Source organism: Sorex fumeus, unplaced genomic scaffold, assembly GCF_029834395.1.
Source record: "Sorex fumeus unplaced genomic scaffold, SorFum_2.1 ptg000024l, whole genome shotgun sequence".
Classification (NCBI taxonomy): domain Eukaryota; kingdom Metazoa; phylum Chordata; class Mammalia; order Eulipotyphla; family Soricidae; genus Sorex; species Sorex fumeus.
The window spans coordinates 23,117,912-23,241,141 of record NW_026606081.1 but is presented as its reverse complement, the minus strand read 5'-3'; the positions used below and the strand labels follow the sequence as shown (position 1 = coordinate 23,241,141).

At 50.3% G+C, this 123,230-nt stretch overlaps 3 protein-coding genes across 4 annotated transcripts; 2 read left to right on the top strand and 1 right to left on the bottom strand.

The window, feature by feature from the left end:
* The first annotated feature begins 16,678 nt into the window (after positions 1–16,678).
* Positions 16,679–27,553, top strand: TRIM59 (tripartite motif containing 59). Of its 2 annotated transcripts, none has more exons than XM_056113924.1 (2): positions 16,679–16,739; positions 25,661–27,553. In XM_056113924.1, exon 2 carries the CDS (start codon positions 25,664–25,666, stop codon positions 26,873–26,875), a length of 1,212 nt encoding a protein of 403 aa, XP_055969899.1. In that variant the 5' UTR covers positions 16,679–16,739; positions 25,661–25,663; the 3' UTR covers positions 26,876–27,553. The 2 variants fall into 2 exon arrangements, with proteins under 2 accessions (XP_055969899.1, XP_055969900.1); XM_056113925.1 differs by lacking the exon at positions 16,679–16,739 and adding an exon at positions 17,310–17,382.
* A 481-nt stretch (positions 27,554–28,034) lies between these two features.
* Positions 28,035–54,944, bottom strand: SMC4 (structural maintenance of chromosomes 4). Its single transcript, XM_056114324.1, has 23 exons — positions 54,818–54,944; positions 54,533–54,723; positions 53,585–53,776; positions 51,901–52,077; positions 45,373–45,537; positions 44,613–44,740; positions 43,954–44,094; positions 42,720–42,870; positions 41,011–41,175; positions 39,489–39,722; positions 37,388–37,573; positions 36,002–36,163; positions 35,541–35,766; positions 35,383–35,462; positions 34,666–34,818; positions 33,517–33,643; positions 32,216–32,405; positions 31,723–31,867; positions 31,296–31,469; positions 30,432–30,614; positions 30,052–30,284; positions 29,107–29,290; positions 28,035–28,738 (listed from the first exon to the last, which is right to left on the bottom strand). The coding sequence occupies exons 1-23, from the start codon at positions 54,942–54,944 to the stop codon at positions 28,586–28,588; spliced, it is 3,867 nt and encodes a 1,288-aa protein (XP_055970299.1). The 3' UTR covers positions 28,035–28,585.
* Positions 54,945–62,751: 7,807 nt separating this feature from the next.
* On the top strand, positions 62,752–117,142 carry IFT80 (intraflagellar transport 80). The gene is made up of 18 exons (XM_056114323.1): positions 62,752–62,812; positions 72,069–72,179; positions 75,704–75,772; positions 83,136–83,245; positions 85,156–85,245; positions 85,854–85,991; positions 94,013–94,192; positions 98,357–98,475; positions 100,074–100,148; positions 102,220–102,383; positions 103,168–103,232; positions 106,287–106,422; positions 107,141–107,288; positions 109,854–110,025; positions 110,283–110,372; positions 110,484–110,656; positions 113,415–113,538; positions 117,035–117,142. The coding sequence occupies exons 3-18, from the start codon at positions 75,745–75,747 to the stop codon at positions 117,140–117,142; spliced, it is 1,920 nt and encodes a 639-aa protein (XP_055970298.1). The 5' UTR covers positions 62,752–62,812; positions 72,069–72,179; positions 75,704–75,744.
* The last annotated feature ends 6,088 nt before the right edge of the window (positions 117,143–123,230 follow it).

Sequence of the window (123,230 nt, the reverse complement as noted above, 5' to 3'; positions counted from 1 at the left end):
CGCGGGGGGCTTGTCCTGCCACCCTGGGTTTTGAGCTTGATGAACTTTTATGCCATCTTTTATTTTTTAGAAAGTTTTGTTTTATTTGGGGGCTGCCCCAGATGGGACTTGGGGTGCCCTTTGTGGTGCCTGGGGTGTGAAGCCGGGTGGGCTCGTGCAGGCTACTGGACTGCAGCCACCCCTTTAGTACTCGCAGGGCCCACAGGCAGCTTTCGGGTTTGTCTTGGGGGGTATTTCAAACTAGAGGCTTCAGTGGGCTCAGTTGGGGGCTGGGGGTTTAGCAGAGTCTTTGTGCCGTCCCTCCTGGAGGTGCTCGGAGGACCAGCCGGGTGGGCCTGCTCTCGGCTCCTTGTTAGCCTCAATTCCCTGTCACCTTTGGGGCTTTGCCGCCTTAGGCCTTCCCTCCCTGCTTGCGGGCAGTTTCCAGGGGTAGCAACTGTCTCCACTGCAGTGGCTGCGGGGAAGCTGGCTTTGAGCACTTACTGGTTTCCTCCTTAAAATGCTTTGGTGTTGATGCCACACCCTGGTGCTCAGGGCTTCTTCCTGATCACCCTGAGGAGTCCCCGGTGAGCTCAGGAGACCCTATGGGATGCCGGGGATTAAGCCGGGACTGACCGGTACCACTGTCACTCTGACCCCATACAGGTTTAGGATAGTTGGGGACGGTCAACAAGGAGCTATTGGGGTGCCTAAAGAGCTAGTGAGCGAGGTGCCAAGTGCCCAAGAGTTGCCCACCTCCTGCCCCTTCCCCAGCAGCCTGTGAGTGACATCTAGATCCTTCAGGAAACCCAGGCTACCGCCCTCACCATCCCTGTGGATGCATTTCTCGCGTGTCTTGTACACGTGTTGCTGTGTCATGTGTGGGGAGTATTCGGGGGCCAGCTCGCAGAGCTTGGGTGATTGCTGACTCGGAATTGGGTCGTGGTTAGCTGCGTGCGCGGCAGAAATCCGTCCCACGCCCCACCTGGCGCCCTCCACACAGCAGCCTCTCGACTAGACCTGGGGCTTCCAAGGGGCCAGGCTGGCTGGTGGCGGCCATGCAGGTCCCTTGGGAATTGGTTGTGGCTTCTGAAAGGCTCCTTCAGATTTTGAATTTGCCTCACTGCAGACGTTTTGTGTGTGTTCCCAGGAAGGCATGCTTCCGCCTTTGCCAGGCTGATGGGTGGGCACAGACATGCAGGGAGAGGAGGGAAATACAAACGCTTCAGCACAACACGTGACTTGGAGGCAGTCGCTGCAGGGAACACGCGGCCTCTTATTTGAGAGACTTGGGGCCAGAGTCGTACAGCCAGGATGGCACTTACCTGCCTCCGACCCCAGCTTCATCCCCAGCACCACACCTGGTCTCTGAGTCCCGCCAGAAGTGATCCTAAGCACTGTCAGGTGTGGCCCAAACGGAACAAAAACAAGAGTGGATGATGTTTTGGGGGTACTGGAGCGATACTGTAGGACACAGAGTGTTTGCCTGGCACGCAACTGGCCCAGGGTCGGTCAGTCCTCGGGATCCCAGAGGGGCCCCCAAGTCTCTTCAGGACTGATTTCTGAGTGTAGAGCCAGGAGTCACCCCTGAGCCTCACCAGTGTGGCCCCGAAACAAGCGGAAAGTGTGCTGGGGACCAGGATGACACTGGGCCCTGTCTCCCTGCTTGGGGTGTCCCAAGTGGCAGGGAAGGCAGTGGACAAGGCGAAAGGATCCGAGCTAACAGCCAGCGCTTCCCACGGGGGGAAATGATGACGGGCAGCTGTCTCCATTGCAGCAGCTTCAGGGAAATCAAGACCGGGGCAATGGGGAGACAAGTGGCAGAGCACCTGGTCCCCAAGTCTATCCATATCCCTCTCGGCCCCCAAAAATTAGCTGTGGGGTTGTCTTGTGCCCCCCCAGCACTGTTGGTGTGGTCCCCAGAGAAATTAAATGATAATGGGGCCAGAGAGATCAACAGGTTGGGCACAGCAGGAAGGATCCCTCATGAAGCCAATACTGACAGATGCAACCTCCAAAAAAGGAGTTTTGTTTTTTTTTCTTGGTTTGGGGCCACACCCAACTACTCTGGGCTAATTCCTGGCTCTGCACTCTGGGATCACTCCTGGTGATGCTTGGGGAAACGTGAGATATCTGGGATCGAACCCAGGTTAGCTGCATGCAAAGCAAGCACCTACTTGCTGTTCCCTGGCCCAGATCAATACTTTAAACAACCAATTCTCATGTAAATGTAAAATTTTAGTTACTAAAAATAAGGGGTGCAGAGAGAGCACAGCGGGTAGGGCGTTGGCCTTGCAAGCAGCCGAAGCGGGTTCGATTCCCAGCATCCCATACGGTCCCCTGAGCACCGCCAGGAGTAACTCCTGAGTGCAGAGCCAGGAGTAACCCCTACGCATCGCCCGGGTGTGACCCAAAAAGAAAACAAAATAATGATGTCTCATGTATTGATACAAAATTTTTCCAAAATATTAAAATACTAAAATACTGTAGCATTGTCCCATTGTTCATTGATTTGCTCAAGCAGGCACCAAGGAGCGTCTCCATTCATCCCTGTTCGCCCCCGTCACGTGCTAGTGTAACCCAGCAGCATCTTCTTGCTCCAGGAACACGAAGTGAGACTTGTTACTGTTTTTGGCATATCAGATATGCCACGGGTAGCTTGCCAGGCTCTGCCATGTGAGCAGGAGACTCTCAGTAGCTTGCCAGGCTCTCCAGGAAGGACGTAAGAATTGAACCCGCGTCGGCCGCGTGCAAGGCAAACTATAGACAGTGCAAAAACTGGATATGTGATATTTTGAATACTTTAATGTGTATATGAGTTTTTAGATCACTTACTTGAATAAGCTTAAAATATCTGAAGAAATTTAAGCAAAACACTATGGAAATTGTGGAAAAGAACTGGGTTTCTGAAGGTTGGGTTGGAGATAGACTTTGTCACATGATATTTCAAAAACGTTGTGAATAGCACTGTAGCACTGCCTTGTTCATTGATTTGCTCGAGCGGGCACCAGTAACATCTCCATTGTGAGACTTCTTGTTACTGTTTTTGGCATAACGAATACGTCATGAGTAACTTGCCAGGCTTTGCCATGCGGGCGGGATGATCTCGGTAGCTTGCCGGGCTCTCCGAGAGGGGCGGAGGAATAAATATAGAATTTATTTGTGTAAGAAGTCTTTCTTATACAAATAACCGCCCACAAGGTGGCGGTGTTGATGCTCTTTGGGGAGCACGGTCTTGAAATTGGGCTCCACAGATTTTCCTTGCCCTGTGATTTTCAAGGATCCAGTTGGAGACTGAAAACATATAAAGGATATTTCCCGGCGGGAGAGACAGTACAGCAGATACAGTGCTTGCCTTACAGTCAATCCCTGGCACCCCATATGGTCCCTTGAGCTCCACCAAGAATGATTCCTGAGTGCAGAGCCAGGAGTAACCCCTGAGTATCACCGGGTGTGCCCCACCCAAAAGTGCATTTTCCTGCAAGATAATATATTTTTCAAGCCACGTAAGCATCAATCTTGTATTTTTCTAACTTTATCTTACTATCCAAATATTTGTTTTCAGTTTTCTCTTAGGCACTGTGATTTAAGATGCTAATAATGATGAAGTGTCAACATTTCCCTAATTTTGAAAGTAGTCTGCAGGGCTGGAGCGATCGCACAGCGGGTAGGGCGTTTGCCTTGCACGAAGCCAACCCGGGTTCGATTCCCAGCATCCCATATGGTCCCCAGAGCACCACCAGGACTAAATCCTGAGTCAGAGCCATGAGGAACCCCTGTGCATCACTGGGTGTGACCCAAAAAGAAAAAAAATTTTTTTTAAGTGATCTGCTCCTGTTACAGCCTTGTGCACGAACTTTGTGACATTTCACTTGGTTCCCTCTGCTGAAGTGGGGGGCAGCCCCCCATTCCTTGCCCAATTGGAAGGGTAGGCCGGCCACGTTGGGTGGGTTCCTTTTTATTTCTGGCCACTGGGGGACGCTGCTCTGTCCCCACCGTGCTGAGGCAGGGGAGGCACGTGTGGCCTGTGCCCTCGCACTTGAACCACAGCCCAGCCCCACGCCCCACACATGACCTGGAGTGGCTGATCCTAAGTTCCTCCAGTGCACAGAGAGCCATGCTTCTCGGGGTCATCGCATGACTCGGGGGCCTCGAGTCCCTGCACATGGGACCTCGGGGAGATGGACTTTGTGCCCAGGCCCAGCAGCTGCCACTGTGACTCTTAAGGTGTTCGAAACATGGAAGTACAAAAATTCATGTTGGGCCGGAGCAGTAGCACAGTGGGGAGGGTGTTTGCCTTGCACACGACTGACCCGGGTTTGATCCCAGCATCCCATATGGTCCCCCTGAGCACCGCCAGGAGTGATTCCTGAGCCAGGAGTAACCCCTGAGCATCACCAGGTGTGACCCAAAAAGCCAAAAAAATTCATGTTTCCAGTTTTCTGTTACACTTCCCCACTAAATTCCAAAGGACGATCACCTCAGAGCTGCAATATCTGGGACCTAGTGAAAACTTTATTATGAGCTTTGGTTTGTTTGAGGGGAGCCACACCCACCCGTGCTCATGGGTTGCTCCTGGCTCTGCACTCAGGAATTATTTGCAGCATGCTCAGGGGACCATCTGGGATGCCGGGGATAGAACCTCGTCGGCCGCGTGCAAGGCAAATGCCCCCCCCCCCCCCACTGTACTGTCACTCCGACCCTGTTTATTCTGACTTGGTTTGGGGTCATGCCCGGCAGTGCTCAAGGCTAGCTCTTGGCTCTGGGCTGGCAGTGAAAGGGGGCCAGCAGCGGGCAAGACACACACCTTCACTCCTGTGCTATCTCTCCAGCTCCTGGGGAGGTTTCGTCCTTGTTTCCTGTGACTGATACAGTCCTTCCCCTCAGATAAGGCCCCAGTGGGGGCAGGGAACGAGGTCAAGCACCTACAACCTGGAGAAGGCCAGACCAGGACCAACCCAGAGGGACGTGGGTAAAGGGAGGGAGAGGCCGAATGGAGGGAAGGCAGAGTTGGCCAGCCCCTCTGGAGAGTGGCAGAGACTCCTCGGACAGCTGAACACAGAAGCTCCCTGAGCCCAGTCTTCCCTCCCTCCCTCTCCTCAGAAATTAGCGAGCAGTGCTGGAGATGCGGGACAGCACTCACGGCACTTGCCTTGCTGATCTGGTCCAGCCTGGAACTCCGTAGAGTTCCCAGAGCCCCTCCAGGAGTGAGTCCCAAGCAGTTAGTTGGGTGTGCCACCCCCCCCCCAAAAAAAAACACTGCAGAAAAGTCCTTCAGAGACTGATATGCTGTGTTTTTATTCACATATCAAGAAAACTGAATGAATGGATTAAAACAAAACTAAAATGATCTGAAAGTCCAGGTTGTAGACCTGCAGACCAATTAGTGGTTCCGGAGGTGAAGGGGAAGGGAGGGGCTGAATGCAGCAGAAGGACCCGTGGCCTCAGGAGGCAGAGCTAACGTCAGGGTCAGGGGTGAACCTCCACTGGGATAACACTGAAATTGAATGAGGCACCGATGAAATAGTGTTATAGCAGCGTGTTCAATCTAAATTAAATGAGGGAAAAGCAAACATTTGAAAAGGTCAAAGAAAAAAACGGACCAGAGCAATAGCACAGCAGGTAGGGTGTTTGCCTTGCTCGCGGTTGACCCGGGTTCGATCCCCGGCATCCCATATGGTTCCCTGAGCACTGCTAGAGTGCAAAGCCAGGAGTAACCCCTGAGCATTGCTGGGTGTGACCCAAAAAGGAAAAAAAAAGAAACAAAAGCTATATTAGTATATACCAGCAGGCTAGTGGCGTGTGTGTGTGTGTGTGTGTGTGTGTGTGTGTGTGTGTGTGTGTCTGTGTCAGTGTCTCAATCCCAAGAGCAAGTGTCTTCTGGACGTGCCCGGAGCACAGAGGTCCATCTGCTGGGTGACCGCAGCAGTTCAAAGGTCAGCCTGTGGGGCCAGACTGTAAAATCTCTCCAGCAAGCACTGACCAGTGGCCCCGTCGCTTGGGCGCTGGAGCCAGAAGCAGAGTCAGAGATGAAAGGCGGCTCCTTGCGGGGACACGGCAACTCCCCGAGCGGGGCGTTTATTGGCATCGTCCCCCTCCGAGTCACTGCCCGTGTAAAGGGGATTCTCCTCGCCGTGACTAAAGCTTCATGTTTGGCGAGCCTGGGAGAAGCCTCGGGGAAACCCGAGTCATCCTACAGGGCCACCAAGAAGCCTCCTGTGTCCGCAGTGCCACTCAGCTCCCAGAGGGCTGCGGGAGGGGGCAGAGGAGCAGAGGGACTCTGGAACCTTCCATGGCACACACCAAACACCAGCAGTCTGGGTGGGGCCAGGGAGCGGCAAGGCAGCTGAGCATCTGCCCCAGATCTGGAGTGTGAACTGTGTCTGGGCCTGAAGCAGCACAGCAAGAGAACCTCCGGCCTTGCCAGCTTCAGTCAGTCTCCTCCACCCCAAGGTCCCCAAGTCCTCCAGGAGTGATCCCTGAGCTCAGAGCTAGGAGTGAGCCTTGAGCAGAGCCGGGTGTGACCCCCAAGCGAAATCAAACAAGAAAAGACCATCTCAGGCCTGGGAACTGGCGGGGGGGGTGGCGCGGGGTTTCTCAGGGTGCGGCTGGACAAGCTGTGCCACAAAGTGATGTCTCTCCAGCATGAGCCGCAAAGATCTGGGGCAGCGGCACCAGCCGGGACCCATTGCTCCTCACTGGGGACTGAAGCCACCACAAGGAGTGAGTGGCAAAAGGGCACTGGGTGGAGGTGTGCGCCTCGGAAGGCACTTCCCAGAGAACACAGGGCCAGAGAGGAGGACGCCCAGGACATGCTTCCTGGAAGCTGGAACTGGATGGAGTCTGTCTGTCTGTCTGTCTGTCTGCATGGGGACAGCTTGTCCTCTGGATGGAGCTGGCGACGTGCTGTCTGGAAGATGGGCATGGGGAGTCTTTCTATCTTTCTAGGAGACAGAAGCAAATCTCCCCGGAGGCTGGAGGTGGTTAAGGCCCTGCTGGGCCAGGGCTGGGGAACAGGATGGGAGCGACACCTGTGCCCGTGCAGTCTGCCTGTAGCTAGGGGTGGAGAACAGGGCAAGACACACCCAAGAGGACCTCGGCAGAGCAGACGCCCCCCACACCCTGCCCAAGGCCATCGAGGCGCTGTGTCCTCCTGGAAGAGCCTTGTGGAGAGGGCGCCAGCCGGGATGGTTCCAGTCTTTCTAGAAGATCCAGGTTGCATCTTTCTGGCGGGGGGTGGCTGCAGCCTGCAGGATGAAAAATGTTGCGGCCTTTCATTGTGGGGACTCTCAGTGGTCACCGTTCCTGGCGGCCAATCGGAGTCCACTGCAGGAGTTGTGTCTTGTGGGGACGTACAGGTTCAACCCCACGTAGCATCGTTCAGGTTTTTCAGAAGGATCCCTGAGCACAGAACCGGGAATAAGCTCTTGGGCACTGCTAGGTGTGGCCCAAATAACAACCCTTATTCTTATCTTCTAGTGGTTCAAGCTGTCCTGTGGGAATCTAGGGCTTGACAAGAAACTAAGTAAGAACCCAGAGGAACCAGCCACCTTCCCTAAACTTTTTTTGGGGGGTTTTTGGGGGTCGCCCTGGCAATACTCAGGGGTTACTCCTAGCTCTGCTCTCAGGAGTCACTCCTGGCAGTGCTGGGGGGATCTTCCGGGATGCCGGGGATGGTTCCCGGGTGGGCTGCGTGCAAGGCCAACACTCGGCCTACGGTGCTGTCGCTTTGGCCCCTCTGTGCTGGGAAGCTGCGGGTGGTCCCACAAGTGCCCCATGTCTTGCGGGCCCCTCAGCCCCCTCTCTCCCTAGTTCCCTGCCCCAGCCCCTTCTGCCAGTGACGCAGGCAGTCTCATTGCCTCCCCCCTCTCCCTAGAACAGCTTTCAGCCCCTCGGGAACCTGCACCCCAGATCTGCAGCCTGAAGCCAGGCCCAGCTGGGCCCTAAGAGCTCGCCCCACCCCAATGCCCTGCTCCAGGCCACGTGAGCAAAACTTAGAAGCAAACCACCCCCGCCCCCCAAAACAAAAACAAAAACAAGCCCAGAGCATGAGAGGAGCCTTCTCACAGGAGCCTGGCCTCCTGCCCTTGGGGGGGGGGGGGGGCCTCTGCCCGGCCTGGGCGTGTCCCGCCTGCAGGGTCCGATAGGGCCCAGCCTGTGGGGTGTGGGCGCAGGGCACCTCCAGAGAGTGCCCCCGAGGGAGGGAGAGGCAGGAGACAGCTCCGGGGCCCAGCGGACCGAGCACAGAGCTGGGAAATAAAATAATACAAAATGATGGGCTGAGGGTACAGTTGGGTGGGGGAGCACTTGCACGGCATGTGAAGACCCCAGGTTCAACCCCCGTCACCACCCCTGAGCACTGCTGGTGTGGCCAAAAAAATGAAACGAAAAAGATCAGCAAATATAGGAAACCACACCGGAGTAAGTGGAATGAAAAGTTCCCTTTCCTTTCATCAGAAAATAAATATTTTATTTATTTATTTTGCTTTTTGGGTCACACCCGGCGATGCACAGGGGTTACTCCTGGCTTATGCACTCAGGAATTACTCCTGGCGGTGCTCGGGGGACCCTGTGGGATGCTGGGAATCAAACCCGGGTTGGCCGCGTGCAAGGCAAACGCCCTACCCACGGTGCTATCGCTCCAGCCCCAAAATAAATATCTTAGAAAGCAGATTTTATTTTGCATTTGGACCTTCTCCTCTTTTAGGAAGCTCAAGATGATTTTCTCACTTGGGAAGGGGAGGAGGACTGGAGCCCTGGGGCAGTGGGGAGGGCGTTGGCCTGGCACACGACTGACCAGTGTCGGCCCCTGGCATCCCGAAGGGTCCCCCAAGCAGTGGCAGGAATAATTCCTGAGTGTCAGGGACTGCCAGGGATGACCCCAAACCAACAACAATAACAAAAAAAAGGTGTTGGTGAAGGATAGAACAGCTTGTGCATAAGACGGGAAAAGACGAAGATAATCAGGTGTCCAGGTCAAGCTGCCGGTACTGGTTCTCCGCAGGTGTCAGGCTGTCCATGAAGCCCAGCCAGACCCACCTGGGCTGTGGGAGGGAGTTAACGAGCTGGGCGTGGGCGCCAGGGGCCGCTCCTGGCCACGGGCCAGGTGCTGCCAGCAACAGCCCAGCTCCAGCCCAGGCCAAGTCCCAATCCCTCCAACTCCTCCGGACAGAAATTCTCTGAGTCGTTGCCCCAAGGAGCACAATTGGCCTCTTCAGAGCCTCCTGGCTGCTGCCTTTGGGGCTGGCCGCTGGCCACTCCCTGTGCTGAGCTGTCGCTTCTCGTGGAAAATCAACCTTGGTTGCCCAAAAGGCTCCTGAGAAGCCATACCGGGACAGGCGGGAGAGTTTCTGGAACGTCCTTTCTCTGCTGAGGAAGGGAGGGCCCACACTGGCCTGAGGGGGTCAGGGGCAGGGCACAGAGGCCACTGAGTGCATGCTGCGGCCACTGCGGCCACCTCCCTTGAATTTCTGTCCCCCTGAGAAAATAAAACCCAGACTGACCTTCTGCTTTGGTTTGGTTTAGTCCTCATGACTTGGATGTTTTGTGATTTACCCCTCCAGGAAGAGGCATTCTGATTCTCTCTCTGATGGGTTTTTTTTTTTTTTGCTTTTTTTGGGTCATGTCCGGCGATGCACAGGGGTTCCTCCTGGCTCTGCACTCAGGAGTTACTCCTGGCGGTGCTCAGGGGATCATATGGGACGCTGGGAATCGAACCCGGGTCGGCCGCGTGCAAGGCAAACGCCCTACCCGCTGTGCTATCTCTCCAGCCCCACTGTCTGATGTTTTGCAAGTGCAAATATGCTTCAGTGGGTGCAGTGAGTAGGGCGCTTCCTTTGCACTCCACCAACCCGGGTTCCATCCTCGGCATCCTAGAGCCAGGAAGCATTCCTGAGTGCAGAGCCAGGAGTAAGCCCTGAGCGCCTCCAGGTGTGGCCCCCAACAAAACAACAGCAACGAGCTGCAGAGGGGGCTGGGGTGGTGGCTCAGGCCTTAAACGTGGAGACAGCAGCCCTGTTGGGGGGGGGGGTAGGCACACCAGCTATGACCACCAACACCAAGATAACCACCACAAAAACACATAGATAAAAGCCAGTTCGATTCCACACCCAAGCAACAGATGAGAGGGTTTGGGTCATGCCCCGCGGTGCTCCAGGGTTACACCTGGATCGATGTTCAGGTTTACTTCAAGGGCCCCTGGCAGTGCCGGGGATCTAACAGGGATTGGCCACAGGCAAGCTCTTACCCGCTGATGCTCCCCTACTCCATATATCTTTATGTTGTTGAAGTTGTCTCAGGGCAAATCGGGTGATTGGGTTACAAGATAAGTGATGTGTAGTATTGTCAGACGTTCCCTATTCTGCCACAATCGCTGTATCACTGTCATCCTGTTGTTCATCGATTGCCTCGAGCAGGCCCTAGTAACGTCTCCTTCGTCCTAGCCCTGAGGTTTTAAAAAGTGCCACATTTGAGGCTCTTTCAGGGTCAGGAGAAGGAGACCCATCATTGTTACTGGTTTTTGGCATATTGACTACGCCACGGGGAGTTTGCCAGACTCTGCCGTGTGGGCAGGTTACTTTTGGTAGCCTGCCAGGTTCTCCAGAGTAAGAACTAGATAGTAAGATGTCCGGGAGCAGGGTTTTACAGTCTTTGGGTCTTGGCCTTTGATGGGATTACACGGCCCGGGGCAGTTGGTGGGTGTAACACCTACATACTGGGGGATGGGGGACCTGGGTGGAGGAGGCCCAGTCCCAATCCTAGCAAGCCTGGAGATCTCCCACAATAAGAATAAGATTTTTTTTTTTCTTTTTTGGTTCACACCCAGCGATGCACAGGGGTTACTCCTGGCTCTGCACTCAGGAATTTATCCCGGCAGTGTTCAGGGGACCATATGGGATGCTGGGAATCAAACCCAGGTCTGCCGGGGTGCACGGCAAACGCCCTACCCGCTGTGCTATCTCTCCAACCCCAAGAATAAGAATTTTTATTGCAAGTAGATTCGATTCCCGGAGCCTTAACACAGAATGTGTGTCATAATGTAACATTTTGTAGCTCTGTAGCACTGTCCTCCCTTGTTTATGGATTTGCTCCAGGGAACACCAGTAGCATCTCACAATAAATTGTGAGACTTGTTACTGTTTTTAGCATATTGAATATGTCATGGATAGCTTGCCAGGATTTGCAGTGTGGGCGAGATACTCTCGGTAGCTTGCCGGGCTCTCCAACAGGGGTGGAAGAATCGAACCCGGGTCGGCCATGTCGGCCATGTGCAAGGCAAATAAATGCCTTATCCACTGTGCTATTGCTCCAGCCCAACATTTTGTATCTCACCAATATATAGGTGGAATATGGTATCTAGCCTGAAATTTTGTACTTAAGTACGAGTCTTTGAATTTTTTTTTTTTGCTTTTTGGGTCACACCCAGCGATGCACAGGGGTTACTCCTGGCGCTGCACTCAGGAGTTCCTCCTGGCGGTGCTCAGGGAACCATATGAGACGCTGGGAATCGAACCCGGGTCGGCCACGTGCAAGGCAAACGCTCTACCTGCTGTGCTATCTCTCCAGCCCTTGAATATCTTTTCATGTAGTTAAGAGCCTTTTTTAAATGTCTTTTTGTGAAAGTTTCCATTCAATGTATTTTCCCCAAATTGATAATTTTTGTGGTTCTGCTCTGGTTTGGGCTTTTTGGAACCACACCTGGTGGTGCTCAAGGTGGCTCTGCCCTCAGGGGTCATTCCTGTTGGGGCACAGGGGACTCTATGGGGTGCAGGGGATCGAACCCGGGTCAGCTGCATCAAGGCAAGCGCCTTACCTGCCCACTGTTTATCACTCCAGCCCTTGTACTGTCTCATAGACGGCCTCTCCCGGAGGGTTGCTGGCCAGGGGTGAGGGCAAACATACGGCTTCCTGGGTACCAGAGTCACTCTGAAGGAAGAAGTTCACTCTCAGACTCCAAATTAAACTCCTCGAGCCCTGTGCATAGGAGTGAGGAGCTTTTCAGTTTATTCCTTTTGCACAGTGCAGGGATCGAACCCAGGACCTCGCATATGACAGGCCAGTGCTCTCCGGGGACCCACAGAAACCTTCTATAGGGGCTAGAGTGATAGTACAGCAGGTAGGGTGTTTGCCTTGTACACGGCCGACCCGGGTTCAATTCCCAGCATCCCATATGGTCCCCTGAGCACCGCCAGGAATGATTCCTGAGTGCAGTGCCAGGAGTAACCCCTGTGCATCGCTGGGTGTGACCCAAAAAGCAAAAAAAAAAAAAAAAAAAAAAAAAACCCCAAGAGAAACCTATAAGGGGAGTGAGAAGGGTTTTTTTTTTTTAGTGAAACACCATGAGGTACAGTTGTAGACTTACAAATTTTTGTGCTTTGGTTTCGATTATACAATGATCGAGTACCCATCCCTCCACCAGTGCCCATTTTCCACCACCACGGATCCCAGTATCCCTCCCACCTCCCACCCCCCATACCCCCATTCCACCCTGCCTCTGCGGCAGGGCATTTCCCCTTTGTTAGGAAAAGGGGTTTGTGCGCATCACAGGGCCGGGCCCAGGCAGAGAGGCCGGCTTGGCAGGGCAGCCCGGCGGGCAGCAGGGTGGGTTGGCAATGGGCTGAAGCGTCACAGAGGCCGTCGCTGCCAACATTGTTGTGGCCACAGACCCCTTTTGTTTGGGAGCCATAGATGTGCCATTGTTCCGTCCCAGGTGGTTCAGACTGTGACCTTTGTTCTCAAGGCCTGGCAGCAGGCCACGCCAGCAAGACCCTCTCGACCACACAGCACCTTATTTCAGCACCTTTGCAACAGGCTCAGTGGGATGCCTCCTTCCAGAAGCCCACCTTGGTGGTCAACGCTTCCCTAACACAAAGTCTTGAGGCCTCTGATAGCTGAGAGCCAGAGTCCCTGGATGGAAGTTTCTCGCCTCCTTGGAAGTGCCACCCGCTCCCGGTCGGGCTGCCAAGGAGGGCACAGAGCTGGCCGGCCATGGCCTCCCTCCATCCTCTTCACCCCGGGCCAAGCTGCTCTGTCTCCCGGGCCAGGCTGCTGTGACGTTCTCACCCTCATGTGGTTTTTAAAACGTTGTCAACATCCCGGATGGTGACAGACGGCAAGCCCCAGCAAGTTTGCACATGGCAAGCACGAAAGCAGCGTGGACCGGAGAGCGCATTGGGAGAGGCACTTGCCCGGCGTGTGGCCCACATAGGCTCCCTCCAGAGCACTGTCAGAGGAGCTGCTTGTGGGGGCGCGTACACCCCTCCTCTTCCCCGCCTGGGAACTGTGTGTGCGGAGGCAGCCACCGAGGCTGGCCGTTGCTGCAGAAGTGCCTTTGCTTCACCAGGCCATGGCCTCTTCCTGTCCCCTTGCATCGTCCTCACCAGGTCTGTGTGTCCCAGCAGTTCTGGGGCCCTTTTCTCATCAAGCCCACCACCCTCCCTCCCTGCTGCCTCCTGGGAACAGGCCCAGCCTTTGAAGCCACAGAGCAGACTTTGTCCGGGGCCACTCATGCACTGCTGGTGACGTGGCCAGCCGGGCCTCCAGCCAGGTCACCATGTTGCAATCCCCGGGGCCAGCACCCAGGGCTTCGCAGTTACGGTCACAGCCCCTCCCCAGAGCTGCTTCAGAGACAGCCGAGGGCGTCTGTAGCTCCTCACACACGGGCTGGATCAAAGGGGCGGTGTTTGCAGGGAGGACGGACACCCCGGTCTGTGAGGGGATGATCGCTCATTAAAGGAGGGTCCAGCAGACGCGGGGAAAGGCGTCTCGCGGGGAAAGGCGTCTCGTCTACAATTGCTACCCGCCACCCCTCCCCCGGCAGGCAGAGCCGTTCAGGAGGGCATCCAGGAGGAGGAGCTGGCTCGTTCTTCTCAGGCACCCGGGTGTAGTGTGTGTTTCCGGTCAGGCCTGAAGGCCTTGGACTCCAGACTGCCAGAAACAAAGGTTTTGGATTTGAAGCCTGAGCACTGTGCTCAGAAAGACCGGAGTCCTGCCCTGCTTTTTGCCAACGACGGTCCTATGCGGCAGGAGGGCCGGAAAGGCGGCTGGCAGTGCAGGGTCGCCCCGAGGACGGCCACGCGGTGGGGGGTTTGGTTGATCTGGCTGGTTCCTCCAAAGCCCACGTGTGGCCCTCCCAAAGCTTCGTGCTTTGCCCTGAGGGCCACCCGGAAGCAGCTGAACCCGTTACAACCGCAGGCTCAAGGCCCAGAACATTCACCTGGGAAGCTCACAGCCAGAGTGAAGATCTTCCCCAGCGAGTGATTTTCCTCTGGACGATGAGTTAGTTTCCAAACATTTGACATCAGCCCTCCCAGACTTAGCTCTCACACAGTGCCCCAAGGGAACCCTCCAAGCCACCCAGGCTCCCATCCCCTCACAGCGTCTGGTGCCGCCTCTCCTTTCTTCTTCTTTTTTTTTTTTGCTTTTTGGGTCACACCCGGCAATGCACAGGGGTTACTCCTGGCTCTGCACGCAGGAATTACTCCTGGCGGTGCTGGGGGGACCATATGGGATGCCGGGGATCAAACTCTGGTCTGCCGTGTGCAGGGCAAACGCCCTCCCTGCTGTGCTATTGCTCTGGCTCTCAACATTCAGCGTTGGCCGCTGTGGTCATGAGAAGTCCCCAGGGGTACTGCCTGGTCTGTGCGTCTGGTCTTCACCCCACTCAGAGCTGCCCCAGATCTGAATCTGGCTGTCAGGATTTCAGCTGTGGGATCCTCTCAGGGGCTCCTGCCCTCGGTTCTTGCTCCAGACAGCAGAGGTGTGGGACGGCCCTGCTGGCCCAGATGTCAACCCCTCTCCCCTCCCCCGCCCAAGGACAACCCCATCCTTACTTTTCTGGGGGCTAAGCAGCGTCTTACATGGGGGGCACGGGGCGAGGGGAGAGGAGACAGGTCCTGAGTCCTGAAACCCAGACTGGGTTTCCATTCTGTCTGTCCTCACCTTCCAGGGCGGGCACAGAGCCGGCCTCTCGCTGGCAACATAAGCAGTGGATTTTATCACTCCGGGTCTGGATGAATGAAATGGCGTGAGTGACTCAGGGGCAAGGAAACAAACACCCGAGCTGGAGCGTGTGCTTTGCACACAGCTGTCCCCCAGTGACCCCCGGCACCACCTCTAGACCTTGAGCATCACCCCCGAGGCCTGGGACGCCCCCAAGACCACCAGGATATCCTTGGCGCAGCAGGAGCCTAGAAGACCATCTCCTTGGGCCTCACAATCAACTTCAAAGCCCAGTTGGCCAAGAACTGCCAGGAGGGGGGTGATTTAACACATTGCAACATATTTATGTTTCATGATAATAATATTTAATTGTATGATATTTTATTTAACATATTAATTACTTCCTTGCATGCAGCCTACCCAAGTTTTGATTCTCAGCATCTCATATGGTTCCCCGAGTAGGACAGAAGTGACCCCTGATCACAGAGCCAGGAGTAAGCCATGAGCACCATTGGGTGTGGCACAAAAAGCAAAAAAAAAAAAAAAGGCATCAGGTGCCTCCTCTAAAAATGAAGTTTTTCCAGCTTGCCTCTTCCACCCACCCCGGCTGCCAAGTCCCGAGAGTCTGGGAACCCTGCACCATCCCATCGCTGGTGCTTATCAGACCATTCCCAAGGGACCCAAGGAGTTGCTCCAGGCTCTCTGTCCCCAAGTCCCTGTCCTGGTCAGCAGGGCCGCAGCCTGGCTGAGCAGACTTTGAAGTCCGGGGCCTCCTGCTTGGGAGAACCCTGTATTCTGCTGAGGTGGGTGGATGAGAGATAAGAGGCCGTCTGTCTGTAAACTCTGGAAGTCCCAGGCTCTCCCTGCCCCCTATCCCCTCCCCCCCCCAGCAGTGGGAACGACGATTAAAGCAGATTGGGGTGGGGGAGGCTGGCAGGAGTTTGCCCAGGGAGAAACTGGATCACGTTCTTCAAGAAAGGCCCTGAGATGGGGCAAGAGGTCGTACTTTGTCTTGCATCTCTGACACCCTGTGGCCTCCAGCAACGCAGGGCTCACTCCTGAGTCAGAAACAGCCCCAGATGTCAACCCCCTCCCTTCCCCCGCCCGAGGACAACCCCGTCCTTACTTTTCTGGGGGCTAAGCAGCGTCTTACATGGGGTGCACGGGGCGAGGGGAGAGGAGACAGGTCCTGAGTCCTGGAACGGGGTCTCCTCAAGGCACCCCAGGGCCCTGCCGTGCCCCACCCCACGGACAGGTTCTGGTGCGACCCGGAGCCCTCGGAGCCAGGGCTGAGGCGAGAGGACCCCGGGGAGGGGAGGGGTCAGGGCACCCCCCATCCCTCCTCCAGCACCAAGATCATCCCGGTCGCAAAGATCAAAGATCAAAGGTCGCAAAGGGCCGACAGTCAGCCGGCCCCTAAGAAACACATTGTCCCCAGAGCTGTCTTCCAGGACCCGCAGGACCCGACGCCCGCACGGCCCGGAGCCCCGCGCCGAGCCCCGCCCGCGCCCGAGACCACGCCCAGACCCCGCCCCGGAAGGCCCCGCCCCGGAAGGCCCCGCCTCGCCCCGCCCGGCGCGCCCGGCCGTTGACTTTCGAACGGCGGGTCCCGCGCTCACCGGCCATTGGCCGACGCGGCGCAGTTGAACGGAGCCGGCGTTGCGCCTGCGCGCGGAGGCCCCGAGGCCCCGCCCCCCGCCCGGGACCCGCCGCGCAGGGGGCGGGGGGCGGGTCCGGCGGCGCCGCGGGCGGCGGGCGCGGGCTGCGGAGTCGGAGCCGCGGGCGGGCGAGTGCGGGGCGCGGCTGCTCGGGCCGGCGAGGTGCGGGGCGCGCCCGGGCTCGGACCCGTGCTCGGGGGCGGCTGCGTGTGTGCGTGGGTGTGGGGGGGCGTGATGGGACGCGCGGGCTCGGGTCCGGGTGTCTCGGGTCCCGCCCGGGAAGTTTCTGCGTCCGGTGGAGGGTCGGCGGGGGGCGGGGGTGCCGGGCGGAGGCCCGGGGTGCCCGGAGACCGGGCGGCGACGGGTCGGGAGGTAACTGATGGGGGTCCGGGGGTGACGGGGTCGGGGGCTCCCGGGTCCGGACGGGCGGGGCGGGGCGGGGGTCGAGTCCGGGCGCGGGGCGCGGCGGGGGGCGGGAGGCGATTTCTTTTTGGGGGGGGCACTCCCAACAGTGCTCCCAACCCGACGCCTACCGCGGGTCCTTTGTGACGAGCGTCCCCGGCCCAGCCCCGACGCCCGAGGCAGCCCCCGCCCTGCCGCGCCCCGCGCGTTCGCGGACACGCGGCCCGGGCGCCCGGCAGGTCACGGCCACGGCGACCACGGGTCTCCCGGGACGCGCGCGCGTGGGCGAGGCGCCGGGGCCGGGAATCGACAATTTCACTCTCCTTGCAGAGGGAGAGGAAACGCTGGGACGTTGGCGAGCGCGAGTCCTTTCTGCCCCGACTCCGAAGCGCGGCAAGAGTAGGTGAGACTGGGAATTTCTTTTTTTGGGGGGGGTCCCACCCGGCGATGTCCAGGGGTCCCTCCTGGCTCTGCACTCAGGATTTACTCCCGGCGGTGCTCGGGGGACCCTAGGGGATGCTGGGATCGAACCCGGATCGGCAGCGTGCAAGGCAAATACATGCCCGATATGAAACTCCAATTAGGAAGAAGGCGCATAAAGTGAAAACTCCTTCTGACCTATGATTTTTTGTCCCTTGCGTGTGTTCTGCAAGGGTATGTCTTTGTTTGGGGGCCCCACTCTGGACCACAGGTGCTGGAGATCAAGGCCAGGCTCCTGCATGAGAATGTTTATTAAACACGTGTGTGGTATTTATACATAAAGGTTGCCAGTTTCATTTAACAGGTTTTCTGAAAACCTTTTACTACGCATTTTTGGATTGAGCTGCCCTCTTGAATGATCAAGCCGTCATTTTTCTGAAGTCAAGTAATATGATTGAGCTAGCCTGGCAAGGTAGTATTTTGATCTTAAGTGATGCTGGTTTTAATGGTGTCTTCTAGCAAACTTAGTATTTAGCCTTTTCCACCAAACATAGCTTTGAAAATTGTAATTAAGAGGCTGGGGGTGGAGTGAGTGGTTGCATGTTTTTCACGTAGGATCAGAGCCCTGGGTTTTAGCCCCAGCACCAGACAACAAACTCAAATAAGGTATTTTAGGGGCTAGAGAGATAGGACAGCCAGGTGGGCTTTTGCCTGGCGACTGGGGTTGGATCCTCAGCACCACACATTGTCCCCTCAGCCCTGCCAGAAGTAACCTCTGCACACTGAGCCAGTATTTAGCCTTGAGAGGCTAGAGGGATAGTATAGCAGGAAGGGCACTTGCCTTACATGCTGCTGACCCGGGCATCCCATATGGTCCCAGTGAGCACCGCCAGGAGGAGTGCCTGAGTCTAGAGCCCTGAGCACTGCTGGGTGTGGCCCCCCTAACCCTCCAAAAGAACATCTTAAGCCTAAGCACTGTTGGGAGTGCCCCCCCAAAAAAAAGAAATTTTTTTTTTGCTTTTTGGGTCATACCCGGCCATGCACAAGGGTTTCTCCTGGTTCTGCACTCAGGAGTCACTCCTGGTGGTACTCAGGGGATCATATGGGATGCTGGGAATTGAACCCTGGTCGTGCAAAGGCAAATACTCTACCTGCTGTGCTATCTCTCCAGTCCCAAGAAAAGAAATTTTTAAAAACTTATTTTTCTTTTAAGAAAAGAATTTTTTTTTTTGCTTTTTGGGTCACACCTGGTGATGCTCAGGGGTTACTCCTGGCTCTGCACTCAGGAGTTACTCCTGGCGGTGCTCAGGGGACCATGTGGGATGCTGGGAAATGAACCCAGGTTGGCCGCGTGCAAGGCAAACGCCCTACCCGCTGTGCTATCTCTCCAGCCCCAAGAAATTAAAAAAAAAAAATGTTCTTTCTTTAGTTCTTAGTTAAATTGCAGTTTTTTTTTTTAGTTATGGAGACAGATTGTGAAAAATGGACAGAGTTCAAAGCAGATTTCATCAAAATCTTTTTTGCTTTTGGATTTGAAAGTCACTCTTAACTTTTTTCATTATTTTTTTGTATAGGTTCCGGGCCCTTTTTTAAAAAAATTTTTTAAAACCTCACCCTCTGGAGAGGTGGCACAACTGTCGTTTCTCTAAAATTAGTTGTGAAGTGCATGCAGGGTTCTTTCATCAGTGGAAGCTCACAAGCGTATTGGGCGGTAGCGCCCCCGAGTTTTCCCAGACTCAGAGCCGACTCACACAGCAAGTCCAAGAGCAAGTCATGAAACTCTGTAATGTGGTCAACATAATTTCTCTTCAGACGTTGTAAAAAGTAATACATGTTTTATAGGCATTCATGTTTAGAGATGAAAGGCAATAACGCACTAGTGAATTAAGAGGTAAAGAGTAATTAGTGTAGGAGAATGGGTAGCGATGTTTCGGTTCTACGGTGATTCTCTGTCCCTGGGCTGACTGTGTGTAGTCTATCAGTTAGATGGTTCTCCCAGGAAGAAAGGATCCCCTGAATATTGACAAGTTTAGACATCCAGAAGAGTGTTTTGACACTTAAACCCCAAAATGTTCATGAGATTCATAGGTAGGTGATCCAGAGTGACTTCCCGGCCCCCCCAGTCCCAAAATACAATTTGAGTCAAATTCATTTTACAGAGGAAAGACTAGAGTATTATAGCTTTTTAATTGAATTCGCATAACATTTGGGCGTTTTGCAGGATGGGCATACCCAGTGGTACTCTGGGGGGAAATGGGTGGTATTTCTGGCTCTGTGATCACGAGTGACTTGGGGGTGCTTGAGGAACCATCTGTGGTCCTGGGATCGACCCAGGGTCAGTGGAGTGCAAGACAGTGCTTTACCTGCTAAGTGCTTACAACATTTTCAAGTTGCATTGCTTTAAAGTATGAAATAAAATTGATCCTTTGATTTTTGTTTGGGGGCACACTTAGCTTCTGGCTCTGTGCTTAGGGGTTACTTTTGGTGGTGCTGTGACACTGTACAGTGCCAGGGATTGAACTTGGGTCACAGCATACAGGCAGTCACCTTCAGACCTGTACTATCTCTGGCCCCATTTTAACATTTTCTTCCCTTTTCTCTGTATGGTCAGGAATTGAACCCTGGTCTCTGCTTGTGAGATGCACACTTTACCACTGGGCCATATCCCTGGCCCAGTCGTTTTTAAGTGTACACATAAGTAGCATTAGGCACATATTTCCATTTTTATGTAACCATCACAGAATTCATTATTTTATAATTTTGGTTTTGGGACCACACCGTGTCAGGGCTTACTGCAGGCTCAATGCTCAGGGATCGCTCCTGGCAGTGCTCCGGGGACCACATGAGGTGCCAGGGGTTGAAGCCAGTCAGCTGTGTGGAAGGCAAGTGCCCTACTCACTGTGCTCTCTCTAGCCATGGGAATGGTTTGTTTATTGTACATCTGAAATATAATAGCTTACTTGTGTGAGTTACTCTATAATTGTGGCATTTTTGGTTTATGACTTTTTCCAGTAACAGTACATTTATTTCTTCTTCCTTTCTTTTCTGGATTAGGGTAGCAGATTAATCTTATCACTTCTTAACAAAAGACCCCAAAAATGTAGCAGCTTAAAATAGTAAGTCTCTCTCTTTCCTGGCTGAGGGCTCATCCCAGAACTGCCACAGTCCCTGGTACTTTCTGGTGAGAGCAGCTACATGGACCCCCAGATTTGGGGGTGAGGAATGGATAAGACAGATTTCATCTCTTTTATGCAGGGGTGGGATGGCACCTGGTGGTGCTCAGGGCTTACTCCTAGCTCTGCGCTCAGGGATCAATCCTGGTGGTGTACAAGGGACCGCTTGGGATGGACCGGGCCTAACCCAGTTCTCTTGCGTGCAAGGCAGGCAATCTACCCACTGTACTATAGCTCCGGCCCCATGAACTTGGGCATTGTTTTGGTTTTGATTTTCTTTCTTCAGTACTTTCTTTCTGTATTCTGTAGGGCTGATAGTTCTTGTAATTTCCATGCACGTCCAGGGTTGAAGTAACACAGCCTCTGTCCCTTCCTCCCTGTTCCTGGTTCATGTTCCCCAGAAGTAGTCACTTGCATTTCTGGTTGCTGTTTCTTTTGGCATTTGCCTCTCTGTTTCTATACCATCAGCTTGTAATTTTTGATTTCTTAGTATTTTCACCTTAGATAAGTATGGGTCTCTAAAAGGAAGGTGAAGTTTTGCCTCTTAAACATGGTTACCTTCCTTTCTTACTTCACACAGCTTAGTTTTGCTCTCTCCTTAGTTTGGATTACTGTAACCAAGGACTCAACACCCATTTCCCTCGCACAGGTAGGTAGCCCGAGAGTCCACGGTCGGGACGCCAGACTCACGTGTCTGGTGAGCTTGGCCTGGTTTACCGCCGGCTGCCGTCTGACTGTCTCAGTGTGAAGTGGAGGTGAAGTGGGATCAAGCCCTCGTGTTCCTTCTTGACGCATCCCCTGCCGCCGCTTCTCTGTCGTAGTGGCTGAGGTTCTTGTTGTGATGATGGGTTTTGCACACTTGCCTGGCTGGTGCTCGCCCATTTCCCACCGTGGTGCTTGGTGGGGGTTCCGGTCTTGGGTTCGGTGCTGGTGCAGACCTGCGGTGCTTACTGAACTTTGGTCTCCCGGTTGTCTTGCATTCGTTCTCACTGGGGGGTCGCACTTTCTGGCCCTGCTGCTCACACATCTTTCCGGGAATCTCAGCTGACTAGAGATGTGACTGGAGATGTCTCGTGCTAAGGATGATAGCAGCATTGGCCAGGAGCACGTGGAACAGTGCGTAGATAGGCACATGATAGAAGTCTTGCAAGACCGTGCTGCAGATCACTGTGCCACATCAGCTGTTGTAGAGCACTAATCCCATTTCTTTTCTTTCCCCGCCCCCAGTTTGTTGTTGTTTGTTTGTTTGGGGTTTTTTTTGGGGGGGGGGGCTCACCCAGCAGCGCCTGGGGATTGCTATTAGCTTTGCACTCGAAAATCACTCCTGGAGGTGCTCGGAAACCATATGGGATGCCAGAGATCAAACCCCTGTTTCTTTGTGAAGGCAAACACCCTCCCCATTCTGCTGTCTCTCCAGTCCAGTGCTAATCTCATTTCTGAGGGCTCCTTGTTCATGACCGAGTTCCCTTCCTAGTTCCCATTCTCATGCCATTCAGATCACAGGATTCTGATTTCAGGGTGAGAATTTCAGCATGACCTCTGTGGAGAGACAATTATTCCATTTATCCGGAAGTCTTTTTGGTGAAATCAGTATTTAATCTTGGTAAAATTGTGACTAAAATGACAACTGTGCCATCTAATCTGCTTTTCCATGATGCAGTATCCTATCCCTTTCTCCTAAGTTTAGTTTTCTCGTTACTCTCAATGTATTCCAACGTGCCACAATCTTTTAGTTCCAGGTAGACAGTCCTTGTAGATCTATTATCTTCCTCCAGACTATTTGTTCTCTTGCCTGGCTGTGTAGTTGTCCTGAACTAACTCTCACCATTATCCCAGTAAGAATTCTATTCTCTCACTCCCTGCAGCGGTTCTTTCAGAAAAGGCCAATGAGACATTTTCCCCCCCTTGTACATTGACAGGGATCAAACCCAAGACATCACACACCTAAGTGCTTTCTTTTGCTGAGCTACATCCTCAGCACATCGTTCTTTTCTTCCTTCTTGTTTTTGGTGTGGTTATATACACACAGCTAACTAAATCTAAGGTAGTTGTCCTACAAAACTACATTGGTAGATTTTTTTTTTTTTTTTGGCTCCTTTTCTCAAGGGCCTACACTGGTTACAGAATATTCTCTGTAAAACATTTTCTCAAAGAATTTGCTTCTTTGAGAAGGTGTAACTGCTTGTATCTTGTTTCTCTCAGGCAGCAACCAAGATCCTGTCTTTAGAAAGTTATTTTCAGTGAGGTTTTTCTCTTGGGCACTTCTGACTCCTCGTGGGTGTGTTACTTAGCATCAGTCAGGGGTAGTCTTGAGACTAGAATTTATCACCCATACGTTTCTGATTAAATTTTATTTACAAGATTTCATATTATGGAAGTAACTGCAGAGAGAGTGGTGTTTGCTTTGCTCAGGAGGTGACATTTTGCCACAGTGTTATCCTAGAGTTCTAAAACATATTACGTTTTACAGGGTTCCTAAATGGGTTCTTACATCTGTTTTCTAGGGTTTTTAGTTTTTCCCCCCCTGAGGATTTTGGTTGGATTGCTTTGGACTGATTGATAAAATAGCTGTGTTATTAAACTGTGTGTGTTCCTCAAATCGTGTCAGTTGTTCGTGTCAAGTCCTTCCTGATGAATTCTGATGTCACTGAAATACATTGAGGAGAATGTTTTTCTTGGATGGCTTTGGGTGAGATTCCAGTTCTTGCTGTAGGTGTGAGGTAGTGTTGTTTTCACATGCGTTTACTTGACTTCATCTGTAGTCTTGCCCACTTACTTCAGTTTCCTGGAATGCTTCATGGTTCACACTTACTAAGTGACACATTTTTGGATTCTGAGTAATGTTATATATAGAATCTTGTAGTATTAACAGTTTTTTTTTCTAACCAGAAACTGTCACTGATCACAGAAAAAAAAATCCAATATAGGAAACTGCCATTTACCCAACCAGTTTTGAGGGAATGCTTACCAAGTGTGAAGGCCTGAGCTTAGATAAGTTGTAATATGTAGAAAGTGTTGACAAAATCCTTTTAATTTTCATATTTTTGCTTTTTTTTGGGTCACACTCAGCAGTGCACAGGGTTTACTCCTGGCTCTGCACTCAGGAATTACTCCTGGCGGTGCTCAGGGGACCATATGGGATGCTGGGAATCGCACCCGGGTTGGTCATGTGCAAGGCAAACACCCTACCCGCTGTGCTCACTCCAGCGCAACAAAATTCTTTTAAATCAAGCTGAGTGATCTGTGAAGCTCAAGCTAAGACCAGAATAAGAATTTTGTCTCACAAATGAAGAGAAGCAGATAAAAAGACTAGGTTTTTTTCCTTTTTTTTTAATGTGCAATAAAAATGCAGTTATATGTAGATTTTTTTTCTTTTTGGGTCACACCCGACAATGCACAGGGGTTCCTCCTGGCTCTGCGCTCAGGAATTACCCCTGGCGGTGCTCAGGGGACCCTATGGGATGCTGGGAATCGAACTCGGGTTGGCTGCGTGCAAGGCAAACGCCCTACCCGCTGTGCTATTGCTCCAGCCTCAGATGTTTTCTCTTTTAATCTTAAGAATTTTTTTTTTTGACCGGGAATGTGGGGACTGTGGTGGGGGGCACACCCAGCAATACTCAGGGGTTAGCCCTTGGCTCTGCATTCAGAATCACTCTTGGTTGTCTCCAGGGACCTTATGGGGAGGCCAGGGATCGAACCCAGGTGGTCATGTGCAAGACAAGCACCCTACCTGCTATGTCTCTCTCCCTAATCTTAAAATCTGGAGGAATAATTGGTTAACCTTTAGATCATGAGTGGCTCCATTTTTTTCTGAATCATGTCCCAAGTAGGGGTCAGACCACTGTGCTAAGGGGTCACTAGTGCCACTGACAATACCCCTGGGGACCTTGGAAGGTTCCACCCAGTTATGGGGGCCATGTGGTGCTTTTTGCATTCTTGGTGTTTGGGCCAAACTTGGCTTTGGTCAGGTATCACTCCTAGCAGGCTTGGGGTACCATCCAGTACCTTACCACTGTACTTCTGTCCCAACCCCCTTTATCTTCCTATGATTCTTCAATAGTGATGTAACTTGATTGTTTATTAGGACTGAGCAAGTCTTAAAAATGGTGACTGAGGTGGGAGAGTACAGTAGGCAGAGTTTTTGCCTTGCACACGACTGACCTGGATTTGATCCCCGGCATTCCATATGGTTCCCCAAGCAACAGTTACCAGAGAAACTTTTGGAATCAATTGGAGCATTAATTCTCTTGGATTGAAGTATCATTTTGCTATGTCTGTATTTTTAATCTTGCCTATTAGATGTGCAGTTCTAATGTTAGCATCTTAGGACACAGAAAAGTTATAATCATTAAACTGACTTTAAGAACATTTAAAAATGATCAGTTTGGGGCTGGAGAAAAAGCACAGCAGGTAGGGCGTTTGCCTTGCACGCGGCCGACCCGGGTTCGATTCCCAGCAACCCATATGGTTCCCTGAGCACCGCCAGGGGTAATTTCTGAGTGTAGAGCCAGGAGTAATTACCCCTGTGCATTGCTGGTGTGACCCAGAAAGAAAAAAAAAAGATGAATTAGTAAATTCAGGATTGCATTTCTAAGAAAGCTACATTTAAAAATTAGAATAAATACTTTCTTATTTTGGTGAAGCAAGGTAGGTGTGAGGGGAAAGAGAAGTACATGTTCGAGAGAATCTAGGCTTCTCCAGAATGGAAATAGGTTAAGTAAAAAATCAAGGCAAGTGAGATGGGTGTTCCAGAGAGAACACAGGCTTGAAGAGCAAACCAGAATATTTTCATTTCACTCACTGCCTACCAATAATTAGTTTATTTTTAAATTTCTAATTTATTTTTGGCTTTGGGCCACACGTGTATCAACAATTAGTTTACAGGGCTGGATACAGGGCTGTACAGTGGGTAGAAAGCTTGCTTTGCATGTGGCTGATGCCTGGTATGCCATATGGTGCCTGAGCACTGCCCGGAGTGCACTTCTGAGGGCAGAACCAGGAGTAACCCCTGAGCAAACTCGGAAAACTCGACATAACATGGACATTTTTGTTATACATAAGCAACATGAAGTTTTTCTCTCTTAACAGGAAATGCACAATTTTGAGGATGAGTTAACATGCCCCATTTGTTACAGTATCTTTGAAGACCCTCGTGTCCTGCCATGCTCTCACACCTTCTGTAGATCTTGCTTAGAGAGCGTTCTTCAGGCATCGAGTAACTTTTACATATGGAGACCTCTGCGGATCCCACTCAAGTGCCCTAACTGCAGAAGCATGATTGAAATTGCTCCCAACGGCATAGACTCGCTACCTGTTAACTTTGCGTTAAGGGCGATTATTGAAAAGTACCAGCAAGAAGATCACCCGGATATTGCCACCTGCCCTGAGCATCACATGCAGCCATTAAATGTTTACTGTCTGCTGGATAAGAAGTTAGTCTGTGGGCATTGCCTCACCATAGGTCAGCATCACGGCCACCCTATCGATGACCTTCAGAGTGCCTATCTCAAGGAAAAGGAAACACCTCAGAAGCTGCTGCAGCAGTTAACTGACACTCACTGGACTGACCTTGGTCATCTGATTGAAAAGCTAGAAGGACAAAAGTTGAATTCAGAGAGGATGGTCCAAGCTGATAAGGAGGTGGTTCTCCAGTATTTCAAGGAGCTTAGTGATGTATTAGAACAGAAAAAAAAACTTTTCCTCACTGCCCTCTGTGACGTTGGCAATCGGATTAGTCGAGAATACACACCACACATCGAAAGGATGAAAGAATTGAGAGAGCAGCAGCTTGAGTTAGTGACCCTGACAACATCTTTACAAGAGGAGCCTCCACTTGAGTTTCTGGAGAAAGTGGATGACCTTCGCCAGCGGGTGCAGACGTTGAAGCAAAAACCCCTGCCTGAGGTTCTGCCTGTCTTGATCTGCCCTCGAGCCAGCCAGGTACTGAAGGAAGATTGGAACAGAACAGAAATTGGACAAATAAAGAAACTTGTTGTCCCTGAAATGAGAATTTCTTCTAAAAGGATGCCATGTGCCAGGGCCAAGAAGGATGAAAACGAAGTTGAACTCTATAAGATCCTCAATGTTGTTATTGTCACACTGATTTCAGTGATACTGATGTCAATCCTCTTTCTTAACCAGCACATAATAACTCTTTTATATGAAATCACTTTAGTCTATTTCTCTGAAGTCTCTTCATGTTTTTACCAAAGCTTATCTAACGGCCTGTATGATTTAAAGAATATATTGTGTCACATTTTATATTTACTGAAGGAATTCATGTGGAAGCTAGTTTCTCGTTGAGAATTCAAATCTGACTAGTTGAATAGGCTTGTTCTGTGCAACTGCGATGAACCATTGCTAAGAGGAGAAATGGGTATAGCACAAATAAATTAGCAAACTAAGCCTTATTTTAGTGGCAACACATGTTAAGCTTTTCAGCTCCTGTTAGATAGAAATGTTAAACAGTCTCGTTTCAGCTTAAAAACTTTAGAATCTACGTATTATGTAAATGCTAATCTATCAATCCATTTATCGGCATGAGTTGGACTCAGGATTGCTGGGACATTTGGAACACTGATGCCAGCACTGTGCTTTGTGTGCAGTGCACCTTTAAGTGTGAACCATGGGTGGCACTTGCTGGCATCAGTGTAATTCCAGACTTAAACCAAGATTGTCTTTTACCATTCTTAAGCACTGTAGTTGTAGCTTTGCGGTTCTTTCTGTATACTTCAGATGGCAAAATTCTCCAAGTGCAGGTGCCTTTATTTGCATGTGGTTTGAAGCTTCTGAATAGGATAAGGATGGCCAGTAAAGCCTCAAAAGCGATGGGGAGTTGTTCACATTAAAGATGCTTTTGATCAGGTATTTCTGATCCACAGGTTAATGTATTCTTAGATGTAAGAGCTTCTAGCACCATTTGTTCCTAATAAAGTTAATGCTTTTTGAAATGACATTTCAGGGAATAACATTTTCTTACACTTTTCACTGTTCTGGTTTGTGTAAATTTTAGAATTTGACTTCTACAGATGTACTATACTAGTTCTTAAATTAAAAATGTTCAAAACATGTATCCTTAGAAAGCATTGACTTATTCATCACATTTAGAATGCATCTTTTAACTATATTTCTGTGATTTTTCTGCTAAATATTCCCTTGTGTTGATACTCAAGTACCAATAATTTAATGTCCTTTGGGCCACACCTGGCAATGCTCAGGGAATTATATGGGCTGCTGGGGATCAATCATGGGTCAGCTGCCATACCTGTCGTATTATATGCTGGGCAGGAATGTACAGAAGGAAACTATCTGCACTTTCATAACCCGGTTTACTGAGTAACAAGTAAATTTTAGTCTCTAGGGACCACTATCTAAAAAAGAGCCCCAACAAACCCTAATACTGTCATAGACGCAAATCACTTCATTTTTTTTCTTTTGCATGTCTGGAATTTAAACTCGGGCCTCACATATGCAAGGCAAACACTACTGCTATGTAGTAAGAAAGACAACTGACATACTTAGTTGGGATATATTTTTATTTAAAAATTATGTTCAAACACTATTAGTTTATTGGCCTCTCCAAACAAGTTTTCTAAGTATAACAAGCTATATATAGAAAAACATATGACATTAATTCTCATCTTTTAAAATTCAAATCGAAGTTTAAAACAAAATTCCTTGATATTTGGGATTAGTGATTGTTACACTGGTAACCTAAGGCTGAACCAGAGTAACCGGAGGCCACTTCCAAAGGGCCACAAGGATACGCTGAGCCTTGACATCATCTAGTGGAACCAGAGACTGATCTGGGACTAAGGTAAAGGCACCTGACCGCTCAGACATTTCCCCCTCCAACCTGCAGTTTACAAAATCATCTGATTCTTACACTCCGAGAAGCAGCAGGCACACACTATTACATAAAAGCCAGGATATGAATATATATGATACAATTTCTAATTATTTACAATAGAAAATCAGTAATACATTGAACCGATGCAGATTCAATTTGAGGTATCAACAGAGTCCTTTAGATGCAATTTCTTTGGGGTTTACTGCAACACTTTTTGTTATATTGTACGTCTTGTAAATCCCAATAAGTCTATCTGAAATTTCAAACATGTTATTGCGAAGAGAAATTATGATGAATTGAGCATTTTTTGTTTGTTCCTAAAGAGAAAGAGAAGTAGAAACATTACTAACAAGTAACACTAACACTTTCTCCTTCCCTTCTGGTAAATTTTTGGGAGGTGGGGAGGGGCTGAGATTCTGGGGATGGAACCCGCTGGCATTCTGCCCTGGAGTCCTACTCCAGCCCTAGGAATAAGGATCACACCATCAAGGAACATAAATGTGGAAGCATTTTGCCAAGTCTTGTAGTGGAAAAAAAGATCAGGGCAGAAAATCTAAAATCCAAATTTCTGCTATTTATTTATATTTCACTTGTCCCACATGGAAATATTTGGTTCAGATAAAGGACTTGGTCTCCTGATATCTCTTGGCCCACCTCCCCAGTGGAAACCCAAAGGATTACTTACATATATATAAAATGCAACAATGGACACATTTTTAAAATCAAGGGCAGCATCAATCTCATCCATGAAGTACAGGGGTGTGGGTTTGTAATGGTGAAGAGCAAATACTAATGCCAACGAACTCAGTGTTTTTTCTCCTCCTGAAAGGTTAAAGATCTTCTTCCAACTTTTCTTGGGTGGCCGAACACTGAAATTAGGAATATCAATTGTTATAAGTCAAATGACTTGAAAAGCTGAAGTTAGGACTTAAGACTGGCTGTCCTGGTTTCTACTACCATTAATATTTGTGTTTCACAAATCTGAACTTTTGGGGAATAATTTCATAAAGTCACTTTCAAAAGATGAAGACACAGGGACCATCCTCCAAACTGTAGCACACAGGTTAAGTACTTCGAGTCCAAGCCCTCCAGCCTCTATTTCCAAAGAATTCTGACTTGTGTTTTTAGGGGCCCTGGGTCATTCTCAGTGTTGGTGGTACAAGCGGTGAGCAGAGCTCCCTCAGGGGTCAATGCATCGCTAAAAGCCCTCAGGCTACACGGAGTGGGGGGGGGGGGGAAGAAGAGAAGATATGCCAGGGATCAAAGAGGCACCTTGGCATGTTCTTGAACCATGAACCGTCTCCTTGGCTTGGGAGCTCTAGAGTACCAGGGATCCAACCGAGGCTGCATGTGCTCAACTGCAGATGTCTCTCTGGCCCTCACACTTTGCGATTTAAAAATCTTCATGTTCAAGTGACTCAATTTAGGGCTAGGGCAACAGTACAGCAGGCAAGGCACACGCCATACATGCAGCTGACTGGGTTTGGTTCCCAGAGCCTACTAGGAGTGATCATTGATCATGTGCGCACTCCCTGGGATAGCCCAAAGACCAAAAACGAAAATCACTCGAAGTGTAAAATTAGATATCCAGCACGCGCTCCAACACTATTATCAACTGCCACCCACGAACCTGAACATGATTCCTTCTGAGAAAGGGTCCAGACTGTCCACCAGTTCCAGCTCAGCATCGCCCCCCTGAGTAAGCATCTGGTAATTCTCCTTTAATTTGTTCGTTATTATAGAAAAGCCTGCCATGAATTCATTAAGCCTCTGCTTCCGAAGATCTTCATACGCCTGTCTGAAATTATCTCTCTCAGAAGTAATTTGGTCCAATTCAGCTACCCGTTGTAAATATAATTCTTCCTGTGAAAAAAGTGTTTTCATGAGAAAAGCACCTTCAGCAAGATACTCTTAGAGGCACCCCCCACACGCCCCCCTCCCTTCTTCCTATACATCAGTTACAGGCACTTCAGGCTGTCAATGGAGCACAGTGCACCCTCGTTCCCCCACCTTCTTCTTATATTCTGCAATGGCACCGATGTTTGGCTTCATTTCATGGCACTGGGCTTCCAAAAGTGCGATCTGACTTGTTATTGAATCTGGGTTCTTGATGGCTTCAAGGTCCTCTGGGCTTAGAACTGGAATTTCTCTGACAGGATTACCTTCAATGTGATGCAATGATATTTTTGAAATCTAAAGCAAAGTATTAAAATTAGTTGTCTATAATCAGGATTTTTTCTTTTTCTTTTCTGGGGTCACACCTGGTGATGCTCAGAGGTTACTTCTGACTCTGCTTTTAGGAATTACTCCTGGCAGCGCTTGGGGGATGCCAAAGATTGAACTCTGGTCAGCTGCATGCAAAGCAAACACCCTCCCTGCTGTACTATCACTCCATATAATAAAAAAAATATAATAAAATATAATAAAAAAAATTCTGACTATCAAAATAACATGAAGAGTTGACTTATTTATCCACTACTATCACAGAACTTAAAAAACACTGCAGTGTGTCCATGTGCTGATGTAGTTCTTTGTTAACTCTCAAGTGAGCCTGGAAATAGGGATTAATTCTAACCACTGTCTGTAGAGTTAATTTGGTATACCTTAGACACTTGAAAAGTGGCATCATGGACTGAAAAATCACAACATGGCTCAAAACTAAAACACCAACCCTTTTTCATAACTATATATATATATTTTTTTGCTTTTTGGGTCACACCCGGTGATGCAGAGGGGTTACTCCTGGCGGTGCTCAGGGGACCATATGGGATGCTGGGAATCAAACCTGGGTCAGCCGCGTGCAAGGCAAACGCCCTACTCACTGTACTATCTCTCCAGCCCCCATAAACAATATTTTAAAATGTAGCAACTCACCTCTTTTTGCCAATATTTTATTTTAGAGTTATGTTCAGCAATATGGCCATCTATTTGTTCAAGTTTCAACTTAATGCCAAGTGCATCTTTTTGGAGAGCATGCTCACTTTCTTGAATCAGTTTCAGTTCTTGAAGTAGAGTCCGGTGTTCTTTCTGGATCTCTGGTAAAGATTCCTGGAAACCAAGAACGGACACAGGTGAGGCCTCTGCCCGGTCACAGCAGTGACAGCACAAAGACAAACCTAGCACCTTCTCCTTCCTGACAGTTGGCAAACATTTGGGGCTTGGGAGATGGACTGGGCCCCAAGCCCCCTGGCTCTGCTGGCTGCGGCCCAAGGCCCACTGCATACAGAAGCCCCGGGCCCACAGGCGGTCTGGTCCGCCCTGACTGGATGAGGCAGCCCACTGCGCCTCCTCCCGGGCTCACCTCCGCCGCGTTTGTGTTCTGTACGACTTCTGCCGCTCTGTTCTCCAAGCCTTTCAGTTCTGCTATTAAGTCATTCACTTCTTTCTCAGTATCTTTTATTTCTTTCTTTGTGCGAAACTCAGTATCTTCTGCTTTCTTAAGATTTCTAAAACAAAACAGTAACATTGAAATTGTAAGAGTTCCAGTTTCTGTAAACCTCCCAAATAACTTCCCAGGGCCTCAATGATACCTTTTGCTACCAAGACTAAACTTATAGACCATATTTACACTGTCTTTATGTTCATATATACACATGCAGGATACCTGTATGTTATTAAGCTCAGTACAACTTGGTAAGAATTCCTGTAAAAGCTTATAGGCTGTGCCGACATGGTCACAGAACAGAAGCAGTTTCATTTCTCTAGCTTGCGGGGAGGAGACGGTTAAGGGATTTTCGTGGGAGGCAGGCGGTGCTGCAGAGTGGACACACTGGCCATGGACGCACATACTCTACCTGTCTGCAGTCTTGATCGCTACTTGGGCTTTCGTAATGGCAGAAGCACATTCATCCAGTTGCTTATTTATTTTATCAAGCTTGTCTTGCTGGGCCTTGAGCTTATGGTTATTGATCTCTATGATGAGGTCATGCAGCCTCTTCACTTCAGCTTCAACCTTACCAGCCTTCTCAGCCACACGGTCATACTCTGAAACATAGTTTTAAAAAAGTCAAAAATCCTAATTCTAGGCTAACACCACTTCTAAAATGTCAACAACAATGGAAAAGATAGCACAGAGGGTAGGGCGTTTGCCTTGCACGCAGTCAACCCGGGTTCAATTCCCAGCATCCCATATAGTCCCCTGAGCACCGCCAGGAGTAACTCCTGAGTGCAGAGCCGGGTGTGACCCAAAAAAACAAAAAAAGTCTAGTGGGGGAAATTCGAGACGACCGCTTAATGTTTCACATGATTATGTGCACACAAAGGACAATCTTTTAGTTTTCCAAACAGTATTTCCCTTCATGTGTATATCGCTTTCCTGTGTACTCATTTCTTTTTTTAAAAATTTTTATTGGTGAGACACCATGAGGTACAGTTGTAGACTTACAAATTTTTGTGCTTGGGTTTCAATTATACAATGATCAAATACCCATCCCATCCCTCCACCAGTGCCCATTTCTCACCACCATGTCCCAGTATCCCTCCCACCCCCCACCCCCCCTTGCCTCTGTGGCAGGGCATTCTCTTTTGTTCTCTTCTGTGTACTCATTTCAAGTGCGTTTCTCCAGACCCTGCTTCCTTAGTCTATAGCTACGAGTGGAGGGCATTGGCAAAACCAGATAAAAGTACACAAAGTATGAAATCAAGAGTGCGGGCTCTGGATTCAAAACGCCTTGGTCCAGAATCCCTACACTCCCACGTAAGATCTATAACTTTTGCTAAATTATGCAAACTACTCTGCCTCGCTTCCTTGACTATCGAATGACATACATGCTTCAATACTCTCTACGGGCTGGAGAGTACAGGGGTAAGGTGCTTGCCTTGCAAACTCCCAATGCCAAGTTCCACATATGGTACATATAGCCCCTGAGACTGGAGGGTGGACTCTGACCTGCTGCCTCCCCAAAGACAAATGAACATAAACCCCCAGGAAAGAACCCCCCCCCCAAACACAAACGCTTTCCCCCCTCCCCCACAGCCAGTTGCCGAGCACAGGTCCAACCTGCTCTGTGAACAGTACTGCCAGGAAGGGCGACAGGAGGGGATTCAGGCTCAAAATTCCTGACCATGATAACTCTTTTACACCTTTTACACATACCCGCTTTGAAAGCTTTAACGTTCTCTTCCAGCAATTTCTGCTGCTTTTTATCAGGGGCTGTAGCAAGTACATTAGCTTCAAGTTCTTTAACTTGTACATTCAAATATTCTTCTTGCTCTGATAAATGCTGCAAAAATGTTTAAACATTCAAGGTCAACTTTTTTTTTTTCTTTCTGGGTCACATCCAGCAATTCTCAGGGGTTACTCCTGGCTCTGCACTCAGGAATTACTCCTGGCGGTGCTTGGGGAACCATATGGGATGCTGGGTTGGCCCCGAGTTGGCCGCATGCAAGGCAAATACCCTACCCGCTGTGCTATCGCTCCAGCCCCCAAGGTCAGCTTTTTAACTTAGTGCAACAGCATTATTTTTTTTACATTTTGAAAGGCCCTTAAAATCCTTAAATGCTTATGTATAAAACATGCCAGGTAAAAACGATAACTTTAAAAATAAATATGACCTAAGAAGTTGGCTGAGTGCCTTGGCCTGGTGACAGTGGCAAAGGAAACGAGGGGCTGCAGCAGAAGCATGCAGTGACCTAATGACAAAACCCGGAACAAAATGCTCTAACACAGCTCTAAGAAAATGAACACCACGGTTTGAAAAGTTTAAGACAGACTATACCAATAATAGTGTAACGTTAAAAGCTCATGAATACTTAATGTGTGTACCACATACAAAAAGACTTGCATATTTCTATACGAAAACACTATTAAAAGTGCCTAAAGATTGAAGGCAATGAATTTTTTTGAGATCTGTCACACATGTACCACTTAAAAAAAAAATGTCTATTTTTGTTTTGGGGGGCCACACTCGGTGTGCTCAGGAAACCAAATGGGGTGTCCGGGACAGAACCCAGGTTGGCTGCATCCAAGGCAAGCAGCTGCCCCACTGTACCCTCCCCCTCATGTGCTACGTCTCCAGCCACCCAGACCCTGGTTTCGGGTCCCAGTCGGCGATGCTTCTGGCTATGCTGCAGATCAAACCTGCGTCGGCCACGTGCAAGGCAAAGGCCCTCCCCACTGTATTACCTCTCTGACCCCAGGCACTGCCTTTTTAATGGGGCAAAACTCTGCACTGAAGCGAGACTCAAGGGTCCCGAGAACTCGGACAACAGTGACGCTGCTCGAAGCAGGCCCCGGGCCAGGTACCTGAATGCTCGCTGTGAACTTCTCCAGCGTGTTCCTCATTTCCCTGGCGCTCTGCCGCAGCTTCAGCACCGCTTCCTCCAGCTGTCCTTTCTGCTCTTGGACTTGTGCTGCTCGCTGAGACTCTTTCTGCAACTGTACTTCCATTTTATTTACCTACCAAACACAAAGTTAACTTATGAAGAAGATCCAAACAATACCAAACAACTCAACGTGGCTTCTGATTAAAGCTTTGATTCTGAAATAGGAAAAGCACGTAATGCTATGATAATTATGCAAGATGAAACATGGAACACAAGAATATCAAGTCATGAAATATCCTGATCTAAATCTAAGATAAAAAGATACATTTATGTCCACATATATATCTGTTGCCTACTTTCTATTCCCCCCTGCCCCACCCCGGTGTGGTGGTATTGGATCTTGCTCTGCTGGTGGAATATGTCACGGCACACCCAGAGCCGGGGAACCGTGTGCGGTGTGGGAATGAACTGGTTTCTGCAGGGAAGCCGTGTGCTCCAGCCCTATGGGCCAGCTCTCTGGTCAAAAACATGCAGTATAAAAATTTTCTTTTTTCGGACCTGCATGGCTGTGCTTAGGGGACCAGGGATTGAACTCGGGCAGGTCACATGTAAGGCAAGCAAGCGCCAGACCTGTTCTGCTACTGCTCCAGCCCCAACGAACACCCTTCCTAACAGAAGACTGTTTACACCCGTTTACCTGCTCCTCGGAGATCTCGGTGATGACTGAGGACCCCATCCTGCCTTTCATCACTTTGCTGCCACCTCCCGTCATGGTACCTGCATCCAAGGAGGGCGAGTGTCAAACCAAAGCCTCTCCCAGGAGGAGCGAGGCACGGGCGGGGGCAGCCACCTCACCTGACTGCTCTATGATCTGTCCCTGCAGAGTCACCACCCGCCACCTCCGGTCACTCTGATACGCTACTCTTGTGGCTTGATCCAAGCTGTCGGCGACCAAGGTATCCCGCAGAGCAAAGTAAAAAGCTTGGCGAATTTTCTCGTCTTTCACTGTTACTAAATCAAATAAACGAGGAGTATTTTCAGGAGTCTGAATTCTGCCCATCTTCTTGGCCCACACTGCCATCTAAAAGTTCAAGAAAAAAGAAAAAACGCAACAACTCACAATCAAGAATTATCTGTTGTAGGTATCCCACTTGTCATTTACATAAGGAATAGGCACACAGAAAATGTCAGGATAAAAGTTTTGGAATAATTAAGTATTATTTATTGGTTCATGCACAGTTATATTTAAAATGATTCAGACATTTCTGCTGGAAATTACTGTTTACATGACATTACACACAACTATGAATACCCACCTTATCTAACCCTATAAAAGTCGCAACTCCAATATTTTGTCTTTTAAGGAAGTTCACACATTCCTGGGCTGTATCAATGGACTCAACAACAATGTAGTCTAGCGCGTGACAACAAGACGAAATGGCAACATCATATTTTTCATCAATTGCTCCCAAGTCCCCCTAATAATTAAAAAGGAGAAAACAAAAATCAGCAGGGCGTTAAATATGGAATCATTTCATTACTATTCAGATTTTATTTTTTTTTTGCTTTTTGAGTCACACCCAGCGATGCTCAGGGGTTATTCCTGGCTCTGCACTCAGGGATTATTCCTAGCGGTGCTTCGGGGACCATATGGGATGCCGGGGATTGAACCCAGGTCGGCCACGTGCAAGGTAAACACCCTACCCGCTGTGCTATCACTCCGGCCCCTACTATTCACAGATTTTACTGCTTTTAAATGGAAACTACATTCACATCATTTTAAAGTACAAACAAGGGGCCAGACAGCTAGTACAGCAGTTAAGGCACTTGCCTGGCATGCAGCTGACCTGAGTTTGATCCCCTGCACTGCACCAGGACGGACGCGTGAGCACAGCTGGGTGCGCCCCCAAACAAGAAAGAAAAGCACACAGATGGCAGTTAATGGCAAAAAAGAGTCTCCTCCTTCTGCAAAAGGAATCTTGGCAAGGCGTTTGGCTCATCTTTAAGAGGTGTATGAGACAGTCTAGGGCCAAGGTGCCTATTTGAGCGCGGTCCAATGCCCCCTCTCCACAGAAACCATGGCAGTGCATGTGACTTAAGAGTCCAACGGTCGCACTCTCGGGCTCGGAGACCCATCGCTGTCCCACACGGCAGGATGATCCACTGCCCCCCCCCCCCCACACACAAATGAGACCGTGTGGGCCTGAGCACAACCAAAGAAAACACAACCTAGGTGATTCTCAAATGCCCTCCGGACTGGCCTAGTGTGGACAGACGCGGGCCTGGCAGCTTGGAGGCCCCCTGGACTCTCCATTCCCTGCCTGGCCACCCTCCTTACTGGGACCCAGTCCGCTAACTCCTCACTTTGAAATACTATTGATTTCCCCAACCCTGACTGACAACTCTCAATAGAGTGGCATAAAACCCAAAAGAAGATCGTAAGTTTGGTATTAAAATAACTCTAACTGACCAATGCATGAGGGAGGCCTGGATTTGCCCCAATGCACTGTTCAGCAAGACCCCAACACCAAACAAAGAAAAAACAATTTTTATTGTGCCTGAGTATAAGAGCAAAATATTTACAAACCTGGAATGCTAGTTTATGTACTATGATACTCAATATATTCTGTTTTTAAGTCAAAGTAGGAACATTTACAGTATCTTGAGAAAAATAGAGTCGCCTGCAAACAAATGTTCTTTACCAGCCGTCCGTATATCCCGGGGATCCGGCCAGACTTCTTTTCCTGAATGATTGCATCAAGGACCTTGCCCCTACTTCGGGTCATTGCTAAGGAACTCTTTGCTTCTTCGACTTTTTGAAAAAGATCGCGAACCAAACTTTTGAAGTTTGTTTCTTCTTGTGCAAGTTTTTGAAGCTCTTTTTCTTTCTGAAAGTAAAAAGTCAGGAAAATGATTCCCAGGGTGGAAAGAGTCCAGGGGCCGATTCCAGTTCAAACCCCCCAGTGCCACATCTGATCCCGAGGCAGGAACTGCTCCTGAGCATAGAACCAGAACAAAGGTCCCTGAGCACTGCTCAGTGTGGCCCACGAACCTCTACTGACCCAAAGGAAATGAATCTCCAAAGCACCTGCCAATCCCTGGACAAAACTGTGTCGATGCCTCAAAAAGGGACAAAAATAGCAACACTTGAACAGGAACAAAGTCGGCGTGTGGCAAGATGTCAGCCCTGGGCATGTGGACACCACAGCCTCAGAGCAGTGTCCGACAGACAGGACAGGCAGCATGGGCAGGGAGACCGTTTGGGATGGCCCATAGTTCTGCAGAAACTGAAAAGGACAAGACTGTGACTAAATGGAATTTCTGTCTCCTAATACTAAAAAATGAATTTTATAAAACCAGACCAAACTGCACAGCTGAGGACTAGCGCCGGCAGCAAGAAAGGGGCTGCCTGCTCCATCATGTGAGAAGAGCAACTTTCCTCTCAGGCCCATGTTCCTTAGTCAGCACCCCACCACCAGTTACAGTGGGGTCCAGCAAAAGCTGACACTGCGGACCAGGATTTCTCCAAAATTTAAGCTACAGCTGGTGTTGGAACACTGTAGGCCCGAGTCTCCCTGATGAAGAACTTGTAAAGCATCAAGCCTTAGCAACAATTTCAACTCTACGTGGTCACACACTTCCCTGTCGACCTAATCATGTACATTTAGGAAAACAACTTTCAGTGTATCCTTTTTTTTCATGGTAAAGACTGCTTTATTGGTGACAATTAAGTACAAGTCAATAAATATGGATCCCCAAAGAACTCAGATTAGCAGTCCATTTAATCAACTGTGGGATAATGAGTTGAAGTCAATCCTGCTTCCTGGGAAGTGAAGCCAGAGGCAGCCGATAAGACGGCAGGTGCTGTCCCACCCACTGCAGAAATCAGAGACACCCGCCCTTAAGTGCACTCAACTCCATTTCCTCCCGGAACCATGTATTCTCTGGAATCTTCTTTTTCTTTTTTTGCTTTTTGGGTCACAACCAGTGATGCACAAGGGTATTACGCCTGGCTTTGCACTCAGGAATTACTCCTGGCGGTGCTGGAGGACCACATGGGAATCGAACCCTGGTAGTGTGCAAGGCAACACCCTACCCACTGTGCTACCGCCCCAGACCTGGAACCTTATTATTCAACTGCCTGCAGGAAGCAGTACTTACGGTCCTCTGGGCAATCTGACCAAGAGTCATCAAACTACGCAGCATCTGGATTGAGTGCTCAGTGTATTCTCTAAACTACATTTTCTATTGCCATCTTGTCTAATGAGGCTTTGCAGACTAAGTCAAAAACAATTTTTTTATAGTTCTATACCTATATCCCTAACTATACACCTAAATCCCTAACTATAGCTACAAAACCCAAAACAAAAAATACACGAAGATGATGCCTTGCACACACACGAATTTTTTTTTTACTTTTACCCTTGTATGAACCTTCTAATTGTTTTCCTTTTTCACCTCGTATGAACTCAGATTTAGAAATAAAAACCTCCTTTGGTTCACCTTATTTCCAAAGGGTGGTGGTTAAGTGACCCTGTTATTTGCTGATTAATGCTTCTGAAAGGAATATCCTTTCTTTTTTGGTCTCTGGTCGGCACCCAGCAGTGCTCAGGGCTTAGTCCTGGCAGTGCTCGGGGGACCATATAGACACGTGGGGTATCAGGGATGGAATGGTTCGACTGTCTCCATTCCTATCTGAACGTTAAAGTATTAACCCACTTCTTTTCAGGAAGACTGAGCTAAGTGGGAAAACCCCCCAGCGCCAGGCTGGTGAGCGATGCCCAGCCAGAACTGCACACTCACCTCCGACAGTTCCCGCTCAGCCTGCGGAAGTTTCACCTCGATCTCTCGGACCGCAGCTTTCCTTTCCTTCAGCGTCTCCGAGGCTGTGACGAGCGCTTCCTTGGCCTTATCGAACTGCGAGACGGCGGTCTTGTGGCGACTGAGATAGATGTCGAGCTCGGACTGGGCGACATCCATCTTCGAACGCGCTTCATTGACTGATTTGCTGAAAGTCATAAGTTTCTGTTCTTGACTCTGTTGGAACGATGGAGCTCATGAAGCTGGACATGTCGAGGTTTGCGGCCGTACCCGGCGGCGCCCAGAAAGTGGCTCTGCCCTGTACCCACTCTCTGGCACACCAAAAACTGGAGTGAAACTCTAGATTTCATGGCACCCCCCCCCCCCACTTCCGGGGATGGGGTGGGGTACACCTGGTGGTGCTCAGGGCTTTCTCCTGGCAATGCTCATCCTACCTGCTGTACTACAGCTTCAGCCCCTCAGAGTATTTTCATATCCCCTTCCCTAAAAGGATCAAGTCTAAGAAGTTTTTGTCTGAGCCACACAGGGCGGTACTGGCGCACTACTCCGGGCTCTACACCAGGACATTACTCCCGGTGGCCCCCATCTGGGCTGACAGGGATGGAACCTGGGTCAGCCGTGTGCAAGGCCCTACCTGCTGTGCCACTGCTCTGGCCCCTCTGCAGACTCTGGAGCGGAACGTTTCATTAAGTATCCTCAGCCAGGAAGCCGGGGAATCCCCACCACGGCTCACCACTGGTCAGTGAGGAGAAATCTGCGTTCCTGTCTAAGTGGCGTCAGAAATCTGACTCTGGGGGCTGGAGTACAGTGGGCAGGTGGGCGTGAGAGCCCCAGGGAAACTGCACCAAGCGCCCTGTCCCTGGAACCCCTCGGGGCAACGCCTTTGAGCTGCTGCTGTGATGAGCAATGCACCTGCCGAGCCCTGAATGCCGGAACCAAGGATGCTGCAGTCAACACAGCACAATTTCACTCTGCGCTGAAAATACTCCTTTTAACTTTCCTGTGGAAGAGGATGCTAGTGTGACAGCCTCTGCTGTTGAGGGCCAGGGCTTCCTTTCGGAAGACACACAGAAGGCGAGGGGCAGTAACTGGGCGTGGTGGCGCCCTATACGTGGGTAACGTGGGTACCAAGAGAGCAGCCTTTTCCTGCTCCCATCATACACGTTCAGTCAGGGTCAGAGACAGCACAGGAGCAAAGGCCCCGCCCCATGCGCAGCTGGCCCTAGGACCCCCAGCCACTAGCAGCCCCTGAATAGTATCAGTGAGGCCCAACCCCCACACTCCTGATTCCCCCCCAAAAAAATCCGTTAGATCTTTAATAAATGACAAAGTAGAAAACAAAAAAAGTCTTGGTTGTTTTCAATAACACTGGAATTAAAAGGCCCAAACTTCTCTGCAAGTAGTTCAGTCAGCTTTTAATATCAGTTTTTAACTTAAAAAAAAAAAAAAAATCCCAAGCTTAGAAAAATTCACCAAAATAATTACCAATAGTTAACATACTCACTTCTTTTTCTTTCTGAAGCCCTTGTGTTTCCTGTTTCAGACTATCCATGACGTCCTTTAGTTTCTTCTCTTCTTTCTCTTTTTCCTTCTCAAGGGTATTGCTCCGAGTTGTTGTTTCAGCTATAATCTTTTCACTCTTGGCTGGTACATTTTTAAATCCTTCAACCTATGATTATAAAACCAGCATAAGCAACATTTGTCTTCTTTATTTTATTTATTTTTTGCTTTATGGGTCATACCCAGCAATGCTCAGGGGTCACTCCTGGCTTTGCACTCAGGAATTACTCCCGGTGGTGCTCAGGGGACCATATGGGATGCTGGGGATCGAACCCGGGTCGGCCGCGTGTAAGGCAAACGCCCTACCCGCTGTGCTATCACTCCAGCCCCAACATCTGTCTCCTTTAAAAGCATCCCTTACCATCAAAACTCTAGCCTCTGAGATTTTATTAGGTTCAACTTAGCTGGCCTTATCAACAAGTACTTTCCTAACCACCCACTGCAACCTCTCTCTTTGTTCAGACAAACAAAAGCGGTAATTCACAAGTCTTGATTCTTCAAGAAAACATCACCAAACATCAGCCAAGCGGCACAAATGCTGGCCGACTTTGACCATGAGTGTGGAAAGGCAGGACTACAGCTGAATCTTACGAAGACAATGTTTATGAGAAACAGCCTCGTTCCTGATGCCCCATTCGCTCTCAACAGAAGACCATCTCCAAATGCAACAGCTATGTGTACCTAGGTCGAGAAGTCAACATGACAAATAACCTGGCACCCGAGATGCGCAGGAGGAAAAGAGCGGCTTGGAACGCCTTCAAGAGCATCGAAGAAATAGCTAAGAGGACGAAGAACCTCCGGCTCCGGGCACATCTCTTTGATTCCGCTGTTCTTCCTGCATTAACATATGCCTCAGAGACCTGGGCCCTACGCAAACAGGATGAGAACGCTATTCGGGTCTCCCAAAGAAGAATAGAAAGAGCTATGCTTGGAATATCAAGTTTCACTCAAATGAGAGAAAGAATCCGGAGTTCTGACATCCGTCGATGATCAAGAATCAGGGACGCTGTCTCGTTTGCCAAGGTGTCAAAAATCAGATGGGCTGGTCACGTAATAAGATTTAAAGACGACTGCTGGACCGACTGGATTCCATGGGACATCAAAAGACCGCATGGCCGCCCACCTACCAGATGGTCAGACTTCTTCATCAAGATCATGAACGATCGGTTTGAGGCTCTTCATGTTCCCAGAGAACAGATGCCATTGGGCTACACTAGCACGCGACAGGGACAAATGGAGACGTTGCTGGTGCCCGCTCGGGCAAATCGACGAGTAACGGGAAATTAAGTGATTATTAAGTGTGATTCTTCAGGACCGACAACTTGCCCAGGCTGGACATTCTTTCTTTTCCTGTTCTAATCTCAGGCGACACTGATCTTTATTACATATTATGATGTACTGATCACATGAAACCACTAGTTGGAGCGTGGCCCACGCTCTGCCCTACATGGCCTCGGCCAGTCCCACACCAAAAATCACCTCAACAACATGCAAAACTGACTTCTGAGAACAAACATCAGGCTCAAGTCTAAAATAACGAACAAAATTCAAACTGATTTGGAGAAAAATTTAGTGAAAGTATATATCCTCAAAATAGAATGAAAATTAGACCTGATGTTCAGACAAGAACAATTAATCCCCCCTAAAACTCACCTTTTCTTTATCTTTTTGAAGTTGTTTCTCCAGTTTTTCTGCTTTACTTTTAGCATGTTTCAATTTTTCCCTAACTTGAACATCTTCCAAATCTAGCTTTGTAAATGTTGCTTTGTTCTCCTCAATATATTTTGTGATTTTATTCAGCTTCCTAGCAAAACAAAGACACTTAAAAGTCACTATTTTGGACATTAAAATATCTTAAAACCATTTTGTATATCCGGCCTGGCAAACGTCCTCCACAACTTCTAAATCCTTAGAAGGCATAATCTTAAAATCCGAGGGCTAAAGTGACAGTACAGTTGGTAGGGGACTTGTCTTGCAAGCAGGTGACCTGAGTTGGATCCCCGGCATCCCATGGTCCACGCCTCCAGCCCCCAGCACCCCCAGGAGTGACCCTTGAGCATAGCTGGGTGTGTCCCCAGAGGAGACACAAACCCTCTAATGTCAGCTAACACTCACTTCCTATGTGCCATGCGTGAGTCCTGAGTTACTTTACCCGACTAAGCTGAATGAGAAATACTGCATTTTCCAGTGAAACATTTTCTGCATCTAAACTATGATAACCCGGGGCCGTAGCTTGGTGGTCACTGCACATACAAGGGTTTGAGCCCTGTCACTCCACCTCCCACCCCCAGGCATAGATTGCTTACACTCAAAGAGAAAAGAAAATAGGTAAAGGTAAGGTGTCCCTGATTATGGGCAGAGAGGGTCTAAGACTGGAAAAAATTATGTCTCTAGAATAAAGCAATCTTGGAGCAGGGAGACAGTCTGGACTTCAGTACGTGGGGGGGCCTGGATTTGATCCCAAGTACCACATGGACACTAAGCAATGCTGGATGTTGCCCAAGAACAAAGAAAAAGAAAAGAATCCCCTTGAAGAACTGTTTGTTTCGTTATCTTGAGAATGAACAGTTCACTGTTTTTTTTTTCAGTGGTGCAGTTAGTGTGTTCAATCACTAGGGGGCAGTAGCCCCCGCTACTTCAGACCACTGTCAGCCCGAAGCTGAATATCTGATCTCCCAGGCTGTGGAGAAGGTGGAGGGGGCAGCAGGGCTCAGCCCACCCTTGCGCCCCCCCCCCCCCCCCCCAAGCACTGAGCAAGGTAGCCAGGAGTCAGCTTTCCTCAGCTACAAGGGGCCATTTCCACTGCCCTCACACAACTTCCCATGTAGACACGCGCGGTAAAAGTAACTGAACGCAAATATTTTTAGTATTTTCCAAAAGAGATTACTTCTCTACGTCTTTCACAGCTTTATTCTTCTCCTTCATGTCACTAGACAGTTTACTGCTCTTCTCATTGATTTCTTTAGTATCTTCATGAATTTTGTTCTTCTGATTTTCCATTTCAGCAATTCGTTTTTGCAGGTCATAACTGCAGAGAGGACAAAGGGAAGTGAGAATCCCACAGTGCCATTCCTGAAATTGCCACCTCAGAAGAGCCAGCTGTTCCCACAGAGCCTCACGTTTACTGGGTGACTGAAGGGGAAGCTCAGGGATGCTTAATAGTGAACTAAACAGGACACAGACATACAAAACTACCAAGAGCAGCAAAGACTGCAAAGTTACTTCCCAAATTAGTGCAGTCTGTTTAAGACGCAACGTCAGGGCTAGAGACGGCACAGAGCGGAGGGTGCCTGAAGGCACGTGGCAGCCCCTAGCTTGCTCCCCACAGCCCACAGGGACCCCAAGCCTGCCAGGATAAGGCCCTGGGCAGCCCTGAAACCCAAACCAACAAAGTCCAACCCAGTGCTAAGAAAAATTACCCCAACTTAATAAAGTCACTAAAGACAACAAAAAATTCCCTTTGTCTTTACATTTTTCTAAATACAGGAAAAGAGACTTGAACCTTATGCAGGAAACTAACGGAGAAATTGACGAAGACGTACTTACATGTAATACTGACAAACGTGATTCTTTTTTTGAAATATTTCATTTTCCAAGGTAAGAAATTCGATGGCTAAGTTCTTCTCTCCTTCCAAGGCATCCTTTTCCTTTTCAACCATCTTCACTCTGTTTAACTACAAAGTTAAGAGCATGCCGTTCAGGGTTGGAGAGAGCCCAGGGGGCAAGGTGCTTGCCTTGCATACAGCCAACCCTGGTTCCACCCCCAACACACAATACTCTGGTCACTGCCAGGGGTCCCTTCTGAGCAAAGCCAAGAATAGCCCCGAGCACTGACCACCAAGTGTTCAAGTAACGGTTCAAATGAACGTCGTGCTTACCCCGAACAAGTGTGCTGGGACTGGAGAGAGTACAGGAGGAAAGGCGCTCTCACAGTCAACCCGCATTCAATTCCCGGCACCGCCTCAGGCCTCCAGAGCCCCGCCAGGAGTGAGCCCCGAGCAGAGCACTGCCAAGGCCTCACTCCTCTTCCCTCCCTCCATAAACTGTTCAAATAATACAATTCCTGGGGCTAGGATGACAGGACAGCCGGGAGTGCCCTTACCTCATTGTGGCTGACCCGGGTCCTACCCCAGTATCCCTTATGGTTCCCCTGAGCAAAGTCAGGAGTAACCCCCGATAACTGGGTATGGGCCCCCACAGCCCAACTCCCCCACAACACACTGCACCCAAACCAAAAATATCCAAATGATACACCTGTAAAAATTCAAGGATGCAAGTATAGCTTTGCAACAAAAACTGAAGTTACCTTCTCTCCTCTGTGCTCATTCAACAATTCCACTCTCCGGCATAAGACCTGGATGGGCTCGTTGAGTCGTGCACAGCCAATAATGTCCTCCAGGTACTCCAGCATGCCCTCGTCATGCTCCGTCTGGCCTTTGGGCTTCATCATGGCGATCTGCTCAACTTCCCCCTTTAGAAAACGCAGATTTCACAGCCATTATGTATGTTTAGATCAATCTTAAGTTACGATCAGAAAGACAATAGTAATAACTACGTGCTTAGTGAGACTGATATCAAGGTACAAATGAAAACCTTCTTTCCACTAAGTTTTGATTTTACAGATGAGGGTAAAAAATGTACCTTTCCAAAAGGACCAAAGGCAACGTAACAGAGAACTGATCCAGAAAACTGAGTTTTGAGGGGACCAAAAGGAAGGGAGGTGTCTTAGGAACCATGGGAAGGGGGCAGTACACTAGTGAAGGATGGGTGCAGTGAAACCATCACTAGCAATGCTGTAAGTCACAGTACCTCAAAATCAAAAAGACAACAAAAACCCATTAAAACATAGTATCATGCATTTGCAAATACTAAAATAATAAAGAAAAAAACCCCCCTATCTTTCCCCTTATGTAAGCTCTTATGAAACTATGAGACCATATGCATTTGCACAAACCAAAGGAAGACACCCCATTTAGGAAGGCCTTTCAGTATAAACAACTAATTCTTCTATAAAGCAAAATTCAGCTAAGATATTTATACAACTTACAAATCAAGCATTGTGGCAATATGAACTATTTACAGAACTAAACCCAGGCCTCCAATTCTAAAAGAATTTTCAAAGAGACCACTCCTGGCTAAATTACAGTAGGAATCCTGTTCCAAGGTGTGATTCTGACCACACTTACTCTGTAGCCCGTTGTGACTGCGATCCGCTATATACCAGTCTCCCTCCGGCTGCAAGGCTCAGCCTGGGAGACTGGAAGGAAGGCCACTTGCTCCTCACAGTAAAGAAACGCCAAGTGTGTGGAAACTACAAGTCCTGGTGCACATGACACTGACAGCACTTCTGCATGGGATGCAGATTTTAAACAGTCGTCTGTCAACGCGATGAATCAGCAGGAAGAGGGGAGAATTCTAGCAGGGGCAGAGGGGATCTGCCTCCCGGGACTCACAGGGACCCCCTCTACAGTTGCACAAGAGCAGAGAGGGACATTTTTAAATTGCACACTATAAAAAAGTTTCTTTCTCAACACAAATTTTTTAAAGAAAACCTGCTGGCTGTGGCCAAAAAAAAACAAAAACAAAGCCCCACCCAAACCACCTGAACGTAAAACAAAACAAAACAAACCTTGGCAAAAGTCATCCCCCCATCATTTTGTACGCAAAGTCTCAACTTGACCATAAAAATAATCTAAGGAGGTTGTCATGCAGTCTTCTTCCTGATTTACTCATGGGAAGGAATAGCATTAAACTATCTTCACACATCAGTATTTTGTGTGCTGATGGCATTCTTATCAAATGCAAAGCAAAATATTAGTCAAATAACTTGTTTTAAGCTTTCTTCTGCAGCGTTTATTCTGCATGAATCAGTGCTTAAGATTTGTTTATGTTTAGGGGCTGGAGCGATAGTACAGCAGGGAGGCAGTCTGCCTTGTACCCGGGTTCAATATCCCGCCATCCCATATGATCCCCCAAGCATGGCCAGGAGAGATTCCTGGGTGCAAAGCCCGGAGTAACCCCTGAGCACTGCTGGTTGTGAACTCAAAAGCAAACAAAAAATTGTATATATTTTAAGCAAAGATCAACTCTTTTCAAATATTTGGAACAACAGTCAAGTTAGTCAAGTTCTAGACAGATCTTTAAACTGGAAGAAATATCCAAAGCTTAAAGCTTACAATGGAACAAGCTCCAGCCACAAGGAAGCTGAGAGTCTCAAGCCTGGCAGGGTTTGTCAAGCGCAACACCACCAGCACAGAGGCCAACAGTCTGTGCTGCGGGAACTCATCGGGCACTGAGGCACGTAACAGCATCTCTGCTCTGAGTCCCCGCCAGAGGCTGCCCCTACTGCAGCTGCCCCAGCCCAAACTGTCTCCACGGCGCTCAGTGGCCTGGGGGAGGGATGCAGAACCCTTGGAAACCACCGATCTGGTGGCAGTCACTGAACTTAAGGATGCAAACAACAAATCACAGTGGCAATGCCGCACATTCTCACAGTGCTCAACAATCTCACTACTCAAAGCAAATATTTTAAGACGAATGAAAAACTGTAACAAGGAAAATTTACATGAGTCGGTTTTCCAGTTTTTTTGCTGATTAAATTACTGCTGAGACAGAGGTACAGATCACTGGGCTGGGCACATGTTCTGCATACAGAACGCCTGGGTTCGTCCCTGGCACCTTCTGGTCTTCATATGCTGCCAGGAGTGACCTCCTGATCGTGGGGACAGGAGCGGCCCAAGAACCACCAGGTACAGGCCGGAACAGAGCAAATTCAAACTTTGCTAAAGGCTTCACAAATTTCGTACCGAACTATTGTTGAGGAGAAATACTTGCTTTGGAAACAACATAGATGTAGCTTATTTCTGATTACATTATCTTCCCCACTTAAATAGAAAGCTGTACAATATGATTTATTTTTATTTTAACAAAGCTGCCTAGTTGAAAACAAATGCTCAGCATATTTATCAACAAGAAAATATTTGTAAAACAAAAGCTCACACTACTGAAGAAGGTAATAAACCAGGATATTGGGACTCAGTCACATCACTCTTTGATAAAGTAACTTTCAGGAAGAAGCAGGGGAGACACGATCTGCTCTAACCTCCTCCAGAATGAGTCTGAATCTTAGCAAGCACAAACTACAGAAAAATCAAGAACGAAGCTTTAATACAAGTTTTTCTCTAAGAAAATTCCTAAAAATCTATCTTTGAATGCAGGGAAAAAGGATTTTGGTATCCATTTTCACAATACCAAAATAATTTTTTAAAGCGTTTTATTCATATGGAAAGTATCATTCTTTTTTTTTCTTTTTTTGGGTCACACCCGGCGATGCACAGGGGTTCCTCCTGGCTCTGCGCTCAGGAATCACCCATGGCAGTGCTCAGAGGACCATATGGGATGCTGGGAATCGAACCCAGATCAGTCACGTGCAAGGCAAATGCCCTACCCGCTGTGCTATTGCTCCAGCCCCCCAAAATAATTTTTTAAAATTGTAATTTGCCTTTTTTTTAAGCTACCAGAGAGAGGCAAAGAAACCAGGTGATAGTCAAAAGTTTAGATCTGACTAAAAAAGTACTGCATTCTCAGGCATAACCACGGCAGATTTTATGGCTACCTTCCCTCCTCTGTTAAACAGTGGAGTGTGAGCACAAAGTGACATGAGTTTGAAACACAGACACCCCGGGCAGGCCCTCCTGGGCAGGCTCCCTGGCAAATACTGAACACAAAAGAAAAGGGAAGCGTGAGGGGCTACCCTGGCTGCCCCGGGTTCCATCCCAGGTACCCCATTAGGTCTCCCGAGCCTGCCAGATACGACCTATGAGCACAGAGCCCTGAACACCAACCGCGAGTGCCGTCCCCACCCCCACAAAAAAGAGAGTAAGCAAAAAAGAAAGGATCATCCTGCAGTGGACTGCTAGCCTAAGATCCATCCTCTATCCCCGAATCAGTAGGGAAGCTTCTGGGGCACCTCGTAAGGCCCCTGGAACTCTGCCAGAAGACCCCTTAAGGCAGAGCCAGGAGTGAGTCCTGAGCACAGCTGAGGTGGGTCCCAAATTTAAAAAAAACAAAACCAAACCCCCAAACAAAAGAGCCTCTTATTTCCTTTCACAGTGGAGCTACTGAACAAAACCCTTTTGGACACCTGAGGTCTTACTGATGAAACGAAAACCGACATTTGCTACACTACGAGTTTATTTCAGTGGGCCTGAACAGGACGCCATGCCAAGTTCAGGATAAATGGAGTGAAAAATGAAGAATGTGCGGAAAAAGAAGTATGATGGGTAGGTAACAACCCTCATTCATCTAATCTCCAAATGGCTAAATAATAAAAATAAAAACTGGCTGTCTTTAACTTATAATCATTAATATTAAGATAAAAGCTGGAAACTTCAACAAAACTAAAACTGTGATTAAACTAGCAAATTTTGAGGCGTTAATCAAACACTTATGAAATAGCAATCCTTAATGGAATTTTGAACTTAATAAAAGCGGAGGCTGTCATTCTACCTTGAATGGAACAAATGTACCCAAACCTATTAAACCTAATTTACAGTTACCATAAAATGCTAACTTTACTTCTCTGTACCAACAGTTCTTACAATGGGATGTAAGCTTCCAAATAGGGTAAAGATGAATGGGGAATCATCCAGAAATGGGGGTGAGCTGTGCATCACCACCCCCTTTTCTGAAGGCACACTGGAAGGGGCAGCAACAAGGCCTGGCCATCTTTGGCCTGGGCCGACCCAGGAGCCGGCCTACTGGGCACTCCTCGGAACAGGGAACTGCTGAAACCAGGCAACCCAGACCGGGTCGGGGGCAGGAGAGGGAGATGTTGAACCAAAGCCTGGTCCCCAGAATCTTAAGGATTCGAACCTACTATACAAACTGAGAATAAACATATCTTTCTATGAATTTCTAAAATATATCGCAGGGGCTGGCGCAATTAGCACAGCAGGGAGGGCGTTTGCCTTGCATGCGGTCGGCCATGGTTCAATCCCCAGCATCCCATAGGTCCCCTGAGCACCCTAGGAGTAATTCCTGAGTGCAGAGCCATGAGGAACCCCAGGTGTGACCCCCCCAAAAAAACCCGCAGATCAATTACGCTATAAATCATACCATTGGCCTGTTGATGCTTGACTCAAAGTAATCATATTATCTTGAATAAAAATATTTCTCTAAGTACCCCAAAGCGTGGCTAGCTTGGAGAAGCTGTCTGACGAGAGAAGGTACTAAACACCTCATTCTGGGGGCTTCGCATTGCAGGGGATGAACCAGGTTCATTCCCCCGTACCACAGATGATCGCCCAAGCTTTGCCAGAACACAAAACCTGAGCACAGAACCAAGAACAAGCCCTTGGGCACTGCTAGGCGTGGCCCCTGGGCCTCCTTCAGGCCACGCATGTGTTCAGTTTCCCGAGCTCTCTCAGGCACCACTTATTTTTTGATGAGTTTCCAGTATGATGCAAACAATAAAAATAAACACAATTGCTATTTCCTACAACCCGATAGCACTTATCAAACCTAGTTTTCTAAAGGGTTCTAAACCTCGAAGCTCAGTGTTCTAAACTGAACCAAGAAGTACACCAGGGTTGGAGATGGGCGTGGTACCCAAGCCAGCCAGGGGAGCAAGCCCAGAACAAAGGCCTGAGCACCTCGGGGTTGATGCCTCCCACCCAAATTAAACCAGAATCCAGAATGTGGAAGTCCCCATCTCAGTCACTGTCTGACCAAGACACACACACTCAAAGCTTTAATACAAGGTTTATATAAATTCAAACCCAACTCACAAATCTATCTGAAAAATAATTTCCCAGCATTTGTTTGAAGTTTGGGGAAGTTTAATAAAAAGTCCTTATAATTAAAGATAAAAATAAGTGATTCCAGAATTTTTAACTTGTACATACTCTAAAATTATATTTTACTAAAAAAACTTAAGACTAAAATGGAAACAAACATTTTTAAGCATTCTTTGCAATCATAATTAGAACATTAGCATGAACGTTCCCACTTACACTAAAGAAAATTAGAAGCCATTACTATATCACAATGCAGTTTTATTATTACGCTCTTGTGCCTGGATATCATATAGGAAAGTTTCAAACAAAGGGATTTTAATACACATGACAAAGAGCCATGTTTAACACTAATTTTTTCCTAAAACACAAAGAAGATCTTACTCAAGAACACAGGATTTGTAATAAAAAATCAACATTAGGAACTTAAATTTTATACCCCCTTTAAAAATACACAACCCTACCGTGATACTTCAGAATGAAATATCAGCATTTCAAGAAGGCTATTTTATTCATAAGAAAGTCCAACGGAAGTCATTAAAAATAAATTAGGTGCTAAGGTAAATTTATCAAACTACCAATATACAGGTTTTCCATTCTTGCTATATACCGGTAGTAGAGATGAACACAAAGAAAACAGTGACTAAAAGATGATTTTGTTGAAAATGTTGTCTAAAGGGCAATAAAAAGACCAATGATAGGTGATCTACCCCTGTCACACTAAAGCAGCACAATAATATTGGTGTTCAATGTTCATTTCACTACGCCAATATTTACGTGCTGCTATAGTGGAACAAGTATGTCAGTCCATCCAAATGAGAAACAAGCATCTGATGATGAAAATTCCCAACGAATTTCCTTAAATTTCTAGAGCAGCAAATAATGATTCGCATCTTGACTGTAGTATGTAAACCATGATGTGCTGCTACAGTACTTTAAGGCTCCAGATTACAGGATTCATCCAACAGGGAGAACTTCCCCGAGTTACTTTCAATATAAGCCCCAAGAATAAGAGAACCTCCGAAGTTGAATCAACTTACCTGCAAGATTAAAAATCTATTATGGTCCAAGTCAATCCCATGGCTTCTGAGAAGGCTTCCCACATCCTTAAATGTTGCCTTCTTCCCACTTATGTGATAGACAGAAGTGTTATCCCTGTACGCGGTTCTGGACACGGAGAAGTTACTGTTAGGGATGACTTCATAATCATCCCCTTCCTGTTTGGAGGAAGAACAAAAATCAGGAAACAACGAATTTCGGAGTCTGCCCCAATTTCTATTGATTCACAATGAAACTAAACCTACAGATCGCAAACTTCAAACACAAACAAAAGCCCTCCATCCATCCCATCCCAACAACTCACTTTTTACAAGTCTTTTGATCCCTTCACCGTATATTACAAAAGAAAACAAAAGTCCAACCAACATGAAAACAAAAACAATCTCCCCACCTCCAAATAAGCCTAAAAGCACATTTAACTGGCTATTTGAGAACAAAACCTTCACCATATCCAAATAGAACCATCCAAATAGTTGTTGTATCGATAGATTGACCCTTAACCAGTCCACTTTTAATAAAGCAAAAAACCAACACCACCAAAAATCGAAAATGATGACTCAGGGAAAAATAAAGGAAAGAAATAAAGAGGGTGACATGTCTTAATTTGGGGAGAGGGGTATAAAAAAATACGCCAATAAAAAGAAATGCAAGAAATGCACAGAATTATCTACACTACCACAAGTCAAGAAAAAATTTTAGAGGAGTAGAAATCTACTTTAATATTAAAACTCACTTTTCTTTAAAGGGTTTTTACTTTGTAAACAAGGCTCGTAAAATTCACACGACTCCAACAAAAATACGCCAAAGAATAAACTCCACTTACTGTCATTTATTTCCCATCCCAAATTGTGCAAGAGAAATGCTACAACTTGTGCAAGAGAAATGCTAAAAAATAAAGTCAAAATAGATGGCACTGTGCAGATTTCATTAAAGTCCTTTATCCTGAAGCAAAACAAAAGACCAATTGGGCAAAACCAGATCAAATCACATCCCTACTTCACTAAGCAATATAGGTTTCAATTATTTTTAGCTAATCATTTCCAAAGTTAAAAATCAAACAGAAGGAAAACAATAAACAATACCAAGAGAACCAAGTAATCCAAAGACATTTTCCTTCTAAATGTATTCCTTCCAAAAATACAAACAGGTTAGTCTGACCCGCTCTTAAAAGGGCAGTTCAAGCAGAAGCAATTCTATTATTGATACACAGAAGGAACGACGCGTAACATGAAATTATTTAACGTGCCTCGAAATAATGAAGGCAGTAAAACCAGCCAGCGGTTACACGTTGGCCTTCTGCTGTTATCCAAAACTAAAAGCAAACAAAATGGGTAGTCAAAGAATGCCTACTTGGCACTCAGATATCCAAATAGCAGCGTTTGTTCCATCAGCAGGAACACGAGCCACTTATAGAATTCACTTTCCTGGCCCAAATTTTAATATTAAGTTAACATTAAGTCAGCATCATGCGATGAACAGCTGCCGCCATTACCCATCAGAGATCAGGCACGATCACGGGATCAATAAAATCAGTAGCTGTTCTGCTTAATTGCAGACCAACTTAAAAAAACATTTAAGCCAGAAACAACAAAAATGTACCAAGTACAGAAGTTATTTCTTTTTTAAAAAGAAGCCGCCAAGCCAACCGGGGCGTCAGTTTCTTACCTTATCGATGATCTTTTGAAAATGCACCTCGACCGTACAACTCTGAATATCCTGGTGCTCATCAGAATTGTGAATCAAGACCGAGAGCTTTTTAGATCTTATTTTCTGTGCTCGGTAGCCAAACACGAAAAGCATGGAATCAATAACGTTGGACTTGCCGCTCCCGTTCGGCCCAATAATACAGGAAAAACGCTGGGTGGAAAAGAGCAGAGCCCAGTCAGGTCGCATCCGTCCGTCACCCCGTGGGCTGTTTCTTGGTGGGGCGGAGGGGGGAGGACTTGCCCGGGCATAAACCGCATCTTGGGCTTCCCTGCGGAGAAGACCCCTGAAGTTTCCTAAAACCAGGTACCGTGCAAGTTTCCTAAACTGAAGTACCGTGCAAATTTCCTAAACTCAGGTACCGTGCAAGTTTCCTAAACTCAGGTACCAAGCAAGTTTCCTAAAACCAGGTACCGTGCAAGTTTCCTAAAACCAGGTACCGTGCAAGTTTCCTAAAACCAGGCGCCATTCGAGTTTCCTAAAACCAGGTACCGCGCAAGTTTCCTAAAACCAGGCGCCATTCGAGTTTCCTAAAACCAGGTACCGTGCAAGTTTCCTAAACTCAAGTATCGTGTAAGTTTCCTAAACTCAGGTACAGTGCAAGTTTCCTAAAACCAGGTACCGTGCAAGTTTCCTAAACTCAGGTTCCCATCCAAGCCTTGACACCGCCGTCAGGGGCCACCCTCTCTCATTTTAACCCAGGCTTGGGGGAGGGGGAAAAAGTAAAGAAAGAAGGAAAGCAAGCAACCCCCTCCAATAACAAAAAGCTCCCGGAAGCAGTCCCGTCGGGGGGGGGGGGCCCGCGGGCCTCGGGATGCTCCGGGCTGGCGCGGCGCGTCCGCCGCCCCGCGACGGGCTCGGGGCGCGCGGTTCCCGGGGAAGGCAGGGGCCCGCCGCGGCCCGCGGTACCTTGTGGAAGGGGCCCAGCACCTTGCGGCCCGCGTACGACTTGAAGTCGCGGTTGACGATGTGCGTGATCATGAGGCGCGGCGCGCCCGCCTCGCTGGCCATGGCGGGCGGCGGCGGCGGCTCAATGCCGCCCAGGATGTCCTGCAGACTGCGGCCATCGTGCTCGGGCTCCGGGGGCGCCGGCTCGGGCTCTGCGGGGCGGCAGGGGCGGCGGGGGCCGTCAGGGGGCGGCGGGCGGGGCCGTCGGCGCGCCCCCGGCCCCCGCGGCCCCGGCCCCGCGCTCACCTGCGGCGCCCGACGGGGGCGTTGGCGGCGGCGGCTCGGCGGCGCGGCCCGTCTCGTCGGGGCTGGGGGGCGCCGGGTCGCGCGCGCCGCGACGGCCGCCGCTGGCCGGGGGTCCTCGGCGCGGCATGGGGGTCACGGCGGCGCGGGCGGGCGGCGGCGGCGGCGGGCGGGGGGGAGGCCCGGGCGGGTGCGGGGGGCGCGGGGGCCGCGGGCGGGCGCTCCCGTGGCGGCTGCAGAGGGCGGCGGGCTCCCCGCTCCGGCCGCGCGCTCAGCTCCGGCTCCTCCACTCGAAAATGGCGCCTAAAATACAAACTCGAACGGAAATTCGTTACAAACGCGCGCGGGGCGTTCTGGGAAGCCGCTCGTTTTAAAAAAAAAAAAGTGCGGCCGCCTCGGCCGCCATCTTCAGGGCGCCGGCGCGCATGCGCGGGGGCGGGAGCGCGCACGCGCGCCTGCGGGTGCGTGTCCGTCCTCTCCCGCGCGCCCCTGCTTCCCTCCCTCTCGAGCCAGAGCCCCCCCACCACGTCAGTATTTCCCGGAAAGACCCCCAAGCCCCCCGGCTAACAGGCATTCGACACCCCCACACTGTTGCAACAAACACCTGGCGACTTGGGGAGCGGAGGAAGCGACGCGCGGGGCCCCGCCCCCATCGGAAGGCGTGGCTCCGCCAGCCAATGAGATTCCCGCGGGAGGGCGGGCCGCCGAGGGGGCGGGGACTCGGGCGCGCGCGCGCGGGGGCCCGGGCGCCGCGCCCCGGGGAAGCCTCGCGAGAGGAGGAGGGCGGCCGCGGGCGGGGGCGTGGGGTGCGCGTCTCCATGGTGACGGGGTCCGGCGGCGCCGCGGCGGGCCGGGGCTGCGGAGTGGCGTGGAGCCGGGCGCGCCGCCTCCCGGGCGAGGTAACTCTCCCGCGTGGCGCGGCGGGGGCCGGCAGCGCCCGCATCCCCCCTCGCGGGCCGCGGGTGCTGCGGGCGCGGGCGGAACCGGGCCTCGGGAGCTCCGGGGGGCGCCGCGCCGGTGCTGCCGTGAGGTCCGGGCCAGCGGGAGAACGGCCCTCCCGGGTGGAGCGCGGTCGGATGCCGGGGTCCCGGGCCCTCGGTCCAGCGGCGGGCCCCCCGGGGGAGGAGAGGGGTGCCGCACCCTCGGCCCGTCTGGCCCCGGGATGCCCATTGGGCGCCGCTGCTTGGAAGACGGTTTCGGAGCGAGCTCCCTGTTTGCAGGGAGCTGCGTGTTCTTGGTGGGCTTTAGGCCCAGGGGTGGGGATCTCCTGGTAGGACATCGGCAGCCCCCCCCCGCCCCGCCCCGGACAGAGTGTGTTAAATTCGGAGTGTGCGTTTCCCCGACAGTTTGCTGCTCTTCTCCAGATTTAGATGTCTCAGACTCCTCCGAATCTCCCCCAAACCGTAACTGCTGATTTTTTTTGCTGGCCAGGGATTATTCCCGCTCGCGCATCCGGGAAGGATCGGAACTGGGAGCCCCCTTCGGTTCTTCTCTTAACTTTTGCATACTCTGGGCCTTTCATTTGAAAGCTCCAGTAAACCCGCTTTGTGAATGAAACCGTCATGTAGTCCTAAGTCGCAGGACTCTTGCCCCTGGAGCATCATACTGGGTCCAGTGGTGCTTGTCAAGGAGGGGCAGCAGCCCATTCCCTGCAAGGATAGGACTTTGGTGTGGGGGGAGACTGGTGTGGTTTGCATTTGGAGTTGGGGAGGTGGGAAGGCATTGTTTTCAAAAGGCAAACCTTTCAAAAGACGAAGCCCTTTTGGACGGTAGGGGGGCTGAAAAGATAAAATGATCAGAGTGATTCCCTGAGCGCTTCTGAAGTTTGGATTTTTGGAGGGAAAGGTACTGGCCTTGCATGTGCCTGACCAGATTCCATCCCCAGCACCATGTATCGTGTTCCCCCGAATCCCATATCCCCCTTTTCCTGCCAGGAGTGATCCTTGAACAAAGACTCCGGAGTAAGCCCTGAGCACCACCTGGTGTGGTCCAAAATTCAACGGGGGAAAAAAGTCTGCATGGAGAGATATCAACCATGAAAACAGCAAAGATTATATCAGATTGAATGTGTAGCTGGGAAATAGCAGAAAGATAACAAGCATCCTAAATTCCATCAAGTATTAGCTATATCGCACAATTTACCAATCCGAGAGTATTTATTTATAAAGCCCACATGTGACAGTTACTTCATAGGCTTGTGTGTTATTTATCCAGCACACATGCTCTATGCATTTGATAGTGCTGTCTGGATATTAACCCTAGTAGAATGGAAAATCAGTCATTTGGGGAAAATTTATATATATATAAAATATATATATATATTGATTTTATTGGTAGATTTTAGTGGCTAAGTATAAAATTCTAAAGTTAGATCTTAATTTTCTTGTTGTTTTGCTTTTAGACTACACTTGGCCATGCTCAGGGGTTGCTCCTGGCTCTGCATATAGGAGTCACTGCTGGCAGTGGTCAGGGGACCGTATGGGATGCGAGGGATTGAACCTTACCCACTGCGTTCTACACCAGCCCCAAGTTAGATACTATTTTTGGGGAAACTTTGCAATTGTGACAAGGGGGTAGGAAAAAAGATGAGTCACAGATAAATCCTAGTTTATTGCCTTCGTTCAATGACCGGTGAGAAAAATGCAATTTCAGTAAGTCAATAGAGTGAATAAAAGCTTTGGATTTAATTGAATCCAACCATGCCACATGGAGGATACGCAGAATAAGTGAAGCTATTTGAAGTGAGATTAGTACCACAAAAGACAAGTGACTTGACTGCCAATACTTGGATACCTCATAAGACTGCCAGAGTCTAGTTATAAGAAGCAGCCAGTTCCGTTAGAATGAAGTAAATTACGAACAGCTATTCCTGTACTTTCAGCCGTCTTGAAGAGAGAATCCTTGCATCCTTGCTGTTTATATTAGAAAAATGGTCTTTTTTTTTTTTTCTTTTTGGATCACACCTGGCGATGCACAGCGGTTACTCCTGGGTCTGCACTCAGGAATTACTCCTGTAAGTGCTCAGGGGACCATATGGAATGCTGGGAATTGAACCTGGGTTGGCTGCATGCAAGGCAAACGCCCTACCCATTGTGCTATCTCTCCAGCCCCCTAGAAAAATGGTCCTTGGGGCTGTGGGGGCCAGGAGAAAGCTCAATTACTGCTGTGTTTGGCAGAACCCAGGTTTGTGGGAGAGCACAGTTCTCTGAGCCACCACATGTGGCCCACTCCAAAAATCCTGAATTGATGACAGGACTAATTTTCACTACGTATTCGTATTGCGACAGACTGGAGCCATTAGGGGTGTGGGGGCATGCCTTGCACCAGCTACCCTGCTTTACCCAGCACACACATCAGTCCTTTGAGCACCTCTGGGTGTGCTCTGGAGAGCTCTGAGCACTGTCAGAGGAGCCTGGGTTGATCCTGGCATGTTGGGGCCTCATTGAGGCCCCAGCCTTGAACCCTGGCCCACCCTAGAATCGCAGGAGGGTCCCCAGACTTGAATACCAGGTGGAGACCCCCATAATCATAACCAAACAAAAAGCAAGTAGATAACAAACTTGAAGTTCTTACTATATTTGAGGCATCCTACGGGGCAGATTATATACTTCATCTTACTGACTTTTCATAACCCACTTGTGAAGTAGGTATTATTCATTCCATTAAAAAATGGGGGACTGGGGCTGAAACGATAGCACAACGGGTATGGTGTTTGCCTTGCCGACCCGGGTTCGATCCCCAGCATCCCATATGGTCCCCCAACCACCACCAGGAGTAATTCCTGAGTGCAGACCCAGGAATAACCCCTGAGCATCGCCAGGTGTGACCCAAAAAGCAAAAAAAAAAAAAAAGAGGGGCACCCCCACCCTCACTTTTGGTGAACAATAAAATCGGGGAGGTTGGCTGAGAGCTGGTGCAGTGGGTAAGGCACTTGCCTTACACACGGCCAACCCAGGTTCAACCTTTGGCATCACGTACGGTTGCCTGAGCACCAAGCCGTAAGCACTGAACCTTGAGCATAGCTGGGTATGGCCCAAGAAACCAACAAAAAGAATAGTTGTGAGGGTCCCGACCAATGCTTCAGAGGCTGACTTATTTTTTTATTAATTTTTTCTTAATTGAACCACAGTGAGAGACACAGTTACAAAGTTGTTCATGGTTAGGTTTCAGTTATACAATGTTTCATCACCCGCCCCTTCATCAGTGTGCATTTCCTATCACCCGTATCTCAGTTTCCCTCCCGGCTCTCTCCCACAGCCTGCCTCTATAGCTCATGGCCCGGCTCTCTCTCCCTCTCCCTCTTTCCTTCTCTCTCCCTTCTTCTCCCCCCCCCATTTTAGATTAGGAAGAGAACAGTCCGGTGCCTGAAGGCATGTCAGGCGACACCCCCAAAGTGAGCCAAGTGCAGTCCCGCTACAGACAGCAGGACTGGCCCTTCAGGCCCGTCCCCCTGAACGCGTCCTTCCTCTCTTCTCTGCCCACACATCTTTCTGAGCAAGTTTCCTTCAATAAATACGATCTTGCTTCACCAAAAACAGAACCCCAAAAATCTACAGACAGTGAGCGTTAGGAGTCTTATTGGAAAGTAATGTTTATTCCGTCTTGATCTGCCCACGGCCCTCCTCTGGCCCTTTTGGACCTTAGTCATGAAGAAGCGCGTAAGGAAGAGAACAAAATCGAGCCGTGTCCCACCACACAATCTTATGTGGAATATATAAGTGTATTAATTAAATCCTGGGGACAGAGTCAAAGCTTCAAACAGGGCAGAAACAAAACGTGGGGATTAAGAACTTCTCTTCCCGTCCAGTCCCCGCCCTCGCCAGGGTCTCTTTTACATTTCTTACCAATCTGCCCCGAAGATGTTAGGGCATTTCCTACTTACATTCGTGTCCCTTATTTACATAAAAGGGTTGAGTGGCATGGTCCCACCTCACACCTGTCTGTCATTTAACAGCCCTCTCTATTCCAGTGCATGGAACTTCATCTCATTTTTTAAATAGTTGTGTAGCATTTTAGTATATCAGTCAAGTGTGATTCTTCTCCTTAAGTTGAAAGGATGCATCGAAGATATCACTTATTTTAATTTTATTTACCTATTTTTCTTATGGGTCACACCCAGCTCTGTGTATGGCTTACCTTTGTCTCTGAATTTTGGGACCACACCTGACGGGGCTCTGGGAACCTTATGTGATAACAGGGATTGAACACAGGTTCAAACTTTCTTTTTTTGGGGGGAGGGTAGGGCCACACTCGGTGATGCTCAGGGGTTACTCCTGGCTCTGCAGTCAGGAATCACTCCTGACAGGGCTCGGGGGACCATATGGAATGCCAGGGATTGAACCCGGGTCGGCCGTGTGCAAGGCAAATGCCCTCCCCACTGTAATGAACACAGGTTAATTAAAAATACTGGACACAGGTTCAATATTTTTAATGTCATGAAGAAGACTTCACAAGCTGCTTATGAAAATTAAGATAAAGTATGTAAAGTGGGGGTCATCAGGGCAATACCTGGCAGCGCTGGGGCTGGGGGCCTTACACATGTCCCCGCACCGTGGCCCGAGTTTGATCAGACCAATAGGAGAGACTGTTTCATTCCTTCCTAAGCCTCTTCCCTTCACATTGCACCGAGGCTCCCATGGCGGTTGCCCAAGATACCTGCTGGCCTCTGCAGGGAACCTCACTAGGGACCTGGGACCTTGCGGTCAGTGTGGTTTATGGTGCAGGGCATGGGGGTCACCTTGCCATGGCCCACCAGGTTCAGTCCCTGGCACTCGGAGACAACGCCACAGCCCCTGCCCTGCCAGGAGTGAGCATTGCTGGCTATGGACCCACCCCTCTAAGGTCCCTAAACGTATCTGAGCCCTGCCTAGACCTTTGGAGTGTATTCCAGCGTTCTCCGAGCCCGTAGTGATAGGGAAAGGCCAGGCTGGGGTCCGGGGCGGTTGTGCTGCCTTCGTGCTGGGTATGTGTTTGTCTACAACAGCGTTTCTGGTTCCCTGTTTGTTGCAGGGAAGACAGTCCCGCATTTGACACTTTTGCTGAAGTGGAGACATGAGACTGAAAATCTCCCTCTTAAAGGAACCGAAGCATATCCTTTCACAGGCTACCTGGGGGGCAGCAGGCTTCATTCCCTCTGTTAGCTACACTGTTTTTGAAATGATTTGAGTTGCGGCGTTTCTCCAAAGAAAAACGATTTCCTTTAAATCCTACTTACAAATTCTTACTGACATTTTTCTTACTATCTTAAGTACTGTACTTAAGAACATAAAAATCAAAATAAAAAAACCCAACCTTTTCTTTGGTTTCACTGAGTTTCTAGCAGGAGTTTAAGGAGAAAATGGAAAAAATAAAACGACCCAAATTTCTTTGCAAGTGTAATCCTGGGTGTTTTCCTTGAATTCATTCTCCCTCCTTTCTCACCCCAGGAGCGCGGGGACCCTCTGGGGTGCCAGGGAGAATCTAATTCTGCTCAGCTGAATTCTTTATGTCTATGCCGCCCTTCCAGCCCCGCATTGTCTTGTCCGCGGTGAGGGCTGCCTGCAGTCAGTCAGATCACAGTGGGCAGAGAGGGCGAGATGGGGCACCGGAGGACACAGAAGGCGGCAGTGCACACAGAGACCAACCAGAGGAAGCATCTTTGGGTTATGCCTGAGGTGCCGCTGTCGCTGCCAACCTGATAGGGCAGAGCAGCCTCTGAGCAAGGGAGGATTGCGGGGGCCTCTCTGTCTCTTTCTGTCTCTCTCTGTGTCTCTATCTCTGTCTCTCTCTGTCTCTCTCTCTCTCTCTCTCTCTCTTTCTTTCTCGGTCTCTTTTTTGAGGGAGTTGGGCCACATTCAGCTGTACTCAGGCGCTGTCCCTGGCTCTCTGTTTGGGAGTACTTGTGGTACTTGGGGGTCTACGTGAAGACCAGTGATCAAACTGGGTCAGCCACATGCAAGGCAGATGCCTTAACCCCTGTCCTACCTTTCTAGTCCTGATCACTGTCACTGTCACTGTCCTCCCGTTGTTCATCGATTTGCTCGAGCGGGCCCAGTAATGTCTCCATTGGAGACTTTTGTTGTTACTGTGTCTGGCATATCGAATACTCTCGGTAGCTTGCCGGGCTCTCCGAGAGGGGCGGAGGAATCGAACTCTGGTCGGCCATGTTGGCCGCTTGTAAGGCGAACGCCCTACCCGCTGTGCTATCGCTCCAGCCCTGATACCTTAGAAAAAAAATTTTTTTTTTTTTTGCTTTTTTGGGTCACACCCAGCCAATGCACAGGTGTTTCTCCTGGCTCTGTACTTAGGAATTACTCCTGGCAGTGCTCAGGGGACCATATGGGATGCTGGGAATCGAACCCGGGTCGTCCACATGCAAGGCAAACACCCTACCTGCTGTGCTATTTCTCCAGCCCCTAGAAAAAATTTTAATGGAAATTCTCTTGGTAGATTGAACATTGAACCAAAGTAAGATTTTTAGGGTTCCTATCTTAGCATCTCATTGGCACAGCAAATTGAAATGGAATTATTTCCTGATTTTAACGTCCAAAAGTTTGGTTGCAATTTTTATTTTGGCTTGCTATAGTGGTTTTTACCCCTAGTTCCTCGTTAACTATAGTCATGATATAAGCAGGTGGTATTCTGTAGATTTCAGTCTTCTTTTGCCACCCAAGTGTCTTAAAATATCTGCATAATGCATGCTTATTCTAAAATTTTAGACCTTTCCTTGGGATATTTCCTTGGGATAGTTCCATTCCTTGGGATATTCGCCCTTTTATGTCTCCTTAACGTGGTGACATGAGGAATTAGTGAGTTGCGTGGGCTGGACCACGGCGGAGGAGCTGTACTCCTGCAGTGACGACCACCAGATCATCAAGTGGAACCTGTTGACCAGTGAGACGAGTCAGATCGTGAAACTTCCTGAGGAGATCTACCCGATTGACCTTCACTGGTTCCCCAAAAGTGTGGGCGTCAAGAAGCAGACTCAGGCAGAGAGCTTTGTCCTCACCAGTTCTGACGGTAGGTTTCCTAGGACACCTCTGTGCTCATATTTATTTATTTATTTTTGGCCTGGGGCCTGTACCTGGCGGGGCCCAGGGAACCATAAGGCGGTGCCAGGATCGAGCGGGGTTGGCCGCAGGCGAGGCAGAACCTCACCTGTTGGACTCGCTCTCTGGCCCCTTCTCTCTCTCTCTCTCTTTTTTTTTCCTTTTTGGGTCACACCCAGCAAGGCGCAGGGGTAACTCCTGGCTCAAGCACTCAGGAATGACTCCCAGCAGTGCAGGGGGACCATATGGGATGCTGGAAATCGAACTGGGGCCAGCCGCTGTGCTATCACTCCAGCCAGCCTTGTCTTTATTTTTAAACTCAGTGTGTTAGTGTGGCTTCGTGTTCCGGGAGTTTTCCAGGACTTTCCGTGTGCTTCATCCACACACTCCCCCAATCACCAGGTAGCCGTTGGCTTGGTGATGGGCTCTGAAGTGCCTTCGCGGAGGAAAGTGAACCCAACTCGTCTCTGGGGAATGGGTCAAGACTTGAGCTTGTCTCTTTCACTGTGTGTTCAAGTTGTTTAAAACGCTTACCAGTAATGAGTGCAGAACCAAAGTTCTTCAATTTCAACTTTATAACTTGCCCACACTAAAAAATTTCAACATAGCTCAACATAGCACCTTTTCACTCAACATAGCAACTTTTATTTTATTTTATTTTGCAGGGGTTGGCAAGTTTCTTACCCACTATACTCTCTCTGGCCCCTCAAATGATCTCTTAAACTGAGCCATCATTTTCTAGCCTGTGTTAATTTCCACGTAGAGTTGGAGAGTTATTTAATTAGCCCATAGGTTTATTACTGGTGAGTAAAATGCATGACTTTCGATTATCAAGGAGATGACTTTATTTTCTTAGGAAAACTTGAACCATAGTTGCTCCATATAACACCTGACTGACGTGTTGACCAGGGGACACTCATGAAGCGCTCTGGAACATGTTGGCTTGCCATGCTCGGAGACTTGCGACTCCCCCCAGCCCAGTTCTGTCCCAGGTTCCCTCCAAGACGGGCGTGGTGGACCGTGGCGGCCCAGTGTGTCCTGCTAGCAGGAGGGTCGCAGAGGGCGCCTGGTGAGCCTGTCCCCGGCCCTCTCGGGTGGACTGCTGAGCTCCAGGGCACTGTCCCCTCCCTGAGCCAGGCAGGCCTTGGGCACCACGTGGAAAGGGAGGTGAGAGCGGGCAGGTGCCACAGTGGAGTGACGGCAGATGCCCCGGGTGTCAGAACATACTGTGTGGATTCCATGTGCTTTTGAACTATTTCGTCTTATGTACTGTGACTACAGCACTGTTAGTGGCGGGTTTCGTGCCTGGGACACTCCAACCTCACACCTGCCACCATCGTCCTGGCATCACCTTCTCCACCCCACTCTGGAGACAGAGTTTTTTTTTTTTTTTTGGTTGTTACTCTTTTTTTTTTTTTAATTTTTTATTAGTGAGACATCATGAGGTACAGTTGTAGACTTACAAATTTTTGTGCTTGGGTTTCAATTATACAATGGTCAAATACCCATCCCTCCACCAGTGCCCATTTCCCACCACCACGGATCCCAGTATCCCTCCCACCCCCCATCCCCGCATCCCACCCTACCTCTGTGACAGGGCATTCCCTTTTGTTTGGAGATAGAGTTTTAACCTTTTTTTTCTGGATCTTGGTTAAGGAACTATCCCGTGAAAAGGTTTGGCCCTTGGAAGGTTAGCTCTTAGGCTTTGCTTGACCGCCCATAATTTTTTCATTTTCATTTCATCATCCTGTTATTCGTCGATTGCCTCGAGCAGGCCCCAGTAACGTCTCTTTCATCCTAGCCCTGAGATTATATTCCCATAATAAAATGAAGATTTTTCTTTTACAAAAACACAGAATCACAAACGAGTGCGTCAGTGGCAAACACTTGCCCTGTAAGCGGGAGGTCCCGAGTGGCCTCCTGCCTCTCCACCCCACCCCAACAGAAGTCCTTATATTCTGATATAATCTCACATTACAGGAAGGCAGCAAGAATAATACAGATGACTCCTGCGTATCTTTCAGATTCATCAGTTGTTGACATTCGAATCCAGAACTTTATAACCGGCATGTTTGCCTTTCTTTTTTCTCTCCTTCAGATTCCTCATTAACCAACAATAGCCCGTGATGGTTACCATCAATACTCCATCAATATCCCCGTTAACCATCAAGACTCCATGCTTTTTCTAAGAATAAGGATTTTTCTGTTTCATGGCCATAATATACTGATCAAAATCAGGAATCACACACTGATGCAGTGCCAGATATCTAACCTCCAGTCACACTCCCGCTTGAGTGCGTGTCCTAATTATGTCTTCCAGAACAGCCTGTTTGCTCGGGAACAGAAGAGCACTGCTTTTGTTCTCTGTCTAACCCACTTTCATCTGGAGAAACTCCTCAGTCTGTCTTTTATGATCTTGACAGTTCTGAAGAGTTACAGACCTGTTTTGTTTAGAACAGAATGTCCCTGAATATGTGTTTGTCTGGTATTTCCTCGTGGTTGGGTTAAGTTTATACATATTTAATGTTTAGAGGATCGGATTGGGAGATCCATGATGTCACTGGGACCCGTCATGGGTGAGAGTAACTTTGACTTCTTCTAAATGTTGTATTCGGTAAATTAATCCACCATAAAATCCCCAGTTTTCCCTCTGAGAAGCACGACGTACGGAGTATCAAAGTGCCCTCTGCCTCCGCAGACTCGGTCCTGCTGCCTTGGCGGCAGGGGCTGATGATTGGGGCTGAGTCCTTCATTACTCGGATGGCGGTTGTTGAAGTGTGTGATGCCGTGGTGTGGATGGCCTGCTCTCTGTGGAGCGAAGCGTCTTCCGCCTCTTACTGGGTCTCTGCCTGTTCCCTCCCTCCTGTCGCTTCTACTCAGAGACTCTCTGAGCTTGTTTGGAGGTTCAGGCAAGCCAGTGCAGCGACTCCTATACCCTGGGTGGCCCGAAATCCACCCCTCTCTATTGGGGGTGGCCATCCTCTTCCACGGAGCTGGAGCCGTGAGGGAGGAAGGGGACAACCGCCTGGCTAGCCAGATCAATGGGGGTGGCGTGTTGCATCCTAGATTCTTACTGTATGTCTAGGGTATTTAGTTCCTGTTATTTTGACATTTTGGTGTTAAATCGCCCCCAATTTGGCCATTGCTCATCGATGGTAGTGCAAAAGTATGGAACCCAGCATTTTTTTTTCTGTTTGTGCTGGGGGCCGGGGGGCTTGCCGGCAGCCTTGGGAGAGACCCTGGGGGCCGGATCAGGCAGGGGCCTGGCGGGCAGAGCTGACTCCTGGTCCCTCACTGCTGTTCTGTCTGGGCTCTCCTAGTTCAAGTTCCCTGCGCTGTCCCCTGCCTCCATGTGGTTGGGTGAATCTGACCCCTGAGCACTGAGCCAGCAGTAGCCCCAGAAAACCATGGGGCGAAAGTAAAACTGAACTGTCCCAGTGGACCGTCCTTGTGGATTTTGTTGGTTTGGTTTTCTGTGGGGGCCATACCTGGCCATGCCCAGGGCTTCCTCCTGGCACTGTGTTCAGGGGTCATTCCTGGTGGGCTCAGGGAACCATCCAGGTACCAGACTGGGGCCCCGGCCGGCCACATGCAAGGCCAGCCCTGCCCCGTGTGCAGTTACTCTGACCCTGTCACTGTTATTTGGGTTCTGGTGCATCCTTCGTGTTTTCCTTTTGTCCAAAGTAAGCAGTTCCATGTTGTGTTTTCCTTTAGGCTTTTTTTTTTCTGTTACAAGGGCTGGCTTATATTTCCTTTTTAACATTTTCCTTTTTAGCATAATACGAGGATGGACTTTCATTTGGTAAATATGGATAGTAGATAGAGTTAGTGTTGATAATGTGTGTTGTCTGTTTACCCGAATTATTAAGATTACTTAATTACACTTAACTAGAACATAATTGCTTGGGTCTCCATTTCACATTGGCTTTAGATAAAACACTTTTTTGGTAGGGGAAAAAAGTCTAAAGTGAAAAAAAAAGTAATTTAGAAGATAAATTTGCGAGATTAAATGAGGGAAAGTATATTATGCCTCTTGAGAAACCGTAGGGTCTAATTTTAGTTCAGGTTTAGTATTAACCAGCAGGTAAGACAGCCCGACCTGCCCTGCCGGAGCAGGGATAGGAGAGAAGCAGAGAGCCCGAGCAAGATGCTGCTGTTTGCTCCCAGGCCTGGGAGAGAAGCGTCTGGGGTCAGGCTGGTCCATCAAATGCAGGAGTGACTGGGAAGACTGCAAACAGCATCTTGTAACCCAAACAAGGAGATGGGCCCCCGGGAGCTGGCTGGGGGGTGCTGGCCAGAGCTGAGACTGTGTTCTCTGTCAGTGCTCTGTTCCTTGGGGAAAGGTTGCCATGAGAGGCCCCGAGGGACAGTACACTGGGTGAGACACTGGTCTTGCATGTCACTGAGTAGGGTCACCCATGCTGTTGCATGGGTCCCCTGAGCCCTGTCCGGAGTGACCCCTGAGCAGAGCCGAGTCCTGAGCACTGCGGGGGTGGCCCAAACCTTCCCTTAAGCTCCAAGTTATTGTGGGAGACAATGCATAGTACTAGATCTACCCCAGGAGCACATTATAAAGTGATTGTGGGGGGGCAGCAGGCAGGGTGCTTACCTTGCACGTGGCTGGCCTGGGTTTCGTCCCAAACAGCCCATATGGTCCCCCAAGCCCGCAGTGCAGAGTCAGGAGTAAACTCTGAGCACTGCCAGATGGGGCCCCCAAGTGGAACAAAACAAACATAGGTGCAGAGTGCTGTGTTGCTAACTGTACCCCCAGGGCACGGTTCTGGGTTCCAGAACCTTTCCCACATGTGGATGTTATGCCAATACGAAACTCGCTCCCTCCCGGCCCAGCTGAGAGCACCGGAGCTGCTCCCCACCCCACCCCTGACGGTTACCAGGAGCTGCTCCCCCCTATGGTTACCAACGTACCTTCTCACTTTTCCTCCTCGCCAATAGCGTGCAAGGCAACTGCCGTAAGTAGGTTTTCCACTCTTCTAGTTTCTCTTGGGCCAGCCCCGCCCTCTCTTGCTCATGGTTCTGTTCAAGAACGATCTCTGAGGGACCCCACGGGCCTGTCGCAGATGCCCTCCCTTCAGTAGAGCTGCCTGATCTGGAATGCACTTTCTAGAGGGGCTGTTTCTTTCGCAGTGTATTGGAAGATTCTCATTTGACAAAGAATTGATGCTAAAAGTGCAACAGGGTAGGTGTGATGGAACACAGTCCTGCTCCAGGATCTTTGGTGAAGCCATGAAACACTCTGACATTATATTTAGTGGCAGTTGACTTGTCCATGTCCGTTTGTAAAGGAATTTGTGTTTGTTTCTAGCAGTTCCACGAGGTTGCCAATCTTACTCAGGCTTTTTTGCAACCATCTGCCCAAAATATTTTTGCTATTAAGCAGTTGGCTAAGGCCTCGGGGCTTTTTCTTTCAGCCCCTAATCCACCGTCTTACGACCACAGCATTTCATGACACTTCTGACATTAAAAAATATTTTCCAGATGTTTTTAGTTTTAGTTACTTGATTATTTTTCAGTGCTGGAATTGAACCCATGTTCACACATTCGAGCTATGTCAGTCATGTTTGTAACCTACTTCGTCTGTCAGCCTTTGTTCAAGAAATATGTGCAACACATTCATCCCAACCAATATAACTTTATTGTAAGTACCTGAAAACAGGTTAGGCTCTTGCCTTGCATGTGCTAGACCCAGCTTCAGTCCCTGTCATCCCACATGGTCCCTGAGCCCTGCCAGGAATGATACCCAAGCACAGAGCCAGGGGTAATCCCTAAGCACAGCCAGGGATGGTCCAATCCCTATTCCTTAAAAAAAAAAAAAATACTTGTGTTGGTTATACTCTCTTTTCAGCCCTATCCCTACCATATAACTGAAAATAAATACCTAAGTTTATTTTCTTTTTTTTGGGGGGTGGGGAGGTAGGCCACATCTGGGGGTGCCAAGGCCTTATTACTGGCTCCTGGTGATACTCCGGGGACCGTATTTGCCAGGATCTGAAAGTAAATGCCATGCCCATTCTGCTCTCTCTTGGCCCTCAATCTCTGCTTCTGGTCTTGGCTATTTAGTGTTTCTCCCACAGTGTCGGCCAGGGATCCTGCCCAGGGCTCCTCACGTGCCAAGCATGTAGCCTACTACCGAGCCATATTTTCAGATGGTCTTGCAGTTTTGAAAAGTTACAGAAAAATTGATAGAAGAATCAAGATAGTTAAATGGATAATTACATTCTGAAATACGAGATGTGGGGCCAGGGAGGAAGTACAGCGGGTAGGGCGCTTGCCTTTGCATGCGGCTGACCACGGTTCAATGCCTGACATCCCCTGGGGTCCCCTGAGCACTGGGCGTCACCAGGTGTGGCCCCAAAACCAAACAAACAAAACCCTCCAAGTATTAGATGTGTGAATTTTATATTCTGGGTGTGCTTTTCAAGCAGTTTGTAATCAGTAAAAATACAAAGGGCAAAACTTCACGGAGTACGAAATCTTTGCATTCACTCACTTTAGTTTTAGATATTTTTGTTAGGCCATAGAAAGCAAGAGTCACTTAAATATCAGCAGTCTAAATATGTAAACCCCAAAGTATGGAATTTTAACCTTTCAGTTCAGATTTAAGAGTGACTTGGCCCATTTTTTGGATATAATTCTACGTAATGATTATTTATTATGTGAATAATAATAATTACTAGCGAGAGAGTGAGAGAGCGTGTGTGTGTGTGTGTGTGTGTGTGTGTACTCACCCAGCAGTGCTACCTTAACCAAACAGCTTCCTGCTTGGGCCAGGCTTTACAGCATGACTCTGGCCCAGTGATCTGAGTCCCACTAGGGCTATTCCCTGTGGTGCAGGGTGGAGAGAGAACATGCAATATCAGGGTTTTTGTTTTGTTTGGGGGCCACGTGTGATGATGCTCAGGAGTTACTCTTGTTTCTGTGCTCAGAAGTCACTCCTGGCAGTGCTTGGGGGCCAGGTGGGAGCCAGGGATTGAATCTGGGTAAATGCCTGCACGGCAAGTACCAAAGTACTGTTGCTCTGGCTCCTCGGTCCCAGGAGCTGAATGCGGGGGCTGTGTTTTCAAGTCATGGGCTCCCTCCCCGTGTGGATGTTCTATGCTGGGTCAGCCACACGCCAGCCCTGAGTGAAACCAACCTGGGGAAAGTGGTTAATGGCCACGCGTTGTTATATTTTCCTTCTGTGAGACTCCCCCTTGTTTTTTCTTTGTAAAGCAATTTAAAAGTCATTGCCAAATAATTTTTTTATGCTATGATTTTTTATTTGTTTGGTGGTGCTCAGGGATTGTCCCGACTCTGTGCTCAGGTCGCTCCTGTTGCTGGGGGACCTGTATGCAGTGCCAGGAGTCCAACCCCGGCCTTCACATATAAGGTGCCCTGCCTGCTGTTCTGTCTCTCTGACCCCAAATTAACCAATTTGTTGGCATTGGGACCCTACTCAGCGGTGCTCAGTGACACGCTCACAGTGCTCCGGGCTGCATTGGGGTCTTCATGAGGTACTGGGAACTGAACCCAGGCCTCCTGCATGCAGTGTTTACTCCAGGGAACTGTGTTTCTGGCCCTGGTATTAGTTTTCAATCAATCTCATAGAGAGTCTCATAGTGCAAGTGAACTAGCATTAATCTCATTTCATTGAGCATTGGCCCAATGGTAAATATGTAATTTAAAGGGGACTTCAGGGCCTGCTCTATTGTAGGACCCCCACCAGCCTCTCGGAGGCCTGCGGCTCTGAGTTCAGTCCCCGGAACAGCCCACATGCCATGTGCTAGCCTGGTGGCGCTGCCATCGCGACCCCCAGCTCCGTAGCCGCGTGTGCAACCCCCTGCACCAGAGCTCACGCATCAGAACAGCAACAGCACAAACCAGTGGGTCAGTGGGCAGGGAACCTCCGGAAGGCTTGGAGGGAGGTGACAGGGCCCGAGGTTCGGGAAAAAGGAAGAGCGCCTGCAGAGTGGACAGCTGTCAGCTGCGGAGACAGTGCTGCAGTGTCCTTTTTAAAGAGCAGTGCTCCGGGATCTCGTTACTCGGTAGCTACATTTGCTCATGGAGAAGCAGGTTATAAGTACCCGGCTGGGACTGGAGTGATAGCACAGCAGGGAGGGCATTTGCCTTGCACACAGCTGACCAGGGTTCGATTCCCAGCATCCCATGTGGTCCCCTGAGCACCGCCAGGAGTAATTCCTGAGTGCAGAGCCAGGAGTAACTCCTGAGCATCACCGGGTGTGACCCTAAAAGCCAATAAAAACAAATAAACAAATGACTGACTGATGTGGCCTGCACGTGGACAGTATCGTGGCCCCAGAGTGCAGAGAGCTGCCTTGCGGCTGTACGAGGTGGCCAGTGTTTTCAGGCGTCTCTGTTAGAATTCATCGGACACATTTCAAGCCATCAGTTGTGACTGGCTCAAAATTTTTATTTTGTATTTTTTAGCCAATTGCTACTTTAGGTCAGAGCCTTGAAGGGCTCCGAGTTAAAAGCGAATTGAAACTAAATGAATCCTCTGAGGCCTTTGGTTGAGAAATGGCTCTTCCCTCCCCTGTTCTGTCCTGGTCGCCCAGAACCTCCCTGACCCCTCACTGTCTGCATAGGTTCTCTGTGCTGGTGATATCCTGAAGTGTTTCGCTTCCTGACTTTGTGTGTGTGTGAGCTTTCTGAGGCTGGAGACCATGCGCCTGTTTCCTTTCCGTCCATTGGGTGCCTGCTATCATGGAAAACCATCTAAGACCAGTATTTGAAAACCGAGGCTTGACTTCCAGTAGCTTCCAGTCTACCCTCCTCCCTGGCAAGCCCAAATCCAAGCAGAAACTAACACCTGAGGACCCCACTCACGGGACAGGGGGGTTTCCAGTGCTGCGGAGAGACTCTCCCCTCAATTGCTCCCACCTCCTCTGGGCTGGGACTGTGTTTTCTCTATCCCATTTCTAGAAGAAATAATGCCAGGCTCCAAAACTGCTCAGACAAGACATCCTGGACGCTTCTCTCTCCTCCTGTTCCTGGGCCGCGGAGTGCCACAGTCCTGCGGGACCCTCCACACCACTGCCACCCCCACTGGTACCATTCTCCAGCCTCACTATTGCCCGCTGCGTGGGCAGGTCACTCCATGCCGCCTGGATGTCCCCAGCACAGAGCACGGGCTGACCTTGTCCCCAGGCATTTGCTGATCGCATGGATCAGCTTCACAAGCTCAACCTCTCGAGTTTGCTCCTTTTCAGGTAAATTCCATCTCATCTCTAAGCTGGGGAGAGTGGAGAAGAGTGTGGAAGCCCACTGCGGGGCCGTGCTCGCTGGCAAGTGGAACCATGAAGGCACCGCGCTGGCCACGGGTAAGGACCAGGAAGGGTCGCCAGGCGGTGGCTTTAGATAAAGGTTTTCAAGACTTTTTCTTATTTGAATTGCTTCTCCTTGGGTCACACCGGGCTCTGCCGGTGGCTTCCACCTGGCTCTCCTCGGGGATCACTCAGAGACAGGCTCGGGCATTGTACCGGCTTGCTGGAGAAACGAACCTGGGTTAGCTGTGCGCATGCCAAGCACCTGCCCACTGGACCATCTCTCTGGCCTCCTTTCTTTCTCTCTCTTTTTTTTTTCCCTTGGTTTTGAGGCCACATCTGGCTCAGAGCTTGCACCTGACTCTGTGCTCAGGGGTCATTCCTGGTGGTGCTTAAGGGACTGTGCTGTGCTGGGGACCAAACCAGATGGCTGTGAGCAGGGCAGGTGCTTAACCCTGTGCTGTCTCTCGACCCCGTAAAGAAAATTTTCAGAATCAGCAGAGTACCTTTTGCTATATAAAACAATGCACAGTAATCATCTAAATTGTAATATCAAATTATAATCGAACTCAGAAAAACATATAAGGGGCTAGAGGGATAGCACAGCAGGTAGGGCATTTGCCTTGCATGCAGCCGACCTGGGTTCGATTCCCAGTATCCCATATGGTCCCCCGAGCACTGCCAGGAGTAATTCCTGAATGCAGAACCAGGAGTAACCCCTGTGCATCTCCAGGTGTGACCCAGAAAGCAAAATATATATATATATATACACATATATATATTAATTTGTTTCCTCACACGCCACACTGTTGAGATTGTTTCATTGAAGAAAGCTTTTAGAATGGTCAATTGTGGGGTAAGTAAAAAGTTATATATATATATATATATTTTTAATGTAGGAGTACTGCTATTTATTCAGCCACTGATTAGCTGATTGAATTGGGCATAAACTCCACCTTACTTTTTTTTTCATAGTTTTATTTATTTTTTGTCTTATATTTATTCATTGAATCACTGTGGGAAAAGTTACTAAGATTTCAGGTTTAAGTCTCGGTCATACAATGATCAAACACCCCTCCCTTCACCAGTACTCATTTATCACCACCAAGAACCCCAGTATACCCCCCCTTCCACCCCTCCCAATGCCTGTGAAGCAGATGATTTCTACTTAACTCTTCTCTACATTGATTACATTCATCATTTCAACAAAAGATGCACCATTATTGTTTAGAATCCCCCCCCCCCCCAAACAATCAGAATTGCTGAAAAGGCATTGTGAAATACTTTGTTTTCTATAGCTGGTTATGAGAATCATATAATGATTATGGATTTCTGCAAAGAGCCAGATAATTACGAGATTGGTTTCTGCGCATCTGGTGTTATGGCTGTGCCGGAGAGCCGCTCGTGGGGGGTAACTCAAAGCCGGCTCATACCTGGCTTTCCTATAAGCTCTGAGGTGGCGGCCACCTTGCTGCTTGGGGAGAGAAAAGGCCGAAGGGAGCGACACCCTTTCCCTCCCGGGGAGGCATGGCGCCATAGTTTAATGCGTGGTCCATTCATTTTTATGCCGCAAGCTGCCGGGCTCTGTATTAAGTCCTTTTGCCTCTGGAGCCATGGCCGTGTATGCGGTCCAGATGCATTTCTGCCAAAAGCTGCTGGGTTTCGAGATTTGTTTCTGAGTCTCTTGGATGATGGCCATTAATCAGCTTGATCAGGAGCCAGAGAGGCCATTTGTAGGCGGCAACTCGAGGTCTCGCTGGGATGGGGAGGAAAGGGCCGGTTCCACCCCCATCTGGTGAGGCCCTGCGTGTCTCGTCACTGCAGACCCAAACCTGACTGTCTTGTGGCCTCTGGAGGATGGTGGTCACCAGGCCACCAAGGGGAACAGGCCAAGGCACGAAACCTATTCCCACCTGGAGTGGCCCAGCGCCAGTAACCTACTGCAGGAACAGGACACATTTCTGCCAAAAGCCTTTGGGTTCTGAGATTCGTTTCTGAGACTCTGGGATCATGGCCATTAAGCAGATAGATCAGGAATCAGAGAGGCCTTGCCTCCAATTATATAGCTGAGCCGGAGGTGGTTTGTGGGTGTGTCTCCCACATACCTAACTTTTGGCCGTTTACTTTCTTGGTAAACTTTGCCCCAAGTTTTTGGGGTCTGGCCAAAGGCACAGCAGCAATTTTGGGGTATCTGAAAGCCTGATGGTGCCATCAGGCTACTGATGCATTCACCTCACAGGTACAGATTGACCTGCTGGCGGCACTATACCCCCTGTATTTCTTAAAAACTCTAAAATTCAGGGCATGGAGAGAGAGCTCAAAGGGTGAACTGTATGTCTGACAGCAGAGACCCCGAGTTTGATCAGCTCAATCCCAGCACCCCAGTTGTCCCCCAGTCAGGGGTGGCTCTGCTGGCCCCATGAACGCCAGTCTCCTCCCACCAATATGAGCTAGGGAGGGGCCTGAGCACAAGCCTGGGAGCTGCCGCCTCCCCAAACTGAAGCGCCCTCAATTTCCTGGTCCCTGTTCTCCGGCCTCTGCAGCTGCACCTGTTGTGCTCGTTATGAATCGTTGTGTGGGGAACCGACATTTCGTGGTGTGGGATTCAAAGCCCGTAACCTCCTGCTGCTACGGGGCAGGGCATAGTCCTGTTGCATAACTGTGCCCCAGGCTTGGGGGGGGCGTGACCCTCACTGGGCAGCACCAGCTCCCGGGCCTCTGCAGGCAGGAGGACTACGCCTCTTTGAGGTCCGCCTCAGATGCCTGGCGGGTGCCAGAAGCGCGAGCCCTGCAGAGGAGCCCGGCAGGTGGGGGCCATTGGGACGCTTCTCCCCTGTTTCCCGCCTCCCCGAGGGCTTGGCTGCTAGTCGCCCTTCTCCGTTTCTTCAGCTGCTTTCCTGGTAGTTTCCTTTTCAGTATAGAAATGGTCTTAGATGTTATTTATCTAGAACACTGAGAAGTGAAAATCCTGTCTCTAGCCAGGGACTCTTCCTCCCTCTCTCCCCCCCTCCACTTCCAGACTCTTGGAGTTGCCTGTCACCTGCTCCCCATCGTGTCAGGTGAAAAGCACCTTCCTTCGAAGGTTAGGGTGGACGTTTCAGTGAATATAGAAGCGTCATTTGAGTGATCTGCTCGTAACCCTTCTGGTAGTAAAGGGAAACAACCCTTGTTGTGAAGTTGAACTACTTCGATTTAATGGTTTCAAAGTAATTTCAATTAAATTTTACAGTTAGGAAGCACCTTGATTTAAATTGTTTGAATTTTAAACATGCATTAGTATAAGTACTGCTGTTTTTATTGCAAATTTAATGTTTTAAGTTAATGCTTTTTTTTTTATAGATTTTAAACTATTTTTAGGATTTTTATGTTCCTTTTAATTTGGGGGTGTTTGGGTCACACCTAGCAGTGCTTGGGGCTCGCTCTTGGCGCCATCCTCAGGGATTTCTCCCGGGAAGGCTCAGGGGGCCACATGCAGAGCAGAGGACTGAGCCCAGCTTGGCCACTTGGAGACAAGCGTCCTAGCTTCTATGCTATCTTTCTTTGAAAATATTTTTATATCAGCCGTTATTCTCTCATTACAGTCGGAGAAGATGGACAGATCAAAATTTGGTCGAAGACTGGCATGCTAAGATCAACATTAGCTCAGCAAGGTATGTGCCGTCATCAATAAAAACAGCTTGACATCTTCCTTCCTTTCCTTCCTGCCTTCCTTTCTTCCTTTACTTTCCTTTTTCTTTCCTTCCTTTCTCTCCCTCCTTCCTTCCCTCCCTCCCATGCTTCCCCCATCATTTGTCCCCCACCCCACCCCATTCCATGGCATTGCAGTGACTCAAGGCTGACACTCGATCGTAGCGTTCACATTTGCTTTTGAGTCATCTAGGGGAAAAAAAAGAGAACAACAAAAACCAACAAAATTAATATGGCATTGGAATCATGTACACCAAAAACCATCATTAATAGCACTGGCATTGTAAATCACAGAATCTCAATAAAATTAAAAGAAGAAAACCCTTAAAATTCTTCTTAGGATAAATTGGTCAAAGCATGAAAATTACTGCTTTTTCAGGTATCCAAATATGTGTACGCTTGCTGGGGGCTGGGGGGATTTTTGTGCTTCAGAAGATATCATCGAGAAAGTCAAAAGGAAACCCACAGAGCGGGATAAAAATAGTCGTCAGTCTCACGTCCACTCAGTCTGTAAACAACTTTTCAAACTCAAGAATAAAAAGACAAACAGCCCAATTTAAGTGTGCAAAGAATTTGACTCCATATTTCGCCAAAGAGAACAACAGATAGCAGACACGCTCTCCAGCGTTAGTTACCAGGGAAATTCGGATCAAACCTCTGAGGGGTACTTGACACTAGAACGAGTGTGTGAGAGAGCAAGGGAGAGAGGGGAGAGGTGGGCAGGGAGTCTGGCCTCACGGGATGGAGATGTGCGGCCAGGTTGTATACAGTTGAGAGGTGCTTTAACCCACCAACACGGCTGCGTCTGAGACAGTTCGCGATTCAAGGGGAAAACAGCAACAGGCAAATAGAATGGTGCAGCAAACCTGAGCAAGCACGCCTGGTATTACGAATCAGTCATGTATAATGTAGACTCGGGAGTGGTCCAGATGACGAGCATCGGGACTGTCCTAACTTTGCCCATACCGGTGCTCAGGGCTGACTCCTGGCTCTGTGCTCAGGGCTCACTCCTGGCAGGGCGCGGGGGTTCTATAGGGTGCTGGGGATCAAACCCGGGTCAACCGCATGCAAGGCAAGTACCTCCCATCTGTACTGTCGTGCTGTCTCTTGTTTCTGGTTATTCCTGCTGCTTTGCGGTCAGGGAGGGTGGGGAATGCGGTTTGAGTTTGGGGGCCACACCGGGCAGTACTCAGGAATCACTCCCAGGGACTCCAGACCGGGATGCAGTGCTGGGCTGGACGGACTCGGGTGGCGGGCTTACAGGCCGGGCCCTGGGTGCTGCCCCCTCTCTGGCCTCTAGGCAGATGCTCTGCGTCCCGTTGCAGCAGTGGTTTGTTTGTTTCCCAGCATACAGACCCTCTTTCTCCCTCTCTTCCTGATAATTAGAAGAAACTGTCAGGTCCTGAAACACTGTTACCATAAGGTGCAAATATATCCCTTTCTTCTGGAAAGAAACAATGTTTTCTGAGGCTCCTTTTGTTAGACCTTGTGGTCTTGTTTTTGAAGTTGCATTTTCCTAGAGCCTGTCCTAGGGCGCTCCGGGTCACTAGGGCCAATTTTCTTTTCTGTAAACCCGTACAATTGCTTTGTCACTTAATGTTACTTGTTAGTAGGCCAGTTTCCAGAAAACAGCCAGGTAAGTACAATTTTGTTAATTTTTTTTTTACCAAAAGATTACTTAAATGTTCATGAAACAAACCCTCATTGTCACATGCATTAGGACATTTGGGGACTGTTCAAACACACTGGTGGGCACCTGTATACTTACTTGGAAGAGAATTACTGGATTCATTTCCTAGGAGTGGAAAGGGAACTGGAGCTCGGCCGCAGGAACTCTTGAAATCTGCTGCCGAGTTCTTACCGTTCACCAGCAGCAAAAGCCGCTGGGACAGACCCAGGAGCATCCTTCGCTGTAGCATCAGAGCCCGTGTCAGCTTAAGCATGAATGACGAGCAGGTGTCCTTAAGCGAGAGGCTGACCCGTTCAGGTGTGGGGTCCTGGTGACTCCCCCAGTGCTTCACGTGTCCACGTGGAATCCTGGCATCACCCCAAGGGGGTCTGTTTGGGTGGGGGCGGCACCCAGGGGTGCTGCTCTGCCCGGGAGTGCCACCTGGCGCGCTTGGGACCGTGGGTTCTGGGGAAGGAGCCAGGGACCCCACAGGCCTGGCAGCGCCTCCCCCGGCTCGGCTCCCCTCCGGGTATCTGGGTGGCACATCAGCAGGCGTGATGACTCTGGGCACCAGCTGGAAGGAGCGTGCTGAGATCTCTGCCACGGGTGGACACTGATGCCAGACACATCCCGGGACCCTCCTGCTCCCAGGGCAGAGACCTCAGTAGTGCCTCTGAGTTCCAGCAGCTCCTGTGCTGGGGGCCCTGGGCTGGTCCTGGGCACTGACCTTCTCGCTCAGGGCCGCCCAGGTCAGAGTTCCAGAGTGAACCCCTCTTCCTACTCTGAAGCCAGACACAGCCTTCTGCTGTCCCCAGCACCCCGGAGCCAGGAGTGCTCCCCGAGTCCAGAGGTGGCCTGGTTTGGTGAGATCCTGGGTCCCATACCTGCCTGCATATACACACACATACATATACATACACGCATACACATGCGTATGCACACACAAAGCTGTGAGGCAGGTGGAGCTGGTCCTGTCTCCTCGAGAACCATGGCGCAATCACACACAAAAAGACCCAGCTGAATTAGCGTACAGGCCGGAAGTCTGTGAACTGTGCTGGAAGCCTGAGTTTTCACTGTGTTTGCATTGACTACACTTATTCCAGATGAATAGAATTAAATTCCTGAATTTTGAGCCCCTCCCAGAACCGGAACAGTGGGGGTGTAACACTTTCCTCTGACACAGAAGTGTTCTTTCAAATCAGGGACCTGTTTGTTGAAAAAATCCACTTAGTTGACACATCATTCTGCCTGATATTTCTGTGGAGGTTTTCTTGTTTGTTTGTGTTCGTTTTGGGTCACACCTGGCGATTCTCAGGGGTTCCTCCTGGCTCTGTACTCAGGAATTACTCCTGGTGGTGCTCAGGGGACCATATGGGATGCTGGGAATCAAATTGTGTCAGCTGGTGAGTAATGCCCTCCCGGCTGGTCTCTGGCTGGACTCTCTTGTGTTACATTGTCGATTTTAAGGAAACTGGAGGGATAGTATAGAGAATAGGTTTGGGGGCAGGATGAGGACTGGGCAAGCAGGGAGAGGAACTGGAGCTGGACGAATCCATGCTTTGCACGTGAGACCCCCGGCATTGTATGGGGCCCCTGCACCACCAAGAATGACCCAAAAATCAAAACCTAAAGAAGGTTAGGGAGTACAGCTGTGATTCTCCAAGAAAGAGAAACAGCTCTCGTTTAAATGTCTGTGTACCAACTCAGTGACATACAGAACCTCCAAGATGCATCTGTGTGTGTGTAATGCATCTCATATGATTACTGTAAGCTTGTACACATCCCTGCAAACAGAAATACTTCTCAATTTTGAATTCTTAATCAGCAAAATAAAATAAGTCCCCATTGTTGTGAGCAACACTGTACACAGATTGTTGTTTCTTGTGCTCGAAAGCATCTGCAGTGTGCTGGCTGACTCCTGATGCCTGCGTGGTGTCAGGCTGAGTTAGCTGTCCACCGGGGTTTCCGTGGTACCAGGCTCGGCTAGCTAACTGCCGGGGGCGGGGGGGGGCGGGTACATGGTGCCAGGCTTGCTAGCTGACTGCTGGGGGGTGGTTAACATGGTGCCAGGCTCGCTAGCTAACTGCCAGGGGAGGGGGATGTTATATGGAGCCTGGCCTCGGCTAGCTAACTGCCGAGGCGTGGGGGGCTTGCATGGTGCCAGGCTTGCTAGCTAACTGCTGGTACTTTCATGGTGCCAGGCTTTGCAAAGGTCTTTAATTCGTGCGTTCAGGACAGAGAGGGTGAGCGCGTCTTTAATCACCAAGCTTTGGTTTCCAGGGCATTCTTAAAAACATGCAAAAACAACATTTTTAAGGGATACCTTTTAGTATGAGTGTGAAAAACATGACATATTTGACCAGGTACTTCCTTAAAACAATCGAAATACATTCTTGTCTCATCTTCTGTGGTTTAAAATGCCTTCAACAGGTTGAAAGAATTTAGATAATTTGTTTTAGAGAGAGATAAGGGTCTGACATTTAACACAACCCCAGGTGCGTGTGGTTTCTTGAAAAATGTCAAAAAGGTCACCTGATCGCAGTGTACCAACTCAGAAAAACAAGGGCACTCCAGTGTCTTAACTGAAACAGAACATAAATAAAAATTCCCGATAGAAAAAAGTGAGAAGTCAATTATTATAAAACAATTTTTGGGTTTTGTTGTCCAGACTTGGTTAATAAGGAAATGAATGATATTATTTTTTTCACCTCTGCTAATCTTTTTGTTTTAAAGTTGTTCAGTTTGAAGGATGAACTTATTTCTGTATTAATTTGAAAAGTGAAGTGTAACCGGAAATAATTTGATACCTTAATAAATTTGCTTTAAAATCATTAAAAATATTGTGCATTCGTTTCAAATGCTAGTGGGATGAATTTCATCAGAATAAAAGCCATTACGTTATGAAGCTGATTCATTCACATTGAATAGTTCTCCATTAGCACCACCCAAATTAGAAGTTCTACAGCTATGTAATAAAATACCTCATTTTGGAGAAGAAAATGCATAGACTCAATATTTTGTTATAAATGTCAGATGAACAGAATGAAGTCTGCTCTTGGTGCTTGACGTTACATCCATCAAAGTTAGTGGAAGATTGAACTCGCAGTAAGACTTGGCTATGATGGATCTAATTTAGGGTGCTTATTTCTCATGACCCTACATTTGTTTTCTTCGAGAAGGAATGTGATTAAGCGCCATGTGTTCTAACAGATGACTTAGTACAATTTTTCTGTCGAAGCTTGTTTTTTTTACTGTTATGCCAGTTTCTTTAAAACAATTATTGCTTGAAAATTGCTCTGTAAACAGGAAATAAGAAATCTCTGTGGCTCAGGGGGAGGTAAGCATTCTGAAGATTTCCAGGGCTTAGAAGCACAGCAAACTCAGTGGCACTGCAAGTTCAGCATGAAAGAGGACAGACGTGGACAAACGTGTCCGTTCGTTCCTCATCCTCCACCGGCCCAGCTTTTGACGGCGGCTGACCCACAGGGGGCATGCTGGTCACTGAAGACTGTGCTTAGGCGTGGTTGTTGGTTGTCGTTTAGGAGGAGCCTCGGGAAAGTGTGTTTTTACTGAGGGCACTCACGATGCTTCGCGCGCATAGAGCTCAGATGTGCCTGTCTACGGTTTCATGCTGTAGTTTTGATGGTAGTGGAGTAGGGAAGGTACCACCGAGTCCACCGTCCTGTCAAATGAGCTTCCCCTCCCAGTTCTCATCAAGGGTCACGTTGGAAATGTTTGACACGTTGCCTTCCCCTCTTTGGGGGTCTGTTGAGCTGAAGTCCGTGTGCTTGGAGACACCCCTCGGAAGCCCGGCAGCTCTTCGCTTCTCACGGAGAAGATCCCTGAGTAGGCACATGCCGGGCAGAGTCGGCTGCCCTCTGCTCTAGCCTCGCCCCCAGGACCCACAGTGTAGCGGGTCTTCACGCCGCCATGGCTCCGGCCTCATGTCAGAGGCCACGTCTGAGGGCTGTCAGGAGTTTGGTCCCCAGCACCTACAGAGCCCCGAGACCAGCTCCGGCTGATTGAGACTGCTAGGAGGGAGAAGGCACAGGGGTGTCCTCGGAACACCAGCGTTTTTCTCACCGAAAGTGACTCCCCTTTGATTACTGCTCATGCCTTATCAATTAGCGTCAACTGAGTTTCCATTTTTTTTTTATCTTTTTGGGTTACACCCGGCGATGCACGGGGGTTACTCCTGGCTCTGCACTCAGGAATTACTCCTGGTGGTGCTCGGGGGACCATATGGGATGCCGGGGATCGAACCCAGGTGGGCTGCATACAAGGCAAGTGCCCTACCCGCTGTACTACCACTCCAGCCTCTCAATTTATTTTCACTTGATTTTCTTTTCAGAGGCTTCCCAGGCAGTGCTGAGGGGCCCCAGAAAACTCTCCCAGACCAGCAAGGTCGTGGTCGGGTGCCAGCCCAATTGGGTTGAATGAGACTTGGTGGTGAACATGAAGCCTGCCCTGAACTGGGCTGTCAACGTTCAGATCCAAACTCCTAGCAAGTAAAAACGGTCTACTCTAACAATGTAGTTTAGAGTACATGGAGCACAACTTTCCTTCTTTTTATCAGAGATTTAACTTGCCCGAGAGTCCTTGGGGTTGATCCTCAGCACCACAAAAATAGTGTTCCCACTTGCTTGGGAGCTACACCTGGCAGTGCTCAGTGCTTCTACCGAATCCCACTCAGAGATCCTCCCAGCGCTGCACATGCTCCCACTGTAGGGAGTTGGACCAGAGTTGGTCGCATACCAGGCCACCCTCACCTGCTGTACTTGCTCTCCATCCCTGAGGCATGTCTGGGGGCAGAGCGGGTGGGCTATGTCCGGCATGGAGCAGGGCTGATCCCTGGCTCTCTGGCCAGCAGCATGCACGGCCAGCGCTTTGGCCATGTCTCACCGCTACGGTCCCATCATTTTTAAACAACACACAGTGTTTGTGGGAAGTTCTGTTGGCCTGGAGTAGCACTGGGAATAGCAATCTATAAGATACGTGTTCCCTTCTGTGTGGAAAATTGAATCAGCTTACACATTGAGGTGGTTGAAACACTCATGGTCGTTGATTCCAATTTTTTTTAATTTTTGCTTTTTTGGGTCATACCTGGCAATGCACAGGGCTTACTCCTGGCTCTGCACTCAGGAGTTACTCCTGGCGGTGCTCAGGGGACCATATGGGATGCTGGGAATCGAACCCGGGTTGGCCACATGCAAAGCAAACGCCCTAGCCGCTGTGCTATCTCTCCAGCCCCGGGAGATTCCATTTTTATATCATAAAAGAATGAAGTGTATTTGTTTGGCAGATTTTAGTAGCCCACTATCTCGAGTTCCATAAAACTTCCTGTTTCTTTCTAAGGTCAATGTTAGTTTAAGATACGGGTAGACCTGCAGTGGCCAGTGCGACCCCAGTCAAGAGTTTCCCTGTCAGATTGCCCTGCACTTGGAGGAAATGAAACGACCCCGCGTTGGTTTTATTTCTGTGATTTTTGATTGAATCACATTACAAAGCTGGTCATGAGTGGGGTTCAGTCATGCAGTGACCCGGCGCCCATCCCTCCTCCAGGGTACCACGTTGCTTTTCTCATCCCCGGAACAGTCGCCCTATGCACGGGGGTCATGGTGGAAATGACTCAAGTTTCTTCTCTGTCTCGTCTCCAGGCTCGCCAGTGTACTCAGTGGCCTGGGGCCCTGACTCTGAGAAAGTGCTCTACACCGCAGGCAAGCAGCTGGTCATCAAACCTCTCCAGCCCAACGCCAAGGTTTTACAGGTACTCGCTTCCTGGGCCCTGGGGGCCGCCTGGTCAGAAGGCCACTTCCTTCCTTCTTGAAGTATTGCCAGGTGGGGCTCGTGCCCTGAGCTGCTCCACCTGCCTGTCTCCTGGGGGTCTGTGTGCAGTCGCCGCTGCGGGCTTTGTGGCCACAGCTCTGGCTACTGCCCAGAGCGCGCCTGCTGCATTTTAAATGATGTTCACTCTCGCCTTGTTCCAGCTTACACGATGCCGGTGGGGTGTAAATGTGTTCTGAGAGATTTAACCATCACAGGATTAGGTACAATTAGCATCTTTTATAGTCACGAACCAGAGAGATAAGACAGAGGGGAGGGCGCTTGCCTCGCATCTGACCGACCCCGGTTTGATACCAGCACTGCCTGTGGTCCCCTGTGCCCCTCCAGGAGTGTTCCTTGAGCTGGCCATGGCCCAAAAATCAAAAAAAGAAACATCAAAGGAATGTCACAGAATACTGAACACGCTAGGAAAAAACAAACCCGCCGGTGGGTCCCATAATGTTTATGTTGCTATTCTAAATTGTAAGGAAAAGTTCAATCATTTTGTTTATAACTTTTGAGTAGGCCAAACTTACTTCTGTAGTTCTTATTTGTTTTGGGCCTCCCAAAGAAGTGCTCAGGGCTCACTCTTGCTCTGTGCCCGGGGCTCACTCCCACAGCTCAGCCCCTCCCTGCCCTACCTGCTGGACTGGCGCTCCGGCCTCTAGTTTTGTAGCTTTAAAAGGAAATGTTTGAAATATTCTATGTACCAAATGTCTCTATGTCAAGATGTTGCTTTTGTTCCAGTAGTTTATTTCAGGACGTTGGATTAATTTCACAGTAAGCCGAGAATGAGTGGATTCTGTTATCAAAACATTTGTTTTGGAGAGTATATATTTTATGTACCTTGAAAGCAAAGTGTGAGTTTCTGCTTGTTCCCAGAGCTGGCTTGGCCCAGATTTTATATTTTTTTCTGTGTACGTGAAAGCGGGCGGTTGGAAGGGTGTCTTTAGCCCTGGGTGCCGACCGCTGAGGGCAATGCGGGCGGGGGTGGGGGTTCTGTGCCTCAGTGGTGACGGAGCCTCGAGGTTCTGCGTGCCAAGGCAGAAACACTAACACCCTTGAACCGGGCGCACTTAAGAAAGCCAGTCACTCTTTGATACGGCGTTGACGGGTTCCAACATGAAAACGTATCTGTCAAGTCTTCAAGGAAACTCTTTTCTACTTATCTTGCGCAAGCATGATGAAAGCTAGCGTGTAATGACCCGGGTGTAATAGCTATCCCGGCGTGTGAATCACGTTTAAGAGCAGGACATCAGCCGTGCTTTGTAGATCGCCAGGTTCAGGGTGACTGATGTATACCTGTATGTGCGTCCCAGGTGATACCAGTGTGCGGGATATCTTGGGGCCTGGAGACTCGGCCCCAGGCCAAGTGCTGGCCTTGTGTGAGGCCCGGGGGTCACTTCCTGGCACCACAAAAAAAAAGGGCAAAGGAATTAGGGGACAGTTTGGTGTTCAGGAGAGGGGGAGTGCGTAGACTGAGTTCCAGTGTGTGGTACGTGGAGTAAGCTCAAGCCCCGAGAAGCAGCTGAGTCAGGATGTTCCAGCGGCTGTGAGGGGAGACAGATCTTCCCAGGGGGCGAGGGAAGCCTTGGAGGGAGGCTCAGTTCCGTCTCTGAGAGGAGAAGCCTGTGGGCTGCAGACAGGGCCATAGGACTGCCTGCTCGCACGCCGCTGGCACCGGGTGTTCCTCACACCCTCTCGGGTCCCTTGGGCACTGCAGGACTGAGTCCTGAGCACAGACTCCGGAGCACGCCCTGAGCACCGCTGGGTGTGGCCCCAAAACAGGCAGGGAAGATGGGAGGGAGAAGTCTTTTCCTGACTCAGTTTCTTCTTCATCTGTTTTTCTCGTAGTGGAAGGCTCACGATGGCATCATTCTAAAAGTAGACTGGAATTCAGTCAACGATCTCATTTTATCTGCTGGTGAAGACTGTAAATATAAGGTGGGTGACATTCGAGTTTATCATCTGCTTGAAAGAATCGAATTTTGGTGAAAAATATCAAGGCTATAAAACAGTTCTTTACATTCATCATGTAGCCTGGCCTTTTAACTCCTCGCAATGCAGCAGGCTGTCAGGTCATCACTTCCAGCTAGCATTGGAAAGTTCTGGCTTTCTCAGTTGGTCTGTCTAATTTGGTCTATACAATTCGATTTAATTAAGCAGCAATAAAATAGAAATGTTGGGAACCAATTTAGGTTCAAGACACATAACTTTGGGGCTGGAGTGATAGCAGCCGGTAGGGCATTTACCTTGTATGTGGCTGGCCTGTGTTCTATTCCCAGCATCCTATATGGTCCCCTGAGCACCGCCAGGAGTAATTCCTTAGTGCAGAGCCAGGAGTAACCCCTGAGCATCACTAGGTGTGACCCAAAAAGCCAAAAAAAAGAGAAAAGACCCATAACTTTGGTCCCCTGGAGTGAGACCAGAGCAGTCAGTCACTAATACTGTACCATGCTCCTTCTAAGCCCTTCCCCGGTACCTCGCGGAGGCCAGACTTGTTTGTGGTAGTGTGTGACTGGCCGGAAACGACTCTTCGTTCGCTTCTGTAGGTCTGGGACAGCTACGGCCGCGCGCTGTACAGTTCCCCGCCGCACGAGCACCCAATCACCTCCGTGGCCTGGGCTCCGGATGGAGAGTTATTCGCCGTTGGAGCGTTTCACACTTTGCGCCTGTGTGATAAGACGGGGGTAAGTGAGTGTCAGCCAGCCCTGGTATGCGGTCACGCGTGTGTGACACTGCTCACTGGGGGCTTCGCGGGTAAGAATGGTTCGTTGGATGCATCTCATGGCACCATAGACCCCTTCGATTGGTTCCAGAATTGGGGGCCGGGCAGCTGTTTGAGACGAAGGTGTGCAGGTGTGCTTGGCTCTTTGTGTTCCTGGAGACTCCCTGCCGTCAGCGTGGTGGGGCTGGGGATGGTGAAGTTGTTCTCTCTCAGCCTCACACACGTCAGCCCCCAGCGCCAGCCTGAGCCCCGTCCCCGCCTCGGTCCCCCCTGTCCCATGTCCTCACGTTGTCACAGCTCTTCCATCTGCTCCAGTATAATTCTGTCTCAAAGTGACATGTGAGCTTGAAAGAAGTTAAGAGAAGAAAGGGAGCCATTGATATGTATCAACCCATCTTTAACACTTGGTTGCTCTCCTTCCTTCCTTAAGATCCCGATTTTCATCAGTTGTCATTTTCCTTCCTTCTGAAAACGTTCTCTCGTCTCGCTGGCGGGGTGGCTCTGCCGTTGCTACACTCTGTGTATCTGCAAACGTCTCTGTTCTTCCTGCTTGTCCTCATGGCGCATCTCCCCTGGACGCAGGTGCGGGCCTGCTGCCCTTCTCCTGCCTCTGCTCTAGCCCTTTGAAGATGCTGCCCCCGGGGCGCGGGGCCCTCCGTCCTCAAGGAGACCCTCTGCTTAGCACTAACGCGTTGCCCTTGGCATGGCGAGAGCTGTTTCTTGGTGGCTTTGCCACTTTCTCTCACCTTTCAGTTGTTTCATGATGATGGTTTTCTCTGTTTCTCTCTACTCTGTACATTTATGATTTCACCAAACATGGAAAATTTGGGGTCATAATTTTTTATAATAAATTTCCCTTTATTCTCTCTCACTTTCTCTCTCTCTCTCTCCCCCCACTCCTGGAGTCCAGTTACACAGTTTCTGTGCTTTGGATATTGTCTTCACAGGTCAGCAAAGCTTTGTTCATTCTTTATTCATTTTTTTTTCAGTGTTCTAATCGGATCCATTTTTTTTTCCTAATTCATGTTTACTAACTCATTGGCCATTTCTAATCTTCTTATAAGTAAAGTTAACTCCAGATATTTTATTTTCTAACTCCCAAATTCCATTTATTTATTTTCTCATAATTCTTATTGGTTACCAAGATTTTCTGTTATTAAATATTCAAAACCATATTTCCATGAAGACCTTAACTCAATATTAGTTATGATTAAGTCTGGAGCAATATATCATACAGGTTCAATTTCAAATCAGTGCTGAGCTTATTTGGGTGTGGTCCAAAAACCAAACACACACACACACACACACACACACACACACACATCTTCATTATGACTTGGATTTTAGTTTTGGTTGTGTTTGTTTTGGGTCATACAGCCCTGCAGGAAGACACCGGATGGTGCCCGGGATCAGCTGTGCCTCCTGCCAAGCTCACTCCAGCCCTGGCATGTTGGGTGTGGGAGCCATGAGGGCTGGAGTGTCTCAAGAGCCCCCATGTTCTGTGTTCCCGGGGGGCTCTTCGGCTGACTCCCACCCCACCCAGTCCCCGGGGGCAGAGGTGCATCCGGCAACTTTCTCCTTCCCTGGATCTTAGCTGCCCTGTGTCAGTCCGCAGTATGTTACCAGGGCTAGGGGCTGTTACTCAGGATGCCCCCATCCTTCCCACTGGCTCCCCCAGGGTGTGTCTGCTTTTAAAGACCTTTCGAAGATTCCATTTGCTTCTCTGTTTCCCATCTCCCCTCTCCGGTTCCCGCGTTCACTTCTTCTCAGGACCCCGGACCCCCCCAGCTGGACCCCCCAGCTGCTGTCTGAAGGAACCAGCCCCTGCCCACCACATGCCCTGCGTGCCCCGGGGGAGAGGGAGGGCCACACCGCTGGACTCAGGGCTGCTTCTGGCTCTGTGGTCCTCAAGAACCATAGGCGCTTCCCAGGATTGACCTGCAAGGCCAGCACCTTCTCCTGCCTGTCACAGCCAGTCTCATCGTGGGAGTCAGGGACTCTGTGGCCTGTGGCCGACTCGCTTCCCATCTCCCCAGGGTCCTTTGGTCCAGTCTGTTCCTGGGGAAAGCCACGTTGCCTGACGGGTGAAGAAGCATCTTACCTGCGTGGTTCCCTCCTGCCCAGCCTCCCTTAGCGTGACTGGCCCAGCTGTTCCCCGACGCCGTCTCCCTCCTAGGCTTGCTCTCGTCCCCATGCAGCTACTTGAGTGTTTTCTGGAGCGCCTGGGTGCCGGCGGCAGTGAGAAGGCTGGCCAGGAGCCGCGATAACAGGGCGGTATCACTCGTTACAGATCGGAAGTTTAGACTGTCCTGGCAAAAGTGTGGGAAGTAATTGATTGTGAGTGGTAAGAATCTTCCTGTGCATTTGAGAGCTCTGTGTATGTTGCACGTGTGAGCGTGTGTGTGTATGCTATGCGTGTAAGTGTATGTGTGTGTGTCTGTACACTGTGTGTGTACACTGTATATGTGTATGCTGTGTGTGTGTATGTATGGGTGTGTGTGTGTGTGAGTGTGTGCCTGTTTGAGATTCACCGTTCAAGACAGGGTCCAGGAAAATAGCCGACTGCCTCGAGCAATGCACAAAGTATAGGCACATGGCAGTAAAAATATGATTTTTTTGTGTGTTCGGGACCACACCCTGCTTACTCCTGGTTCTGTGCCCAGGGATCACTCCTGGTGGACTCGGGGGACCAAATGGGGTGCTGGGAATCAAAGGCGGTCAGCCACATGCAAGGCAAGCGGCCTGCTTGCGGTGCAGTCGCTGCGGCCCCTGACCCACTCAGGAGGAAACGAGGCCCTTATCAGCAGGCTGTGCTGAGGATGCGGATCGGTTCGTGTGTGTGCGTACATGCGTGTGTCTGTGTCTGTGATGCTCGGGACCATCCTGGGCTCCCCCACCGTGAGATGAGCTCTCCCACTCCGTATCAGTCCTGAGAGGCAGCTGAGCTGAAGACAGTTTGGCGGCACGTGGCCAGCAGCCAGATCCTATCTTCCTCGACACGTGTACTGTGAAGAGGTCCTGGTACACATTCACAGAGCTGAACGCACAGTCGTTTCATCAGAGGGTGTGAGGAATCTTAGGAGTGATTCCCGGGTCCCCAGTAGATTGGCCGGGGTGGCTGTTACGCGCTGAGTCTACGGCAGCGGGCCTCAGCACGCTAACAACGGGGAAGAGGCAGCGGGGGAGAGAGTGCAGGGGCTCAGGTACTGGCTTGCCCTGCCGACCACAGTTCAGTTCCTGGCACACCAGATGGCCCCCTGAGCACGGCCAGGAGTGATCCCTCAGCACAGGAACAGGAGTAAGCCCTGAGCACTCCAAGATTGGCCCAAATCCCCCTTGCTCCAAAATGGGGAGAAAACTAGGTTATATCAAAGGAAAATTGGGAAGATTTCATGTAACATTTTATAAGAGAACTAGGTTTAAGAGAGCATGATGTTCTGTGATCCCACATATGTAAAAATGTACATAAAATGTATCTCTAACTACAGGCTGAAGGTATACCCATATTGCTGGATAATCTACTTGGGTCATCTTTTCTATTTTTTTTTTAATTTAGTCGCCGTGAATTTCAAAGTGATTCATGGTTGGGTTTCAGGCAAACCATGTTTCAAGCCCAGTCCCTCCTCCAATGCCCCCACTTCCCTCCACCAGTACCCCCCCATATATAATTTTGGGCAGTATGAGTCTTTGTTAGGGACGGTATTGTTTGAGCAGTAAAGGTACTTGAAAAGTAAAATGAGCAAAAAAGGCCTGACATTGTGACGGGCTAGGACCGCCAGGAGCTGGTCCTTGTGCCAGGAGTGATCCCTGAGCACTGCCAGTGGCCTCAGAAAGGAAAACTCCCGTGCATTTCCAGCCATATATTACCAGAAATCAAAGCAGGGAACCAATGTCCACTCACGGAAAAAAAGCAAGAAGCAACCATTCATGAGGAAGTCGGTATCAGACTCATTAGGCAGAGATTTTCTCACGGTCCTGAGCTGACCTTCCTTTTAGCAGCAGGTGGCGCTAGTGCTCGCCTGGCTCACGCCCAGGTTCAGCGTTGTCTTCATCTAGAGGCTTTGTGGAGTTGTACAGAGAAGGCTGAATTTGGGTGGTACTTCTCTTCTTCTTACTTTATTTAAGCACCTCATGTGCAAAGTGATTCATACTAAGTATTTTTGATTTAAGATTTTTCTTTATTGAATCACTGTGAGATGCATAATTACAAAGTGGTTCATGACTGGGTTTCAGTCATACAGTATTCCATCACTTGTCCTGCACCAGTGTGCGTTTTCCACCACCAATGTCCCAGGCTTCCCTCCCGCCACCTCCACCCTGCCGCTATGGTAGGCGCTCTCTCTCTCTCTGTCTCTGTCTCTGTCTCTCTCTGTCTCTCTCTCTCTCTCCCTCCCTCCCTCTCTCCCTCCCTCCCTCCTCCTTTTTCTCTTTTAAGCACTGTGGTCTGCAGTACTGAACAGGTATCCTGCATATCACTTTGCCTCCTTTCAAGCACCCAGTTCTTGTCCAAAATGATCGCTTCCTATTACTGTTGTCCTAGTGGTCCCCTCTCTGTCCTAACGGTGGCAGGCTTCCTACTGTGGACCAGTCCTTCTGGCCCTCAGTGTTCCAGCCCACTCCCACCACCAGTGGGACCTTCAGTGCACCACTGTCCCCAGTTTCTCACCCATGCCCCAAGCCTGCCTCTTAACAGGCACAAAATATTTTACATGAAAAATACTTCAGTAGAGAACTTGTGAAAATTGTTCCATCTCACCATGGGGTGATTAAGTCCTTGTCTGAGGGTTACCTGGCTTCTGTGCCCCTTTCCCATCTAGCCTGGTCACTGGGACCTGGCTGTCCGGCTTGTGTTCCGAGTTGTGTTCCAGTTGTGTTCGAGTTCCTGATTCCAGAGACTCCAGGATGTGTCCAGTAGGGAGGTGCGTTTCAGTGGCTTGGCTTTTGTCTCCTCCAAAGTTAGTGGAAAAACCGAGAGCTGGGTCCTTCCTTCCGTGGCGGTGGTTGTGGGATATGGGTGTGGCTGCTGGGCCTTTCGTCGGTGCAGGGTTGGGGGTGGGGGGTGGGGAGAAGCTGCCCACTCCCAACTCCAAGAAGACCTCAGAGCTCTCAGCCCCGAAACCAGTGTCCCTGAAATTTCCCTTGGGTTGGTATCTCTGCAGATGAGTCGTGCAGCAGTGAAGTCGGGCTGTTTGCGTGGTCGGTGCCCCAGAGTTCTCAACCAGAGGACAGGGGTCCTGTGGTCCTCAGCAGCTAGGTGGCATCTCCTCCGAGGCTCGGGGTGGAGCTGTGAAGCTGGCCGCTGCTAACTATGGTGGTGGCCGTGGGGTCTGGGCTCTGCTCTTAGGTTATTCATAGTGAAACCCCTTTACTTTTTATTTATTTTATTTATTTATTTTTATTAGTGAGTGATAGCACAGCGGTAGGGCGTTCGCCTTTCAAGTGGCCAACATGGCCAACCCGAGTTCGATTCCTCCGCCCCTCTCGGAGAGCCCGGCAAGCTACCGAGAGTATTCGATATGCCAGACACAGTAACAACAAAGTCTCCAATGGAGACGTTACTTGGCCCGCTCGAGCAAATCGACGATCAACGGGAGTGAGGTACAGTTGTAGACTTACAAATTTTTGTGCTTGGGTTTCAATTATACAATGATCAAGTACCCATCCCTCCACCAGTGCCCATTTCCCACCACCATAGGTCCCAGCATCCCTCCCACCCCCATCCCCCCCGTCCCACCCTGCCTCTGTGGCAGGGCATTCCCGTTTGTTCTCTCTCTCGTATCTCTCATTTTCCTGTTCGGCGCTCATTTGCCTTCCTCGGCGTGCTCTCTCCCAAGCTCTCAGCCTCTCCTCTGCTGTCCCGCAGGCATTCTCCGTGCTGTTCAGGGGCTACGCCTCCTGCTCTCCCTGAGGAGAGCCATGGGCCTGTGGGTCGGCGGGTCTTCAGTGTCTCTGAGGCGTGTCTCGGAAGTCAGAGCCTTCAGGGCCACTACAGTGTGGTCAGCAGGTCGGGGGCCAGGGACACACCAACAACCTCTGTAAGGAGGTGAAATCTCCCTGGACGGTGGGAAGTTGTCAGTGTTTGAAGAAAGACGGAATGGATTAGACAGGATAGATGGTTTCACCGTTGATTGGGCCCTGGAGGAGGAGAGACCGAGGGGCTGCATGCCCAGCGGGGGGGGGGGGGGGGTCTCTTTTGTGATAGTCTTAAAGTCAGTAGTTTCATGAAAATATGGTTTAAAAGTACAGCTTCAGGTGAGGGCTGCAATGCCGCCCACCGTGGGAGTGGCTGAGCTGCCAACCATTCCTCGCCGGAAGGTCATCCAGATGCTCTTTGATCAGCGGGCGTCCCTCTCCATCACCGAGTTGAATCTTGGTGTGGAGTCTCAGTCATCGGTATTTTCATAGCTCTTGTTGGTCAGAGGCAAATGATCTGACTCCATTCCATGGCCCGAGGCTGATGCCTTAGATCTTGAAGCTGGTCCCAGTGTTCTTTGCCGTGGCCTCGGGTGTGGCGTGTGTCCCTCTCGGAACCCCTTCTCGGCCACGGCCAGGGAGCCGCTCCTGTGAGCTGCAGTGGCTACGGTGAGCGGACGGAGGCTGGGCCCGCAGCCGCCTGTGATGGGCCTGAGCTCCAGGGGACGGGAAGTCTGCGGGAAGTAGTGAATCTCCCCGCCCCCCCTTCCTCCAGGAGCTCAAAACTAACAGTTTGTAAAAGTTACTCTGTGGAACAACAATTCTGTAATGCAGAGCAAACCCCCCAAATCAAGTTTTTATTTGACTCTGGGCTTTAAGTACGGAAGAATGGAAGGAGAATGTGTGTGAAGTTAGTCAGAGAAAAAAACAAATCATCTTTCTAGCAAGTAAGTCTGTTGTGTCTGAAAGAGAGAGAGTCAACTGGATCAGTCCTGTCACCATATACGGTCCCCCCAGCCCCCGAGGAGTGTCCCTGAGCACGGCCAGGGGTGCCCAGAACCACCACCAAAGCAAAGCAACAAAACCAATTAGAAGTGGGGACATCGGCGAGCCTGAGACTAGGAAGCCGTCTGTCTGCCTGTCTGTCTGTCTCTTTTCTACAGCATCTTTGTTTACCTCTTAGACACAATTAACCAGCACTGTGATAAGAATGGTCTGTGCTGTTTGCAGTCCTTGGGAAGTTTTACGTATTTTTTATCATGCTATTCTGCTTTGTACTTTAAAATGTATCTTCACAGAGCCAGCGAGGTAAGGTAACTCCCCCGAGTGCATTGCAACGCATATTGGCTCAAGTCCTGGGGTGGTCCCTGCCCCGGCTATCTCCCGTGCACACAGCCGGGACTGACTCCAGAGACAGAACTGGGAGTAGCCTGAGCACTGCGGGGTGTGGGGCAAAAACACACAAAGCTACTTCAGCGTCTCTGCGTAGTAATAAAAGCATCTCATGATTCCAGGGTAAAGGCGGCCTTGTCTAAATGTCCTTCCTAGGTCGTCATAGGCTCAGTTCGGGGCTTCTTTACTTTGCTGTTCAGGCAGGAAGTGCTTTGGAGGGCAGCACACGCTCGGTGGGGGACGTGGTTCAGTCCCTGCCGCACGGTCCCCGGCACTGATGCTCCGTGAGCCGGGAGTAGCCCTGAGCACTGCCAGCCGTGCTCAAAGTCCCGGGGGCAACAGAAACTGCATTATTTAAAAAAATTGTTTTCGGAGCCACTTTTAGTGGATGTTGGAATTACTCCCCCTCCCCCGTAGGAGCCCCCCGACATGTGTGATGGGCAGGGCCAGCCCAGGCCCAAGACTCGCAGACTCACACTCAGCTCCCGGTGCTCTCTTCTGGCTTTGGCTCCTCCCCAAAGCCCCCTTGGGTCATGGTGGTCACTTAGCGTTCGCGCTTCTTCTCGGCGTTCCCTTCCCTGTGGCTCTAGGAGGCGGGACCCAGCGAGCAGAGCACGGGTGGGGTGAGGCTTGGGCTGCCTTGGGCAGGCCCCCTCTGAACCCTCCTTCCCTCCCCAGTGGTCGTATGCGCTGGAGAAGCCCAACACTGGCAGCATCTTCAACCTGGCCTGGTCGGTGGACGGCACGCAGATCGCGGGCGCCTGCGGGAACGGACACGTGGTCTTTGCCCACGTGGTGGAGCAGCGCTGGGAGTGGAAGAGCTTCCAGGTGACGCTGACCAAGAGGCGGACCATGCAGGTAGGCGCCCTGCCCGGGATCCACAGGGTTCCCCGTGTGGGTTCTTTTTTTTTTGAATTGTTATGAGTGAAACACCGTGAGGTACAGTTGTAGATTTACAAATTTTTTGTGCTTGGGTTTTAGTTATACAATGATCAGGTACCCATCCTTCCACCAGTGCCCATTCTCCACCACCACCAGTCCCAGTAACCCTCCCACCCCCCATACCCCCCATCCCACCCTGCCTCTGTGGCAGGGCATTCCCTCTTGTTCTCTCTCTCCTTTTGGGTGCTGTGGTTTGCAAAGGAGGCATTGAGTGGCAATCTTGTTCGGACTATAGTCTATTCTCATCACATATTTCCCATCCTGAGAGGAACCTCCCAACACCCTTTATCTGGTGCTCCCTTCTCTATCTGAGCTGCCTTTTCCTGGGTGGGTTCTTTTTACACCGTGTAAAGTTAGTCACTTTCAAAATCTTTTAACCCAACCAGGTATAAATTTGAGGGGGAGGGGCTGGGGGATCCCGAGCAGTGCCCGGGAGCCAAGGGCCACTCCCGGCCACACTCAGTGACTGGATCTCACAGCTTAGTGCTCCCGTCTGGGGCCACCCTGGTGGTGCTTTGGGGGGCAGCCCTGGGGGTTGAGCGGCAAGGCCTGAGCCTTCTCCCGCGTGAACGACAGGTGGGGCGGCGTGTCTCTGCAGCGCCTGGAGCGTGAGACGTGTGGCCTTTGCAGCCTTGTGGTCATTTTGTCAGAGTTCTGAGAACAGTCTCCCTTGAAGGAGTGCCCATGGCAGGCCAGATGAAGACACGGGGGCTTCCTGGGGGTGCAGAAGCCCAGGGGAGTTAGGAGTGAGGCACTTGGTAGATTAGTGACGGGAGGTGGGCTGGGGTGTCCAGGTGGGTGCGAGCTCCTCTGGGTGCTGGACGGGCCCCCGCTCCCTCCTCCCTCGGGACTGGCCAGTGTCTTGCACATGAAAGTTGCTCCCACGATGATTTTCTTTTCCCCTTCCTGGAGAACCTGACATGGGGCTGTCAGGGTCCCTCAGCACATGCGGTAGCACTGGGGGCTGAACTCAGAACCTTATGTCTGCCCTGGGTCCTCTAAGCCAGACCAGCTTAGCCTGTTCTCTCTCCGAGACCAGACGCTGCTGAGCCGTGCACGCGGGGAGGGCGCCCCTGGGTGACTAGGAAGGCGCTTTCGCCACCTGCCATCCTCCCTGCCTCCACAGTACTTTGATTGATCTGGGGTCACACCTGTTGGTGCTGGGGGAGGGGGGCTCTTTGGTACAGGATCAAACCCGGGCCTCGTAAACTGAGGGTGTGCTTAGCATGACCTCGCCTGAGGGTCAGCTCACAGAGGTCATAAAAATTAGGGAGCGTGGGAGCACAACCGCGGGGTAACGGTGGAGAGATCGGGGAACACTGGTGCAGGGACTGGCGTGTTGTCGCTGCCGCTGGAGAGACAGGCCGTCAGCAGGATTGCAAACTGTAAAGCTCAATAACAAATTAAAATGAAGTCAAGCAAGCAGAGAGGCCGGGATATGAATCTGCGGGAGGCACTTGCCTTGCATGTGTGACGTCGTGGGTTCTGCCCTGGGAACCACACGCACAAATGGAAAATGAAAATAGAACAAAACCAAATATGGATCTCGGGGCTGGGGGATAAAGAGCCCTGAAGGTTGTAAACATTTTATTCACAATAAACACTTCTTTGTAAAGATTCAAAGCGATGAAATAGGTTCAAACGCTGGTAAAAAAATTTCGAAATACCAAAAGCAGATGTTGCATTTCTCAAATAATGTCACGGTCACGGTCCTCCCGTTGTTCATTGATTTGCTTGAGCGGGCCCAGTAACGTCTCCATTGGAGACTTTGTTGTTACTGTGTCTGGCATATCAAATACTCTCGGTAGCTTGCCGGGCTCTCCGAGAGGGCCGGAGGAATCGAACTCGCGTCGGCCATGTTGGCTGTGTGCAGGGCAAACGCCCTACCCGCTGTACTATTGCTCCAGCCCAAATAATGTCTTATAAGTTTTAAATTCATTGGTTAAAGTTTATTTAAAGGCTATACTGCCCAAATAAATCCCAAACTGTCATCTTATAATCATGCTAATGTGAATGTTACCCATTTATAATTCATATCATATTCATATCACGTATTGTAACCTATCTTCATGCACAGTATCACTTGTTATAATTAAAATATCCAGAAAGTTTCCCCCAGTCCCCCAAAAGTTGGCTGACCAAAGTTAGTGGGGGGAGGAGTGCAGTCACATACCCTCTGGCAGGGAGAGGGTCTGCTGTTGTCCCGTCTCCTGTCTGTGCCAGCTGCCCCCGGTTCAGAAGTACGTTTATGAGCGGTGACACCGTTATATGGAAATGGGGACACACACAAGGTCGACACACCAAGCAAAACCAAATACTCTTCAGCCCAACTATCCAGGCTTCAGAATTTGGATAGACAGGCTGCAGATTCATAACCTCTGAGTCCATTCGAATTTTTCCTTTGTTCTGTTTGCTTGTTTAAGGTTATTTTGTCTTGGGGCTGGAGCAGTAGCACTGCGGGTAGGGCGTTTGCCTTGCTCGCAGCCAACCCAGGTCCGATCCCCAGCATCCCATATGGTCCCCCGAGCACCACCAGGAGTAAGTCCTGAGTGCATGAGCCAGGAAGAACTCCTGTGCATTGCCGGATGTGATCCAAAAAGCAAAAAAATAAATAAAAATCAAAAATAAAATTATTTTGTCTTTGTGCTACGGGGGAATCAGACTAGGACCTTCCATCTGTAAAGCAAGTGCCCTGCCACGGAATGCGTCCCTCGCCCCTAAATCACAGAGTTTTTCATCCTAGGAATGTCATACAGACACATGCGGGGGTGCAGTGGGCGGGCGTCCCTGTGCGCTGCTCACCCGCCCACCAGACTATCGGCAGAGACGACCCCGTACAGGCCAGCACAGACGGGGCTGGGCGCTTCCCTGGCCAGCCCCTCCCGTCCCAGACTCTGCAGCCCCCCCCCACCGTGGGCTGTGCCCCCACAGCCCAGCCCCCCACACAGCGGGCCGGGAAGCACGTGGGGTCCCCTAGCTGGTCCAAGAGCTCCCGCTTCAAAGATCCACAGCTTCACCCGAGCCCAAGTGCAGGAGCATTTCCCAGTTCTCTTTTTGGCTCCTGGAAGGGGCTCACCGCACGGTGCTCAGGGCTCTGCCCGGCTTGTGTTTCGTGGCGGGGCTGCCCTTACCATCCAATGCATGTGTGAGCACGTCCTTCCGTGCCAGCTGGGCCCACCCGCCTCCCCTCCGCTTTCCTCCTCCGTGGAGTCTATTCTTGTGACCTTTCGTGCAGAAAGGTGACAGGGTGAGGTGCCCTTTGGAGGGGGGCTGACTTCCGGGTAGGCGCTTCCATTGCTTGCCCGTCGGGTCTTCCCATGCTGGTACCGACCAGGGATTAGAATAGTCCAGTGTGCCCAGGACCTGGTGGCCGACACCCAGAATCCACTGATTGCCGCCGTCCGGCTGTTTCCTGGGTCAGGTCCTGTAGTCAGACCCCCCTGTGGGCTGGCCCAGGCTCTCCTGGGTCTTTGCTGTTTCCTGCTTGCTGCAGTTTGGCCTCTTCACTGCCCGGCTGGTTTCCTTGTGCTTTGCTTTTGTTTGTTTGTCTTTCTATCCGCGCCCAGTTCTGCTCAGGGCTCGTTCCTGCCACTGGCGGTGGCGGCAGGGATTGACCAGGCTTCCTGCAGGCCGAGCACCTGACCCCTGCGCTCTCTCTGGCCCCCAGGCCCCCTGCTGAAGGCTGGGAATGAGCAATTATAACTCCAGGAGCCCCGGGAGCCTCTGAGCTAATGTCACATACAAAGTTCAAGGCCTCCCACAGGAACTAAACCAGTTTCGTCCCTTGAACCCCGCAGGGCACACTGCTTTGCCCAGATCTCAGTGTGAGAACCGGGCATATCGCTCAGGGCAGCTTGCAGGCTGAAAGCGACCCTGGGTCTCCTTGGTGGGGGGGTTTCAATTTCAGTAGCCGGCTTCTAAAGCCGCTCTGAGTGGTCGCTTCTCTCTGATTGATTAGGTAATCCAGAGAACACTGAACCGGGAGGCAGGGGGGTGGGAATCTAGCTAACCTGGTTAGAACGCGGCTGGTCTCACTGCCTGGTGGCGGCCATTTCCTGTCCCCCCTTCCCCCCCACGAAGGTCCGCAACGTGCTCAACGACGCGGTGGACGTGCTGGAGTTCCGGGACCGGGTGATGAAGGCCTCGCTGGACTATGCCCACCTGGTGGTCGCCACATCGCTGCAGTGCTACGTGTTTTCGTGAGTGCCCAGGGTTTTCGCCAGGCAGAACATCAGGACTTCCTGTCGCTGCGCTTGGCTTGTTTGCTCGTGTGGTTGGTTTGGGGGCCATCTCTGACTGTGCGGGGCTTACGCCTGGCTCTGTGCTCAGGGATCGCTTTTGGCAGTGTTGGGGGGACCACACGGGTTCCACGACTCCGACCAGGGTGGGTCGTGTGCAAGCACGTGGCTCCACACCTTTACCCCCTCCCTGGCCCCAAGACTATTTTTGTCTTTGTCTTTGATAGAATTTGTTTACATAGAAGTTTACTGTATATTTTTTTAATTTGTTTGCTTTGGAGTCACACCCATTTGTGCTCAGGGCTTATTCCTAGCTCTGCACTCAGGCATCAGTCCTGGTGGTTTTGGGGGCGCCCTGGTTGCTGGGGATTAAAGCTGGGGCAGCAGCGTGCAGGGCAGGCAGGCACCTTATGCTCTGTGGTCTCTCTAACCCCTGGACCATCGTTTATGTATCAGAGCTTTCTGTAATAATTCACCTGCATTCTCCGAGGATCACCACACCTTGTCCAGGCTCGCTCTGCATCTCTCTAGTCGATTCTCTGCTCTCTCAAATCTCCTTCCCACTAGGACACTTCGCAGGGCTGTGAGCAGTTTAGGAGATGGGCTTACATACATATGACACGGAGGGATTCAAGATACAGAAGATTAATGGAACAGATCTTAAACTGCAAAACAATTGAGTATTCGTGGGTGGGTTTTCTGTTTGGAAATGTTCTCTCCACCCATCCCTGTCTTTGGATAATATTATGCTTTAAAAAAAAATCAAAGGTGCTATTTCTTCATTTATTTATCCACTTACTCAGTAAGCTGGTTACGCTGACATTGAGTCCGGCTTGCTGTTCACAGAAATCTTTCATCCTGTCCAGTGATAACTCGAACCTGGCGGGAAATGATGGTGTCACGTTTATAGTTTCTCTCTGTATAATGTATAGTGTCTCTGTGTAATGCCCAGTTACCAAGACTCGAATTGCGGAGTCACCCGATCCCCACTTTACAGACTAGGAAATCAGCACCTGGTTACATCTGCTGGAAAGAGATGGGGCGAGGCTCAGACCCAGGCCTCCCACGGCGGGGGTTGGGGGGGGGGTGCACTGTCCTACTGAGCCACATCCCAGCCCAGATTCCAGTGTTTAAGATCATATGATCCATGGGGGACGAGACCAAATCTCCAATCCTGGCTTGCTGGCCACCCATTGTTCTTCCACTGTGCCGGGTGGCTGCTTTTCAGACGAGACTCACTGGCCACTTGTCAGAACACAGAGCTAATGAAGGACAGAGCCTAGGAACCACGGGATGCCGAGGGTTCCCCGGCTCCTCATCAGCTGTTACTCGAAACACTTAAGGAAAGCTTCCCGTGTGCTTGGGGCTGGGGACAACAGTTTTTACCCTCCCGAAAGTGGAGAATTTCAGAACGATGGGCCAAGTCGTAGAAACACAAATACATACAGTAACGGAAATGGAGGACACTTCATTTAAGGGGTACCTGTGTACTTGTTAAAGAGCATTTGTTTTGTTTCGTTTTGTTTTTAACTTTTCGTGTCTGTTTTATTTGTCTTTAGTACGAAGAACTGGAACACACCACTTATATTTGATCTCAAAGAAGGAACAGTCAGCTTGATTCTGCAGGCCGAAAGGTATTTGCCTCCTGCTTGACCCTAAGTCAGGACTGCAAGGTCCCTGCTGGCGGAACACACTCTTCACTCAACCATTTGGAATCAGCTTGTTTCTACTATTTGTGTGTTCAAATATTTTTTATTTACATATTTTTCCCTTTTTTGGTTATGGGGCCACACTCAGCGGTGCTCAGGTGCTCATGGACCAGGTGGGATGCCGGGGATGGATCACGTGCAAGTCAGACACCCTCCCCGCTGTTCTGCGGCTCCAGCCCTCTCCTCTTTATTCTAAAAGACAAAAATAAGAGAAGAAGGTTTCAGGTTCTAGAGCCGGGGAGGAGTGTTTCTTAGTTCCCCTGTTTCCTGTTCTGTTCTTCCCACTGTTGGTCAGTGCTGAAAGTCACTGAGAATGTTGACAGCGTGGCCCAAGTGCCGAGCGCCCGGCGGTCGGGCCGCAGGCGGTGACGGGGCTTGAGAAGGGCTCTCTCCCCCTCGCCTGTGCGTCAGTGGACGAAGGGCCCAGGAGCTCGCTAAGCTCACTGGGGTCGAGCGGAGGGCACAAGGGGGGAACCTGGCCAGTCTCTGTGCTCACCCCAACCCCGCTGACCGCACCCGGCTAGGCGGAGCCTCTAGGGTGCTCTGGCCGGCAGGTTCTCTGAGCGCAGGAAGAAGGACACTGGCGACTGAGAGAGGTGGGCAGGTGATAGGCAGGTGACCGTTTCCTAGTGCACCGAGGCTGGCACAGGTGGCCAGGGGGGAGGATCGAGTTCAGCTGTTTCCTGCGACGGAAAGGGGCTTGGTTTAGGGAGGGCAGCCGAGCCCATACGTGGAAGACTGCCGTTCTCTTCATCCTCTACACAAACGTGCCGGTTCAGTATTTGTTACTCTTTTCAGGCTGTGTCCTAGCTGGTCAAGGTGCATGTTCTTGCAGAATAGGTTGTCCCGGTGGAGTTCATTTCCAGTTCAGTCAGTCTAATCAATGGCTAAATAAATAGCAATACTCCTACATAAAAAAAAAAAAAGAATAGGTTGTCCAGGTAAAGGATATTTTACCTGCTGCCTGTTCCTGGTTGTCGTGTGGAAGTGTTTGCCCTTGGAACATGGTGTTTACTTCCAAGGAGGCTGAGAAGCTGTAGTGCCTTTAGAAGAGAAAGGCTTTTAGTGCCGAGACAAAGAAAGAATAATGAGGTTTCATGGTGCCAGCAGCAGCGAACAGTGTTCAGTTGCTGGTGTGTGTGAGCCAAACGCTGCACATTAGTAATGAATCATGGTGTTCATTATGGGCTGACTTTCCATTCATTTTAGGACTTGTTTCCATAGCTAGAGAGAATAATTAGCAACCCCTGGATCAAACGGTCCTGAGTCAAGAAGATTTAAAAGCGTATCAGTGCTCGGCACCAAGGGGGCAGGTGCGCGGTGCAGAGCAACACATAGTGTGAAGCAGCATCACCCCAAAGACCCCCTCAACGACTCCTAGAGTTTATACGATAGCCTGGAAGCATGTGCTCCTCTTTGATTCAGTAGTTGGAATTAGTCATGATAAGGACATGAACAGGCTGGCTTTACACAGCTATATAAGAATTCTTTAAAAGCACAAATAATTTGGGGACCGGAGCAATCGTACAGCAGGTAGGGTGTTTTCTTGCATGCAGCCAGCCTGGGTTCAATCCCTGGAGTCACATGTGGTCCCCCAGGCATGGCCAGGAGTAATTCCTGAGTGCAGAGCCAGGAATAGCCCTGAGCACTGCCCAGTGTGGCCCAAAAAAGAAAGAGGGAAAAAAAAGAACAGGTAATTTGCAAAAATTGCCCAGCAGGAGTAAATTATGGTATTTCTATTCCTTATTTGCCATAAATGTTCTCTGTGGAGATAGGGGATACCAGAGATCTTTTTTGCTTTCTTTGTACCATGAGTTTTTTACCCCATGTTCATAAGCTTTCAAAGGGAGAAATAAAAATATTATATTTCTATTTTGTTAATTTATCTATTAATTTTTATATGATACTTTTTAGACTTTCCCTAAACTATTCTGTAAGTGAAAATGGAAGTATAGTAAATGCCTATTGAGACTCTGTTGTTATCTTTATTTTTCAGACATTTTCTTCTTGTAGATGGTGGTGGTATCTACTTATATTCTTATGAAGGGCGCTTCATTTCTTCTCCAAAATTTCCTGGAATGAGAACAGATATACTGAATGCACAGACGGTGTCTCTTAGTAATGACACCATTGCAATAAAAGATAAAACTGATGAAAAAGGTGAGTACATTTTTATAATCTCTGTGTCGCGTTGCCATGAATTTAACACAGTGAATGTTTTCACCAGTTGACATCCATTTTCTCATCCATTAAATTTATTAACTTTACATGAAAGAATGAAGTGCTTCTGAAGTTGTTGTAAGCATGAAATAAAGAACTAAAGTTATCATTCTAGACCCAGCTCCACAGGGAAATAGCTGCCCTCACATGGGGTGGGAGGACCCCTCCCTATCCACAGGAAGGGAGGGAGGGAAGGAGAGAGGGAGAGCGAGGGAGGGAAGGAGGGAAGGAAGGGGGGAGGGAGGGAGGGAGGGAGGGAAGGAAGAGAGGGAGGGAGAAAAGGAAGGGAGGGAATAAAAGGAAGTGACAGTTGCTTTCTAGGTAGGGAGATGGCTCAGTGAACTGGATTGGAGGGAAGGACCAGTTTTGCCCCCAGACCATACAGGGTCCCCAGCACTGTCAGGAGTGGCCCCTATAGCGTTGTCAGGATATTCACACCCCCACACCCCCCCCCCCCACCAATGTAACTCAGGAATTTTTTTGTTTGGTTTTGGGCCTCGCCCAGCAGTGCTCAGTACTTACTCCTCGCTCAGTGCTAGCAGACTCAGGACCCTCTGGGGTGTGAGACTTGGGCCCCGTAAGCCGCGTGCTCGGAGCTCGCTGCTGCCCCTGGGTACTGAGAATCCCTATTCTCTCAGGGGGAGAGACTGCAGGGGTTCTGACGGTTCCGTTCCCCATCAGCCTTCAACGCTAATGCAGGAACCATGGCTCTGCTTTTCCCCAGTGATCTACCTCTTTGAGACGTCCACGGGGAAGGCCTTGGGTGACGGGAAGCTCCTCTCACACAAGGTAACGGACACAGCTCCATTTCCGGCCGGTCTAAAGTGGACACCAGAGGAACCTGTCTTGCGCTCAGAGTCAGCACACTCTGGCGTGTTCCCCAGTGTGTCAGTTCCCCTGAGCTGCAGATGAACCCAGGTGACGCCCTGGCCTAGTCCTCAGTGAAGTGTCTCCCTCGGGAACTGCCCGTGCTGGCTCTAAAGAAACAAACAAGCTGCTGGCGTCCCTCAACAGCCGCAGTTTCCCACCCCCAGTTCCAGCCAGTTTCGGTCTAGGTGTGAAGACAGTTAAATGGAGGCCACTGCTGTCTCTCGAGCATTGATCTCGCCTGGGGTGCAGTTCAACCTGCCGCTGGCACAGCCTGGGGATGCGTTTCTGCGGGACTGTGGGCAAGGGTCAGTTCCTCCGCTCCCTCCCGCCTCCGCATCCATCAGGGAGGCACTGACCTGTCCGCCTCCCCCAGTCACTGACGGTGCCCTGAGCATCATTTAAAATCAGTGCGCACCAGGCTCAGCCCTTAACGACATGGTACTCAGTTCTCATAGCGGGGCTTCTTGGCTCCTGGGTGAAATACAACAGTCTCCACACACTTTCCTCTAAGAAACCTTTTTTGTCTCATTTTTAGCGGACTATTCATAACAAGCAATACCAAATAAATTATTCTGGTTCTGCTTTGGGGGCAGGACTTGAGGTTCGGGATGGAAATACAGTGGTGAGAAGATGTGATGGTGGTAGGATTGGGGTGCGAATATTAAATGTAATCAAATATTGTGAACGACTTTATAAAAATAAAAATAGGGGATGGGTATTTGATCATTGTAAAATGGAAACCCAAGCACAAAATTTGTACGTCTACAACTGTACCTCATGGTGTCTCACTATAAAAATCAAAATCAAAATAAAATAAAATCAGTGTATGGGGGCCGGAGCAATAGTATAGCAGGTAGGGCTCTTGCATTGCACTCAGCCAACCCAATTTGGTCCCCAACACCCAGTATGGCCTCCCCCAAGCACCGCCAGGATTGATTCCTAAGTACAGAGCCAGAAGTAACCCTGAGCCCTCATAAATGTGGACCCAAAGCAAAAAGAAAAAAATCACTTAATAAGGTATAATTAGCATTCTTCACGATATGGTACTTTTTCTAGAATACTTTTCCAAGTTTAAGAAATAAACAATTTTGGGTGTTAGAACATTATATGACTGAAACCCAATCATGAACAACTTGAATATCACTTTGATTCAATTTTAAAAAATAATAAATGGAAAAAAATTAAAAATAAAAACAAAAAATCAACTGTAAGTATAATGTTAGTATAACTAATATTCTACTAATATAATGTTAGTATAACTTTCTTTTCTAATAATACTCTTATTATTAGGATGTAGTGCCTTGTTGAGTCATCAAGTCTTCCATTCCATCAAAGAAAGGTTCAATGCTTTTTTTCAGTATTATAAATATACATAATAATATGTTACCATAGTCATCATAAAAAAAAAGAAATGGACAGTTTCATTATTGTGGGGTGACTGTAGGCACCCTTCTCACTCTCACACATGACTCAGGAGATTTTCTCTCTGCCTCACATCATAGGAGTTTTAAGTGAAAACTCAAGATCTTTCCAAATGAGTAGCAGGACCAAAACTGGAGCTTGAGGCAGTCTCTTACTCAGATCAGGATCACAATCATCCTGTTGTTCGTTGATTGCCTCGAGCAGGCACCGGTAACGTCTCCTTTGTCCTAGCCCTGAGATTTTAAAAAGTGCCATATTCAAGGCTCTTTCAGGGTTAGGAGAATGAGACCCATCATTGTTACTGGTATTTGACATATTGGGTACACCACAGGGAGTTTGCCAGACTCTGCCATGTGGGCAGGTTACATTCGGTAGCCTGCCAGATTGTCCAAAGCAAGAATGAGATAATAAGATGTTGTGCGGCCGCATTTGCGGCCACACACTTCTGGGAGCTGGGTTTCATAGTCTCTGGGTCTTGCCCGTTGATGAGATTACACGGTGCTGGGGGGCAGTTGGTGGGTGTGATCCCTGCCTACTGGAAGATGGAGGATCTGGGTGGAGGATGCTCAGCCCTGATCCGAGCAGGCTTGGAGATTTCAGCCCCGGGACCCGTGTGCCTCTGTTCCTCTGCCGGTACCTTCATGCGTGCAGAGTGTGGTCTCAGCGTGGTTGTGGCTGGTTCTGGAGGTCTTCGGCTGCCGGGGCTCTGCTCGGGACGGGGAGGGAAACTCAACTCGCCCCACTCCAAGGGGCCCTGACGAGGATAGCCAGGCGTGGGGGCAGAAGACTCTGCGCTGTTGTCTTACTAAACAAACAAATATTCAGGGCTTCATGAGACAAAGGGCAAATCTGGACTATTTAAGTCCCTAAAAGCATAAGACACTCTCACCTATTTCCATAAACCTACCCTTACAACCATTGTAAGTGCAGGCAAACCGTCCAGAATGAAAGGTGACACAAGGGGTGATCAATTGAGACAGACCCCTGTGAGCCGCCACACAGTGGCTGAGGGAGGGGCACGGAGACCCCTCCAGCTGTCCACTCTCGGACCCGGGAAAGGTTGTTTTGTTTTTTTCAAATTCTAAGCATCTGATTAATAATGCTGTGAATGATAGGGTTTCATGCACAGTGTTCCAACCCCTCACTTCCTCTTACCCTTTTACAAAGGCATTTTCTGAGAGATATTATTAGCAGTATTGCAGCAGGTAGAGCACTTGCCTTGCATGTGTCAACCCAGCTGCAGTTCCTGGCATCGCATAGGGTCCCTCAAGCACCACCAGGAGTGATCCCTGAGCACAGAGACAGAAGTAAGCCCTGAACACGCTGGGTATGTGCCAAATACAAAAGGGTATTTCCCTTGTAAAGAAGAAACTGCACCTTAGTGCAGTGTCTGGATTATTAGTATGTTATTAGCATATTAAAATTATTGCAGAGATCCATTTTATCATTATAAGTGGTAGAGTAATTCATTTTTAAATAAATATTCATAAGAGTTTTAAATAATCTGATGTTAAGTACTAACCCAGTGTTTTCATTATTTTTGAATTAAAGAGTGAGATTTTGGAAATTGCTCTGGATCAAAAAGGACTTACCAATGACAGAAAAATTGCTTTCATTGACAAAAATAGAGACCTCTATATCACCTCAGTAAAACGATTTGGGAAGGAAGAACAAATTATCAAACTTGGTAACGTAACATTAGTATGTTTCACATTTTCATTTCTCTCAACTTTCTTATGCCATTTTAAACAGCTTACTTGCTGAATGAATTTATTGGTAAATTGGTTCACACCATCTCTTAGCTACTTCGCTACTCCACTCAAAAATTAATTTTTTTAAATGTAGGCACAGTGATTAGAGTGATAGAGTTAATAATAGAGTTTCAGTCACACGCTGTCCCAGCCCACATCCGGAATCTTGACTCCTTTCTCGTATATTTAGCTGCTACAACTCAATTGACTTTGAAAGAAAGACAAGTTAAAAATATCATGGTTCTAGGAGAACTATTCATTTGTTTCTCTAAGATCATGGGCGAGAGGCTGGAGCAATAGGATAGCACGTGGGGTGTTTTCCCTGCATGCGGCCAACCTGGGTTCAGTGCCCAGCACCCCAGGAGTGATCCCTGAGCACCACTGGGATATGGCCCCCAGACAAAAAAACATCAAGAAGAAAAACCCAAGCACAAAAATTTGTAAGTCTACAACTGTACCCATGGTGTTTCACTAATAAATTTTAAAAAATAAAATATGTAAAAAGAAAAAAAATGAAATTGTGGGTGAAGTTTTATGTGTTTGATCAGAAAAGCATCATTCCTGCCAGAAATTAGACGTGTTCTGTGTATGTCAGCTGCTTTTAAAGAAATCTTTGGATACATGGTAGAACTAATAGACATTTTTTAATCTCAGGAACAATGGTGCATACTCTGGCATGGAGTGACACGTGTAATATCCTCTGTGGGCTGCAGGACACTCGGCTGACCATATGGTATTACCCCAACACCGTTTACGTGGACAAAGACCTTCTGCCCAAAACCCTGTATGAAAGGGACGCCAGGTAATGCCTCTGCGGAGTCCCCAGGGACTGACTCTCTCTCTCTCTCTCTCTCTCTCTCTCTCTCTCCCCTCTCTACCCCCTTTCCATCCCCCCACCTCCCCCCATGGACAGCAGGTCAGGACTGTTGTGGTTTTGCCGCAAAGCTGAGTACTACCAGCGATCTTTCATTGGTCTCTTCGCTTTTACTAGAACATTGCTCAGTTAAAGTGAACTTACTGAGGCTCTTTCAAGCTCATGTTCTCCCTGGAACAAGTATCTCAGGCTTTCTCCACACTGGAGAAGCCTGTGTTCTTTCTCTCTATCTGTCTGTCTGTCTGTCTGTCTGTCTGTCTCTCTCTGTCTCTCTCTGTCTCTCTCCTCTCTCTGTGTCTCATTCTCTTTGTCTCTCTGTCTCTGTCTGTCTCTCCGTCTCTCTGTGTTTTTTTGTGGGGCCACACTTGACCAATGCTCAGAAGTTAAACCTGGCTCTGTACTCAGGAATTGCTCCTGACGGTGTTCATGGTATCATAAGGGATGCCCGGGATCAAACCCAGTTTAGCCATATGCAAGACAAGTGCCTTACCTGCTGTTTTCTCTCTCTCTCTCTCTCTCTCTCTCTCTCTCTCTCTCTCTCTCTCTCTCTCTCTCTCTCTTTCTCTCTCTCTCTCTGAGATAGTTACAAAGTTGTTCATGATTGGGTTTCAGTCATGCAATGTTCTAACACCTAGTCCTTCACCAGTGTGCTACCCCACCACCAAGGTCCCAGCCTCCCTCGATGGCAGACTCCTTTCTTCTCTCTCTTCCTTTTTCTCTACCTCCCTCTCCCCTTTACCACCACCTTTTAGCCACTGTGGTTTGCAGTACTGCTACTGAAATTCTGCTACTTTATCTTGTATATCACCTTACCTCCTTTCAGCACTTGTTCTTGTCCAGAGTGATCATTTCCAACTGCATTGCCATAGTGGCCCCTTCTCTGACTGCCCTCCCCCACAACTTGTGGCCAGCTGCCTGCCACGGACCGGTCTTCCTGGCCCTCGTTTCTACCACCTTTGGGTATTAGTCTCATCTTACGTGTTTTCGTATCCCGCACATGAGCACAGTCATTCGCTGTGTTTCTCCCTCCAACTGATCTCACTCCCCATGGGACTGTCCTTGTCCATCCACATTTTAGCACACTTCATGGCTTCGTCTTTCCTAACCACTGTGTAGTATTCCATCGTGTAGATGGTGTTCCCAGACACTCGGGTTGTTTCCAGATTCTCCCGCTGTGCGCGGCTGCAGGGAACATTGGCGTGCAGGTGCTGCTCTTTGGGGGTCTGGGGACCCTCCAGCCGTGTTCTCTCACAAACACATATTCTTTTCCTCTCCCCCGACATCTCAATAAATTTTATTCAGTAAAAGCGATCTTACTTCAGTTTTTTCAAAGCTATTGACAGAATAATTTGGAAGTGTTGTAAAGTATCAACTATTCATTTGTTCCATGTGAATGTAATTTTCAAGCTTAATGTTGCCATTAAGGTTGGAAGGTCTTTTCAGTATGGCTTAGCGATTTTTTTCTTTTGGGGTCACAACTGGCAATGCACAGGAGTTACTCCTGGCTCTGCACTCAGGAATCAGTCCTGGCAGTGCTTAGGGAACCATATGGGATGCTGGGAATCGAACCGGGGTCGGCAGCGTGCAAGGCAAATGCCCTACCCGCCATGCTGTCGCTCCAGGCCCTGGCTTAGTGATTTAAATCTTAGGTTTCCAGGGATGTATGTCTCTAGAATCAATTTTTTTTTTATCTGTCTTTAAAGACAGAAAACATATGTGGTATAAATTGAAAAGTTAAGAAGTTTACATATGGGTGTCTGTGCAGCAGGTAAGGTGCTTACCTTGCATGTGACTGACCCAGGTTTGATCCCCAGCACCCCATAAGGTCCCCCAAGTTCTAGACTGCTCCCTGAGTGCAGAGCCAAGAGTTGGCTCTGAGCACAGCCCGGCGTGACCTTCCCCCCAAAATTTCATATATATTTGTGTTTTATTATTTCATATGTGTATCATTCTTTATATTAGAAAATCAAATATAACTAATTTTCTAAGAAATAGCAAAATAAGATCTCTTACTCTGTAATAAAAAAAGAGATACAAAATTTCTCCACATTTTGACTTTTAAAAAAATCTATCCTGAGTTTTTTAAGCATCACGTTCACAACCTTTGCAAAACTAGAGACATCATATTAAAATAATGTCAGTCCTTTAACTTAAATTAGTGTGCCTTTTATGAGAAGATAATGTTGGGATTCAATGTCATCCTCCCAAAGGCTGAATCAAGTGATCTGCTCATCTGCTTGACTCCCCCGAACCCGGGTCATCCCAGGTGCTTCGGAAACAGCCCTGTGACATGCATCTTTTCCTCTTTAAATTGTATTTTGTTTCAAGGGTTTATTGCAGCTTAGAGTCAGATGCTTATTGGAGCAGGGATAGTTGGGAGGGATGGAGGGTGAGTTTCGGGACACGGAGCCAGCGTCCGTTCTGCATGACGACATCCGTGCCCGCACTGAATATCTGCCCGAGTGTGAGTCACGCCCTGTCTTCCACCCGCAGTGAGTTCAGTAAGAACCCGCACATCGTGAGTTTCATCGGGAACCAGGTGACCATCCGCAGAGCCGACGGCTCCCTGGTCCACATCAGCATCCCTCCCTACCCCGCCATCCTGCACGAGTACGTGAGCGGCTCCAAGTGGGAGGATGCCGTGAGGCTCTGCCGCTTTGTTAAGGTGTGGCTCCCGAGCCCTGCTCTGTGAGGGGTGTGTGTGTGTGTGTGTGTGTGTGTGTGTGTGTGTGTGTGCGCTTCAGATCCCTGGCTTTGTGTGTGTGTGTGTGTGTGTGTGTGTGTGTGCTTCAGATCCCTGGCTTTGTGTGTGTGTGTGTGTGTGTGTGTGTGTGTGTGTGTGTGTGGTGCTTCAGATCCCTGGCTCTGTGTGTATGTGTGTGTGTGTGTGTGGTGCTTCAGCTCTCTTGTGTCTCACCGCAGGAGCAGACCATGTGGGCTTGCCTCGCTGCTATGGCTGTCGCGAATCGAGACATGACCACGGCAGAAATAGCCTACGCAGCTATCGGTGAAGTAAGTGGCGCGTCCTCCCCTCTAGATGCGTGTCCAGGCATTTCTCCCCCTGCTTGGCTATGACCGCGCAGATGTTCCCACTGCAGGTGTTTCTCTCTCTCTCTTTTCCAGATTGATAAGGTCCAGTACATCAACTCCATTAAAGACCTTCCCTCTAAGGAGTCCAGGACGGCGCACATCCTGCTCTTCAGCGGCAAGATGCAGGAGGCCGAAACGGTGCTGCTCCAGGCCGGTCTTGTGTACCAGGCCATCCAGACCAACATCAACCTCTACAACTGGGACAGGTGATGACGCTGTGGTGTGCACTGGGCAGCGATACCCACTCTCCGCCCTTAGTTACGCTTAAGGCCCCGGAAGGCTTCAGTCGCCCCTGTGCTCACAGGCACTGAGAGACCGTGCTCCTCTGAGCTGTCTGAGGAGACACGGGGTGTGGAGGAGAGCAGGGCTGCGTCTTCGGTCCCTGTCCCAGCTGACCGAATGGTGTCACCAACATTGGCAAGTGTGGCGGGGGACGGGCGCCTTCCATCCTGGGTGTCTTGAGTGGGGACTGTGTGGGAGCAGGCCTCATCCCCGGCCTGGAGTGTGCGGGAAAGGCGAGCTGAGAGCTGGGCAGGGACGGGCTGGGCAGGGCGTGAGCGTGGCGAGAAGGTGTGGGCACTTACAGACTGGGGAGGAGGAAATGGGGAGTGTGGGAGGGTGAGGCCTGCCAGCCCGTGGGTCTGAGCTGAGGCTGCTGGCGTGAAGGCCGCCCTGCACTGGGGGGTGCTTCCGCCCTCATGCTCCTTGGGGAGGGTCACCCTGGGCTCAGGGACGGGCTTCTCTCTCTACCAAGAACAAACAGGGAGTCCTCCTTCCTGCTGGCCTCTCTCTGTCTTTCGGACCCCTGCAGCGCAGCACTGGTGCCGGGGCTGGTGGTCACTCTGGACGCCCGCTGGTGGCCTGTTGGGAGCCCAGACTGAGGGCAGAGACCAGCGGCCGAATATAAACACTGGGCAGCATCGAGAGAGCGGCCTCGGCTTCTCGAGTCGTGCCGCGCTTTCACGGACCCCGTGACTTTCTTAAAATTGAAGTCACAACGTCTTCTTATTGAAGCTATAACGTCTTCTTCTGTAACTTTGTTCTATTTAAAAGTCAGAGAAGAAACGTGGACTTATTCCAGCCCATAATCTAATGTCGCATTTGTTTGGCTGCCAAACAACCATTTTGAAGCCCGAGACACACTGTTCCCATAACCCTTGTAGGATCTGGAGTGAATCCTCTGAACTGCTCCCGAGCCAGTTTTGCCCTGGCGGGTGCTTTGGAGAGCGTGTAGAATTGCTCTGCCGTTTCTTTCAGCCACCGCTGTCCAATCAGAGAGCCAAACTCTGTCTGTAGTAGGGATAGCGGGAAGGGCCACTAATGGTGTCTGGTGTCAGGGTGCAGGCTGGGATGTCACGTCCTGTCCTTTCTGCATAATTAAAGGTATTAATGACCCAGAACCAAGTATCGGGTTTTGAAAACCCCACCCAGAATAGATGCTCAGCACTTCCCACGGAGAACACTTTGTCTTGCGCCCTCGGGAGCCCCTCCCCCCAGACAGTGATAAATAAGAAATGGGCGCTGGCCTCCCTTGCTCCACTGGGCATCCCTGCCTCGGCCTGGGGAATGGGGCAGGCCCTGCCCGTGACTGTTCCTGCGTCCTGCAGCACCGCGGCCGCCTTTGCCATTACCCATTTTCTCAGAGAGACTCAAAGTTGCTGAGAAGGCGGCATCTTTGTGAGGCGTTTGTGGTGGGGGCCAGAGCTGGGGGCTGGGGTTCAGGGGCAGGATTCTTGGCAGGTTGGTTGGTGGGTTGTTTTTGCTTTGTGTTTAGGTCAGAGCCAGTGGTGCTCAGGGATCACTCCTGGCAGTGCTCAGGGGACTGTCTGGGCAGCCGGGAATCGAACCTGGGTTGGCCGCATGCAAGGCAAAGCCCCGCTGCCCTCTTCTCTGACCCCTGTTGGCTACAGGTGCCACCCTGACCTGGCGCTCAGGCCAAGTGCATCGCTGATGCCCGCCTGCCTGCGTTTTCCTGGAAATCTGTGTGTTGAGGCCTTGTGTCGACACCCTTACCTTAGAGACTGTTTCATTCTGTCCTTGATCTCTCCCGGCCTCTGTCAGATTCAAACCCGTGGCGTGTCCAATGACTCGTTCATCCTTGCCTCACAGATGCCCCTCACAGGTTCCTAAAATCCAGCTTTTTGTAAGGAACATGGCGGCATCTGTCCCCAGGCCCCCAAACTCACTCGGCTGCCGGGGACAGGCGTTTGGGACAGCTCCACGGCTGCCCTCACCCCCCTGCAGGCTGTACCTGCGGGCAGCGGCTTTGGGGTACCAGGGCTTCCATCAGAGTTCATTCAGATCCCACTCGCTGTCAGGAAAGTGTGACCTTGACAGTGACGCCGGCCCAAAAGGAAAGGCACTTGCCCACATGCGGCCGTCACGGCCATCCCCAACACCATACTTGGTCCCCTGAGCATCACCAGCTGTGACCAAAAAAAATAAAAATCCACCACAAAACTCTTGTTACTTCAGTACCTGGACTTGGATGGGGTTCTGAAAGTCCAGCGCCTCTTCATTCACTTTTTCAAAGTCAAATGGTGAAAGGTTCTTTGTCGGGCTCTCGGCTCTGAGATAGCTCTCTTCATGGGAGTTTGCTTCACTTTGCAAACAACCCAAGGAGAGAAGTGTCAGGCTGACTGCAGGCTCAGAAGCCGCCGCAGGCTGGCCAGGCCACTCAACGTGGGGGGAGCCGCTTCACTCGCACGGCTTGGTGGGCTCAGGACTCTGCGGGGGCAGCGTCTGCACAGACGCTCAGGAAGCTGAGCCCGCCTGGCCCTGAGTGAGTGCAGAGCTCGGGGGGACAGATGGCCTCTCGGCAGAGGCCACAGCAGCAGGGCTGGAGGGGAAGCATGGACAGAGGGAACAGGAGGGGCCCCTGGCCCACCCTCTTACCCCCAGCTTATGTCCCCAGAGGTGGCAGAGGCAGCACTGATGACCCCCCTGCCTTATTTCTCATCGCAGGGCACTTGAACTGGCCGTGAAATATAAAACGCACGTCGACACAGTCCTCGCCTACCGCCAAAAGTTTCTGGAGACGTTTGGCAAACAGGAAACTAATAAACGATACCTACAGTACGCAGAAGGGGTAAGTGGCTTGCAGTATTTCACAATGGTCGACTTTCATTATTAGTATCCCAATGGCATGTGCTTCGACTAGTTCGGAACATAGTTCCCCAAACTCCCTCTTCTCCTTGTAGAGCGCTCGTACTCAGGCCATAGGGTCATACTGAACTTTCTGGAGCCTTTCTGCGGGGGGCGTTTTCAGTGGGCTGGTGCTCAGGAGCTCCTGCCTCTCTCCTCTGCTCAGCCCCGGTGGGCCTTGGGGAACCCCCATGTGGTCCTGGGGATGTCGCTGAGGTTGGCGGCGTGCCAGCAGGTGCCTTAACCCCTGGCTGCCTCTCCGGCCGGCAGCCTCCTGTGGGTGCATTTAGGCCTGCTGCGGTTGGGGGCTGGTCTCCTGGGGGAGAAGAGGAAGAACAGGACCACCTGGGACAATGCTGCCATCACCCTGGGTCTCCCCACGGGCGCCGTGCCCCTGAGAATCGCATTGTCCCTGGGGCAGGTGGAGGGGGGACGTGCCCTTCGAGAGACGCATTGTCCCTTGGTGGGGGCGGGGCGCCCACAGGGCCGGAGAAGGCTAATGTGCGGGCAGAGTCTCAGCTCCCTGCGGACTGAGCCCCGGGAGAGCCAGACCCTGGCCTGAGCCGAGCCGCAGTGGCCACCTGCCCAGACTGCAGGGACAGGTCACCTCCAGCCCCCAGCTCTGGAGACTTGTAACCCGACTCGGCCCGGCTCGCTCCTGGCGGGAAATCACGGCACAGCTTATCCGGGCTGCAATTCCTTCCAGCATCGGGTGCCTGCTGTCTGTGTTTATTTCTTCTTTTAAAAAAATTATTTTAGGGGGGCTGGAGCAATAGCACAGCGGGTAGGGCGTTTGCCTTGCATGCGGCCGACCCGGGTTCGATTCCCAGCATCCCATATGGTCCCCTGAGCACCGCCAGGAGTAACTCCTGAGTGCAGAGCCAGGAGGAACCCCTGTGCATCTCCAGGTGTGACCCAAAAAGCAAAAAAAAGATAATTAAAACTATTTTAGGGGCTGGAGCGATAGCACAGTGGGTAGGGCATTTGCCTTGCACGTGACCGGCCTGGGTTCGATTCCCAGCAACCCATATGGTCCCCTGAGCACCTCCAGGAGTAATAATACCTGAGTGCATGAACCAGGAGTAACCCCTGAGCATCACCGGGTGGGACCCAAAAAGGAAAAAAAAAATTTTTTTAATTTATTTTCATGGAATGACAAAGTTATTTGGGTTTCAGGTGTGTAAGGCCTCACCCCGACCCTTCGCCAGCACCCCTTCCCTCCAGCCCCGTTTGCCGCCCACCGCCTGTCTGCTTCTGCGAGAGGCTCTTTTCAGCACCGTGTTCTGCAGCCTGTAGGGTCTCTCACCTAACACTTTCCCTGCTTCCAGCACCAGCTCCTCCCCCGCTGAGCGCTTCCCTCCACCATAGACCTGGCCCCCTCCTGATCCCGACCGACTGTTTCCTGCGAAGACCCGTTCTCATGTTCTTGGATTCCCCTGTCTTCCGGTGTTCTTATTCCACCTTTGTTTTCTTTATTTCCTGCACACGAGAGACCATTCTGTGTCCGTCTCTCTCCCTCTAATTTCACTCAGCACGGGACTCTCCAGGCCCCTCCGTGTAGCGGAAAGCGTTATGACTTCATCGTTTCTTGTGGCCGAGTAATACTCTGTTGGGTAGATGTACCACAGTTTCTTCATCCAGCCGTCTGCTCGTAGGCACTTGGGCTGTTTCCAGATTTGGGCTGTTGTGGATAGCACTGCAGGGAATATAGGGGTGCAGAGGTCTTTTCACATGTTTTGTTTTGGGGCCCCTGGGGTATGTTCCAAAGAAATGGGGTTGCTTGCTCAAATGGAAGCTCCATTCCTAGATTTATTAGGAATGTTCATATTGTTTTCTAGAAGGGCTGGACCAGTCGGCATCGCCCCGAGCAGTGAAGGAGGGAGGGTCCTTTCTCCCTGCATCCACACCAGCACTGTTGCTTCTGGTTCTCTTGGATGGGGGACAGTCTCTGGTGTGAGACCGTGTCTCATTGTTTTGATTCGCACCTCCCTGATGGTCAGTGATTAGAGCATTTCTTCAGGTGCCTTTTGGCCTTTTGTGTTTCTTCCTGGAGGAAGTCTCCCTTCATCTTTCTCCCCCTTGTTGATGGGGGTGGGTTTTTCCTTGTAAAGTTCTCTGGGTGCCTTCGATACCTCCAACACCCCTTTCAGAGAGCGGTGGCACATTTCCCCCACTGTGGGCTGTCCGTGTCCTTCCTGCTCCTCTTTCCTCTCGAGGGGAAGGAGCTTCTTGATAGCATCGTCTGTGTTTAGAACACGGGCCCCAACTCTGCTCAGGCTCCTGGTGCAGTGCTCTGGAGCTCCACTGTTTCCAGGAACCCACTCCAGATCGCGTGCACGCGAGGCATTGCTGCAGCCCCAGGCAGCGCTTCAGGACGGGGGCTCTCTTTCACTCAAACGCCAGCGCCACCAGCCTCATCAAACTTGGCCCAGATGGTGACTGTACAGAGGGTGGAACATTTGCCTTGCATGCAGCCGACCCAAGTTCAGCCTGGCACCCCACATGGTCTCCTGAGCCTGCGGGAGTGACCCCTGAGGGTCGAGCACTGCTGACTGTGGTCCCCAAACAAAAACAAACCCCCCCATCACAAAAGTGTTTATGTGTGTGTAGACAGATATGTAACTGCTTTATTCTTTGACTTCTGTTATGGGGGAGACACAACTGGCAGTTCTCGGGGCTGTTCCCGACGCAGTGCTTGCGGGCATTGAGCCCGGCCTTAGCTCCTGTCCATCTCTCCCACCTAAATTGTTCCTTAGACTGAGTCAGTTGCTGGAGTCGAGAGCGCTCCCTCCTGAGCCCTGGGTTCTGGCAGCCTGTGATCTAGTTCCAGAGCTGACCGTGTTTCTGCGTGAAGGTGCCCGGGGGTCGTCCGTGAGCTCTGAACTGGCACTACCCGCTCCAAGTGGGCGGCTGGGACTCACCCGGCCACCAGCTCCTAGGAGCTCTCGGCGCGGGCAGAGCTGGTCTGCGGGGGGGGTGCTGGTCTGTGACTCAGTCTGCGGGGGCAGCCCCGCCCCCAAGGGTGGTCTTCACTGCTGCAGTGCCACGGGGGTCGCCAGGGGAGGGTCAGGGGAAGGCCCGCGGGCCCTGTCCTGCACACAGGGTTTCTGCACCGGGAGCTGGGGAGTAAGAAGGGCTAGAGGGGCCATGCGGGCAGCGGGCGCCTCCTGTGACAGTGCTCTCAGGCGGGACTCGGGTGCTCTGGGGATAGGAGTGACGTACGTGGAAGGTAAGATGACAAACGCTCAAGACCACCCACTCCCAGCTCAGACGGGACTGTCGGCCCGCGGTACCTCCTTTCTCTCCTCAGGGCTCTCTCCTTGGGGGGGTGGCACCTCCTCTTCCCTGACTCCTTTCCTCCGGCGTTTAGAAGTCAGACGCTGGTTTTTGTGTCCTCGGGATGAAATGGAAATGTCAGCAGGATTTTTCTTCTCTTGCAGCTTCAGGTCGACTGGGACAAAATCAGAGCCAAGATCGAGCTGGAGCTCACCAAGGAGCGGGAGCGCGCGGCCGGCGGCCAGCCCAGGGGCTCGGGCCTGAAGCTCTGATGGGGCGGCCCCTCCCGCAGGAGCCAGGGCGGGTCTGCCGTGGGCCCTGCTGCGCTGTCACACACGCAGTCTCTGGGGAGGGTCAGGCACCAGCAGGCCACTGGGGGCCGGTGCCCGCAGGGTGCGGTCTGATGCTCTCCACGGAGGGCTGCCTGCTGGGCCCAGCCCCATCTCCTCTTTCATAAGATTTGGTATTTTTCTAGTCCAAGACGACAAAGTGTCCCTAGGTATTGGTGACATATTTATGTCCCCGCCCCCATCCATCTGTCGCCTTCCCCCGAGCCCTCAGCATAAACGACTCGAGTGCGGACACCAGCCTTGGTGCTTCTCCAGGATGTGACCCCTCAGCATCTGCCGGGTGCTTTACCAAGGCACCGTGGCCAGTGGGGGCCAAAGTAGGGGTGGCACGATGCTGGTCAGGTGGCCACCAAGCGGGTCCCAGCTGCCCCCAGGGAGCGGCTTCAGAGCCGTGCCAAGGGAGCGGGGCCCACATGGGGGCCTGAGCTTGGGCGTCCGGCCAGGCATGTGGGCGCAGGGCACTGGGCATGGTGGTGAGCACGGGGCCTGTGAGTCCCGCCTGCTGCCAGTGGCCATTCAGCTACGTCTGTTCTCCCCAAGTTCAGCAAAGGTCAGACAAAGGATGGTCTCTGCCCGCCTCTGGTGACTGAAGGACGCCCAGGCACCAGCCCTGAGGGCGTGGCCTGGGCAGCTCCTCAGTGACAGCCGGGCCGACACCTTGATCCAGTGTGGCCTGAAGTCCTCCTTAGCACGCAGCTTCCTTCCACACTAGCGCACGCCTTCGAGAGCCTCCTGAGACTGTGTCTTGGACTGTGGGGCTGAGGGTGGGTTGTGCCCGGCTGGGGGCAGCGCCACTCCCGCCCCGCCCTGGCCACTCTCCGCTCCCGGGGAAAGTGTGTCTGTGTGTCTCTCGGCCCATCTTATCTTTCCGGGAATATTTCCTGGACTCCCTCCAGATGCAGGACAGGGTTCTGCTGAGTCGCTAATATCTGATGGCATTGTCGTCTTTCTACGTTTAAATATATTTTCTGGATCATAATTCAATAAAAAGCTCAAAAATAAAAATAGCCAAAGTGTAAATTTCCTATTACGTTCGTTTTCTGCCATTTTAGAAGGGGGAAAAAAAAAAGAAACTACGTCAGCACACCCAGCCTGCTCTGAAGCCCAGGAGTGTTCTACGGTTTCTCTCCTCTCGTCGGTATCGATCCACAGTTAGAGGACAGAACCCCGATTTCAGGGGTCTCCTAAGGCTGCTCGGGGTCTCCCAGGCTTCTCGGCCAGGCCATAGGTTCCATGTGAAGAACCACGGCCAGTGCTGGGGGTCCTTACGCCCCCCCACCCCCACCTCGTGCTGATTCATCAGGAGTCTCTGGATACTCACTACCCCGAGTGTCCACAGACGCCAGACAAGGGGCCTCAGCACAACTGTGGGTCCACCAGCCGGAAGCCCCCTGGGCCTTGGGACCCCCAGTGTTTTCTTGGGCTCTTCTGGAAGCTGGGCAGTCACCGAGCTTGGAACCCAAGTCACCCCAGCCCTGAAGCTGACCCCCTGCCCCCTGGTATCACTGCCGCTGCGTCCCGCTCCTCTGTCTGAGAGAACTCTCCACACCCTCCCCCTTGCCCCCAGGAAATGCCCACCGAGGCCAGACTGCAGGCCAGAAGGGGGCACACCTGTTTCCACCAACAGGAGACAGGTGACCCCTTGTCCCCCAACCCCTAATTGTTTTCAGCGCAGAGTGGGGGCGAGAGAGACAGGGCAGGGGCTCACTCTCCAGCCCTGCCCCCATGTGATCCTGGGCTTGGCCCCCCACACAGGATCAAGAAAATGGGAGCACCAGGCTCAGGGCATCTTCCTGGACCCCGGGACCCCCACCAGCTGGAGGGGAGGCAGCCCTGGGCTGGGCGGAGTCACCGCACCCACCCTCACAGAACCATAAATCCTGTCCCACATCCCAGCTGGAAGCTCAGAGGTCTCTGCGGACGGTCCCCTTCTGCCTTGGGAATCTAAACAGCCGTAACTGAGGAGCTATTTCTCTCCTGGCACTGGGCGTTCCACCATCATGCCCGAATCTCTGGTTCTCACTTTGATGCTGAAGGTACCAAAAAAATGAAGGAGTTTCCATTTTGAAATATTGGATGCGATTTCTCAACTACTTTTAAAGAAACGCTTTTTATTTTATATCTTTTCACATTTTGGAGGCCACGTCCAACTGTGTTCAGAACTTACTCCTGGCTCAGTGCTCAGGGATCACTCTTAAGAGGAGTGCTTGGGGGACCCTACGCAGTACCAGAGAGTAAACCCAGGTCAGCAGCCTGCAAGGCAAGTGCCTTCACCCCTGTGCTCCCTCTCCAGTCTTGAGAAATATTTTTCCCATTTTGAAAGCCAGGAGGGAGATAGTGCCGAGGACGTGCTCAGATGAGGCAGACACGGTCTCTAAGCCGCTGGTGTTAAAGTGTTTCTTGCTTTTTCCTGGGAAGCATTTCTGAGTTCCACAGATGTACCGACGGTCCTGGCCGCAAAATGTCTGTGCTAAGCTGCCCGCGACAGAGACCTTGGCCTGCTATGAAGAGACCTTAGTCCCATGAGGGAGCGCCAGGGCGGCGGGGGGGGGCGGGGTACCCCTCGTGGGCAGGCGCTTCTGGGAGCTTGTCACCTCAAAGCCAGACCCTCCTGGTTCCTCGCTCACTGGCCGAAGGGACTGGTCACCCTCAGCTCCCCACCGTGTTTTTTGCTTGCTTTTTGTTTTGGGGGGAGGGGGACACACCTTAGAAAGCCTGGGTGATGCTTGTGACCAGGTGTGCTGGGGACCAAATCTGAGCCTCCAGCTGCCAAACCCACCTCTCATGAACCTTCAGTGAAACAAGTATGAAAAATGCCAGCCGCTGTGGCTGCCCAGATGAGCACTGGATGAGTGAGTCACTTGTCAGGATCTTCCACGTGAGACTGTGGCAGGGGTTCTCCACTGCCCCCACCGAGTTCGCTCTGTTCTTTGGCAGAAAGGCCGAAAGAGCTCTTGTTCTGGGTTTTGAAACTTTATTTAAACACTGTGATTGACAAAGTTGTTCATAAGACACTTGTTCTGGGCATTCGGTGTCCTAACACCCGTCTTGCCACCCGTGTGGCCTACCCTACACCAATGTCTAGCTTCCCACCCACCGCCCAAGCCTGCCTCCTCAGCAGGCACAAAACAATTCACAGTCCAAAAAATCGCAAAAGGCATTATCAAAAAGTAGTTCAGTGAAAGCAGCTTCGTGGAGGCTGCTCTGTCTCGCAATGGTGGTGCTGGAGTCAGTGTCGGGGCTTCCGACGCTGTGTTGCCTCTGCCCACTGAGCTCGGCGGGGCGTCTGGGCAACATTCCCGCCTGGCTTGCTGCGCTCCTGCCGGGCTCTTGGTGCTGTGGGATGTGGAGGTGGGCTCTGGGTGCCATGGGACGCAGCTGCGCACGGCAGGAGCTATGAGACTGGGACACAGAGCAGCGTGTGTCCCTGAGGCTAGCTGAGGAGAGGAGCCATGCGCGTGCCTGAGGGTGTGGGAGCGGGGGGGGCGCAGGGCGGGAACTCAGCCCACCCCAGCCCAGGAAGGCTTCGGAGTCCCCAGCCCAGAGGCCAGGCTTCCAAGGACGCTTCAGTGGCTTGACTTCTCTTCTGAGATCAGCTGTGGAGCGGCTCGTTTCCATGCTGGAGGACGTAGCGTGTGGGTGGGGGCTGCTGGGCCTTCTGGCTGGATGTGGGTGGGGGCGGGGGAGGCTGCCCACCCCCATTCTGAAAAGGCTGCAGGGTTCTCAGCCGAGGGGTTGCTCTGTCTGGGCCGGTTGGGCGGCTTGGCGTCTCCGTGACATCAGTCACACCGGGGTTATAACGCAGCGTGCACCCGCACCCAGAGTTCACTTCCAAGGGATGGAACAGCCAGAAGGCAAACGCTGCTCTGCACTCTAGAAGTCAGTTTACATCCCGTTTGCCAAGGGTGCATGGTGGCTGACGGTTAGGAAATGCAGCGAGGCTCCCGCAGAGAGCAGGGGAGCACTCCAGGGGAGCACTGCACAGGAGCACTCCAGCCAAAGGCAGAAGAAACCACCGCAGAAAACCTGAGAGTACCCAGAAGCAACGGCTCCCAGGGGCTGGGCTGGTCCCAGAGGAAGAGGGGACTCACTGCAAGGGTCTCCGAGCAGCCACGATGGGTGTGGACTCGGAAAAGAGTCGCAAAGGTCCTGGGGCAGCTCCCAGGGCGAAGGGGAGAAGCAGAGCTTCTAGCCAGACCTGGAAACATCAGCAACCCTCAGGTGGGGGTTCGGGGGAGACTGAATCTATATCAGACCCGCAGGCATGAGGACAAAGCTGGCGGGTAGCAGGGACCCCTGAATCTGACAAGTGCTAAGAACTCTGGGGACCGCTCATGGGCTGGGGGACAAGCGACATGCACGGAGACCCCTGGGCACTTCCTGCAGGAGATCTGGAAAGGGGTAGGGTCTTCTTAAGCCCTCGAGAGACTCATGGCAAGTCCCTGCTCTCAAAACTTGCCCGCCGGAAACAAGTAGTAGAGATTAGATGTATCGTAGGAAGGTTGAGAAAACCAGAAGTGGGAAACAGCCACGGGGAAAAAGCGTGACAATAATACCGGAGAAATCCGAGCAATGGCAGAACAGAACTTATACCAAGAGCACACAATTTTAACCCAAAGAAAATGGGAAAGACGGTACAAGGCTGTTTTTAAAAGACCCCAAGTTAAACCCTGAGTCAAGAGCTACCCGTGATTTACTGAAACTGCCCAGACAACAGAAACTGCAGGTTCTGACTCTGGGGAGGTAAACACGTAGGGCCGAACCCCCACAAGTCGACTCTAGTGCGGGTGAAGAAACATGATTACGCCGATGGCAGTAAGGACGAACCAGGAGTTGTGGGCCAGGAAATCTCTGAGATCCTTAATAACATGAACCTGAAATTCGAAAAGCAGATGCGTGTGGAGAGAACTCATGGGCTGGCAGCCCAGTACAAGACCCACAGACAAGCGTCGAGCCACATCCAAGAATGTGAGCCGGAGCCTATCAGGTGGGTGATGGGGAGCCTCAGGGAAGGGAAGATGCAGTGAAGGAAGGTTGAGGTGGGGCTCCCCCATCCCCTGGAGGCAGCACAGGCAACAGCAAGGAGCCCGTAGATACCAGGAGAATGCGGTGGAGAGCATCATAGCGGGTTCGTGGGGGCGGGAGCGAGGCAACGGGCTGGGACCCCTGCTAGCCTGGCCGCCTGCAGCACTGGACAGGGGGAGGAGAAGCCAGCGGACGTGAAAGCCACAAAGGACAAATGGAGCACTGTGTCCCAGGAGAGGATGTAAATAAAATTTGAACCAGTACAACTGATGGTGAATACAGAAGAGCAAATCACAGCCACCCAAATGGAACAGGAAGAAGGGGTGGGGGTGGGGGGGATTGTTCAGGGCCACACCTGGAGGTGGTGCTCAAGGGTCACTCCTGGCTCCGCACTCAGGAATTCCTCCTGGTGGTGCTCAGGGAGCCATATGGCATCAAACCCGGTCGACCAAAGGCCCTCCCTGCTGCCCTATCACTCTGACCCCAACGGTGCCTAATAGCACACTTGAACCCTTTGCGAACTGAGAGGGAGCGGGGAGGGCTGACAGTCCTTCCAGAAAAATCCAGAGGAGGAAGCAGAAAACCAAAGAGGTCAATCAAGACTTATTCCTTGGAGAGCTAGGAAAATCCAAATCCTTGCTGGAGAGATGTCAAGATGGGCCCCGCGCCCAGCACGGCTGAGTCATTTCACAGAAAGGAGCAAGAAAGCTGCCCTCCAGGCAGAGAAAGAAAAGGCCCCGTCACTCGGAGGCAAGAAACTGGCCTTCCGACGCGAGTCCCGAGGTTGGTCTCCAGGACTGCCCCCAAATCAATACGTAAAGAAAGCAAAACCACCCGATCAGCCAGGTCCCCAGGCCTTCAGGAGCCCTGGCGACAGTTCGGCGTGGCCCCCAGAAGGTCCGAAGGGGGGTGTGGTTGGGAAAGGAGCCGACCCCTCAGTGTAACTGTGCAGAATTGAAAGTGCCACACGAAGGCCCGAGAGCGC

Bases quoted from the DNA above. Each gene is read 5' to 3' on its own strand.
- TRIM59 (XM_056113924.1), top strand. From the start codon at position 25,664: ATGCACAATTTTGAGGATGAGTTAACATGCCCCATTTGTTACAGTATC.
- SMC4 (XM_056114324.1), bottom strand. From the start codon at position 54,944: ATGCCGCGCCGAGGACCCCCGGCCAGCGGCGGCCGTCGCGGCGCGCGC. The intron at 42,871-43,953 runs GTAATCTCTTTT...TTGTTTTGCTAG, and splicing joins GCTGTGAAAGACGTAGAGAA to GAAGCTGAATAAAATCACAA. The intron at 30,285-30,431 runs GTGGGGGAACGA...CTTTTTTCACAG, and splicing joins TTGCAGAATATAAGAAGAAG to GAAGAATTATATTTACAACG.
- IFT80 (XM_056114323.1), top strand. From the start codon at position 75,745: ATGCTAAGATCAACATTAGCTCAGCAAG. The intron at 83,246-85,155 runs GTACTCGCTTCC...TTTTTCTCGTAG, and splicing joins CCAACGCCAAGGTTTTACAG to TGGAAGGCTCACGATGGCAT. The intron at 85,992-94,012 runs GTAAGTGAGTGT...TTCCCTCCCCAG, and splicing joins GCCTGTGTGATAAGACGGGG to TGGTCGTATGCGCTGGAGAA.